Source organism: Tympanuchus pallidicinctus, unplaced genomic scaffold (assembly GCF_026119805.1).
Source record: "Tympanuchus pallidicinctus isolate F22 unplaced genomic scaffold, pur_lepc_1.0 scaffold27, whole genome shotgun sequence".
In the NCBI taxonomy this organism is placed as follows: domain Eukaryota; kingdom Metazoa; phylum Chordata; class Aves; order Galliformes; family Phasianidae; genus Tympanuchus; species Tympanuchus pallidicinctus.
In genome coordinates, this window is record NW_026294744.1 from 5,510,999 (window position 1) to 5,629,677 (window position 118,679).

Sequence of the window (118,679 nt, forward strand, 5' to 3'; positions counted from 1 at the left end):
TCACATCTGGACATGTGACATGCCCTTGAAACACTGTGAACTCTATCCTCATTACAAAACCACCCGCCGGAAATGACTGCAACCATTTGCAGGAGACACATGACATCCAAACTACTCACAGGCGATTTCCTGATGCAACTGATGATACATCCAGTATTATCATGAAACCACCAGCCTGCCAACCAATACTGTGCTTTAGTCCTTGTGACTGTTTGTCTGAAGATCTGTATTGCTATCTGTAAGTACTAGATCAGGATGTAGCTGAAGATGGCCTGCAACCAAATCTCTGAACTTTGCAATTGTCAACATGTGGATTTGGCAACCGAAAGATGAGCTGTTTTATTTCCAAAAGCTACCAGTGATTCAAACAGTGCCACTTGATGATATTCAGCCAAGCTCTTCCGCTTGTGTATCACTTCAGAATTTGCAGGGCAGAGTGGTGTTGAAGCCTGTCATGTAGCATGTAGACTAATAACATGGTTTGCTAATTTCCATTAAATATGTCTGGCCACTACAAATTAATACTGGTAGTGTCACAGAACCAATTCCCTGTGGCATTTCTTACACAGGGAAGTTCTGTCAGTTTTGTGTAGTCATTCATCAGTCCTTAAGCAATCCATGCAGGCACCGGTGCAGACATTGTTCAAATCTTGTCCTGCTCCCTGGGGAACAGATTCCTTGTGTTAGGAAAAAAGAGAGAGCCCATCTTCTCCTTCCTGCTCCACACAGGCCTTCGGGGAGTGCACTTTGCACAAGACAATAGATGGTATTAGCGAGATGCCATAAAGTGGCTGCTGCCACTTACACAATAAGCCTTAGCAAGGCATAGGAGCAGTCTGGCACATAATTTCTCCAGTGCTAGCAGCTGTTCTGTCCGCTGTTATTTACACAGATAAGAAGTGTAGTTCAAAAATTATATGAGAAAATCTCCCTTTTTTTTCAGCAGTATTTGCTTGCTACAGCACAAACGTCTGGAATAACTGAGAGGGAGATTTACTTTGCCCGGCATTCACCAGGCAGTAAGGTAACAGTCCACACTTATGACTTGTGCTCTCTAGTGTGAGCTGCAGGAATGACATTTTGATACTTTGAGTAAGCACCTTACTCAAGGATCTGTCACCACACTTCCTTCAGCATCTTCAAGTTCTTTCCAACCACTGTTTTCCTACTTCTGAGTTTTCTGTTAGAGTCTAGCATCCCCTCTTCCTCAGACTAGCTGCAGCAGAAGTTGGTAGGTCTCTATTACATTTAGCTCTGTAGAATCTGTCATCCTGGACTGCCTAGAATTAGAGGTGAGGAACGAAAAAGAGTCTTTTACAATTCCTCTGTATGCATTCCACACATCTATGAACTCAATGAGTAACAAGGACACAGCAGAGCTGACAAAATTTTGCCTTAGGCAACCGAAAAAAAATAAAGCTTCCTCTAAGGATAAGAAAGCAGTAAGCTAAATTGATTAAATCATACATGGTGTTACCTGTTTCTTATTCACAATGCAAGATATGCAGCTGAAGGTAGTCCTGTAATGAAAGCACTGTTATATCTAAAGTTCACAGATAACATGCATCAGGCCCAACCTGCCCAAAGGCTCCAATCGAAGAGAAGAAAGGAAGATTTTTCATTGACTGTAGGCTGTAAAAGTTACATTCAGTTTTCTACTGCACCACAAACAGGCTGAATTAGTCTAAATTTGACAATTGTCATAAGTATGTGCTCACATGCTTACAGAATATAAAATAGAGAAACAAAATACTAACTTGACACTGGGGCTCTTGGGAATTAAACCAGTAGCAACTATTCATCAATTAGCTTGACAAATCTGCTCTGAAGTAGTAAATAACTACTTAAGTACGCATGTGCCACACAGAATGCTCACAGTTGTGCCAAGACTACCAGTTTCCACTTAAGTTTTTGTATTTTAATGTCTTTAACTCAATGTAATACAGTAATGATGCCCATAGTCATTTTAAGTGTGTAGATAGCCAAGTTTTTGATGACAAGGATTACATAATTCAGGTTGCATACAGTTCAATGTTAGCATTTTAAGTGCTAGTCAACATTAGACTAGCTTATTTTGAGATTACTATATAAATCTTTTAACTTCCTCCATGCCCCTTGTGTGGTCTTTCACCTTCTACCACCCTCAATTTGTTTTATTTTTGAGATCTTTAATGTTCCTGACTACAACAGGCTGAGTGCCATGCAATGCCTTCACCACCCAGACTTGAAAGCACTTGGCACACTCATTGCAGCATTCAGATCCTTCCATCTCTATCTGTTGAACACTTCTATTCTTCCTACACACACTACCTTCATATTGTCTCTCATCCCGTTCCTTCCCTGCCATCTTCACATGCTCACCTCAGTAGCAGAGGTCTGTTTATCTATTTTTAATGCCTTCCCGTCAATCCATTCCTTTTGCCCTTTCCCACAAATTCATTAATAAATGAGGCAGAAAGCTGACTCACTGCTGTGCCTATCCATTTTGTTTTCTGTGTTGGTTTGAGGCAGTGTTTGTAATTAACCTGCAGGGGAGACTGTTCTGTGCATCTCTGCATTCACGTAAGAGATTGTGGAAGATGACATATTTACTGTCATCTTACTATATTTTCTGGGGTAAGAAGTCTAAACCATGATCAACACCTGTTTTGATAATTAAAGCATCTCTGGACACTCCTGAGAAGCCCAGCTGAGCAGCTCCCTTCTTTTCTATGGCCTCTTGTTGATATCTACGTCCTCATTGTGAAAATGACAGCACAGCAGGAGCAGCTAATTCCCTTTAACACATCTTTTCAGCTTTCAAGTCTAGAGGCCAGATTTATAAAGCTCTAGTTGCTAAGTCACTTATCAGGTCTCTGAGTGGCTTTACAGAAATGCCTACAGGGTAGATACAATGCAGAGTTCCTTGTCCAATACCATCTCAAGCTTTTAAATCCACACAGTTAATTAGTTGTAAATGGAAGGCTGAGCTGCTGTCTGGAAGCAGTCAATCCTCTCTGTATCACAGCACAAACCTGGCTATGCCAAGCCTGGCTTGTGGGGAGTCAGCTACTTTGCTATTTCAGGTATACATGCACCCAGCTAACTGGACATGATATTCTGCAGTTGTTTCAGCAGCAGAGAACTGATACAAAAGCACTATAAAGTCTATTCAGGAACAGGTAGGGTTTCACGTGGTTTAAGTCCTGTGATTTGAAGAAAATCCATCATCACACCACTAAGCCAATTTTTTTTTTACATAGGAACCAATTCTAATAGACTTTCAGAAACATAAAATACTTGATAATTTTCTCACTGATTCTCAGAGACAACAGCATCTGTCCCTTTTCTAGAGCAGTTTGCTTTGAGAAACAACATCTTCAGCTATATTCAGAAGCATTGGGAAACTGAGCCCCTAACTCAAAAAACAGCCATTACCAGTTCACCTTGTATTTGCTCAGCTGCCATGGTGTTACAATTGTAATTACTAAAATTCCTGTAGAACTGGTTTGGTTTTGTGATACTTACCCACTAGAGATGTTCAAACCAGATTCCACTGAAGTAAACAGAAATTATACAAGACAACTCTTATGCAGTGAAACCTGTACACCCAAAAGCTGCTCAGTAATCTGCCTCTCCTAATACAGTGAGAATTGAAATTAGTTACCATACGAATGCAGTGAAAGCCACATTAACTGCTGCCTCGAAAAGGCCATCCATATCCAGAGCCCTGATCTTGCTTAAGAGACTACTTAAGTTGTCCTCAACCCATTTGCCTTCAACTTTAACACAAATAATAATCATAATCAATAGCATTGTTATATACTGATATAAAATTATCCTTGATGACAAACTGAATCTGTTCTCTTATACAAAGGAGGCTGAATGAAGCTAGAGGTGCTGAACTAAGTCATCCAAGTTCACCTATGGAAGTATCAAGAGCAGGAGAGTGCAACCCTTGGCTTGCGTGGACCAAACCAAGTAAAGAGGAATTGTCTTGGGCTCCATATAACATATACAATAGAGTTAATGTGTGTAAGTAATAAAACTTATGTATATATGTGTATTAAAAAAAAAAATTAAAAAAAGAGAAGCAAAAAGCATGAAATTAGTGAGATATTTGACCTTGTTTTTGTGAAACTAATGCATCTACGCCTGATTCAATGGAAGTGGCTGCAATTCTTAGTGAGTTCTCAAGGTGTTCCTCAAAGATTTTTGATGAAATTTTACTCTTCCTGTGGTTCATCCTTGAAAGCAGTTGTTCACAAATGTGCATACTGCCAAAAAGCAATAACATGAATGAGGCGTGATTCTGAAGTGAGTGATATATTTTTCCCTGTTAAGGTAGGTCTTATAAAACTCTGGTAAAGAGACATGATCAAAATTTTCTTTGAATTTAATGTCTGATTGCAACTCTATACATTCCATTTGAAAATGTGCAGGTAATATATTTATATTAATTGAATATGGAGTCACAGATATACCAAAAAATGGATGAGTTTTTTGGAAATTTTGAAACCTATTCTCAAATCTCTTTATCAGTACTGAAAGCAACGCTGCATATTTTTCACTGTTCACAAGCCTGTGCTTAGCCAACACATCAAAATGCATGGAATTATTTGCAACAACTTGAGCTCACTATAATTTAAATTTCACTTCAAACACTGTTATGGTTTGAAACATAGAATAGGTAGGTTCATTTTCACCTTGAAAACACATGTTTAATTAATTTAAATGAGCATTCAAATCCACCAAAAATGCTAAAACTGAGCCATTTTTCACGTTCAAGTTCTGCCACAAATCTTCCTTTTGATTCCATAAAAGACTTGTTTTCATAAATAAGATCTTTCTAGAATTTGACTTATCCACCTTCCTTCAGAAAAGTAAATGATGTCCTTATAATCCATACTCTTAAGGAACTCCTGGAACAGATGATGATTCAAACCATTGGAGCTTACGCAATTCTCAGGTAGTCTTAGAATCACAGAATGGCCTGGGTTGAAAAGGACCACAATCATCATGCAGTTTCAACCCCCCTGCTATGTGCAGGGTCACCAACCCCCAGACCAGGCTGCCCAGAGCCACATCCAGCCTGGTCTTGAATGCCTCCACCGATGGGGGCATCCACAGCCTCCTTGGGCAACCTGTTCCAATGATTTATAATGATTTGCATGACAACGTCCATTTTGCATACATTTTCTTGGATGTATGATGCAGTGATATTTCATCAAACATGAGTTGCCAGTGGCAACTGCATCTCCTTCTATCAATTTCATAAGTTCCTCTATTTTACTGACCATCGCTGGAGAACTATCATTAGCTATATCAGATATTAGGACACACTGCATCTGCCACACTTTCCAAACATTGCTTTCTAAACTCACCATAGTAAATGGTTTTGATTTTTTTTTCGCAGTCAGTTTTGCTACCACTTTACTGGCTTTAATAACAGAGTCTGTCTGAGTTTAAATTTTTTAAAAACAATTTTGCTAAGATGACAGACTTGTCAGTTCTACTTTTTTGTCTTTACAAAGCATTCCTCAATATGCAGCAAATTTGGCAGCATATTTTTGCAGACAATGTCTTTTCAAATTGTAATCTTTGAAAACTGACAGTGCTTCCCTACAAATTAAGCATAGTGCCATATTATTTGCCTTGACCAAAAAAAGAAAAAAAAGTACTCATCTGCCCATTTTTTGTTAAACACTCGACTTCTTCTGAGATGCCACGAGGTGGATTTAAATATTAGCACTGGCAATCATTGCATTGTTCTCAACAAGCAGCACAAGCACATGCCACGTGCAGCTTGCACGGGGTTCACTGGAACTGTGTGCAAACAGCATCCGAGGAAAAGACAGCACTACTCTGTGCCCACCCCTTCTCCTAGTTCCAGTCCACTCACTGATGGTTTGACTGCTGCAGACTGCTGCACACCCGGGGCAGCGCTGCTGGGATGGTGTAGGGCAGGGGGTGGGCTGCATTCTGAGGTGTTCTGGGCTGCATGCGGCCTATGGGCCAGACATGCCTGATCAAGAGTTTGCAAGAGAGTTTAGATAGCTTAAGTCCCAGCACTGTGCATACCAGGCCACATGGCTTCTATGAAGGTTTTGAATGGAACACAAAACAGATTAAGTAAAAAACTGTTTTTTTTTCTTATGGCTCAGTCCCAAGCAAAGTTGTGCCTTGAGTTATCCACCAATAGCACACTTTTGAATAAAAACTGTGTTAAAAATAGCACCAAGTTCAAAATTCTAGGCAGATGAAACAGAACTGGAAATATGCTGATCATAAAAGCAATCTATAGCCCTCTGGGGAAGTACTGAAAGCGTGGCTAGTTCACATATGCATGATATTCCCATTCTCTTACCTGGTGGAATTATCATTACATAATCTGGGGAGAGGTTGGGATATAATTTACAAAACTGCAATCCTGATCTTTTAGAAAAGCAAAGCCATTAATCTGCAGTGTTAACTTGTTTCCTGATCATCTTCTCATGTGAAGACGATTTGCTTTGACTCACTTAAAATTACTATTTGTGCGCCTCTTGCATTTGTACTTTTGAGGTGATACCACAGCATGCTGATTGTTTTTACTCACATGCCTTTTATGTCCCTGCCCTCATTTCAAGCTTCATGCATATGACTCATCAGCAAAGTGATCACATGCTTCCTCACATTGATTAGACTGACAGGCTCATCTTATCTACGCATCCTCCTGCGTGGCCTGCTGGGAAGCATAGTACTAAGAATGAAGACTGTACATGAAGTCTATGTGTATTCATGATCTAAGTCTGCTAAATTTGAAACTCTGCACATTATCATCTCACAAGCACTTTATATTTGTGAAATATGGTATACTGTAAGAACCTGCCCTCAGTGGAACACCAGGTGACTTACATTGCTTCTAAATGTAACACTGACTGGTCTTCTGCAACCTGGGACACTGAGCAACTGGCTCTGTCAAGTATTACTTATGAACACACTGCAGAAGTAGAAACCTTTGCATTCTGGCTGTATTGATCAAGATCGCATCAGAAATATATGCTTTGCATTAATCTTTGCCTCCTAGAAAGACCTTGAATCTTGCACTTAAATAATGAGAGATTTCTCTTCACATAGCCTTGTAAGTACTTCCACCGTTTTAGAGGTGGGAAATGAAGGACGGGGAGACTGAGTTACCATTACACAGGGATCTAAGAAGAGATCCAATTTCTTATTGTCCTGGCTATGCAGCCAGCACACTCGCTCCTCACATCATGATGGATACCAGAGACAAAAACCAAGACTGATGATCAGCCACATTCCCTGGAATAATTAAGATGCTGTACTAAGATCATGCGCACAAATCCCACGTGACTATCACTCACCTCTATACTGAACATTAATAAGTATCTAGCAGAAAGCAATGTTTTACAAACATATAAACATCTATCTGCTGCACAGCTTTTTGCTGCATTGATACAGTATTATGTACCACTATGAATATTTCACTAAATCTGCCTCTTCTAATACCTGTGATAGCATTTATAGGTTTGATGTCATACAGTTGGCACTCCAACAGGTACCAACAGTCTAGGTTCCTCTGAACTTTTCCATTCTGAATACCCTCATATCTCCAAATTAGATGCAGGTTGCTGTTATGAGGGTTTAATAAAAAGGTAGGACAGAATACTGCCAAATTTATCTTTTCATCAGATAGACTTTGAAAACCAAGACTATTTTTGTTTGTAACAGTACACATACACCCCTCAGGATAAGGATGTTCTCCACAACAGCTTCATGTTATAAAAAGACAAATTTGATAGCAAAGACAAGGACATATCTCCTGACTCTTCAGGAGTCTAAAGGAGTATTTTCTGTAGGTACAGACCAGAAAAACACAGATGTATCTAAACAGCATGGGAACAGCCAATCTGTTTCCAGGATTAAATACTTCTTTCTGATCTTAAAATGAAATCTTTTCCCTAACAAAATAATAATGAAACATTTCATTATTTTTCTAAAATCTCCTTTTCCAAGTCCAAGTTATACAGAAGGTGATCCACTGGCATGCTTTCATGCATTTTGTAGCTCAGTAGTCTGAATTTTCCGCAAGTCTCATGCATCTCATATGTCAGATCTGGGTAAGCTCTGGGCAGATGAGCCATATACTTGCAGCAATTCCAGCATGTATAAATCCACATATAAATCCACATGCATACATCAGCTGTGCAAGTAGCACACTGTAGGTCCAAAATGCCTATATCAAGAATCACTGTACCTGATCTTGCCAGGTGCAGTTAATACAGGGCACCTGGTTTCTCAGCCACTTTGAGCTTCAATTGCCCTCTCATTTGGAAACATCCACTGCTAAAAAGATGCTCCAGTTATTGCTGTATCCATTTTGGCAATACCTGCCTGACTTTTTGCTCTGCCAAAAGAGATTCTACTCTGAGATACGTTGGAACAAATACTGTTGAGGAGAAAACAGAAAAAGTTTTTCCATTGTCAATGAAGCATTTTTGATGTGATATATAGAGCAAAACGTGCACACTTGAGGCTCAAGTTAGGAGTTCCAGAAACAAAATTAAATAAATAGCAACAGAGACTAAAATCCAAGTCTTTTCCTATTTTGTTGGGCTTTGAAATCATTAGCAATATGACAATTCCTTCAATCATCAGAAAACATTATTAAGTAAATTCTGCCTTGAAGATTAGCTAGAAAATCCTACAGCTCAGCTTTCTGTAGAAAATAGCAGTTTTGAACTTTTTTTTTAAGCCAGGAACGAAAAGAAATTTGACCACTCGAAACATCATATGGAAGAGAAAAAGAAGCACCAGTTCCAGAATTCCAACCACTTTTGAGTTCACAATATTATCTTGAGTACAGAATACCAACCAGCTCCTTGGATAATAGCTCCAACCCTCTTTTAATGAATATGTATTTAAAAAAATAAAAACCAAAAAACTGGAGAAGTTATTTTTGACATCTACAGAATTCTACTTTTGGTACATTGCAGAAATAGACTGATAACCATACTTGGCACGGCAGAGACTTGAACATATAGCATCAGTTTCTACAGCAGATCTTGCAAGCCAATTACTGACTTTGGGGTGAATCGCCCTCTCTAAATAAATATATTTTTCAAATGGGTGCAAGGCTGCAAATGATTTTCATTGAATGAATAAGTATTTTTATAGTTGTTTTTGATGAACTTCTCATAGCTGCTGTAACTACAGCTTTAACATCTGCTGTTTATTACTGTTAAGCACAAATGAACTACAGTCAAAGCACTGACTTGTGCACCATGGGGGAAGAAAGTGTAAAGGCTGGGATCAGTTCCTGCTCTCAGCCATCACCACAGTTGTTTTCCTTGAGGGAGCTCCTACATTAGGGACAGCTTGACAAGGCTGGCTGCTTGTCACAACTCAGTATGCTAAACTGAAGTTAGCTATTGCTTGCTCTCTTAGTACTTGAAAATATTTTCAATTTCACTGTATCTCTGTGTACTACTTTGTTGTTTTTATTTTTATTTTTTAAAGCTGTATGCTTATTATAGACACTTCACATATAAAGCTTTCGAAGAACATCACAGTTTAACATCACTAGCTAAACATACACCATTAAACAAAATAAAGCAGCCATTAGAAGCTAATAAAAAGCAAATAAAACCTAAACTCCTTACTGACCCCTCTGGAATTAAGAGAGGTCCAGCAGAGGCGCTTGCTGAACTGCTGGCTTTTATCCATAGCAGACCAAAAAGCTACAACGCTCGCGATTTCTTTAGTATAAAAACAGCCGAGCAGAGACCGAACCTCTTCTACTCTCCGGTTAGGTATCAGGAGGCCTTACACGCTGCGCACCAGCACCCGAGCCGCCAGCCCACAGGCCTCGCTAGGGCCGCTACTGCAGCTACGGGCAGACCTCACCCGCCTTGTGAGGGGCTGTGAGCGAGTCCCCGCTCCGCGCCCTACAGCCGGCCGCCGCCGTGCCCCTGCCGGGCGGACAGACGGCAGCGCCCCCGCGGCCCTCACCGGCGCCGCTGCGGCTGCCGCGCATGACGTCACCGCACGCGGAGCCCATGCGCCGCTGGGCGTGGAGGCGTGCCGGGGCCGCGGCTGCCGCGCCCGCTGCCGCCAGCCCGCCCTCCCGCCGGAGCGCCCGGCGCCGCCGCATCTCGCCCCGCCGCGGCCGGCAGGGAAGAGGATGGCGGAAAGCGAGGCCGAGACCCCCAGCACTCCCGGGGAGTTCGAGAGCAAGTACTTCGAGTACAATGGGGTGCGGCTGCCGCCCTTCTGCAGGGGGAAGATGGAGGAGATCGCTAATTTCCCGGTGAGGGACAGCGACGTCTGGATCGTCACCTACCCCAAGTCAGGTAGGCGGGCGGGCGGCGAGCGGGAGCCCTCTGGGCGGGGGCCGTCCGCTGAGGGCCGGGAAGGAACGCCGCGCCCGGGGCGGCCCCCGGGTGGGGCCGGGGCCGAGGGAAAGGCGTCCGCCGCCTGGTAAAGGCGCCGCTGGAGGCGAGGAGGGCCGCCCGGCGGGGACAGATACGGCACGCGTTATTCCTGACGGGAGCAGCTGTACCTGTCGTCTGTTCCGCAGCCCCGCCGTGCCGCCTCCCGGAGGCGGCTGCGAACATGTGCCCCGAGCGCATTGTGGCTGCGCCGGCTGGCCGCACATAGCCCCGCCGGATCCACCGGTGTGCGTTCCTCCTCTGAGCGCTTCCTGTTTCGCGTGTCGTGTTTCTTCTCTTCTTATCCTCCCCATTAACGCGCAGAGATGCTGAAGTAGAGTTAACGTGGGTACGGTGCTGTCTGCAGAGAGGCAGCAATATGGTAGCTCTGTAAGCACCTGGTAACGCCAGCAGCAGCGAGCAGGTTCTTTACAAAGCCCGCTCCTGAGTGACTGCCCGGCAGTAGGACGATCTCTTCCTAAAAAATTCAAAGTCTGCTGGAGGTGACTGATTTTAGCTCTGTAAATACCCTTGTATCGCAGGTTACTGACCAGGTGTGATCATTTTGCTGTTCACTGTAAAAATGGTTCTTTTCTGTTTCCCCTTGGTGTGCCGCTTCAGAAAGATGCACATTTGCAAAAATGCAGCATCTACTACATTACCATTTCTCAAGCAGTTTGAAATGTTTGTCTTCACTTTTATTTTTTGTAATTCATTACTAACGATGCTCTTAAAAACTGTCTGAAGCTTGATGGATGCATCAAGCATCCATCAGTACAGCACAGGGACAAGTTATGGGCTGGTGGGTGGTCCCTGAAATGCTGTGATTAGGGAGAGCCACAGACATACTGTTCTTTTAAAGACATATTTAGCATGCAGAGTGCAGAAAGAACACAGTTCTTTTACTTTTAAAATTTCTGTTTTGGGAAGCTGGATTCCTGTGCTAGTATAGCACCCACCTTGGCACATTGCTACATATCCTCAGCTAACCTCGGTTTTCAGGCACAAAATAGTTCTGATACAGCACCTGGCAATAGATTAGCTCTGATGGCTATGCAATTGGCCATGGGAAGCCAGCTTGCATAGTCAGATGTGATTTACTGTTACTTTATGAATATAGCAGGTTTCTCAGGGCAGCCCTGAGGTCAGTGACAGGCACCTGCTTACTTACAGAGCGAGAGGATGACAAGAGAGTAACTAATAGGCAGCCTCAAAGCAAAGGAGATAGAAAGACTGAAGGCTGGATACCCAAGCTGGAGCTACAGTGGTGTGGGGAGGAGATAGAGGGCGGCCTCAGAATGAAAATGGATGCCAGGATATTTTTCTTGTCAGGAAGGAGAGTATTTAGAGTGGGTCTTGAGGAGTCTGGCGTTCTTGTCATGGAAATAGGCTCTCAAACACAGCCATAATGTCTGCAGTCTCTGGGAGGAAACAGTTCACCTTCAAGTGGCCTGAGTGCTTTTGGAACTCTTGGAGCTTGCGTTGTCTGCTGATCCTACATGGCATACAGCTCAGTGCCTTATTTAGGCTTTCTGAGTCAACTGTGAGAGGGTCTGATGACTACGGACAGGACTATCACTAGAAGTTAGACAGTCCTGATGTCATTTCTCATTGATTTACCCAAGGTCATGCAAAAAATTACAACAAAGCCAGATATTATATCCAGAACTCCATGTTCTTCTCTATTACCTTAACTGCAGCTCCATCCTCCTGTCTCTCAGAAGCGCTGAGAAAGATTTTTCTGTTAACTGGAGGTGATGAGAATTTTTGTAATCAAAAAGTAGTTTTACAAAACATACTTTGAGCACAAAGTATAATAATCCCATGAATTTGGCGTGAGATACTTTGGCATTCTTGGGGAATCTTTAAATGTAAAGCAGAACAACAGGATTTTAAGAAAAGAAAAATGCTCCTATTTCAAATCAGTTGAATGTAAAACGTTTGTTAATGAAAATGAATTTTCTTTATTGTTCCACCAGCTTTTCATCTGCTCAAGTTGTGGAAAGAATATCCTAACAAGCCCTTTTGCTAAATGTGGGAGGCCAGAATTCCTACCTCTTACTGAGCCCTGTGTAATACTCCAGTGTAAAATCAAAAGGCTCCCTCAGTAGCTGTGACCGCATGCTGGTTTATCTGACTGATGAAGAAGCACATGTACCATTTTGCAGGCATAATCTGGAAGACTGGATGAGTCTGCCCTAAATGAGAGATGGAAATAGTGCTTGGAAATAATTACACCGGTAGATTGGGGGTGACCCAGGAAGAAGCAGGGTGATCCAGTAATGACAGAAAATTGAATGTTCCAGTGGCCTTACTGGGAGCAATGTGATAAGCTTAATGGAAAATTACTCTGCTTTAATGTAATTTTCACTGATGGAGGCCTGAATAATGATACTCCTTGTATCATTAATTAATCCTAACACCTGCCCCCAATCGATGGTAACAACTTTTGGTAGCTGCTGGACTAGGAGAAACTTGTACATAAAACCTCGAGGCTTATTTACGTACAGACATATGTAAATGTCAGTGTGCATGTATGCTTTTACATATGTATATGTTAGAGCAGTAATTATAGAGAAACTTTTTTGTCATGGTAAACAGTTTAAAATCAGTGAAAAGCTTAAGTCAAGCTTTATATTTCATGCCACTTTGTAGTATAGTATAGGCAGAGCTGAACAGTATTCATTGAGATTTATGGTAGCTGCAAGTGTATAGTAATATCGTTCTATATAGCACTAAATAACTGGAGCTCACACAACAGACTGCTTGTCAGATGAGATGCAGTGTTCCAAAGGAAGTACACTTTACATCTGTAATAGCTTTCCTTGAACTCTCTCATCTTGTGGGGTTTTCGTACCTTGCTTGAGAATTAAAATTCTTCTCTGTAAACTTAATAAAGTATACAATTAATGATGAAGCAAGTTCTTTCATGGTATTTCCTCAGTGACCTATGGCTGAGAGTTAGTCTGTGTACTGGCTAAAGTCAGTGATTTCAGTGGAATATCCATGCCTAAAATAGAGTATTGACTCCATGTTCATTTAGGGTTTTTTTTGCCATGCCTCATGATGCCAAATTCTGACTGTACGTGATCTGTCCGCTTGCTTCACTCCTAAGTGGTATGCAGTGGCTAGCTTCCTTAATATTGCATTTGTTCTGAGGGAATGTGCATTGTGTGTTCTTGGGTCAAAGCCCAGAGATTAATGTCTTTTGCAAAATTGGCAATTTGTTAAAGTGAACTATTTACATTATTAACAAAGCTGTCTCTCCAATGTTGATTATTTTGCCAAATAATTTTCTGGAATCTTGTGGCAGACATCATCTTTAAATCCAGTCAGTTCGCGAGGACTCTTTCTCTTCTGACTCATTGTCTGGTATGGAATGCAGGCGCTGGGTATGGTCTTCACCTGTCTGGAGGTCTGTCTTTTTGTAGATAGCATTTTGAATTTTCCTTGCCTTTTCCTTGTGTTTCTATCACTACCCACTGACTTGAGGGCATACGATGGCTCACTATAAGCCTTAGGTTTTATAAAGTGCCAACAGTGAATTTGCAGATCAGTTCAAGAACAACTTTCCTATGCATATGTTCTTATCTTTCAAATTCTTGCTTAGCCTTACTTAAGCCTTAAGCCTTGCTTACCTTCAGTCTTGTATGAAGTCAACCAGGAAAAGTTCATTTGTTCAAAAGTTCACTATTTTATTTTCTGAAATTAAATCTGTATGTACAGAAGAAGGTAGCTTCTCTATCTAGGTATCTGTTGATAACTGTGTTGCACACATCACTGATTTTCTGCCTGCTCCAATTGCCCATGCTTCTCCCACTGCATGCATACCACTCACTTGCTTAACCTCTTCTATTTCCAGTGCTCCTGAATGCAGCACCTTCTCTTGCTGGGACATTGCCATCTCTGACCAGGAGGAACTCAGGTTTATCATACTGTCTGTTCCCTTTCCCTTGTCAAATATTGGTGCTCTGAGTACTTTTTTCAAGAGCCTATTTTCCTCATACCATAATCTCTATTATTCATTCCATGCTAGGGTTCTATGCATCCCATGTTTGTTTTTTTTTCATTTATAGGGGGAAGCTCTTTGATCCATTGGCAATTACAACAGTAGAGGAAACCTCTAGACTGTGAACTAGATATAGAGCATTCGATGTAAGCCCCATTTTTCTCACCTGTCTGATTCTCCGTGTAAAATTAGCAGATTTATGCTCATAAGCATCTAGAATATTGTCTTTGTCAGACTCAATGCTCAAGCTATTAAACTTGAGGCAAAAGGAGGGATGTGTCTGCATATACTTTTCCTCTAGCTATGAAATTTGTTCAGGGATTTCTTATCTCTGGTCGCTTGTTTCTTCCCCTTCACTTTCTGTTTAACTATCTGTGAGACTATGTTACAAAAACAGATTAGAAAAATGTCTCAATTTAATATACTATAAAGAAAGTGTACCAACTGACTATACTTTGTGTGGAAATCTTTGTCTTGTGCAATCCCACCCTGCTTGTTGTCCTCAGATGATACAATTTATTGACAGGATTGTTAGGCACATACCTGAAGCAGAAACCAGTCCTGCTGGTTGAGTGTTATTGTACTGCACAAAAACACCCTTATTCAACACGGAGAGTATTATTTCTTAACTAGGATTACATGGTTCCACATAAACTATGCTTGCAGGTGCACCTATACTTTGTGTTCATCAAACTCACTCACTAATGTATCTGCAGTTACCTACCATAGCAGACAGTGAGTAGGTGACAGATCTGTGCAGAGCTGCAATGATTACATGCTATTTCAGGGATTCACAGCGCCTGTCCTGCCTACCCATGAGCTCACCCAGCTGTGGCACAGTATGCTGTACTTCTGCAGAGTCCTGGCTTACTGCCTAACTGGCAAACCTATTCCAGTTGCTACCCCAGAATGTGGCAAACTGACAAACGTGAACATGAGGAGCACGATTCTTCCAACCTAGCCAGACATGCGCAGGCCCAACAGTGCTGACAGTCAGTCCTGATTTGTGCAGACATAAAGGAGAGGAAATAGGGTGAAAGGTTCTCTGTAGTTATGCCCTATCTATAGGAGTTCACGGACTGAGAGCTGTCAGACACAGGGAAGTGAGTTAGCTGCAGTGGGTTGCAGAGTTTTCTTACACTGGTTAATGGCAGGGCTGAGAAGGCCTTATGCCGTGTAGCTGAAGATCCTCAGGGAGCAGGGACCCTCCACGTGAATGTTTGTGCTAAATTAGTTGATTTGCCTTGGTTTCCAGTCTTCTTACAATGAATTCTTCCCAAGAATTTTGTTGTTATATGAGGACTACTTCAAAAGAAATGTCTCCTGTTTTATGTTGGCCCATAATATCAGAGGTGGATGATGATGGTATTGCAGTAAATGTTGAGCCTTCCTGCCAGTATTCTGTTACATTTTATTGTCATTTGACAGATGGCAGCAGGAGGGCAGTCTGACAAAATGGATATGGAAGTGCCAACAAAGCAAAGGTTTGTAACTGAATTCCTCCATGCAGAAAAAATGGCACTCACTGGCACTCATGAGTGCTTGCTGAACGTTTATGGAGGCCAAAAAGTCAATGTGAGCACAGGGAAATGGTGGGTGGTGCTTTTCAGCAGTGGTGACAGCAACAGTGGGTCACCTCCACTAGTGCAGATTGTGACAAGCACAACATGCAGGTTCTTGTTTGCTGGCAAAAATGCATAGCTGATAGTGGCGACTATGTTGAAGAATACTGTTTTGCAGCTGAGAATTTGCTCTATCAAATAGTATTATTGTGGTCTTTGTACCTGTTGTAATTTCTGTGGAAATAAATAGGAGGCATCACTTTTGGAGCAGCCTACATATTTTTTTTACAAGTTTATTCTCTTGCAGAATAGCCAGACTATGCAATTCTGGTTTTATAGTTACAGAACAGTCTCTATGCAGGATTTTGGTGCCTTGAGTTTTATCAGTTTTCATCTAAAGAATGAATTCAAATGTTACTGGCCTGGAGGCATGCCTTAAAAAGACACAAAATTGACTTAAAAATCAAGAGATTTTTAAACAGAATACACGTCAGATTCTTTATCTTTGCCCTCTGGTTTTTGAGGCAACATTATATGTGCTTACAGGTCACGGGGAAGAACTTGAAAAGATGCCTGGCCTCTGTTAGTTTTGTGAATGTGAATGAACAATTTCATGTCTTGGAAATCAGAATGTTGGTACTTCTCTTTTCCAGTAACAGGAAATTGGGGTTATTCAGTTTCTCCATCTTGAGTAATGTGTAAAGCTCAGGTATCATGTACCTCTTTAATACAATGTGAAGGTGCTTCATTTCTCATGCCAGTTGACAGAAAAGAATGAAATTGTGCAAACTGAAAAGGATCAGCAAACTGTGTTGGGTGATAGAGATATCTCCTGTGAGATGTCTTGTTCAAGGCTGATATATAGGGTTCATATTTGAATTTGATTTCATGCTCTTGGTTTTGGTGACGCAAATCTCATTCTTTTCAACTGCTGGAAGAGTAAACGTTCTGCTTCTCAAATGCACTCCATTGAGGACCACCCAGGTGCAGAAAGTTAGATTTGTACACCAGTGTTTGTAGGGGTCAGGGCCTTTGGATTCTTGGGCTTTGATTGAAAGCTCTTCTGAAATGGGATTATCTTTTGTTTGTATGTGTAGCTCAAAATAGCAGCTGCTTTTTGACTCTGTCCCAAATGTCACTAGGCAAAGAAATGATAAATAAAAACTTCATATAACAAGTAATTGAGGACAACTGAAAGTTTGTCACTGACGTGTTTGACTTGATTTCAGTGGGAGTGGAATTGAATAGCTTCTTAAGTGCCTACAGCAGGAAATAAAGGTTGAGAGGAAAAATGTGTCATTATGGAAAAGTTGTTTTGGTTATCTAACTATAAGTGTTTCTCTCATGAGCCATATATCAAGACAGTGAAGATGTGTTGCTGGAGACGGAACAAATGGTTCAGAAGAGGAAGAATTCTCTTGTTACCTAATAGGTATTGCAGGTCTCCTGCAAATGTAGCATAATTGCCTCCCTGCTGTGAAGTAGTGCAAAACTCAACCAATTTGCTTTGTGAAAGCAGTCTCAGGAAAAGAAAATGGAAAAAAGATTTTACCCTGTGTAAAGTATGTATTCTGGACATAAGTGAAAACAGTGTTGAGTGGATTAGATGAAAATGACCTCAAAAACTGAAGAATTAGGAAACTACGTAAATCAGTGAAACCTAACAAATGGTTATTCTCGTTTTGTGTTAATATTCATCTTCCATAATGAAGATGTTAATGAAAGGAAGCAAAATGCTTGAATGTAGGACTTAATTGGATTAAGCACATAAGACTCTTCCTTCTTGTTATTCAGACTTTTATTTAATGACTTTTCTTTTATTCCTACTAATTCCGCTAAAATGATCACCTTATACTGAAGTGAAGAAACTACCTCCTGTTTTGTCCCATCAGAAGTGATGCAGAGTTTGGCATATTGGACATTTGTTACGACTTCTCCAGAGATTCTGTGACTTTGCAGAAGTCATTTAATCTTTTCATTTGCATTTTTCATTTGAGGTGTATGGATGAATTTAGTTTCTGCCCGAATTCACACATAGCAAGAAAAAACTATCTTGGACAAAAAATGTCATCTACTATCAGTATTTTTATAGATAATCTAGCAGTAAGCATCTAGGTAGTAAAGCTGAACGCATAAGAATGCCACTATGTTGGAATGTTTTATTGTGTGTTCTTTTTTGGTGGTGGTGGGGTTTTTTGTGTTTTTTGTTTGTTTGTTTTTTGATAGGATGGGGTAACAAGCAAAACATTAGTGAAGCACCCAGGTGTCATCACTTTTACCCCATTCAGATTTTCTGCGACACTTTAGGGAATCCAGAGAGATGGAGCCTAAGAGCTGAAAGAATCATGGTTCTGTACATCTAAGTCTTCTACAAACTACTACAGAATAAATAGACCATTTATGTCATATGTTAATCCTGTAACATATTGCACATTCAGCAGCAAGAAAAAATGTGGCTTGTGTACGTGCAGACAAGACAGCACAGCAGAAGAAGCACTGTGTTAATACCATTTCAAATGAAAGTGCACTCTCATGAGACCTACTGTGAGGAGGAATGGGATGTACTGAGGAATGTCAGGAAAGGAGGCGTATTGGGGACTGAAAGGGTGGAAGGGAAGTTTAGCTAGTGGAGGCAGGGCCTGGAACAGTAAAAGAGAAAAAGGAAAAGGAACACCATTGGAGAACCAACTAAGCAGAGATTTTTGTTGCTAGATATCAAAACACATTTGTAATTTAAAAAATGCAAGCTGATTTCATGTGCTGTTACCCAGCACCATTTATGGTGCAGGATGTGAAGGCTGTCATCCAATGGAAGGCTGCAAGTTCTGGGTGATGTGTAATTACATTAGGTCACCATATGGGGTATAGACAATGGTGTGGAATTAGCCCTTTACTGTGTCCAAGTGCACAAGTAATAAATTCATCCAAGCCAACAAAATGAGACAAGTGTGAAGCAAGTGAGATGAGACACGTTCAGAAGATAAACACTGGATGTATATGCAGCAGTCAAGATTGATCAGTACATTGGCTGCTTTGCAGTGTCTTGTTGATGTAAGGCAATCATAAACTAAGGTTAACCATTCAGTTAAAAGCCTGTTTACTGCTACTGCCAGAGTAGCACAGAGCAGCTACAGGCATTGCTGAAATTGGATTTCTTTATGCATATGTAGTTGAAGTGCACGTTAATAATGATTAATGTGAGTATTTATGAGACATAGCGTGCTCTTTTCAAGGATTTTGCAGCAGCACTGAGTTAACCATGATGACACAGATTGGCAGATGCCCATTTTTACTCTCAATTAGATCTGTTTATTTCCGTTTCTGATTCTGGACTCAATGATCTTTAAGTCTTTTCCAACCTGAGCAATTCTGTGATTCTATGAAGAGCAATAACAGAACAGAAATGACTGTAGCTTGTCTAGAGCTGCAATTCTGTAATTCAGCATACAGAAGGAATAACAGTGTGCTAAATATGATTGGGGGCGTGGCTACCATGCAAGCAATGGTTTTGCTCAGGGCAGCTTTTATGATGGGCAATGAGGGGGATGCTGTCAGATATCAAATGGCTTCCTCCACGCTAGCTGACTGAAGAGGCTATGTAGTCTCATGCGTAGATTAAAAATGTTTATTGAAATTCCAAAACAGCTTCTTTTCTTTTTTTTTTTTTTTTTTTTTTTCCAAATCTCATATCTGCAATGCTTTCACATGATACTACTGGTGCACTGCCTTCTTGTAATTTAACTGCCTAATATATGCAAACACAGATAAATGTGTAGGCATGTTTTGTCTAACAATTTTCCTGGGAAACTGTGAGATTGAAACCAAGGCATGGAATTGCATTTTGGTTCACTATGCAACTCTGAATATGGACCAAGGCACTTCAGGAGGTGACAGACATCCTCCAGAATATGCTTATCGTAGGGGAAGGAAACGGGCTCACAACAAAAGGTTACAAGGACAACCTCAATACAAGTTTCTATTATGGATGGCCCATTGCCTCCTGCCGTTGGATCCTCTTTCAATCAGCAGAGCTCACTGTGCTGCTCTGCGTTTAGTCATGGACCATATTCCAACAGTGTAGAACAGGACATAGTGCTATAGTTGTAGGAAATTGGTGACTCTAAGGATAACTAAGCACTTCCCTGTAACTTAATGAAGTCCTTGAGGGTGAATTTTAAAAACAATGCCTTGTCATTACAGCAGTGTTCTCTTCTGCTCTATGCTTTGGAACAGTGTTGTCACCTGTGTGAAAATGGAGGGAAATGAGACCCAGTGTGGAGGACACATTACTGGAGCTCCTGCTGGGGTAATGTCTTAAGTAGTTTGGACGTGTTTTTGTTATATGGAATGAAACTACTAGAGGAAGAAGCAGGATACAGCTGAGGTAAGATTGGGGTAAGGACCTGCACCTTCTTGACTATCCAGGGAAAAGGTAGGATTTGAAAAATCTAGGAATACCCTGAGGAAATGCCACCGCCAGTTTACAAGTTTACATGACCACCATTTACTAGATTATTTCCTGATGTTTGAGGTAGGATCTGCCCTGTAGCATATGTTAGCCAATTGAAAGCATTCTTTTCTCCATGAGTTACTGTCATAGTGAACCTACCCTTTGGTATGCCTGTATGAGCCGATGTGCTCCTATGCTGCCATGAAAGGAGATGCGTCTCTGGATCGTGAGGAATTTCAAAGAGTGAAGCCCAGGGAAAGAGGGTAACAACTGAATGTACGGGGTTGACTTTTGACCTGATCAACCTTGAGTAAGTTGGAAAAGGGTAAAAAGAGGGGTGTAATTCCATCTGCTACAGTGTGGTAAGGCAGGAAGCAAGAATGGAGCTTTAACTCATTTATCTTTTATTTTCACGTTCCTTTCAGAGAGGTTATACTGCACACTTCTTCTTTGCGCTGCTTTATACCATGGCAGCGTGTTTAATTTGGTGAGCAAAAAGAGAGAGAATTAATCTAAGGGTGCAGATAGATGTCCTCTTTTATAACCATCTGCAGTAGCACAAAATTTTAGCGTCCTTAGCTTGCTGTCACTTCTTAAAGCACTGCCTGCAGAGCATTATGTGTGAATGCATTCTAGTTTGTCTTCAGCAAAATTAGGTAGTTGAGTTTATGCCTAAGAGATAAATTCCTTAAGCTAATTTGTCTGACACAGTTTCAAGTGAACTGGGGCAACTTCACAGAAACTGTTCCATTGGTGGTGACATATAGTACAGGTGTGAGGAGCATCTACAGACATGGAAATATTTTACCAACATAGCTAAAGCTTAAAGAGAATGTCCACAATTAAAATACTTCTCCCCTTTGGATATCAGCTACCAACTAGTATCAGTGAAAGACCTGTAACAAAATCTGTAAGACCTGGTTATGGTGGAATCATAGATGTGGGGACAAGCTTGAAAACTCAAATCATGACTCATCAGTCAGAAGGCAAATAGACAAAGCAGTATTATCTTGTTCAAAATCTAGGGATTGAAAGCAGTCTGTGGACCTGACCCATAGTTCTTAGTGCTGTTAGCCTGTACCTACTCCTTGCTGCAGTTCCCTTGATTGTGAGGATGTTGTGGCTGGTTGAGAGAGATGGAAGAGAACTGCTTTTTGTGCCAGCTGTCCTCAACAGGAGGCCTGGTCTTGTGCTTACTGGGGCAGATTGGCCTAGGCATGGTTAGGATGTATTGTTTAGGGAGCATGTGTGACTCAAGCTATTTTTTTTTTCTGGTTTTATCAAGTCTAGCACATGAATCTCCATGGATATGGGTCCAGCCTGCACCTCTTGTCCTTCCAAAGAACAGGGCCTGATGTGTTTTATTTACTGCTGTTGCTTTAGGATCCATCCTCCTAAAAGGTGTCAGTAGTCCTTTGGAGCTGCTTCTGCTAGTGTTGAGAATGAAGCACACCATATTACCTGCCTTCCACTACAACAGTGATGAAGTCTTCACAGTCATTGTCTGGACAGAGATGCATTACATTTTTTTCTGCACTTCTCATCCTATATTCTCTTGAGTAGTTATTGTGCTAATGTAAGGCAGAATTGGGATTCAGACCATTTTTTAAAAACAGTACTAATGCATGAACTGAAAATAACACTATTTTGTAACCAGCTTCTTAAGGTATTCCTTTAGGATACTGTTATATATAGTAGCAATACTTCTAATATATGTGTATCAGAGACAGTGCATTTATTTATTTTGTTAGTTTTACCAAACAGAAAGTACATTTTAGTTCTAAATAGAATGCCATTTTCATAACTTGCTGTTTACTGCCTGTGGTCATACACATTCGAAAGACATCTCAGACCACATTTGACCACATTCATTTTGACCACATTTGTGAAGCTTAGTAACTGCATGTGAATGTATCAGTGGCCAGAAAGCAGTGAGAGGAGGCAGAGAACAGCTGCACTACGGAGTATTTCTCCTTCCGTAGAAATAAAGAAATAACTGTGAGATGTTTCATGGTTTTGTCTGCCTTGCTACGCTGTCTAGTTGCTGCTGGAGCAGTTGGCCTTACTGATAAGCAGAGGCATTATGTGTATGAGCTAACTTGACTAGTGTTGCTGAGGCATCGACCATGAAAAACGGTAGAAATGATGAATTCCTATTTATTGCAGGGATTCCCATAGAGAAGATATTAGTTTGGAAGGACTCCTAAGACCTTATTTCTGTGTACCATTAGGCAGCACTGCAAAGGACAGTGCAGCCCAGTTAGCACAGTTTCAAACTGCTGTGCCTGGGCTTCTTTTGTAGATGCTCTTACAAAGAGTAGAAGTGCAGGTTCACAGATAATGTAGAAGGCTCTCTAAAAACCTACCAATTCTGACAGTAGTTTATCACTACCATCTCCCGTCCCATCTCTTTCAGATACTATGTGATAAACTGGGACACTGTTTCTCCACAGACATTGTATAAACGTAACAGAAGAGCTTATCATGGAAGAGTGTTTCTCAGGTACAGTGCACTGAAGTTCCCCTGGTGCTGGCTGGGTTCATTGTTGAAACTGAATAGACGTAAATGGCTTTGATATCTGTTTTGGCAGTATGACCTTGGAGCTAGCAGGGACAGTATTCTTCCTCCGGCATGAAATGTGAATTTGCAGCAGCTGCAAGAAGGAAGGGTGGAATTGATGGGTACTTATCAGTGTTGCATCTGGTGCCGTATGCCCGAAGGCTGACAGATTAATCTGTCTGTGACTTTTAACTCTTTCTGTGCAATGCCAGGTGAGGCATGCATGTACATGCTCATGCATTCAGAAACAGAAGGAGAAGGTCTTTCATTTGGTTTAAATGGCCAATTTCTGGATGCTTTACATCCAGCTGGGAAATCGGAGGCTATGCCAGAAGACTCATTCACCTTCCACAGTGACAATTTCAATAAATTCTGCAAGCCTCTGTCTAGGTTTGGGTGGCTCATCATGTGCATGTGTACAGTACCCCAGTTGGTTGGCTTTCCAGCCATCCTGTGTTCCCGGGGACTATAAAACCCGGTCCTAGGAGCTTGGGCTGGGATTTGGGCTGCCATTTGACTATTTTTAGGATAAGCCAACATTTCTAAGCTGAATGGGCATCCAACTCTGTTAATATTTGTAGTTTAGGTTTGAGTTGTTCTTAATCCTAGTAAGGATGTGAGGAAGTTAAATATATTTATTTTTTTATAAAGGTTTTTAGCTTTTTTTGTTTGTTTGTTATTGTTTTTAATCAAATTAATGTGTTGAGTGTTTGTTTTCTAAACACAGGGAATCAAGTTGATCGTTTTTTACATGATGGCTTTTGGGGGGTGTGTGTGTGTGTGTGTGGTAGAGATGAATGATAATACAAGGATGACAAATAAAACAAAAAATCAGAATTCCCTCAAAAGTTGAAGTTTTCATTAGTATGGACCTAATTCACGTCCATGGACCTAGTTTATGTCCACAGATCTGAGGAGAACTAGGTAAGACCCCAGAAGCTTTGCTCCCCAGACTTCACCTCTTAGTTCTCTCATTGATCTGCTGTAGAGCTGGTAGGGAGCATGCTGCTCTCCTGAAATTTCAGCAGTCCTGCCTCAGCATCCATCCTGCATTCAGAGGCACCACAGAGATTTTGTCAAGGTTCAGCTGAGCAGGCAAAGACTGAGACTGAGAAAGCACTGGTGTTGGTGTTTTTCCTTACAGTTAGTCTTTTTCCTTTCATGCAAGAGGGTTGCTGTGATAGCATTTTTCTTTACAAGCAGAATTGGAAATACAGAAATAAATTACAGAGAACCAGGATGTCTTCTGTCAGGATAAATGTTTAATGAGAACAAGGTTGTGCTCATTCGAAGTCACAAGGACTGATACTGATGTACTGTGTGTATGCTAATTTTAATATATAAAATACATGCTTGAACTTAAAAATGCAGAGTGAACAGCCTCAAGGGCAAGTGTGTATTAAGCCTCTGACAGCCCTCTCTGAAGGTGATGATAATGTGAAAGTTTCTTTTTTTCCAAGCCATTTTAATTCACCCAACAATCAGTCAGGAAACGCAGAAGTGTTCTTCCAATCTGTTCTTGGAGAGGTATATTTTTTCATACTGCATCCAGACCCTGTTCCCTCTAAACAGTACCTACAGTACATGAATTTTTTTCTTTTTTTTTTTTTTCCTTCCTGCTAATTTAAATTAAAAAGAAAAAATCCGAATAGTGATACTCAAATTTTTCTTTTGTTTGAACAGCATGTAGGAATTAGAGCAAAGTGTGTCTGTGTTGCTGTGTATGATCATACTGGCTAACATGAGTTACCTGGTGACTGTTACAAGTTAACTGCAACTTGCAAGTTCTTTGCAAACATAAATAGGACCAAAAGGCACGATTTATGGATTTTTAGGTTATCTTTCCAAGGATATGAAATAGACAGGCTTGCATGATTGCATTATTCAGTACTTCAGATAGCAAAAAAAAAAAAAAAAAAAAATCCTGGTTTTTTTTCCTTACCACTTACAGTTCTTAAATAATTGGTCAGTCTGTTGCAGCATCCAGGATTTTCAATGTCTGCACAACTTGTCTTTTAAACCATGGGGTCTCTTGCTTATTACTTCACTGATCTTGGCTCTTACTATTCTTCCGTCTTACCAAAAGCCTGTGCCTTTCCCTTTTTAATATCAGATATCTCTAAATTTTTGTTTGCCTGCTTAGGGAATTTCCTGCTCTCTAGATCTGTCTGCCTGAAGGTAAAATCAATTAAAATATATAGGCTGCTCCAAAAGTAATGCCTTCTATTTATTTCCATGGAAAGAACAAACAGATACAAAAAGCACAATGACACTATTTGATAGAGCAAATTCTTGGCTACAAAACACTGCTTTTTTATGTAGTTGCCACCATTAGCTGATTTGAGCAGATAAGCTGATAGAGACTCTTAATTTCGTGGTGTGACAGCAGTGCACAGCCATCTGGAACATGGCTGGACTTTCATGCTGCTGTACACTGCTGAAATTCACCACCCACCGCCTCGTTGTGCTCACAGCTGCTGTTTGGTATCCATAAATGTTCAGCAAGCATTGATGAATGTCAATGGGTGCAATTATTTCCACATGAAGGATTTCCTTTGCACTTCCTTATCAGGCATCATTTTATCAGACTGCTCCTCTGCTGCTGTCACACAGCAAAAAAAAAAAAAGTAAGGGAATATTGATGGGAAGGTTCAACCTCTACAGCCATGTCACTATCATCTGCTTCCGGTATCATGGACTGAAAGAACAAAATAGGAGGCATTACTTTTGGAGCAACTCCCATAGTTTCCCTGCTCAAAATGCTACTTAGAATACCTTTTAACTTTCCAAAGCACAGTCATTAAGGCTATATTATCTCTCGGTTGCTTTGTAAGTGTCTTCAGACTGGAGAGTGGTACATAATGGAGGCCTCTAAAGATTGTTTCTAATTCACTGTGCATTGATGTGTTCATTGGTTTATCCAATCTATAAAATGGAAGTATAAATAGACTTTCAAATCATTACGTAACAGTAGAATTGCCTACCATTTATATAGAAGACACTGGTTGTTCCCCCGTACAGCCTCTAATGCATTTTGTGAACTTGGATGACCTCTCTCTGCTTCAGTTTTTTCATTTCTAGAATTGAAATAGTGGGATTTGCCTAACTAACACTCATAGTGAAAGGCTCAGTATATGTAAAATGCTTTCCAATTCACGGGTTAAAAGGATTGGGATACAGAAACATTTATATTTAAGTTACTGCTAAAGAAAAATCTCAGATATTTGATGTGGTAGGAGATTTTCATGTATTTAAAATAGGAGAGCAGACATACTACGTTAAAGCAGTAGCTGTAGACTGAGATCAGAGCAAACTGTTGAGGAAAAAGCTATTATTTCTTTGTCTGGGTCTGCTTTCGTATGCTTCTGTTTAGATAAGGACTGTAATACAATCTGTTCTCTTTCATTGTTTGGTTTATGCAGGCACAGGCTTGCTACAGGAAGTGGTTTATCTAGTGAGTCAGGGAGCTGATCCAGATGAGATTGGACTAATGAATATAGATGAACAACTTCCAGTCCTAGAGTACCCTCAACCTGGTCTGGACATCATCAAGGTACAATTTATTACAAAGAAACTCACTCAGCATTTGGATATCTTTTTGTAGGCTTCATGTTTATCACTTCATCTCATCCTGTGCCCTTGTCCTTGTTCAGTTTGTTGGAATGATTCAGAGTATTATTACGTTATTTTGAAGTTGGTTTTATTAATCTTGATTATATTCCAGTGCTTTAAAACATATTTCTCAATGTCCTAAACATATTGACAACAGATTTCTTGAAGAAAAGAGTTATGTAAGTGCAAGCTCTCCAAATGAGACTGATTTGCTCTGATCCTTTCCCTGAATTTGCAGAAGAACTACAGATGCAGAGATCTGTGAATCTGTAGACACTCTACTCTGAATTTGAACATACAGCTCCCAAGAGACTCAGGGTCTGTGGATCTATGAACTCTGTAGTGGAGTTAGAGGAGTTTGGAGTATTTTGCATGAAATGACTTTGGCATTGTTAAGAGTTACTCAGATTAGTGGCATGGCATGTTAAGTGTGATCTTGTTATTGCTCTAACTACTTTAGATACTGGTCTAATCATTCCAAGATATGCAAAATACCAGGCTCCATCTGAAGACTGCTACAGTGCTTGCTGATTTGAGCTAGCTAAGGCTAGTATGGATAGATCAAAGCTGCTTCCAGTCACTTACTACTGCAGCATTTGGCCCTCTTTAGGATGATTATTCAGGGGCCAGAGATTGCTTTCCTTTTTTGCTTTGTGACCCTAGTCTAGTGAGACCTCAGTGATATGTCAATGCAAATAAGCAGGAGCAATAGTGAGAGGTTTAGTTTGAGATCACGCATTGTGGATACTCTGCTAACAACTCAATCCAGTAGTAGTTTATGCAGCTTTTAACTACTGGAAGATGATCTTGTCATAAAACTTTTTTTTTTTTTTTTTTTTTCCAAATTATGATTGAAAAATACCTTTAAAAGTGTTTATGTACTCAGGTAAACCTTTGAATTGTCTGGGTCCAATTCGGAGGCTAAAATTAGCTTTGGATTATAATTTTGAAGTTGAAAAATTAAGGATAGGGTTTTTTGAAGCTGTTCATTCAGCCCTTCTAATGTTTTTCACTGAATTTTAGTGGGAGTGTCAGTGAAAACAAGGTCAGTTTTATGCTAAGAATCTTCAACCCTTCTAGTCTTCCTAAGAGGATCCTACAAATTGGAGTAGTTTCCAAGATCCATCCTTTTGGTTTAAAACAGATGAAATTCTCTGACCTAATTTCTAGTCCAGACCCCTATTAATTTAAGAAGTGAATTTCTGCATGTGGCTCAGTAAAGTAAAGGACATCAGTTCAGGAGAACTCAGGATGTGCCAAAAACTAATACATAGTTTCTTTGCTTTATTTTAGGAACTGACATCTCCTCGCCTCATAAAAAGCCACCTACCATATCGTTTTTTGCCTTCAGACCTCCATAATGGCAATTCAAAGGTAAGAATTAATTCATGCTTGTCTAACTGAACCAGCAACAATTATTTATGTGCTTAGGGAAACGGAAAGAACAAACTTTCATTAAGATGATTTCCCTCCTTTGTCGTAGGTAATATACATGGCTCGCAACCCCAAAGACCTGGTGGTGTCTTATTACCAGTTTCACCGCTCCCTAAGGACCATGAGCTACAGAGGAACATTTCAGGAGTTCTGCAGAAGGTTTATGAATGACAAGTGTAAGGAGCGACTGTCTGTGCACATGTTGTTACACATTTATTTTCATCTCTGCAAGTACAAAAATAAAGTAGATAAAGATGCATTTATTTTGTTTATACTGCAAGGAGGGTACTAGAGATACAGTGCTGCATGAGCTTAGATTTGTCTGTGCAAACTGGCCATGTCTTGTAAATAACTGTCTTACAATATTTGACCCTGTGGGATCAATTGTGTTCGACTTCACTCAGGTAAATTCTAGTTTGCATGAGACTGAGCTCATGCATCAGCAGGAATACAGTAGTAAGTTACCTGTAAGAAGGTAATTGTAGGCTGAAAATTTACTACTGTAATGTAACTTGTGTTACAACAGCTCATCAGCTGCTTGCTCAGTAACTCCTGTGAGTGAAGGCTGTTTCACTACATACCAACCCACTGTGTTTCCTTCAGGCTGCACTACCTTAAGTAGCTCCATTGCACGAACTTAGTAACATTACAGGGAGTGAAGGCTTGTTCTCATGTAAGTAGCTGTCACTGAGCTTTTTGCCAATGGATTGCCGTGCTTTGTAGCTAGCAAGATCAAAAAACAGAACAATGCAGGTTTTTTTTACTGCATTCTCTTTCTCTATAAAATCTTCTTTATGCACCCTAATGTGATGTTAAGAAGTCACAATACACTTTGGTCTGCTCTGAGACAAGCATCTCCTCTGGATCCAGAAAATGTATTTCCATCTGGAATTTGGGGGACTTGATGCTAAAGAAGCTGCATAATACTAAAGGAAAGGAAAAAGGTAAAAGCCTGCCAATGGAGGTTAGTTAACAGGCTTTTTTGGGCTTGCCACTTTCTTTTGTGCAGGAGGTTAAATATCCTTCCATTCCCAACCCACCTTCAACTTTTTTTTCTGCATTCCCCTAGAATGGGAGTCTTGTCTGCAACCCATGAGCAGGAGCTTCTACATTGGAGACATATTAAAGATAGGTTCTTCTAAGATGGGAGGAAGGTTCTTCATTCTCTTTCATGTAAATATCCCAGGAGTTATTTAGATCTTTATCTTATAGCAGCTATGTGATTTGTCATTACCTTCTGGAGTCAGTAAAACATTGCAGCGTGTTCTGTGTCCGTAATTATGCAAAGTGAGTGTTTTGTAATACAGTCAATATGGCACTTATTTAAGTGATTCCATCTCATGAAAGCAATATAGAAGCAAAAAAAGTAAGCATTCAAAGTAGCGCAAGAAGGAGAGGCATTAAATCCAAATGACACAATCCCATTTTTTTAACCCCTTATCTTATATCTGTCCATCTGGAAACGGATTTAGTGCATGCTAGCTCTTATGCTAATGGGGGATTGATCTTAAATATGCTAATTCTTTGTCACTACCCTCTGGAGCTTAAGGGAATTTCTTACATAAAATGCAGGTAAACTCTATTATCATAATGTTAACGGATTCTTGCCCTGTGCAGTTAGGAGCAGCTAGCAGAAGGGTTTTTTGCTTGACTGATGTATAAGCTCCATGCATGAATTTCTTTAAAATTATAAAGAATAGAAATGATGTTTAATACTTTTCTGAAGTTGTTTTGTTGTAAAGATAAAAATATCAATACTGAGAAAATGTGAAGAACTGCTCACTGTATTTGCTTAGCATCTACCTTGATTATCTGAGATACTTGGAGGAAGTGCCATTGTGCCATTGTGGCCAAGAAGGTATCCTGGGATACATTAGAAAGAGCATGGCCAACAGGTCAGGTGATCCACTTCCTCTACTCTGTTCTGGTGTGGCCACATTTAGAGTGCCAGTTCAGGGCTCCCCAGTTCAAAACAGAGAGGGATCTCATAGGAGGAGCTCAGTGGAGAGCCGCAAAGATGATAAAACTCTTGGAGCATCTCCCATATGAGGCAAGGCTGAGTAACCTGGGTCTGTTCAGCCTGGAGAAAAGAAGACTGAGAGGCGGATCTGATAAATTTTTATGAATAGCTAAAGGGAGGTGGGGGGCAAATGGATGAGGCCAGACTCTTCTTGGTGGTCTGTAGCAATAGGACAAGGAGTAGGGCCTAGAACTTGAATGTTGAAAGTTCCATACAAATATTTGGAAGATCTTCTTTAGTGACGGAGCACTGGAATGGGTTATCCAGAGAGGTTGTGGAGCCTGCTATGGAGATGAATTCAAGACCCATCTGGACATCTACCTATACAGCCTATTGTAGGGTACCTGCTTCAGCAGGAGGGTTGGACTTGATGATCTTCTGAGGTTCCTTCTAACCTACGCAATTCTGTGATTCTGTAATGCATTTCTCCTTTGCTTTCCTTTCTGATACTGTTGGCAGCAAAACATACTCTTTAGATAATAAATGCCAGTGTCTGTACCTCTGCTACACACAAAGATAGACAAAAATCAGTCAAATGTGGATTTTGTCGGAGAAGTGGAAAATAAAGCAGGAAAAAAATTGAGGGGATTGGAGCTTCTATTAACCACTGCCTCAGCAGTGCTGGGAACATGGGCCCTCCTGGTGTACCAACTTAGCTACAATATATCTGAGACCGTGTTCTGGAATACCTACCTAGGTTGCATGGAAATGCTAAGAAAGTAACAACAGAAGAGAATAAGTCCTAGATTTTAGAGGAAGCAAAAGATAAATAGGATATTCTATTGGTACACCTTTAGTATTCTGAGAATGACAGTGAAGCATATTAATATGCGTGTTTCTTCAATACTTGTGTAATAAAGAAAGGATAATGGCTGTTAGCAGTTCTTTGTCAGTCACAGCAGATGCTTTATGGAATTTTCCACTATATATAGATTTCCATTACATATATGTTGTCTGTGCTTTGAGTAATGGAAGGTGCAGTCTGATAATGCCAACTGCAGGAATTTGCACAGGTCAGAGCCACTGAAAATTTACTTTTTGCAAATATATCTCTGTAATTTTTATATTGGCTCAACTTTGGTGCAGTAGTCAGGCATTACTAATACTGAGCTCCCGAGAGGCCCATAGTGAAATATGGTTGCACTTTCAGTTGAGTATTTTTTCTTTAGGTTAGGTTAGCTCTTTTGAATATTCCACACTGGTAGAAATGTTCTTTTCCAATTAAGTAAGTCACTGTGCATGGCAATGGAGCAAAACCAGACAACTCTCTTAAGGCTGTTAATCACCCAAATTAATTTAGTTTTCATTTTTACATTTTTGAAGGGGAATTAATAACAACAGTATTAATATTTCCTCATGCCAATCGTACTATCTTCTGTATCTATAGTAGGATATGGTTCGTGGTTTGAACATGTCCAAGAGTTTTGGGAACATCATATGGATGCCAATGTACTTTTCCTCAAGTATGAAGATATGCACAAGGTAGGTTAGATGTAACAAAGAGGTATTTTAAGCACTTTAAATGTCATAACATGTAAAACATATGAAGTTTAAAAATTGTTTCTTGTGCCCGTGTTTGAGCTTTCTAATCTCTGATACCATTTTTAAAGCAGTAGCATTCATAGCTTCCATAAGCACTGTTGTAAACCTAGTAATTTATTCAGGAATCTACCTTCTTGCATAGGTGGTCAACAGTTCACACAGAGCAGGTGCTCTTGCTACACATCCCTTGACTTTCATTTAAAATGAGTGTCTTATTGTGTGTTCTGTATCAGTGAGAACTGAAGTCTCTCTCATTAGGGGTTTGTCTCACATATCTCACAATTATTCTGATTATTTGGTTGTCCTTACTGTCTGCTGTGAATCTGTCTTAAAAACAATTTGAGGTGATGATGTAGCATGAGGTGAACTTCTAGGGTTGTTACAGCATGCTGGCTGATAAATCCACTTTATTTTTAATCAGAAATGTAATGAAAGTACTACATTGAACATTATTTCCCATTTCCTATATAGCAGTAATATATTTTTGAGGATTAATAAACATTTTCAAAGTGAGCACTGTTCCCAAGGGTTCATCTTGGGACTGGTACTCTTTAACATCTTTATCAATCACATAGATGATGTGATTGAGTGCACCCTTGGCAAGTTTTCTGATGACACCAAGCTGAGTGGTGTGGTTGGTACAGCTGAAGGGAGGGATGCCATGCAGAGGGAGCTTGATAAACTCAAAAGGTGTACCTAATGAGGTTCAGCAAAGCAAAGTGCAAGGTTTTGCACTTGGGTCAAGGTAATCCCAGATATGTATACAACCTGGAAGAAGAACACCTTGAGACAGCCCTGCTGAGAAGTACTTGGGGATCCTGGTTGATGAAAAACTAACATGAGCCAGTAGCATGCTCTTGTAGCCCAGAAGGCCTGTGGTGTCCTGGATTCTGTCAGAAGAGGAGTGGCCAATAAGGTGAGTGAGGGAGGTGATTGACCCCCTCTACTCTGCCCTCATGAGGTTCCAGCTGGTGTACTGTGTCCAAGACTGGGGCCCCTAACATGGGAATGGTGTGGAGCTTTTGGAGAGCGTACAGATGAAGGCCACAAAGATGATTATGGAGCTGGAGAACCTTTCCTATGAAGACTGGCTGAAGGAGCTGGGCTTATTCATCTTGGAAAAGAGAAGGCTGCAGGGAAACTTCATTGCAGCCTTTTAATATTTAAAGGGAGTTTATAAACATGAGGAAAATCAACTTTTTACAAGGGTACATAGCAATAGGACAAAGGGGGATGGTTTTAAACTAAAGGAGGAGAGGTTTAGATTTTATGTCAGGGGGAAGTTTTTTACTGAGGGAGTGGTGAGGTGGTGGCACAGGCTGCCCAGAAGTGTTTAAAAGGACTTGGGCAATCTGATCTAGTACTTGATCTGCCTGTGGCAGGGGAGTTGGAACTTGATGATCCTTGAGTTCCCTTCCAACCTCAAGCATTCTATGATTTCTATGATTTTTGACTGGAAAATTAATGCAGACATTGGATGAACCCAGCTCCTATGTCTAAACCTCCAGAAAGGCAAGAGCAAGGTAGAACTCAATAAAGCTGAATAAATATACAATTTCAGCTTATATTTTTCTTGTACTTTCTGACAGAAGATGTGGTGAAGCAGAATAATGATGCTAATTTAGTAGCAGGGATTTAAAACCCACGATTTTGAATAACGTTTTCATTCTCATCTGTGCATTGAGGGATGCTGCTGAAAGCTGGTAGCATCACAGCATCTGTGTACCTTCCTGCTTGTCCTCCTCTAATTACTTGGAATGTGAGGGCTTATTCTCAGCAAATCAGAAGGTGGCAGCATTTTAAGACAGTGATGCTTCTGGAACTTCTTCATTGGTATTTTTCCCATTCATCATGATGAAATTGTTTTGAAATATTGAAAACCATTTTATAAATTCACTTGAAATACTGCAAAATAAATTCATCTTTAAATGCTCTCTTACAGGACTTGGCAACAATGGTTGAGCAATTGGTGAGATTCTTAGGAGTTTCTTATGACAAAGCACAGCTGGAATCCATGGTGGAACACTGCCATCAACTCATTGATCAGTGCTGTAATGCAGAAGCACTTCCTGTTGGCAGGGGTATGTTTAAAACCCACAGTAAAAATCTTAAGAGTGGAAGTTGAAAAAAGCAACTGACAGCTTAGAAACCTTCAAGATATGTTAAGGTGTTGGCAAAATGTTGACACATAAATGATGAGAGGAAAACTGATTTTTGGTGTAATTTTGGGAGTTGTTTTGTAACAACGATAGAAATGACTAAAAAGAACAGAAACATTCAAGCTCAGCAGCTTATATGCAACACCATCCAAACTGCTCTGTTTAAGCAGACAAGATGTCTTTGGCTTAATTCAACTGAATATGCTATTGATGTTGAGAAGACCACTTAGCTCAATCTGACATTTGGAACATCAAAGCACGTACAATTACTCGTAGTTTGTCCTGGCTTAAAAACCTTTGTGTTTCCTTGTATGAGATTCTCTGGAATAGCAGGTAATTCTAATTTGAAGTCATCAAATGGCAAGAACATATCGTTCTTCTCATGTGCTTTTTTCATTGTCTGCCTTGGCTGTCTAAAATGTGTGTAGCTTATAGATGTTTGTTCTTTTGAGGCCTTTCTGCAGGAATCCAAAGTGCTCTTTGATCTAGTCTAGTCCTTCATTAGTGTCAAAAAATCAATTCTTTTCTAATTCTTCTTTCTGATAAGCATAGAAGAATAAACTCAAGAAGCCCTTCAACTTACTTAACATAGCACTTAACTCTTTTTGAAAATGAGGACTTAAGAAAGCGATGGAGAGTTCCTGTGTCAGCTTCACAAGTGCCTTTTCCAAAGTGAATTCAAACTAAAGAGATCACTTTAGCCACTCAAACAATTCAACTTTAACTGGAACTTTTGGTTCCCCTTGTTTATCTGTCTGTAGCCATGTTACCACTTTTTGTTACAGCATCATGCATAAAGCTCATGCTTATCATGGCTGCAGAGTCTTTTCAGTGGTTGTGGTTTAAAGGTTATTGTCCCTTACGCAGGCAGTGTGACCTGAATACTTTGTTCTTAGGTTTCTGTGTAGGAGCCCTTTCCACATGACTTCTCTCAGCCAATCTTGTTGTTATCTGCAAGTTTTCTTAACTGTAATTTTTACACGTATTTTCAAATGTCTGATAAAAACATCAAATATCATCAGTCCTTCTTGACTACTTATTTTAAGTAGTTTATCATACATTTATCATACATTTTATTTATTGGTGTGGGGCTGGCTGACAGATATCCACCAAGCTGCTTTCTCAGTTCCCTTCAGCAATATTGGTGGAGCAAAAAGAATGAAAAAGCTAATTGGTCAAGATAAAGAAAGGGAGATTGCATCATGGGCAAACTTGGGGAAGATCAATTGATTTCCAATTAAAAATTGAGTATGATAGTGTGAAACAAAACAAAAAACACCTTTTTCTCATGCCCTTTTCCCTCAAGTCTTGACTTCAGTCCTCATTCTCCCACATCTTTCCAACGCTGGGTGGCACAGGAGGAATGGGGAACCCGTTAACAACAGTTACTTTCTGCTGCTGTTTTCTCTTCAGACTTTTCCCCTGCTCCAGTGTGAGAATCCCTCCCACAGGGCACAGCCTTTCACGAATTGTTATACTACAGGAGTTTCCAACAGGCTGCAATTCTCAAAGAATCATTCCACCATGGGCCTCATCATAGGGTACAGTACTTCAGGAAAAAACTGCTACAGTGGGTGACCCATAACAAGCTTCAGCATGGAAATCTGCTTCATCGTGGTCCTCTAGGCTGCAGGGGGACAACCTGCACCACCACAGTCTTGTCCACGTACTTGCAGGAAAATATCCACTCTGGCATTTGGAACAACACTTCCTCCCACTCCTTTTTTCCTCACTTTGTGTTGTTTCTCTCATATTTTTTTTACCTCCTCTCTTACAGCTGTTTGCTCCTTAAATTCATTATCATAGAGGCACTGTCAGCCAGTAGTGAGTCTGCTTTGGAGCCATCTGGAACTGATTCTGTCTAGTGTGTGGAGCAGCTCCTGCGCTCTTCTCACAGAAGCCACCTTTGCAGCTTCCTCAAACCTTTCTGTCTAAACTCAAAGAACATTTTATAATATACTAAATAATACATAATATACTAAAAAAGAACACTAAAATCACATGCCTTAAAAAAGTCCATTGTATCTTTGCAATCACCTTTAATCAGTCAGACTGTAATCATATGAACATTCGGTCAGGTTTGTGTGAGAGGATCTGTTTCCCATGAAAGCAGGTTTACTGATATTCTATACTGCCTTTGTCTTTTTTTGGCAGAGCTTCATGCCAGTTTTCATTCCCCTGCCCAGACTACGGTCAGAGTAACTGACCCTCACTAATTGGTATTCTGTGCATGTTGCCACGTACTTTTCAGAATGTCGTACTTTGAAAAAGGTGTTGCTCAAACATCCTTGCTTTTATCTGTGAATTTGTGAACCTGGCACTGAAAGGTTGTTATTATTACTTAGAAGCTGTACACTCTAGTTGTTACAGAAGGATCTGGAAGATGAACTTCTATGAGCAGTTCTGTAACTGTGATATGGCACCTCTTTTGCTCCAGTGCAGTTATGTTCTGGTAAATGATGAGTTCTTGAAATAAATATCTCAAGATTGCTAGCTTGAATTAAAATTCTGGTAAGGATAAAAGACTGGAGTTTTACTGAAAGACCTCTAGTTTTCAGCCGGGTATCCACAGTGTAGTGTGTTTTTCTGCTGTTAAATATCTTAACTCTCATCCTACTCTCACCCCACTTCTTCAAACTGAAAATTCAACATGTAACACAGCGTGCATTTTGTGTGAAAACCACAAACCATCTCATTTACAGTAGAATTTTACAGCAGGTTACCAGCCTACTTCTTGGCTGTGAAAACAAGATCAAAAAATGAGTCTGGTAAGGCATCCTGAGCACCTTGGAGTTTCAGGCAAGATTTTGCAATCAACAGAGCCATATCCTCCTCTGTTCAATTGTGTCAAGTTACACGGAAACCTAGGTTTGTACCTAGCCTCTGCTATCTTAGAGATCTGTGGAGCAGCATCAGCGACTTGCTGTGCACAGCTAAAATCCCTCCTCCTTGTCTAGTGAAAGACAGAAAGGCAGTTGTGAAAGGAAGGTGAGGCTGTAATATCAGAAAAAACAGAGAAAAGAGAATAGAGCTGCTGCTGAGGCCTTCAGCAGGCAGAAAGGTCAGCTTTTGTCCCCACTGCCCAGTTCACCCACACAAATGGGGCAGTGCCTGCTTTTGCTGCATGCACACTTCCAAATGCAGTGTTAGTGTTCGCTGTTTTGTAGTAGAGCCTGCAAACCCCCGAAGTTCTGAGCCTCTTTTTCTTATCTTCTACAAATCTTTCAAAAAGATCCCTCTGTTTTTTAATATGCAAGAAAGGCAGCTACTGCAGCAAATTTGATATTTTGTCATTTGTTCTCTATGTGCTTTTTATTAAAAATATTCTTATTTTGAATTTCTTTTGTTCACTGTCTTTGGCTTTTACAACATTTTGTTACTTCAGAATGTAGCTTCATTAACGGAGCTTTGTTCTTCTGTTCATTTGTGTGACAAAGAATTCTGGCAGTAACATGACAGCTTATTGTAATTTGTTTCAAATATTTTTAATTTGTCATTAGTTACATTTACTTTATTTTGCTTTATTTTAGTTCTTCATTTTTTTTTCTTTTAGCACATTGATCTTTACTCTGAAGATAACCCTGAGCTTCTGTGAAAGCAGAAAAATGATTAGATATATTACTTATATTTGAGTCATAGTTTACACAGTTGCATGATTCAAATCATAAACCAGGTGGGTGACTTTTTTTGACAACCTATCCATTCATATGGTAACAAAAAACATGTTACAAATAATCTACTGCATATGCCCTTTATAATACCTATGATTTGTTTGTATGTGTTGTTAGGGAGATCCAGAAATTAAAAGTTTATCTTTCCCAAGCAGAGGAAGAAAATGTGTTATTAACATTGTTGAAATGGAAATATGGGCTTTTATGCAATTATAGTTGCGAGAATACAACTAATTTTTATTATCAGATATTTATGGTTGCAGGAAATGTTTTAACTGTCTCTTTGATAAAGGAGACATTTTGCAAAAGAAATATGTGTGATGTATTTTCTGTAACTTTCATGTTCTTTTGACCTTTGGATCCTGAAAGCAAACTGCAACACTGTCAGACCTGTAGGCGTTTTGGGGCAGTACTTTTCATGCAATGGTCCTTGCCACACATACTGCATCATCATGCAAATGTGTAATTTATTGAGGTTTCAAACAGTTTTGTCTTACGGCTCAATTTTAGTTGCTGCATAAAAGCAATGGTAATTAAATTAAATGGGTATTCTTTGTATGCATCAAATGCATAATTAAGTTCCCTGCATGTAGTTTTGCTCTTGCTGTTATGATTAAACTCAGTGGTACCACAGTCTCAGTTTTCCTTTCATTTATTCCAGCTGAACAAGCCTGGATTTTGTCTTTATTTATACCCAATATCAATGAAACACCAACAAATAATCCTGACTGACTATGACATAAACAAAATCTGTTGCAAAGAATCAGCGCCTAAGGGAGCTCTAGCTTTTGGCTGCTGATTTCAGCAGTGTCAGCAAGTTATGTTACTAGCTGGCCTCAGTAGGCAATACTCCATACACTGAAAAAATATTGTGTCCATAGCACATCCACTGAAAGCTTTCTGCTCCTTATGTACAAAATTAAATGGCACAAAGTGGGTGTATAGTACACATTCTTTTCAATGGATATTATTTAAGTATTTAACAAACTGTCGCCCTCAGTTTTGAAAAGTCATCTGTAGAATTAATCTTTAAGTGTAAAATAATAGAATTTTGCTATGCTAAAATTTCATCGATATTCAATAATCTATTTAATGCTCTGTATTCCATGCACCTTTTGGATAGTTTCCCAACTCATGTGTGGTAAAGGCACAGTCATTTTGAAATGCATTGTTAGGTGATGGGATTATTAAACATCCTTAGTTTGCACTGACACCAGAAATCAACTTCTGAATTAACATCCAAAACAAAATCTGTATTTAATGCTCATTAAGGCTAGAGCAAAATCTTGTAATCTGATTTTTTTCTCGGATAATACTCTCCAAATCCAGACCACAGTAGGGTACTCACTTCAGGGTTTTGCAAGAGTTGTAGCATTGGGCAAATGGGGAAGATACAAAGTAGCCTCAGGTCTTACTGAGGTTTCAGCGAGAGCTAACACTGATCAGCTTCTCACAAATAATACTTTGTGCCCTGCATAACAAGACTGTAGAAATTCGGTATCCTGTCTGCTCTCTGACTTGTGTTCCCTCTCTATGTTTCAGGTCGAGTTGGGCTGTGGAAAGACATCTTCACTGTTTCAATGAATGAGAAATTTGATTTAGTATATAAACAGAAGATGGGAAAATGTGACCTCACATTTGATTTTTATTTATAAAAAATGCATGCATATGATATCCAGATATAGCTAGAAGTGCTTTATGCATTCATTTATTACCTGCTGGACAAACTACTGTAGCTATTATGTGTATCAAGATTTAAAGAAAGAAAATCAATCTAAGTAAACCATAACAGATACAGTTATCTTTGATCCTAAACAGCTGTTTATTTTCTGGTATTTTAATTCTTCATCCACACACAAGAACTTCCTAGACAATACTAGAATATTCAGCTGCTATGGAATGTATTATATCAGTATAAGGTATGTATCATATATGCAACTAGAATGTACACCTTTTCAGCCCCACATTGATTATTTAATATTTTATAAAAGCTTTTCACTAGAACCTAAATAGCTGTCCATAAACCAAATAAATTATTTCAGAGGGAATCAAGTAACAGGCCAAAACTGTATGCTAGAATGATCTCAGGGGTTAATCTCATCATATTTATTTTTATAGCTGGTAAATCAAGTATAAATAAATCCCATTCCAAAATAGTAGCTGATTAAAGTGGGGTTCACACTAAGTTCTGCGCACCCATATCTGTGTAATTTCTGAGTAGGTTCTGTGTACTGGCATACTCTGCAAGACAGGCCTTGTTATGAAATACAGCTGTGATTGTCACCCTAATCACAAAACCCACCCACGTTTCAGATGGATGTCTTCCTGATGGATGAACCTGTGTGACCTGGTTTAGGGAACCTGGTTTGGCAGGGGGGTTGGTCTCGATGATCTTTAGAGGTCCCTTCCAACCCCTACAATGCTGTGATTCTGTGAAGTTCAGCTCCATGCAGAAGGTCAGAGAACAGAAGCTTTTTATGTCCCCAGCTCTCACTCGGTCCATCAAAACTGGGCTAAAAAGCATAACATCTGATGCAGAAGTTTTTCTCCAGGAATCAGGCTGACTAATGTTGGTTTCCTGTGTAGATCTGAATTTCACTTGTTAGATAAGGAAGAGAAGATAAGGTGCTGGATATCCTCAAGTTCCACCAAAAGTTAAAAGCACACAATACTATTTGCGCTACTGGACTCCATCACACCTAACTTAAGGCTGGTTGTGTGTGACACACTTAGCAGGGAGAGGAAACAGCAGCACTGAAGAAAGAGAGTTTAAAAATACATCACCAGGTGGGAGTAGTGTATGCATGATAGTTTCAGTAATTGTAAGCTATGACTTGTCTGGATTATAATCAGAATTCAAGTTTATTACTTTATCTTTTTTATTTTCTATGACAGGTATGCAAACAGCCTGAAGTAGGCTACTATCGCTGTAAAGCTCTCCAGAATGATTTTATTCTGTTAGGTAATGACATCAATGCCTTTCAGGTTCTCAGCTGCAGGAGGCCCATTTTTGCTAGTCAAATATTCAATCTCACCAAAAGCTGTGAGGAAGGACTAGCAGATTTTTAGTGTTTCAGTTCTGTTGGGAAACAAACTGTCAGTTCAGCTGGCAAGTGGTGTAGCATGATGTGGCTTGACAGCACTTTTCCTTGTATATTTGTGAGTGAAAATGCTTTCTGTGAAATTTTATTTCTATTTTTATATTTTTAGTACTGTATGAATATTAAGCACTACACGTTATACTTCTGTGCTTGCTCGCTTATTGAATAAAAGATGTGTTCCATGCGTTGTGGTTTGCTCATTTTGTAGCCCTCCTATTCATCTTGGGAGATGGATCCTCTTCACTACCAACACCTCCAGACTTAAGACAGAACAACTGCAGAAACACAATATCAAATCAGACCACTGCCTGACCCTGTGAGCTGTTTCTGACACTGCTAGTAACAAATACCTATGCAAGAATGTAGTAGAGAGCATAGCATTCTCTGAGCATCTTTGTGTTTAGTAGCTCTTTGTGGAGTTTTTCTTCCTCTGTGCTGGAATTGACAGCATTCTGTGGTAATAGACTCCACACATAGTGCAGAAAAAGGACTTCCTTTGTTTGCTTAGGGGCTGCCATCACGCAGTATAATTTGATGTTCCTTTGTTCTTGAATTGTGGTGGCTGATACAGTCACTGTGCCATCCACTCAGGATTTTACACTTCTGTCTTATCTTACTTCTATCTCCCAGGCAGCCCTATTCTGGAGTCCTAATCTGTCATTCAGAAGGCCAAAACCCACAAACTGGTAAGTCTTGAAGAAGGCAGGAGCAGAAGGAATAGTTGTCTCCTGTGTCTTGCTACTGAGTGGACAAAATTTCCCCACACTTAATGTGAGTTTGAGGCAGAAGAAAGATTTCATTAGCACAAAAAATCCACTGAAGTTGCTTTAACGTAAGGACATACAAGTAATTTATCCTTACCAGTCACTTAAAAGGCTTCTTGTGTTTCTGAAGACACTAGTAGATCATATCCCCATTCTCAAGCACAGCCCATCTCCTTTGCTGCAGAAGACAACCACCCTCAGCCCTCAATCAAAAGCTGGTGGCTTCTAAACACACATCTTAACACTTATGTCTATGTCTTCTAATGCCAAATTTAGTATATGCAGTCACCAGCTAACAAGCTAGAGGAGGAACGGCTAGTTCACTCCAAAAAAACAACATACTACTGACAGCAAGAGCTTCTATGATAATCCACTGTGTATCTACAACTATTCTGGAACTCCATATATTAGACAACAAAGTTACTGTGTGCTAAGAATCTGCTTTCCAGAAAGGCTGTCCTCCGCCAGAGTTCATCTCTCCAATCCCTTGACCTCACTGCCCTGAGCCATTTGGTGAAATTCATTCAAACCAGAAGCCCACCCAAAGCCCATTCCCATAGAAGCCATGCTGAAATTTTACCTTTGGATATCAGGTCTTTCCAAGCATTTCAATCTATTAAAAGCAATAGGTGGTGAACTCCATGTTTTGACAATGTGAACCTTCAGGGTTCAACCAATGTCAGCATGACTCCCTATACAAGTCCCTCAATCAAGTGCCCCAAGATGTATCTGTAGAGAATGCCTTACTGATATAAACTGAGTGTAAATGAAAAGCACCATAAAATTAACCGTTATTTTTCCCCCCTCAACATTCAAATTTGCTAATTCTCTTCTGCTAGCTGCTACAAAATTAGAAGTCACTGTTAGTGCGATTTATCATTGTTATGTAGCTGGTAACACATTTAGTGGTACAAATCAGCAAGATACAGGGGGAAGGTTTGGATGGTTTCATTGCAGTGGTACTTCAAATGGCCAGCAGTTGACCTGTAAAGCACTGAGTACTCTTACTATTAATTGGTACAAATTGGCCTTCATTTGTCATGTGCCTTCATGGACACTCCCAATACAACACCTCCCAGGCTCAGTCCTTCACTTAGCAGGTGCACATTAAGCAGTACTCAAAAGTGCTAGCCAAAATTCTCTAGCTGCTACTTCTTAAAGAAATGGAAGCAAAGAAATGGGGCCAAAACCTCTAACCTGTTCTTTGTCAGCACTGGCTATCTACACTTGAAGCTTCAGCCAGGGGTGCCTAAAATATTGGCAGCATTAAGTGGCTTGCCTAAGTGCTGGCATGAAGAACCAAAATGGGAACTGATCTAGATAAAAAATGTTTGTGCAGTTTGGAATATAAGAGATTTAAGTATTCTTTGCAGTGAAGTTGGGTAGTAAAGACAAAGTATATGAGTGATCATTAAAGATTCTCAGTGTTTTTATATAAATTCGTATATACAACATTGCATAAACAGTTCTGACAATAATAAAGATTCATAGGCCCAAATCACCATTATCATAAGCCATTCAGACTTGCTTGGATTCTAAGTAATGCCACTTAGTAGTTAAAAGCAAAGGTTTAAAGGGAGTCGCATCATTTGCCTCTCCCATCAAAATACAAAGGCAAAATAGATTCAACAGCTGAATCAAATAATATTAACAAAACTACCACAGACTCGGTGACCCACAGAAAGGACATAGTACAGAAACAACTGTGTGTAATCTCACTGCATCCTTCTCAGGATTTCTCACTGATTTCCTTTAGCCACAGGATCTGCAGACTGCTGTCCTCTAGTGTCTGAATCACAAAACGTATGCAGATGTGTATTTTCTGCTGCTTGTAAAGCTGTATTTCACAAAGAGAAGACAGAAATAATTGTAACCAGCCATCTACTTTATTATGAAATGGAAAGGGGGTCTGCAAAACAGACACCTTCTTTTAAAAATAAAACTTAAACAGATCTCAGCATAATGAGGTTTAGACCTCAAGTGCTGAGTCACACTTTAATGAAATTGCTGTTCTGTCTTCAGGGAGCAGCAAAGAAATCAGCAGCAATTCCAGTCCATCTTGGGTTCTCTCTATATAGATAACCTCTCACAAATATGGCAGAGTACAACAGATTCTGCAAGTAAACCAAACAAAACCTCTTTTCAGACCTCATGCTTAACTCATACACAGCTGCATATAACACCCAGCATCTTGGAAACATCTGAGCTGCGTGGACTTGCAAGAATGCACGAATGCAAGGAAAGTTTACAAAAATGCAGGGTAAATTTCTGTTCTTTATGACTTTATGTGAGAGTCATTCTCTGTTAGCCCGGTAGGATTCCTTACCATGAGCTAATTTTATAAACAGTGAAGCTGTTAATACCAAGAGACAAGAAGAAGCCTTTGTACTTCCTGTTAATGCAGGGACCTAATTGAGGTTCCTGCAACAAATCACTACTATAATTTTTCTGGATTTTGCAACTTCATCTGTTAGTAAATCATAATGCCATAAAACAACTTTTGTTGGAGTTCTCCCTGTGCACAGATGACAAGCTCTGGGAATACATGCTAGAACAGTTTTAAAAGCCATCACTTGCAGCTGTCCTCTCTGCCTCACTGTCAGAAATAGCCACTGTGGAGGGGAGACAGCAGATGCAAGTGTGAGCTGCCTCCTCAGCTGCTGTAATGCAGTCTGACATATTAACTGAAACTGATACGGGCTGTGGTTTCAGTGTAGGCTGATCTGTGGGCTGCAGTTGCAAGGAGACAGAGCATGTCCTGCAGTCCTGCACCTCACACAGTAGTAGTCTCCTCAAATCATCATAAATCTTCTTCTATGAGCTACAAAGAACCCACCGCACGGATGTTAAACCCATGGTCACTAGCTTTGGTCCCATAATCCAGCCTGTGCCAACACTGAACATAATATAGTAATGTAATCCTCACACACAGTGGCAATGCAGCCAGTGTAACTGTGTGCTGTGACCACTGCCTTCACAAGCTTTACCTCTGCTTCCATACAGCTGGAAGAAGGCTGCCGTAGACACATGAGCACAAAGCACTAGGCATGAGCACTCTGGTCAGAACAGCAACAGAACCAAGGAAAACATCTGGATTTCAAGCCCCATGGTATTTTATTTATGCCTCATCAAAAGAACAGGGCTTAGTGAATACAGAAAAACGTATCAGAGAAAGGAAGGATGATGCTGACTACTCCCTGCCAAGGAGGTAGGACCCCTTTGGCCACTCCATTGTATCTAGATGATCTTTTAAAGTCTCTTCCAAATCAAGAATCATTCCATGATTCTATTACTCAAATTCTTGAAGTGTTCATCCTGCAGGTTATCTGTCAGGACATACTGAACCTGCTTGTAGAAAACAGAAAGGTTGTGGATGCCCCATCCCTGGAGGCATTCAAGGCCAGGCTGGATGTGGCTCTGGGCAGCGTGGTCTAGTGGTTGGTGACCTTGCATGTAGCAGGGGGGTTGAAACTACATGATCACTGCTGTCCTTTTCAACTCAAGCCATTCTATGATTGTAAGATACTATGAATCTCCGTTCCTCGCTTTACAAAAGCAGTGTGAGCCCAAGCTGAGCCCCGCATCCAAAAGGGGCCCGCCTTACTGCAGCCATGTCAACGGCGGGCCCCTCTGCCCAATCAGGAGCGAGAACTATTCGTTACTATGGCAACAGCGTCCCGGCAACTGCAGAAGGCGGAAGTAGAGCGGGGTGTTGCCACCACTGGTGACTCTGCTTCCCGCCTCCGCTGGGCGGCATGTAACATCTGCACGTGCCGGACCCAGAGCCCGCAAGGAGATTCGTTTGGGAGCACAGGATCCGCTCGGAGTGGAGTGACAGAAAGGCCCCGTGTCGTCCGATGGGAAGGCGAATAAAAAGGTTATCTTAGAAGGTGACTGACTGCTGTTTTATTGGCTAAGAAGTAAATGCACAGGCGGTGTAAGCAAGGGTGCGTGGCCTGGAAAGAGTACAGGGATGGCCTCTGGAGTGTAGAGATGTAACCAGAAGGCCGAGGTGCAGATGGAACTGAACCTGGCAAGGGATTTGAAAAATAACAAAAAGAGATTCTGTAGGTGCCTTGGTCAGGAGAGAAAGGCCAAGGTGAGTGTATACCCTCTGATGAAAGGAGAAGTGGTATCAACGAACACGGAGAAGGCTGAGGTACTCAGTGAGTTCTTTTCTTCAGTCTTCACTGGGCAGTTGGGCTTCCCACGTCTCTCATCCCTGAACATCTAAGCAGAGGTTTAGGGAGCAAAATTCCTCCTGCTGTAAGCAAAGAGCAAGTCTGAGACCACCTGAAAAAACTGACAAAGTGCAAGGCTATGGGGCTTGATAACATATCTCAGGGTCCTAAAGGAGCTGAATGGTGTAGTTGCCAAGTCACTCTCCATCATATTTAAAAAGTCATGGCTGACTGGTAACTGGAAAAAAGGAAGCATCACTCCCATTTTTAAGAAGGGTAGAAAGGAAGACCTGGGAACTACAGATCGGTGAGTCTCACCTCAGTGCCTGGGAAGATCATGGAGCAGATCCTCTTGGGAGCTATGTTAAGACTTAGGTAAGACAAGGAGACAGTCAGCATGACTTCACCAAAGGCAGACTGTGTCTGACCGGTCTGGAGGCCTTCAGCAATGGAGTAACATCATCAGTGGGCAAAGGAAGAGCAATTAATCTTGCCTACCTGGACATCTGCAAAATCTGTGACATGGTCCCACACCACATCCTTATCTCTAAGTTGGATTTGAAGGGTGGACTACTCAGCGGATAAAGAATTGGTTAGATGGTTGTAACCAGAGGATGTGGTGACAGGTCGTCCCTTCCTTAATTCTGTCTTGAAACCAGTGCTCAACATCTTTTATCAATGACCAAGACAGTGGGATTGAGCGAAGTCTCAGCAAGTTTGCAGATGACACTAAGCTGAGTGGTGGAGTTGACACAACAGAAGGAAGGGATGTCATCCAAAGGGACCTGGACAAGCTTGAGAAGTGAAGTCACATAGATACAATGAGGTTCAACAAGTGCAAGGTGCTGCACCTGCATCAGGGCAATCCCAGGCATGAGTATCTCGCAACATATTGAGAGCAGCCTGCAGAGAAGTACATAGGGATTCTTGTGGATGAAAACCTGATATGAGCTGGCAGCAGGCAGCTGCAGCCTAGGAAGTCAACTGTGTCGTGGGCTGCACCAAAAGAGTGGTGGCCAGCAGAATGAGGGATGTGATTGTCCCTCTCTGCTCTGTCTGAAGCACCATCTGCAGCAGATGGCCTGAGGCCTGAGGGGGCCTGAGGCTCCAAGCGCAAGACTTTTTACCTGGTCTAATAGTAATAGGACAAGGGGGAATGGTTTTGAACTGAAAGAGGGGGGATCTAGATTAGATTTTGGGAGGAAAATTTTTATTGGACAGTGTTCAGTGACTGGCACTGGCTGCCTAAGAAGCTGGGAAGCTCTATCCCTGCAGGTTTCCAGGCCAGATTGGATGGGGCCCTGGGCAGCCTGATCTACTGCGTGGCAACCATGCACATGGCAGGGGAATTCTTTCTAGGTCTCAAAGGTCCCTTCCAACCCAGCCTTCTATGATTTGTTTTATGATTGCCTCAGCTCTTGTTACTGTGCGCCACTGTAAAGAGGCTGGCTCTGTCCTCTTTGTACCCTCCCTTCAAGTATCTGTACATACTGGTGAGCCTCCTTTTTTTCTAGGCTAAACAGGCTCGGCTGTCTAAGCCTTTACTCACAGGAGGTATGCTCCAGTCCCTCAGAATCATAGAATATCCTGAGTTGGAAATGACCTGCAATGATAATTGAATCCAATGCCTGTCTCCATACAGAACCACTCCAAAATAAAATCTTGTGTCTGAGAGCATTGTCCAAATGCTCCTTGAACTCTGGTACTTGTAACCGTGCCCGCTACCCTGGGGAGCCTGCTCTGGTGCTCAACCACCCCATGGTGAAGAACTTTTTCCTAACACCCAGCCTGACCCTCTCGACACAGCTCCATGCCATTCCCTCGAGCACCACTGCTGTCACCAGAGAGCAGAGATCAGTGCCTGCCCCTTTTTTTCTCTTCTGGAGAAGCGCTGTGCAGAAACTGTCCCACTACCAGCATAAATACTAGCAGTGATGTGCCTGATGCTCCCCAGAGTATGAATGACTCTTTTGTCTGCTAAGGCACAGAGCCCCTAGAGCCCTTTCCACAAAGTTGCTCTCCAGCCTAATCACCTAATCACTTGGTTGCATTATGATGTATTCTTTCCAGTGACCCCCTACCTCTCTCATGTGGTGGAGCTCAGAACTGGGCACAGTAGTGTGTAAACTATGACTCATCGTATCTGAATATGCCAAAGAGCAACAGCTCCCAAAGCTCTGAGCTATAGAACATTGTCAATCTCTCAGAATTTCTGCCAGAAGCTCACATAACAGTGCTTGCAATTGTAATGCCTGTTGAAGCTGTATGGTTGCATGGAACAGAAGCAGACCCTTTAACATTGCTTAACATTGCCCCACAGGTCAACAGTGAGCCACGGTTACGAAACTGTTGTATATACCATGCAATACTGTCCCTATCTGATTGTTATTTTCCCAGCTGGCTTTTCTGTTTATACTTACAATATAGTTTGCTTTAGATTTCCTGGTGAGAAAAATTAATAACAGCTCTTCATAAAACACATTATAAAACTCAGAATTAGTGTAATAAACTGATGTCTTGTACATGTGTTTTTCTCCTGCAAAAGCTTAGAAATCTAAACATTTAAGCAACTTCACTGTTCAATAAAACAGCAGGTGTTTTGGTTTTTTTTTCTAATGAAAAATGTTGTTTTTTTAATGATTTTGAGTGCATTAATGTGCATAGCCTTAAAGGTAGTGGCTGAAAGCATTTTTACTGACAATTCTTTGTTGTTTGGTAAATATGTTAGCTTACTGCTAGTTTCCTGCTCTAAACTGTATAAAAGTGCTCATGTAGGAGATAGCTCTTGATGACTAGAAGCAACCAGATGGAGTTCAAAGTATCAGTGCTTGTACTGGATGCCGCGACCATCAAAATCAGCAAATTACAAGATTTGCTCATTTCAAGAAATGATTTTTTTCTCTCATTGCTGTTTCCAGACACACCACTTCCTTTCATGTCCTATATTCTTGTATATTCTGATAATCCTGGTAGAAACACAGAGGAGACCATGGCCAGAGTGACAAACATGGAAGACTGAAGTGCCTTACACTCGTCGTCTGAAGGAGTCATATTTTCTCCAGGACCTCACTTTAAGCTAAGCAAAGCATCATTGCATGGCAATAGTCAGCACTCAAATCAGCCACGTGTTTGTACTCAAATCTGAGCTCTCATAGCACTGGGTCACTGAGTGATTGAAGGATTTTTATTTAGAGGACAAATTGTAACTTTCAAATAGCCTTGTCCTTTCAGTCCTTTCTGCACGATTTGTTCAGTGCTATCTTTCAGTGTAGCAAATTGTGATGGACAAAGAACCCTTCTGTCATTTGGAGTTTGGGCACATTTCCTTCAGCACTTTGAGAGAAGTCCTCTCATGTAGATAAACTATGGTTATAGGATCCTGTAGACCATGGGTTTCCAACCTTTTTACTTGCCTGGACTGAAGTTGCTCCAAAAGTAATGCCCCCTCTTTATTTCCATGGAAACTACAGCAGATACAAAGAGCACAGCAACTCTTCTTGATGGAGCAAATTCTCAGCTACAAAACACTATTTTTCAGCATAGCCACCACCATTTTCACTAGTAATGAACTAGTAATGAACAAAAGCCTGCGTGCTGTGCTTGTCAAAACCTGCACCAGTGAAGGTGATCCACTGTTGCCACTGCTGAAACACACCACCCACCGTCTCACAATGCTCGCATCCACTGTGTGATCTCCATAAATGTTCAGCAAGTGTCCATGAATGTCAACAACTGCCTGTTTTTCCTCATGGAGGAATTCAGTGACATGCCTTTGCTTCATCAACACTTCCGTGTCAGACACTTTTTTGTCAGACTGTCCCTCTGCTGCCATCTGTCACATAGCAATAAGACATAATGGAATATTGGTGGGAAGGTTTAACTTCTGCTGCCATACCACCAACATCAGCCTCTGACATTGTGAGCCAAAATAATAAAATAGGAGGCACTAATTTTGGAGCACCCCTTTTGAAATATGTAATATAATTAATGTACATAAATAAGAAAGCACATTTTATTTTTTAATATTTCTATTAAAACAGTTAAAAAAAAAAACACAAGAGCAACAAAAACAAAGAACTGGTCTGACATTTGCCTTTGATTTTTGTGAAACAAATGCATCAGTTCAATGGCAGTGGTTGTAATTCTTAGTGAGCTCTCAAGGCACCCATCAGAGAGTCTTTTTAATTAAATGTTGCTCTTCCTGTGCTCCATCCATGACAATAGTTGTTCACAAATGCCAAATACTGCCAAAAGTGTTGACATCAATAAGGTGCGATTGTGAAGCAGGGGATATTATGTGGTAAGAGAGGTCTTACAAAAGTCTGGTAAAGAGGCACGTTCAAAATTTTGAGTTGAATATCACAGTTTCTCTATATTCTCTATACATTAAGTTTGAAAACTGTATTTATGATGAAGGAAAATGAAGTTTCAAATATGTGAAAAAAAATTGATGATTTTTTTCTGGAACCTTGGAACCTGTTCTCAAATTCCTTTATCAAAATGGAAAGCACGGCTGTGTATTTTTCTCTGCCCACAGAACAGTGTATCAAAAGGCGTGCACTTATTTGCCATGACTTGAGTTGGCACTGCACTGAACACTGGATGTCCTGGATTCATCCAAGATAGTGTTAATAGCCCACTGATATTTGGTTGTTGCTGAGTGATGGGTGTGTGCCTGGGGCTGGACTGGGCTGCGTGGCAAGACAGAACCACCACCATGATGGTGTGGGGTCGGAGGAAGTCTCAGGATGGTCTGGGCCAGGCTGTAGGTTGTACGTTCCTGCTGTAGGCCTAACAACATCAATCTAGATCTACTGGTGGAAAGAGGGAGGAAGAGGAAACCATGGCCCTTCTAATCTAATTCTTGTTAGATTTGTTTCTGTATTTGTAGGTAAGCAATATAAAATGTATTTTATTCCCTACTCTGAGGTCCATTTCTTCTTTGGACTACTGTCTCATTTATATTCTTAAATCACTTGCAAGATCACTGTTGCCAGTCATAACACATTACCACATATGATACACCTCTTGTCCCTTGTTACTCACTTGAAATGACTGCTCCCTTTACAGTTCATTTTCTGAAGCAGTAAGATTAATAGTTTGTTCCAATCAAGTATGAATTTGCTGTTAATCCCCACGTGGACATTCCTTTTGCAAGTAATTTGTAATTATTATCATGCAAGGCTTCCTCCATCATGGCACATGTCATGTCCTCCTCTCCTGCCGTGTAGATTCAGATATAGGGAGTACAAGTAGGAGTAAGCAGTGATAGCATTTCTGATTTCACTGAAGCTGTATCCAGCCATGCTTTCTGAATTCTTTCCTTTGTCAGAAAGGGTAGGAGTTGAAATTAGATATACACGGCATCCATGATTGTATCTTTTCTGGGCAAGAAAGAGATGATCATAAGAATGCTACTAGAGGATTCCCATACGACTGCAGCAAGGATGTCAATAACAAGAACCAAAATAACAAGTATTTTGCCGTTTTTCTTTTTGTAAATGAAATTTCTTCTGAAGGCAGTTATCTTTTCTTTGAGAGCAGATCCTAGATTAAATTTGGAGCAAACATGCAGATGAGCTCATCTCTGTTTCCAGATTTCTGCAGGTAATTAAATGCTTTTGCTGTGGTTGAATTTCACTCACTATGAATCCAAAAGAAACGTCAAGCAAAAACTTCTGGTCCTTTTCTAGTTCTTTTTCAGGTCCAGTGAGAGCTGGAAGTGTCTAAAGTAACACAAGGCATCTCTGAACACTACACTGCACTGTCAGGGACATCAGCTCTTTTTCCATTGCTGGGCAAGTTTTTTCAGGGAAAGAGGCTGACATGGACTAAAATACTGCTACCTGTAAGCTCAACATACAAACAATGAATGCTGAACCCTCTACTATGTGATGCCTCTACAGAAAACTCGGTAACTAAAATAAAACAGGGCAAAGAGATTTGTAATGTGATACTGTCATAGAACACACTTATGCACTGTACTTCGTTGTTTTCAAGTTCTAAAACTTCAGTGTTTTGACTGTAGTTTCAGAAAAGCAGGCATTGGAATATTTTATTAGAATATGATGATTTTATAGTAATGATGTGCAGAAGCCTTTTTTTTTTTTTAAATTGTGCTTAAAATGGAGAAAACAGTAACTACTCTTTTCGGGAATGAAAGATCCGTAAGTTATCTAAATCAGTGGACAAGCAGTAGCAAGTAGTGTCTGCAAATTAACTAGTTTCTGTTGAATTCTCAGAAAAAGTATATGACTTCAGCTACAAGTATCTGATGACTCTCTAATGTATTTTACAGCTACATCTGTGAGCTCTGTCCTAGATCTTGTGTTCCTCTCCCAGGACATTGGACAGATCTTCAAAAGACAGCTGAAAAAGAAGATGAACTGAAAAAAAAGCATTTCAGATGCTTGATGTTGCTTAGACCCTGACAGTCACAAAGGATGAATTCAGGAGAGTGACTGAAACCCTTGTTATCCATCTAACAGAATCTGAATCAGATGCTGTACTGGCAGAGGCATGCGAAGTCATTGCTGTTTATAACCATTTAAAGGCTATTCCTATCTGTCAGAAGCAAAATTTCCATGTTCCAAGGGGAGCAGGTTCAAGACAAGTAGACATGGTTGAAACTACTTATATGAGTAGTTCAAGTGAAAGTAATAGAGAACCTGCAAAAGCATTGTGAATAAATAGCTAATCCATGCAAATTGGCTAGTGGTGGTGATTATGTTGAAAAATAGTGTTTTGTAGCTGAGAATTTGCTCTATCAAATAGAGCTATTGTGCTTTTTGTATCTGCTGTATTTTCCACTGAAATAAATAGCAGACATTACTTTCAAAGTGACCTATGTATAAGAAGATTTTGTTTGTGGCATGTTGAAAGATTTGTGAAAGATTTGACTGTGGCCTTTGAAAGATTTGCAATTTACTACCAGACTTCGAGACACCACTCAAAGCTTAAATTCACATACATGCCATGTTACAAATGTACGTGGATTAGGTTGTGAACTCTGAGATGGAGACCAGATGCTTTCTGTCTGGATGGGGAGTTTGTCAGCACGCTTTACAATTTGTTAACTTGTGAACCAAAGTTGGACTGAGCTTGAAGGAATGTTGTGCATTATTATGGTATTGTAACTGAGACATTGGTCATAAACAGGGTGAATTCTATTGCACAGTCGGTACCAGTATTATTATACATTTTATTTTTTGTCCTGTAAATGTAGGCAATTGTTTTATATCTTCTTTTTTTCCTTCCCCTAACATACCTGAACTAAACATAATAATATTTGCATTTTAAACTAATTAGTTTTTAATGGGTTAAGCCCATTTCAGCTAAGATTACTATAAAATTCCTTGCTAACAATAAATTGCCCTTAGGAGGACACACCTGAAACACTTTAAACACTCTTTTTGAATAAGAGAAGGAGCTGAAAGGAATGAATCCACTTTCATATGTACATGTGAAAGATCACAGAGTTGAGAAATATTTGTCTTACTTGAAGGAAAGTCTTGTAGGTTGCACTTTCTTGCTGGAGGATTTATGAGGCATTACTTTATATTCTGCTTATTTAAAGACAAGTTGCTGAGAAGCAATAATGCATAATACACAGAACAAAATAAACAATAAGATGAATTTAGTTTTATTAAGAAAATAATAAGTAATACAAATGAAATATTTAAATTATCTCTTATCACTGAAGAATCATAGAATCATTAAGCTTGGAAAAGACCTCTAAGATCATCCAGTCCAACCATTGATCTAACACCACACATAATCACTAACCACGTCCCTCAGTGCCACATCTACCCTTTCTTCAGCACCTCCAAGGATGAGGACTCCCCTGTTTCCCTGGGCAGCCTGTTCCAATACTTGAGCATTGTAGGATATATTCATGTAAATGCATGTTATGTGCATGCTATGTACGTGTTCATGCACATGAAGGACACATTCATGTACTTATGCATGTATTTATCAACGTACATTGAAATACAGATCTCAAATATAGGCAGAGCTAATATCTTGATTTCCTGTCAGAGTTCACTAAAGTTGTTGGAGGTAGCAGCATGCTAAAAAAACTAAACTTTCTATATTATGTAGCCAAATTACTACTAAACTGTAGTCATGAATCTAACTCTCAAAGCAGAATCTAGCTGCTGATAGGAGCTTCTAGTAAGATAGTCATACAATAAATTCTTTTCCAAAAATGCTTCTCCTATATATTTAATTGATGTAATTGCTGTAGGAATACTAATTGCCAAAGGGAAGGGACAAGTGTCTTAAGCTACAGATCTGCTATTGGAAAAAATACGAATCTTTAAGACTATCTCTTCACTGAATTAACGCTGCACATTACTCTGTATGAAAGAAATTATAACCAGTGCAGTTTCATAAGGATTCAAAAGCACGCTGCTAAAGTTGATGTCTTTAAGGGAAACACAGAAGCCAAGATAAGGGAGTCAGAATGTTGAAATGTTTCAGAATTCAGTTCTTTAGGATTAAATAGCTCATGTTTTTCTTTGTTTTCAGTGCAATTAATTTTTCAGCAGTAAAATTAAGATGCCAACTCTCTGTGAACCAGAATTAAGTCTGGGTTCTTCCCTTTTAATGGAAGATGATGTTTGAGAAGTAAAATGGAAAATAGATCTGCACTTTACATAAAAATAATAATTATAAAAAACAAAGTTGTGCTCTCACAGCAGCATTCTTAGTGAAGCACTAAATATTTTTTCACCACCACAGTTTCTTCCCTTCCTTGTTCCTCCCAGCGAAATATAAAGGTTGTAATTTTGAAAGGGGATCTGCTGGGAAGTTCTTTTTCCTTCATTTTGTACTGTGGGTTTGTATGATCTGGGCCTCAAAAAATATGCTGTACATTCCAGTCCAACTTTGTTCCCAGCAAGTGCAAAGCTAAGAAAACTCTCAGACAAAGAGAGAATGAAGGAGTGTAATACTGGGGATACAAAAATGGGATTAGGACTTTGAAAGGAGGCAGGAGGAAGAAGAGGAGCAGCAAAAGAAAAGCAGAAAAAGAGAGGGACTCTCTCCCAGAGAGACAGGAGAGCTTAAAAATTCTAATTAATTAGTGAAAACTAATTAAATAACAAATGAAGGATCTTTCCTGGAATAAAAGGATAATCTTTTCTTTATTACATGGAATATAGTAAAACGGTAAAGCTTTTTATACACTCGGGGTTGGATTTTCCTCCAACGTTCAAGGGGAATGTTACTCTCAATTTCCTTTTAAACTCGCTAAAACGTGGAAAATAGGGACCGTCCTTTGAAGCTCTTGTCTTTTGACCAGTTCGTTGATTAGGGATCTTTTCTGAAACAGTGCAGCGTGGGGAAGGTGATGGTGGAATTGAGCGCTGTTAGAAATAGATCTCTGCACATCCACCACTGGAGGGCAGTACAGGTGCTGTTTTCCGAAAGTTTTTCTAAGAGGGATTATGAGAGCGAGTCTGTCCCCCTGTTAAAAAATCTGCCGATTCCGCTGAAACCACAGGCTAAAATTATGGCCGAAGTTTGCTTTGAGGACTTCATCCCACAGATACCAATATGAATAAAATTGTGCAAAGCTTTTCAGAAGCAGTTACTTAAGGATGAGACACAAGACAAGCATGGAAAGAGAAGGATTCGGCACCTGCTAAAACAACTAGAAAAGTACACTTGGGTAGTATTTGACTCAGAAAATGACCTGGCCTGTTGCTTGGTGCAAGTCAATGGATTATGGAAAGAAAGGTAAAGGGAAGGCAATATATCTTTTATTTTGAAAAATATTTTTAATTTAAAATGTTTCTGGTGATGGTAGATCTCAGAGTTGTGCAGGGGAGGAGGGAGGAGGATTCCTTAAAGTTTTCTAAGGAACCCCTGATGAGAGAAAGAGGAGAGAACTGTCACTGCTACTTCTTGTCCATGTGATTCCTGTATCATCCCAAGGGTGAGATCCCTTAGCCATTTGTGTCCCATACAGCAGCTAAAAATAAAAATAAGCATCCCTGAACAAAAAAAAATTCCACTCTAACAGTCATCAAGTTTGTGGATGAGAGACAGTTGCCACATCTGTCCTGCTCAGGGGTACAGATTTTGTGATTTTGTCCATAAGAGGCACAGAATGGTGAAGAGCAGCCAGAACGAAGGCAGGATCAAGCTGCTTTCTTGCTTTTTTATGTGTTTGCATGGTAAGACAAAACTCTCACAGTGATGTCCCTGCATCACTGGTCTTCAACAGTGCTGCGATGCACTTGTGGTTCATGTTCATTTTTTTGTTTATCATTTTTGGTTTATTAAACCAAGGTTACCAAAGAATGACATTAAGTCAGCTGGAATTCCTGCTCACCAAGAAAGTATGTTGACCAGGGTAACAACAGAAACCTCATGCTACTACAATAGTTGTTCATTTCAGATAATAAGTAGGTGGTGTTCTCGATGTATTGCCATCAATTTAGTAACGTACCTAAGAGGATTTTGACTTGTTGCATTATGAAGGTCTTATCATATAGGTATGCTTAAGGTTTGGTTGTACTGGGTTTTTTATTATGCTAAAGTAATAAGTGTTTTAAAAGCTTCTTGTTTCTAATCTATGCTGTGAATCCCTTTTTAGCATCAAAAGCTGAAGCACTCTTCAAGTCTTGCAATGAACCTCTGGCATAGGACTAGCATATTCCCACTGTGATTTTATTTCTTAGTTACTAGATGCTTATGGCTTGAATTACAATGCTTGACTTAGCTATGAAACGAGATTCTTCATACCAGTACAACTTCTGTAATTGTTTAGTGCTGTGCAAGACTGAAGTAAAGCATTCAGTCGCATTGTAAGAATTGCATTTTAACCATTTTGTATTCTTGAAAGTATTCAGCTGCCTAAGAGCTCAGGCTTCTTACATCTCAGACGCACTGCTGAACAGCATGAAAACACTGTTTTGAATTGGAGAAGAGGTGGTGATATGGCTATGAGAAACATAAATTTACTAATTTATGTAAGAAACTGAGCCATGCAAACCTGTCCATTAGCGTCACAACCTACTGCATTTGGACATTTACAGATTAACTTGCAGTCACATATCATGGTAAGAGTTGCTATTTGCAAACACACCGACAAGTATTCTGTCCCTTCTAGAGAACTGTGCGGCAGTCTTACTGCCTCTACTGTAAGACACTTTGTAGAAGAAGAAATACATTAAACATAACCTGATGTAAAATTCAAGGAAAATTCAACCTCCTGCTGAGCTTGGCATGGACTTGGCCTGTAATTTGGGAGGGGGAAATAAAATCTTTCTGATTTCACAGCTGTTATTGCACCTCAGGGCTGCAGTAGTATTTGCAACCCATTTGCTTCCCTTCCACTGGGTAGGACATCTGAATATATCCTCACTCTAGCCTGAATAAAATATTAACATATCGCAAGGCTGTTAGGACAGATTGTATCCAAGACAATCTTTTCTCACTGTAGAAAGGCCTATCAATCATGACTGGGTATAGTTGTTATTAATGTCATAGCTTTTATTCATTTGGCTATATGCAGCTAACTGAAGATTAACATTTACGTTTTCATGTTAAGTATTTCATATCAGAAAAGAAACAGCTGAAATATATTCTTATTACAGAATTTATGTATTGAAAATATCCTCCAAAGTCCTAATTAGAGGTCTGCTACATTAAATTTACAGGGTTTATATATATATATTAACAGCTTTGTGAAATACAGCAGTTATATATATTTTACTACATTACCAGAAAACATCACTAATTTAAGGCAAGGTTACTGCTACTGTTATTTTCTAGGAACAATTCAGTTAACTATGTACTGCAAGATGCGTAAAGGAACAGCATACATGTAATTATTCAGACACTAAGAGTTCATACAATCTTTTAGATATTCGTCCTTAACACATTACACATCTTCTTTCTAAGCTAAACCTTTCTCTGCTTCTATTGATCCCTGTCATTAGCCAAGGGTACATGCATACTGGTGATTGTGGTTGGTTCTGAATTTGTGTCTGCATTCATGGTTTGTTTGTTTGTTTGTTTTTTCGTTTGTTCAATTTTAAAGTAACTAATGTCCTCAGTAAAATAAGGATTAGTAATGATCTCCTTGTATAGGCAGAAAGGTACATTAGGGCCACTTATCATGTATGTTACTTGTATTTAGACATTGTAACTAATAATGATGAAGAGATCAAGAAAGCAGCAGTGATACAGAGCATCTTCTAGCTAGTGAAAAGAGATGGGGGAGCTAAGACCTGACAGACGACCTTGGGTTTCTCATCACTGTCCTAAACTCAGAAATTCAAGCCATGACGACAGTTCATTTAATCAAATGATCCAAGCCTGTCCGTGCATGTTTTTATGGCATCAAAGCTATTCATTGTATCTGCAGGAAGCAAGCCTTACTGCCTCTGTAGTTATTCTTACCTGCTCAGTAAAGCAATGATAAGCCAGGAAGACTTCAAATATTTCAAATGCCAGAGCAAAGCTCTAAGTTCAGTTTTGACTATAGGAGTTCTCTCATCGTCTCTAGTCACACGCAGCTGCTGAAGATCACAGTCTTGGGAAGGGCAGATTTAAATCGAGAAAGGAGTGGAAAAAAATGATCAGGAAAGAGAGGTAATAGCAAACTGTAGAAAAATGACCACAATGTTTAGGATCCCCCATGCTGCATACTAAGCTAAGAACTAAGCCTGGGAAGGAGGGCCAAATGCTGAACAGATATGAGCCTGAGACAGTAAATGATGATGCATGAATGAGCTCTTTTCCCAGTGACTCAGTGAGTGTTCACGAAGATAGGGCAGCACTGTAGTTGGGTAGTTATGTGTTTCTTTATGTGCTATGGATAACAAGAAACAGAATATACATATAATACCAGAAGTCCAGACCCTTATTTTCCATGCTTCTGGCTGGCTTGTGGCCTGTCTGAAACCTTTTCAATAAAGGACAGCTTATCTTCTAAGTATCCAAGTTTACCTTCTTTTTCTTTATCGAGTGCTGATTTGACTGATGGGATATCAGATATAGGGGCCAAGTATTACTCTTTCCCAGTAATACTTGAAAAAGAACATGTTAGCACAAAAAGAAGCCTGGACTTCAAGGAGATGGTGTTTCTGAATGTTAAAAAACAAAGCTGTTCAGGAAAGGCTTGCAACCTGCACCCATTGGGTTGTTGTTTTGTTCTGTTGTTTGTTGTTGTTCTAGGGTTTTTTTCTCTCTTTTTTTTTTTTTTGTTTATTTGTTTGTTTGTTTGCTTGCTTAATGACAGCAAAGGGGGGTCTCCTGAAGGGAGTCAGTCTCCCCAGATCATAGTGTTTCCTTAAGAAAGAATCCAGCAAGTTGGAAGAAGAAATATGAAATCTCAAATTGTTAGAGTGTGAAGTTGGCTCTCTGCTGCACATGCATATCCATTTTATGTTGAAATCTTTCGCCCATGGTTGGCTTGAGTGAATGGGAATCTTATGTTAGCTAAGTTCAGACCCTGAGTATTTTTCTTTAAAGAATAGTAAAACATTGGGATTGATGCACATTTACAACAGGGCACTGCATGCAAACTGCAGTGTAAATGAGGGCTGGGAATTGATTTATTTTGTATATTCTTTGCACAAATTCAAGGTCCCTAAAAATTGCCAGTGGCTTATAAAAAGCTATCCATATGAACAAGCATCAGGCCTATATATTTTCCTCACTCCCTCTACCCTTCTCTCCCCTCACCCACTAATTTTTGATTTTATGTTTATGAGGGTCTGAAAATAGTCTAATTCTTTTCTATCTGGTTTGGGCCTATCTTTACCAGCTGGTAAATAGGAAATGTTCACTGTAGGAAGCCAATACTCCGCAGAGTGTAAACAGATGGAATCAATATAAAGTGACAAGTTAGACTGTGCTACTGAGAATACAGAGCCAAAACTAAGAGCATAACAGTCACGATACTTATTTTGTTCCAATTCATTTGGTACTGAATAGCACTTCATATATGCACAGCTGTGTCCTTCCGTTTTTCACTTTCTTTCTTCTGGTTTGATGATGACAATTTCAAAGAAAAACTTTAATTAAAGATTTTACACAAAATGGCCCAAAGTAGAATATAGGGAAAATGAGCACTGATGTGTTTGTAGCAAGAGAAGAATATTTTTCAGGCATTTATTTTCTTTCCTTTTTTTTTCTTTTAAACACACAAAATCTGATGTCTCCCTCTGCGCATAATATGTAAGATTGATAGATCTTTGAACATTGAAATCTTCCATTTGGCAATAAGGCACACAACCATAACTCTAAAAGCTTCTCCCTCATCCCTTTTCTTCCTCTCGTTCCTGTTACAGCAAGATGACATGAAGGGCTAGAAATCCAAGTTTAGATCTCTGTGTGGGCTGAATGGAAGGGGACAGACAAAGGCTGCTACAAACAACTGTCAGATTATCCTGAGGTAGAAGACTGCAAGCAGCATGACTGAGGCCCTTCCTTTTCCTGCTCTGTCCACTTTCCCTAACACGGAGGACTGCACCTCTTCTGGTCTTTAAAAAGGCATTTTGGAGATTGGATCTCATGCACAGTCCCTTCAGGAGTGGTTGGAAGGGTGGTAAGCTTCCAAGCTGTTTTACATTGCAGGGTTTGCCTTGAAAGCACATCTGAGCTCTAGTGCCTTTGCCAGAGAGAGCGCCAGGTGTTATACTATGGGTTTTACTTTACTAATTTATGCATTTTTGACACATTTTCACAAAAAAAAAAAAAAAAAAAAAAAAAAAGGAAGAAAGCAGCATGTTTTACTGCTCTGTCCCCAAATTATTCCTTGCAGCATGTTTCTGTAGAATATGCCATTGCTGCCATTAAATTTTTGCTATTTTTGCTTTTTTGGCAACTAATAACCCCAGATTTCCCATATGTTGTTTATTAGGGTGACTGTGCAGCTCCTATGAGGAGCAGCAGTCACAAGTTTGAACACAGATTTTTGATTCTGATCCTTGTATTAAGGGCAAGCAGCTTTTGTCTCCTGCAGAGGAAACACTGGGTCTGCCCCAGGCTCCTCCATGCATATCCCCCTAAAGAGACAAGGATTGAAGCACATCTGTGCAGATCTTCTCTGTCCTCTGTCCTCCCATTCAGCCTTCTGCCTTCTCTGCAAAGTGCAATTCTTCTCCTAACTTTAATGTTAGGGGCCTGCTTGTCTCAGGGATGCCCTGAAACACTTCTCAGACCCATCAGCACCCAAAAGAATGTTTGTATGTGTTACTGTAGGCAGAATTCAAGATCTTGAGGTAATGGGAATTCAGGAAAGCTCCTTTCCAGATCTCCTTCCTGCCCTTGACAAATACCCTAAGACACCAAAGTGTTTCCTTAAGGCTGTGTGAGTGATGCAGCATGTGATGCAGGTGACGCCTTCTAAGCCCAGATCCATGGGACATGTGGTTGCTGAGGAAAATGCTTTGATATACAGTGGTTGGCAACACTTGCATTACAAGCAAAATGAACTTTGTAATTTGTGACAGAAAATCTGCATAAAGATATGTTTTAAACTTCTTTCTGCTACAACGTCTGCAGAGAATGGATTTTCAATGGATATCTTCTGTGCTCCTGAAGTCTAAGAAAATATTTCTCCTGAAGTATAAGAAAATATTTTAAATATTAATTGTATTCTTTCTTCCCAAGGGATCCCTGAGTGCTTCATATGCATAAACGCCACTGAAATACAGTCACTGCTGGGGTGGGGAGCAGCAGCCAGCTGGCATGTGTCAGTGACAACAGAGAACATGATGCCAAAGACACTGTGGCAAAGCCTTGTGGTTGCTAAAAGTGCTGCGATATCACTAATTCTCTGGAGAACAAACAGGAACATTGCCTTTCTCTGCTGAAAGATATGGATAGCATAAACTACTTGGTTCTTAGCTTATCTAACCTGTAAGGACAAGCATTCCTGTCAAACTGGCAGAAGAATACACCACCAATGCCAGGAACCACAGAGTCCAAACCTTTGTTTCATCCATTAAAGAAAACATTTTAATTAAGTCTGTTTACAGGGAGAAATGAATCAAGACTGCTGTACTTTTTCTCCATGAGAAACTCAGAGTTGTGGTGAAAATATTTTGCCAATCACAGCAAGACAAGATATTGTAGCCTACTCTGAGGAAGTCTACTCCTTTTTTATTTGACTTTCCCTCGTCTTCTATTTATCACTGCAAGGAAATGACTTTTTTTATGAATAAAAGCTGCTTTTTTCATTCTTTGTGTCTTCAGAAAGATAAAAAGCTTTCTCCTCTTTCATCCTTTTTCACCAGGCAGAGTTGCCTAGGAGCAGTAACATCTGGCTTATTCATAGCTTCCCACCTTTGGGCAGCCTTTGCTTACATCAGCAGATAGCTAGTGCCACAAATAGGCCTATTCACTCTGTTTAGATGCTTAGTAGTGGGAGTACTGGACTTAGAATCTCAACTGTTTCAATTAAACTGAGGCATAAAATCTTGGCTCTGTTGAAATCCTGACTTCACTATGATCAGGATGTCCTCCAGGGACTTTCTTCCTCCTTACTCCTGGTAGCACTGCAGAACAAATGCAACTGAGCTAGCTTTAATTCTGTCTCAGGCAGCTGTGCTCGAATGAATGAGAAAGGAGCAGTGACAGAATCTTGATGATTGCTGCCATTATGTGGGCCAGAAGGAACACAGCCACAGCCTGACTTTCCATTCCCTGGCTGTATTTGCAGAAACAGCAGTTACAAAGAGTGATATTTTTAAACAAGGCTTTATAGTTGTGGGCTGAGAAAATTAAACATAGGACAAAGTAAGCACTGAGCCCTTTGATATTATTTTTATTGTCAGTTTTCAGTGTTTACACTTACTCTGAAGTCCAGCTTGCTAAAATTTTGAACAGACTTGGTAAAGAGAGTTGCAGTTGCTTAAAGTTTTAGTTATTAGTTTTTTCTCATGTAAACTCTTTCTTTCAATGCCCTAAATCTTGATTTCTCGCAATTTTTGAAGTGAAAAGGAAAAAAAAGTAAAGCCTCAATATATGTAAGCACAAAGAATTCATTTGTATTATGAAATGCATTGATACTTATGAAGTGTATACCTACCTTCATCTTTGTATTTGGTTTCTAGCAAATCTCTAGGCTTAGTCATTGAAGGAAGATCATCCTCAGCATACTGTTTAAAAAATATGAATTGTATCTGAAATTCACTGCCTTGCCTAAAAGAGTTTTGAAGCTTACTAGTGCCATGTGAGGAGGAAATTGCCTTAGACCAACACTAAATGCAAAATATTCATTTCTTAAAGAGTGTTATCGTAACATTTCCTGCTGTACCAGGAAAGGTAATACTGTGTGATCAAAATAGCTATAAAATAGCATTTTGTATTATATGTTAGCAGTTTTCCAGTGCTTGCATTTGTGTCAGGTGTGTCAGCGTTAGCTTCTTGTTTATTGAAATCAACTGTAATTTGTAGATTGCAATGAGTGTGAAAAACATTATCTAGTGCTGCAGACTTTTTGACTGTAGCTGTGCAGGACAGGTTCATAGACATGCACTAAGGTCTGGATGTCCAACCTTTTGGTTTGCCTGGGCTGCACTGAGTGAAGAGGAATTGCCTTGTTCCGCATATACATATTACGTTGCTCCAAAATCAATGCCTTCTATTTATTTCCATGGAAATTACAACAGATACAAACAGCACAATAACACTATTTGATAGAGCACATTCTCAACTACAAAACAGTATTTTTCAACATAATCATCATCATTAGCTATGTATTTTCACCACTGATGAATAAGAGTGCATGCCACTCGTCAAAATCTGCATCAGTGGAGATGATCTACTATCACTCACTGCCTCACTGTGCTCACAGTCACTGTTGGTCTCCATAAACATTCAGCAGGCATTGTTGAATGACAGCATGTGTCTTTTTTTCTGCATGGAAGAATTTAATGACACACCTTTGCTTCATCGACACTTCCATGTCAGACACCATTTTGTCAGACTGCCTCTCTGCTGCCATCTGTCTCATGGCAACAAAAGTTAAGGGCAGGAAGGTTCAACCTCTACTGCCATACAACCAACATCTGTCTGTGATGTTCTGGACCAACATCATAAAATAGGAAGCATTCTACAGCAGCTTTTTTGAAATATACAGTATAGTTTATGTGTATAAGTAAGAAAAAATATTTTATTTTTTAGTACTTTTTATTAAAACCCAAAAAAGAGGGCAACAAAACTGTCAAACTGGTGTGACATGTGGCCTTGCTTGTGTGAAACTATTGCATCAGTCTGATTCGAAGGCAGTGGTTGCAATTCTTAGTGAGTCCTCGAGGTTCTCATATGAGAATTTTTAAGGAATTTTATTCTTTCTGCGCTTCATTCTTGAAAATAGTTATTCACAAACGCACATAGTGCCAGAGAGCAATGGCATTCAATAAGGTGTGATGGAAAAATAAGTGATATTTTTTCGCCAGTAAGAGAGGTCTTATGAAAGTCTGGTAAGGAGACATGATCAGAATTTTGAGTTGAATATCTGATTGCAACTCTGTACATTCCATTTGAAAATTTGCAGGTAATTTATTTATGTCAGTTGGAAATAGAATCACAAGTTTTTATAAAACAATTGTACCAGGTGGTTACAGGACAGGCTGAGGAGTCATCTTGCCCGTGAGTTGGGCATACCTGCACTAAGGAAAATTCTTGATATCACCTGTTTTAGGGCAAAGGACCCTAAAATAACAGCTTTTTTTTTTAATTTGATAGTAGTTATATTAATAGTAAATGATGGGCTTTTTTTGATGTTCTGAGTGACAGTGGCTGAATGCAGCAGGCTAATTTGCCCATTTATCATCTTTATGCAAGTTGCATCCTTCAGCCTTTCTATATGCATATATAATAGAATAACATCAGAATTTGTCCCAGATTAAATCAGCTTGCCTGCAGTCTCATTTAGGGTGGACTTTCTTGGCCTCAGAATCATGGCAGGGCTGAAGAGTTTGAATGGAGATGCTGGTGCTTCTTCATTCCATTCTGAAAGCTGAACTGAATAGATAGTGAGAATCACAGTGGCTGTTTTCAGAGGAAGGTATGGTAAACAGAGGAGAGGATTTCCTTACTCTGCTTATAAGAGGTGTTAGGACAGTCTGTTGTTTGACTGTTTCATCTTCTTTGGCTGATGTAGGATATACATAAAACCTTTTGGAAAGATTCAGCTTACCAGATGAAGAGGATGAAATGTTTATGTAAATATAACCTGCTGGGGCCAGGCCTCCTCCCTTTTACAGGTGACTTGAAATTATTGGCTTCTGAACTAAAAAGTAGAGTCCCACTCCTGCTGAGATCAGACTGGTGGAAGCTGTGAATCCTTTCCTTTCTCCGGAAAAAAAAACCTTCTGGTAACCAGGTGACTAGTGAACTGCATTGGGATGAAACAGTTCTCACCCTGTTTCATGCTTTTGCTCAATTCCAGCAGGTATTGTGAATATGACTGTTTTGGTTTTTTTTTTTTTTTTTACCACAGAGTAGAAGAATGCATTTGTTTAAAATAGGATGCTACCATGGCACATCTCCACATCCTGTGTGACCTGAGGCAGTAAACAGGGAAACATTTTATCATGGGTACTTTGATTTGCTTCCTCTCCCCTTAGCATGGTTTTGATGTAAAATGATATAGTGAAATGGAAACTTGGAATGGAAGCCAGAAAGCCAGGAGAGGCTTGATTCAGTGCTGCACTTGATTCACTGGGAACTTCAGAGAAAAACACACTTAAACTTTTAGGATTGTAGTTTGCACAGCTGCATGAGAGAATATTACTTGCTTACCTCAGAAGAATGTGAACCTTAATTAACGCTTTTAAGCATTGGGAAACAGGATCACTCTGTCATCTTCAATCATATGGACTCCCAAAATGAGTCCCAAGAGATGATCTCCCAAGAAGATGCTGGTGTCAGAGCAATGGACAGGTATTAATCTTGAGAGTGTATATGATACTTCAGACATGATGGATACTTCAGACATTCCTCTTCTAGTTTGCACAGGCAGGAGCTGTAACAGAGCTTGCTCTCTCAGAGCAGAGGTGTGAGAAAGGGATAGAGCCCAAGATTTGCCTGTAAAAGAGCTTGCAGGAAAAAAAAACAAACAGCCCAGGCATGATGAGGAAGGAGCATGTGGAGTGTTTCCTTCATATCTTTGCTAGCATCTTTGTGAAACTGTGCTTTTTAACCAATATGATGGAAACGTTGAAAGAGACTGAGTGGTGACAATGCCTGTGAATTGATGCTGATAACATGCATGGATATCACCTACAAGCTGCATTAAACCAACAAGAAAGTGAATCTCCATACTCTATTTTCAAAGAATGTTTAGTGTCTTATAATTTTGAATGACCTTCTGTGGTGTCTATGAAATTCAATCATCAAATACAGTTGAAACGTTTACTGAGAATGGACCTGAAAGAAAATTAAGCAATTTAGGATGGTACTTTCTTGCTTTTTTATTTGGATTTTTTTTTTTTCATTATGAGCAAATTCCAAAATAATTTTTGTGAGTTCATATCGCTTGGCCATGCCATTACACTTTCTGTTTATTTTCTGGTTGAGATTCTTTCCAGAATTAGAAATCAACAAAACCAATTAAATAATTTGGTACAGGCAATTACAGGACAGAAGCAATACTGTTCTAAAGCAGGCAATCAAAAAAGCCAAAATGATGCTTTATTTGACAATAAACCTTGTGTTTGGCATTGCAATCTGAAAGGTAATAAATCTATAAAAGTGTTGCTACATTTTGTAAGTACTGAATAATAAAAGCGATCACAAATTTTTATTTTGGGAGTTTTAAAGCTCTAAAATGATGAAATTTTATCAGAAGAACTTCTGAAGCTTCTCAAATAAAAAGAATGCTACAGAGTCACCTGTATAGGAAACAACAGAATGTCAGAAATAACACAGTTGAATTGTAACATTTATCACACCTCTAACACAAACTAACTGAAACGTTCTGTTGAAGAAGCCAATGGAAATTGAGAGTAAATAAATATCTCTGAATTTCTTACTATAGATAAATCTTAAAACAACTGAAAGTGTGTTTTTTTTCCTGAAGTTCAAGTTCATTAATTTTAATAATACATTTAAGGAAGGAATAAAATGATTTTCTTTTGAAAGTGTAGTTAACATCATAAGTCAAATTCATTTCTGTGCTGGTAGTTTTGCGCTGATACAGTTAAACCTCAAGGAAAACATAAAGCAGGTATAAATACCAGCAAATCTACCCTTCTGTCTGCACATTTATTAATATAAGAAAGTTGTATTTCCTGTAATCATTATGCCTTAAAAGAATATTGTCCAAGAGAGCAACTTAGATCAGGCTGACTCTGTTTGTTTAGTGTGTATCCTATTTGGTTAGGAAGGCACAGGCAGCCCAAGAAATTTGAATCTAAATGTACTCATCTCTCCTTTGAGTATATCCTGATCAACTGAGCAAGAACAATACTTTATTTCCTCATACTGGGAACCTCATTGTTTCATTTGACCACTCCATAGATGTGCACTGTTGACAGTGGTGATAATAGCTGAGAAATGGCAGAAACCCAAAGCAAACAGTAAACCAGAGTTCTGGGTCACCAATGGAATACCTGGATTCTCCAAATCACCATCCAGGAAATTCCCTGTAGCAAAAACACCTGAGGGTCTCTGTTTCTCTTTAATTTTTAGTACACAGGAGGCAGATAAGCTGGTAGGTGAAACTAAATGCTAACAGTCTTTCTAGTTTGTTTAGATGTATCTGTGCCCTCTTCTTCCTACTCTCTCCCTCAGACAAGCAGAATGCCATATATTAAAGCCAATAGCCTAAAAAATTGATTTAATCAGAAAAAAAATATTTTCTATTTTAGAGGCTCCCACTGTTGTTTCAGAAAATCTAAAGGACCCTGCTTCAAAACTGTGGTTCCACTAATACTTCAGGGTTCTGTATTTTCAACTAGCTGCTACCCCATGTTTATTCCATATATTTGTCGATCTTGTTTCTCTGGACAATACAGTTTTCATAACATAGGCCTGTGAATATGGTTTTTAGAGAAAATGCATCTGATGTGATAGGGCCTGGGATGCTCCTGTCCTTCAGTTTTCTACTGTTGAATGAAATGATCATAGAATCCACTTCAAATACTTCTTTCTGCACAGATCTGAAAGAAAAAGAAAATAATATTGTTCCCTGGACCAAGTTCTGCTGCCACTTTTCTTCGTACTGAAGTGTGGTCTCTTGAACTTATTCCTGCTTTTGGACTCTGCAGCTGTTTCTGATTCAAGCCAGAGCCTGATGAATATTTGACTTGGATTGATTAACAGTTATTTTTTTCCCATAATCCTGCTATTGTTGTTCTGGGATATAGTGTCAAGTCTCTCAATTAGCTCTAATGGACTTTGGACTCGTCCTGTAATTATTCAGAGGGCTTTTTTTGTCAAGATCCTGATATAAAGATCGTATCTTTTGGGCTGGGGATGCTTATGGTACAACCTGGGAGATGTATTTTGGATCCACAAACCCTGCCAGAGAGCTCTATTTGTGCTCATAGCATTTCTTTTCAATAGGTCAACCCAAACCTGGAGTGACAGAACAATCATTTTGTCTCACCGAAAATATATTAATTTTTTACCAAAAAAACAAAAACAAAAACAAAAACCAAACACCCAGAAGTTTGACAGTTGTGAAACCAAGTCCCTGTTAGCTAGACACAAGCCTCTTTAGATGGACCTCCCATCTAAGGATTTGCTTTGTTACGTGAAAAATACAACTCTCCTGAAGAGCAGATCCCAGGTCCAGATCCTGAAGCTTTTAGGCTTTCACATTTAGGCAGTCTTGATCAGCTTGTCCCAACGGTCTGGAAACTTCCTAAGGTTTCATACCAGTGCTGCATTACCTCATTTGTGGGAAACAGCACTTTTGATATATATGTGCCATTTCCTTAACATCCCAGTAATATTGTGAATTCACTGCAGCCAAGTAATATGAGCCTTCGTTTTTAGATGACTGAAAGCATAGGAACAAACATCTGATTTCTTCCTACATGTGATAATTGGAGTTCATTTAAAAATCAGGAAAAGAAAAGGGGTGTAGCAGCAATTTTTAACTATTGAACTTAAAAGTTTTTTCTTAAAAATCACATGCTCAAGACAAAACTCTCTCCAGAAACCTTTAATGTGTTCATGTGGCAGTTATGCAGCAAATAACTCAAGGTTATTTGCTTTGGCAGCAATTTCAGAGCAAATCTTTGTGTAAAGTATGATTTCTTTTCCTTGAACAATTGGCTAGATTCATAAAAAGTACAATGGGTACATTTGTTTGTTTTTTAATTTTAACAATTAGAGGGATATTTGTGTACGTGTAAAAATAGCAAGTAGGAAAATAATAGTTGTGTTTACAATGAGCTTGTTTTAATATTTAGGAAACCAGATCCTATTTCTACATTTATTAGATTTGCACTGTCAGCTTCAATTTTTTGAATATTACTAACTAGAAAATGATTAAGGTAAAAAAAATAATTAAAATCAGGTGGAGAGTTGCTTAAGGAATATATACTAAAATGAAAAGCAAGCTCAAACTTTGAAGTGTATAGGACAATATTTAGCTTTCTTCTGCCTGACTGTGTCAGCACTGAGATATGTGATAGCTTTCTGATTTTTAAGAACTTGCACAAAGATCTCCCACTGTGGGTCTGTGTAGTCCAGCTGTATTCATGGCACTGATTCCTGAATATTATGCCTGCATGTGAGTGGGTGGTTCAGCTTAGAGCCAGAACTACAATAGCTGCTCCAAAATGAATGCCTCCTGTCTTATTACATTGGCCCATGACATCAGAGGCAGATGATGGTGGTATGTCAGTAGAGATTGAAAAAATGGAAAAAAGTGGCACCCACCATTCACTGATGCTTGCTGAACATTTATGGAGACCAAACAGTGGCTGTGAGCACAGTGAGGTGGTGGGTGATGCATTTCAGCAGTGATGACAGTGATATGAACGACAAGCCATGCTCCAGATGGCTATGCAAATTTTTACAAGCATGACATGCAGACTTCTTGTTCATTGCTGGCAAAAATGCATAGCTAATGGTGGTGACTATGTTGAAAAATAGTGTTTTGTAGATGAGCATTTGTTCAGTCATGTAGTGTTATTGTGCTCTTTGTGCCAGTGGTGATTTCCCTGGAAATAAATAGGAGGCATTACTTTCAGAGTGACCTGCTTAGCGTTGAAGTTAAATGTAGCTGTCATCTGTGTACTCTGAAAGACTGTATTTTCAAGAACAGTGCTTAAGAGAGTATCTGATCCATTGTTTTCATTGTTTGTGTCTTGATTCAATTCAGTCCTCCCATCTTGGTTGTACAGAGGAAACAGTGATCAAATGTAAACATGTGTTGGACATTACGAATTACTGGAATATTTTTTTCTGATAATAACTTACGAATTGCTCTAAGTTATATAAAAGCAGGAATGAATACGATGAGAATAGAAATAAATAGTAAAATTGTTTAACAACAAGCGGGACAAAGGAATCCAAAGGCTAACTTAGAACATGCCACCTTGTTACTAATTCTCATAAATGGGAAGATGACATCTCCATATCAGGATCATTACTTGGATTTCGGAGACACCCTGTGTTAGTGCTTGTTTTCCTCCTTCGCTTTACAGAGAAGGAGAAAAAAGACTTCTGTCAGCGTTTAAAGGTAGTCACTGGGAATATATTCTGGTCAGAAAATTTATGCAAGTAAGCTAATCATTGTGATAGTAAGGGCTGATAATTGATCTTTTAATGCACAGTAACATAGACTAATCAAGAATGAAGTTTCATAATGTGTTTTCTCCTTAAATGCCCATATGATGGCAATAGCAGTCTATTGATTCTTATCATCAAGCAAGCTCTGGTCCAATTTTGGGATCTACCGCTCAGACCAACTCAGTCTCCATGCACTGCACGTCCAGATTGTATCCCACTGCTTCGATAACGATGTGTCATCACCACCGCATGGTGGTGAGATCCTTGCCTATTCTTGGAGATCTGTGCTCTTGTATTAGGGGCTGGAATATGAAGAACTTTCACACTGGCAAAAGTACAATTTTGTACCAATAATTAGTTCTGTATTTCTGTTTACTAAATGAAATCAACTATCCAGCCTTGATACATGCAAATCTACAATAAGCCATTTTGTTCAAAACAACAGAAATTGCTTGAGAAAGTTTGAGAAAGAATGTGACAGTTTTCATGTGACAGAGTACAGAGTACCCCTTGGGTTACTGCAAAATGTCAGTAATGTAGGATAATGACTGGAGAGTGTTCCTGTTTTGTAGTAAGGCCATGGTAATTTGTATACATGTCTGTTTTTTGTTGTAAGTTGATTTTTTTTTGTAGATCAATAATGGAACTACAAACAAGGCAGAATTTCAGGAACTCCTTAAATATTCCCAAGTATCATTCCTGACGCTGAAGTATGCTATTAATCTGGTATTTCTCATGGCATTTTTATGAGATAGAGCTATTAGTCTTCAAATAGTCTTATCACACAAATGTTTTTGAAGTATTCCTTTTATTTTGAATGTATGTGTGAAAAGGTTGTTCAAATTGGAAGCAAATCTATCCATTTTATCACATATGCTTTTACTGCACTTCACAGACGTCAGTCTATATGTTTATTCTGTATTTCCATATATACAGTTCACAGCTAACCTTAATTCCTTTAAAATTTCCTTGAAAATAAATTCACAGATAATCCTCATCCTTTAATAGGACACTAAGAAAAGTCTTGAGGGGAAATAGGATGTGAAGGAATCCCTCTTGCTAAGGAGAAGAATTGAAGACCTCCATGAATATATAATCATAACTTATTTCATCAAAACAAAGGTGTGTGGTTTACTGTGATAAGCAACATCGGCCCATGGCTAGGATGGCATTATTGTTCTAGTTTTATAGATGGGAAACTGAGGCAAGAGACAAGCCAAAGACTTCCAAACCGTTTAAGAAAATCTAATACTGGGATCAGAAATTCCTCTCTTTCAGTACCCCTCAAAACTGATTAGTTTATGGTGATCTTAGCAGCTAATTATTCCTTCCTAGTTTGTTAATAGAGAGGTAAGCAGGGAATGTTACTGTGCAGCTTTCTCTCTACTTGTTGCAAATGGAATTTGAAAAATGGCCAACCTGGTTCTTCTTTATCACATCGACATTCCCATATATCACCAGATCTTGGCTTCCCTTGCTGATGCAAATAGCAGGGTATGTCTCTTATCTTTTTTATGAGATCTTGGCTTCTACTATGAGGCTGTGAAAACGTTAATGTCCCAAAGAGGCATTTTATTTTCACATATTGGCAGTCAAAACCTGACCACTTCCTCATCGGGTACTCTCATTCCCAGGACGTTGGAAAATTGTGCAAAGAAGTCAGCATCACCATTCAAGGGGTGATGCAAATGCTTTACAGCTTAATGTTCGCAGACAATCCATTCAGACTTTGAAAAAGGAGTTTAAGAGGTGACCATATCATCTGGTGTTGTATCTTCACTAAATAGATACATTCAAATAAGGAAAAAAGGCAATTCTACTGCTATAAGCTTTTAGAACAAATTGATCAGGATTAGCTGGATGCAGTTGTCAGAAAATCTTAATTTGACCATGAGTTTAATTTTATTTAAATAATAATTATGGAGCTAAATGCAAAGGAAGTTAAGATAATCTTGATTGCCTGTGAAATACAAGATGTTCTAATGGTAAACCATTTCAACTTCAGAGTTTATGCATTCTCTTTATGCAACAGAATTTTTATTTTAAGAACTACGTATTTCTGGAATTCATTATAAGGAAGATAAAATATGAACACGAGTCACAACCCCGTTGTCTGGTGGAGATTGGAGGTAAATCCCACAGTAAAATGTGATAAACTGGTTATGGGTTCTCCAGCAAACTGTCATTCTGAAAGATGAAAACTGCTCATTCATTCCAAGCAATTGGATACAATTTAATAATGAGAAGTGTATACAGCATTAACAGTTTCACTGCTGATTAGGGGAAATATCTGGAAAATAACCGCTTGCAATCAAAGGTTAATTTCAAAGCTGTGGAAATTAATACCATGTGAAAATGAGTTATAATTGCTAAATGCCATTCACATTTAATCCGAATGAGGCTGCTGCAAAAATTTTAGCCTACTATGACATCTAGACAACTTGCTACAGAGTTTAGGCATGATTTATCATAAGTTATGCTAGACTTTGTTTAAGAATACCATAATATTCTTATATTGTTGGAAGAGGGATGTCTTTGTGCAGCTATATTAAAATTCATGTTCATGTAGATGACCAACCAAATGGCACTGTATCTTGGATTTGAATGATATTATGCAGACAGCTCACATACTGCAGACATAATCTTGTGCAGAGAAAAGAGACCAGAAAAGAATGTAATGGGGAGTTAAGAGACCAGAAAAAAAAATGTTGCAGGGGCTTAGAAAAAAGTCATTATTTGCTTGTTTTTCACATTCTGTATGTATGTATTCTTTTCTAAAGATTTCATAAATATTTATTCAATTCACTGCAAGTGCGATATAGAATAGCAGTGTTCTCTAAAAGCTGGGTCTTTTCTCTTCAAAGTGGAACCACAATTATGCTAGATATGATGTACTATAAAGAATTTCCAAAGCATTTTGGCATAAGTACAGATACGGTTAAGCAAGAAACAAACAAACAAATAGCACTACAGGGAACCAAATTCCAGATGTGTCTGAGAAAAAGAGTGGAATTATTGCATACTTTTTCCTCTTTCCATTCATATCAATAGAAGAATTTCTGTTGGTCTGGATGGATATAGTTTGGATTCTCAGCATTTCTAACTAGTACGGGGATGAGAAGAAAAACAATCTCTCTTGGCCTGGAAAATTCTACCAACTGTGTGTTAAATCTGCCTTTAAAATCAAAAGACGATTCTTTACATGTGACAAAAAATTAAATCATCACGACAAGCTCATGAATCCCAGATAGTGACTTTGTTCCTGCAGTTCGGAATCTTGTACCACGTGGGAACCTCGTTTCTTGCTCAGTACTCAATAATACCAAGTTTGGCAGGTGATCTTTTTTAAAAAATAACTTTCACTCTGAGATGATGCCAAGATGGTGAACTTGGGCAGGACAGGGATGTCAAGGTGATGACTCAGGGAACTGGTGACCTGTCAGCTTCATCTCTGCCAGGGAAGATCATGGAATAGATTCTCCTGGAAGCTATGCTAAGGCATGTGGAAGAGAGGGAGGTGATAAGAGAACCAGCATGGCTTCACCAAGGGCAAGTCCTGCGCTGCTTAGTAGCTCTCTATGATGGCCAACAGAAATGATTCTATGATTCATATTGACAAAGAGAGAGAGTTTCTAGAAGCACCTTCTGATATGTTTTTATAAAACTAAATGTATTAAAGTTACCTATTAAGATTGTAAGGAATTTGAGTAAATGTTTTTAAAGAAATATTGAATTAAAAGCTACTACAATAAATGCAGATAAGTTAGCATAGTTTTTAAATACTGATCAAGTTTGAAATACAAGAAAATACAAATGTTTTGTTTCTGTTTTTATTCTTTCTGTATATAATGATTTATGCAAAAATAAAAACAGCCTTAGGAATTTTAGGTAGCTTTATTTCTTTGAAGATGAGACCGACACAAGCTCTGCTAAATCAATTCTAATCTGCCAGCAGGTAAAAGAGAAGATGCACAAGCAGGAAAAACTTTTTCTACAACCTTCACTAGGAAAAAGTTTTTGACAGCATTTACCAGCTGAGTGCTCTGTAACAGAGTGTGGTCTGGAGAGCGCTGAGAGGTCATTTAGAGAAAAGTTAAGGGAGTACTATTAATAATTCAGAATACTTTGATAAGTGGAGAAGATGAGCAAGACATCATGGGAATGAATGTGTTTCATTCACAGGGTTTCTTGTTTGCTTCTAAAGCCAGATAGCAGAAGCACAACTTCTGTTTTATTTTGTGTGCTCCAATTTTGCTTTTTAGATTTACAGTATTAAAAACAATATTAGAACGCCAGATTCCTTGGGCTAAAACAAAATGTGCACTGAGCTAGATGGCTAAAGTATTTCATAATGTGAATTGCTAGATTGCTCTGTCAGATAAAGTAAGTAATGACTTCTTCAAGTAATGACTAGTTACCACTATTTGACAATTATTTTCTGACTTACATGAAATAAATTGTTAGTGAATAGGTGCTGCTGCAGAAACACATATTTTTTTATATGTGGTAGCAAGCTTAGAACCGAGATTGAAGATGGAATAGATATGACCAATGACCTCTTTTGATTTTAGATGTGGTCTTAACTGAAGAAAGCTGTGGAGTATGATGGATGTACATATCTGTCACTGTATTACTGTGTTTTGCCTGCTTTATGGGAAGGTGAAAAGAAAAAAGCTTTCCAGTACTCACTCATGTGTCTTCATGCCATGGAAATCCTGACTCAGAAGTCAGGCTGTGCGTAAGAACTGCATGTCTTACTACAAACTAGGTTACACAGACCTGTAGCTGTGCTTTCTTAACCTTGAAAAGACCAGAGGGACGAACAAGCCTCAGGGACATTCAACTTCTTGACCTTTTTTTGTCTTTTCTATCTTTGATATGGAGGTCAAGGCCTGGATTGGAAGTATGGTACATCTCACCTTACAAGCACTCCCAGTGTTCCGTGTTTATTTTGGGCTTTCTAAAATCTCTCCATACATTATCTTCACTCCGTGATTTTGGCAGTTCTGAATAAACAATAATCAGCTTAGAAGCAGATGGGGTACTTGTCAAAAAATGGTGGGGGGAGAAAAGCCTCAGGGATGCTTGCAGTATTCAACAACCCAGTGTGAGCTAACGTTTCAGGAAAACAAACCAGACTTCTATTGTTTCATGAGCCTTATCAAAATCTGCAGTAAGTCAACTTTCAGGCGTTTTACATGTCCCACAAGTAAAAACACATCCACATAGCTCTGTTGCAACAGCATGAGAATTAAGAAGAAATAACCAGTGAAATATGTAATATTTTTGTAGAAGCTATGCTAACTATTACGTTTTTCCTAAAATTTCCCAGTATTCATTGTGCTAAGGACCAATTTAATAAGGGAAACTTTGATACTTGGTTATGCGATGGATGCCTTTAAAGTTACTTAAGAACGATATTATCAAGCAGGCTGATCCACCAAGTATTTTTAGGTTGGAATTTTGAGGCATATTTATTATTTGAGAAAGTTGTCTGACTTGTCATTTGAGAGTGTGTGATTGGGGAATACTCTTTTGCAGTGAGCTTATTAATTAAACATCTGACGGTCAGAGCATGCCAGGGTAACCTATTTGATCAGTTCACAAAGAGAAACATTTAAAAAGGTCTTGTAAAAAATGCATTATTGTTTTAAAAGCTCCATGAGCTTGATTTTTCAGAACAAAGCACTGTAAACTGTATACATTACAGTTGTATTCAGCCTACCAGGACAGTGAAAAAGCCTTCAGAGCAGTTGATGTCAGCTGGAGTGGATTTGTGTCTTTGCATTATTTGAAGTCAGTCAGAAATAGCTTTGTATTTCCTTTACCAAATGAAACTTTTCAAGAGCTAATGAATAGGTAAGAACTATATTTTCTTAGGGGGCATTTTTCAGTGGCACCATTTCATAACTTTATTATTGCTTATTGTGGCCACCATCACTAATCTTCATCTTACTTGCACCTGTGATGCAGTGCATATGGCACAGTGTGCAATGCTGGTAAAACTGAATATAAAGCCTAAGTTGTTTTTTGTTGTCGTTGGTAGTTTTCTTCAGTAATGTATACAGATTTAATGGGGTAGAAGCTTTAAGTTACTGCTTTCCTACTTCTACATGCTCACAAATTTGTATTTAATATCCTAAAGGGAGCATTACTGTCTTGCATTCCAACAACTAGTGATGTGGAATGGTGTGAATTTGCTTGAAGAACAGCTTCACAACTGTTAGTATCATAATTGCACAGTGATTTTGTGACTCTACAAGCCTCTCATTTCAAAGTATAGTAGTGTGGCAAGGAAAAGAAACAAACAACAGAGAGAAACAAGGACAACAACAACTAAGGACAATGAATGAGCTAACACTGAAAGCTTTCACTCTGCCCTTTTCATTGTTTGTCACTGAGAAAGAGAACCAAAAGGACCCTCCTGTGCAGCATAGTGAATAAATTTCATACCTGGAAATTTGAATGCAAACTAAATGAGGTAAATATTTTTATACATTTGCTGTGACAACTGAGAAATAATGCCAAATGCTGGATTCAAGACAGTATGCTGTTTTACTTTAACCAGGCATCTTCTCAGTATTACTACCAAAACTCAAATGATCCTGTGGGGACTGTAGCATACAGAAGATAAATGAATTGAAAACATTTTCCTGCCTTGCCTAGAGAATCTGAGCAGATATGAGTTTAGGCCATGGGACACTTTCCAGAATCTGATTTCCTGAACATTATTTCAGTTTGTTTATGTGGACTAGCTTCCTAAACTCACATTTCCTTTATAAAGCCAAAATATCACAGGAATGGATGTTTTTGTGGCTCTTGGCTAAATCTAGACCACGATCTCTCATGATTAATCCTTTATACTCAGAAAGCAAAAACTGTGAGAAGGAAACTTCCAGGATACACTCTGTACTCCTTGGCAACATTGCCAAGGGCATATGGCCAAAGAGAAGGGAAGAATGGCTTAACTCTCACACATTATTTTTACTACAAGATAGTGCTTGAACTTACAGCAATAGGACAAGGCACCCAAACCACAGAGTGTGAGGAGGCTAATAGCTAGATCATGCATCACTATTCAGTGTTTCCACAGTTCATAATTTATATGAAAATTGTTTGAATAATGGAATCATCCATATAAATAAAGGGCTGAATTATTTTTTCTTTATATGAAATAGTTAGCTGTAAGGACTTCAGTGCAGATATGTTTTACAGCAGCAGGTGCTGTTGGAGAGTATCATCTGCAGTAACCATATTGCTCTGTGTGTTTGTCAGATAAATCGTATTTGCTTCTCGTCATTCACAGTACGATATAACAGTGATCAACTATTGCTTTGTCAAAAAATGGCTATTATAGTTCTTTCAATTCATGTCACTTTCCTGTTTAAATCTTCATGTAAATCTTGCTCTTAAAAGCAGCTACACAATGGAAAGATTTCTGCATGCGTTCTTCCACTGGAACCTTCTCTAGCATATGAAAAATATGGTGACATTTTAATGATGCTGTAAACAGAAATGTTCAAGCCTGTGTATGCTGTATCTCCCAGGTGGTACTTCTCAGAAAAGGTTATTCAAAAGATCTGCCAGTTGAAGGGAATGACAGAAGTTCTTCATAGTTATTTAATTCTTACAACAAAGTAACTTCATTATAGTTGATAATAAGTGCAATAGTAATTGATGGGCAAGGGACACGATTTCAAGGATTTTAGGATTATATTTAAATGACATGACATGAGATGTGTCAGGGAGCTGTTTATAAGAAACAGTACATTATAGCATTTTATGGATGTTGGAGGTATTTACATCTCATGGGCTCCTGTTAAAAAATTCAGGCCCATTGAAGTTGACGCAATTTTGCCTTAGACTTCAGCAAGGATGTCATCCTTGATTCATTTAGGACCAGATTACCTACACGCTTCTCTCTCAGTGCATGTCCCCACTGCAGCAAGATCAAATACATTGGAGGCAGGTCACTGAGGTGTACTTTACTTGAAGGGCATCTCTAAAGCGATTCCCAGATTCCTTGAATTCCGTATTTTTTCCTCTCGAAAACTGAGTCAGAAATAAAACATTGTGAACTTGCAATTCTACAAAGTGGTATAAACAGAAGGATTTCATTTCACAGTATTTTAGTATTGCCACATGAGAAGTATTTTTTATTGTGTTTTAGGGTTTTGCTGTGCATCATATCACTTCACAGGTGGAGGGTTAGGATGGTGATCTTGTTGACAAATCATACACAACCAGTATGAAGGCAGTCTAAACGAAGAGCCAGTCTGCTAAGACTTAATTTTCTTGATTCTACCCAGATTTCAAGTTGGTGAATTTCATCTGCGATATAAAGAAACTTCACTCTTGTCACTTTGTCAGGATTTTAAAAAACTTTTTCTGTTACCCTCATGTTTTATTTCTTTGATTTCAGATTTGTATGAAAGTACCAGATGTTAGGGCAATGATGACTGAGAATTTTTCAGTGGGAAACGTTTTGTAAAAAATCACTATGACATGATTTATCCGATGATTTTGTTATATATCCATTTTGTTACAGCTCTAATCTGTTTTTTTTTTGTTTTGGTTTGGTTTGTTTTTTTTTGGAAGTTTATTTCTTTTCATTTGGATATAATCATAAGTATACTTCCAAAAAGGCATGCAGTGCTGTTTTTTTTTTCTAACTATTTTAACAAGTAAGTTGGCACATTATAGTAGATAAAATGCTGGATTGCCACTCTAAAAAAGCTTGCACTTTTTCTAACTCTACAGCTGAATGATCTTTATGTGTGTCAGTTATTCCACTATAGCATCTAAATAATGGGTGTCCAGCCTTTCAGCTTGCCTGGGCTGCACTGAGTGAAGAGGAATTGTCTTGAGCCCAATATACGTACATCACTCCAAAAATAATGCCTCCTATTTATTTCCATGGAAACTATAACAGATGCAAAGAGGACAATAACGCTATTTAATAGAAAAAATTCTCTGCTACAAAACACTATTTTTCAACATTGTTCAGTCTGGAGAAGAGAAGGCTCAGGAGAGACCTCACTGCACTCTACAACCTCCTGAAGGGAGGTTGTGGTGAAGAGGGATTTGGCCTCTTCTCCCAAGCAATGAGCAGGACATGGGGCAATGGCCACAAGTTGTATCAGAGGAGGTTTAGGTTGGACATAAGGAAGAACTTTTTCTCTCAGAGAGTGGTCAGGCACTGGAATGGCTGCCCAGGGAGGTGGTGGAATCGCCGCCCCTGGCAGTGTTTAAGAGACGTCTGGATGACGTGCTGCGTGATATGGTTTAGTACTAGTGGTGGCAATGGTGATGAGGAGACGATTGGATTAGATGATCTTATAGGTCGTTTCCAACCTTACGATTCTATGATTCTATGCACCACCTGCAGAATGGGGGAAAACACCATACCCTGTGGAACAATCAGTGGCACCATAAATTATGGTTAATCATGCCAGACCTTACAACCACATTAGCATTTCTTCCTAAGTTTATGTCAGCTCTCAAGATTTTGGCAACTGCAATTGCCAAAGTCCAACAGGTGAGTGTAGGACTTCTCGGAAAGGAGGTGGAAGTGGAGAGATCTGTTGCTCTGATAGATGCAGCATTGGCTGGTTGCTCATTTTCATGCAGAATTACCCTCTACAGCATAATTTGAGTGATTTAGTAGACCACAGACATTTGAGTGGGATGGGATCTCAGCTGGGGGTTCAAAATAACAGTTGTTATCTTGGCCTTAATTTTGAAGATCATCTGTTATTTCATACTGTTTGTTTCATATTCATTTATCCTAGACAATAATCAGAGATGAAATATTCTTTCTACAGCTTTTTTAAAATAACCCAACCCTTCAGTAATAATGTTGACAAAGAAGGAATGAGGTGGTAAAATGTAAATGCCAGTGCTGCCCCTTCCTTCGTTTACCTCAATATTTTGGTGCTTGGCCCTTCCCAGCCTCTGTTCTGGGCTCTGGTGCAAACGTGCTGCTTGTGCATTCTAAGGTGCTTGTCCCTTGAGCTGCTGAACATGGTGCATGCACTCCATTCTTGTGCAGGAACATTTCATACTGACCAATTCCTTTCCCTCCCCTTAAATACTCTGTATTGTCTTTAGTTTCAGACAGCCAGAGTGAATTCTGTGCTTCCAGTAACTTGTGTGTTTTGCCTTCTTGACTGAGCTTGAGAAAGTGCCATGTAGTCCTGAAACTGGAGGTTGTTTTGTTTTGTGGGTATTGTTTGCTTCTTTGTTCGTTTATTTTGTAAAAGACCCAGAAAGTCTTGTATACCTCTGATTTTGTCTGAATATTTTTTAGCTTTGTCCTTGGCACTTTGGATTAGCAAATGCTTTAAACACCATCTGCCACCATTCTAAGGAGCAATAGAAGTTTTAAAAGCTTTTCTGAGATTATTAGAGTAGCAAGTCAGCACATTTCTGATAATATATGAGGGATGTAATTGCCTATCAAGAACTTTATGAAGTAGGAGTGCTTTTAGCCATGCTCACTTGGGCCTTTCTACAGTACCGTTGGAACTGAACAGGAAATATGCCAATAATTTGGATGGTCATGGGATCAGTTCCTTATTAATTTTCAAGTAATTATTCACTGAATATGATTCTAGTAAAACTCCTACAATTTTTAACACAGTTTAACACTTCCAATACTTTTGGAGTTTTCAAGTGTGGATGCAGTCAGCACCATAAGATTAAAGAAAAAACAAACATACATTCCCTTTAGTTAGTTCCTCCACTGTTATGTGTAAATAATGAGAAGGGATACATTCTAGACATCCGTAATGTGAACATCTACATCTGAACTACTCCTCCTAGACTCCATTTTATAGTCACTGGAGAGAAACAACGGGCAGGATTCATCTAACTGGTTTTGGTTATATACTTTAGAATGAGATTAATTCTGTCCTGAAAGTGTCTGTTCTTCCCAATGACTATAAAGGGACAGTGTGACTTGCTCAGGTGCAGGCATGTACATATGGTTAGATGAATTCTCGCTTGGGGTCTAGTTCTTCCACAGCTAGACATTTGGAACTGAGAAAATAAGTTGGCTCAGTTTATGTTTTTAGTAACAAAGAAAAGCTATGGAAGTTTATTCTAAATGTGATTGTTGCACATGCTGATATTGTAATGACGTTGTAATGTTTCTACTTCAAAATTCTTCTTGGAACACAGTGTTTTTACAAGAAAATCTTTTAAAATTGTTTTCTTTTTCTCAGGTTTGGACTGAAAGCCATGGGTAAAATAGCTTGGCAACAATTTTTAGAAAAACTCAGAGGTAATGGAAGCGCCTTTGAAAACAGACAGGAAAAAAAGTAGGAAGTTCCTTTTTTTGTATGAGTTCAGAGTAATGTGTGGCATATACGGTTATCAAAAACAAGGAAAGCATATCCATTTGGTGATCATTCTAGATTAAATTCAGTTAAATAATTTTTTGGCAGTGCTTTGTCTAAGTGCAAAGTCTTATTTTGAGTCCTGTCAAACCCTGAGCCCTAATGAGGTCCAGGAAGAACATGTTGAGGAAAAGAGAGTGAGGCATGAAAGCACTGCTAAGGCTTTTTCCTATTGCAGAGAAAATCCAACTAGATGAGATGAAGATTTTCCCAGTGACACTGCTCTGCAGAAGCTGTGTGGATACATCCCAGATGCTCATCCCTCTTTAAAGCAGGTATTCTTAATCCCTGGTGAAGTAAGAGCAATTATTTTTAGGTGCTCCCTTGGTTAACCACTCTTACAGCTAACCACCTGTGTCTGTATGAGCTTTAAAGCAATCTAGTGCTTGCCAGTCTTTGTTTTGTTTTACAGTAGCTTGCAGAGTCTGCTGTCCAAGTTTCTTTGACATAACTATGTGCATCCTGGGACTAAATAATCTGTAACAACCTCTCTGATAAACAGAAATTATTGACCTCCTAGAATTTCTCTGGAAGTCACGTTGGCCGGTTTTTTAATCATCTCTGTGGCTCCCTTTGAACCCTTCCTAGTTTTTCTGTATATTTCATGAAATGTTATGGTAGAAATGAGAATTGGTGCTTTCATAGAAGTTTTACTGGTACCAGAAAAGTAAATAAAATAACTTTTCAGATACTGCTAAGTGTTCCCTTGTTTCTACACTTAAGGATTGCCTGAGTCCCTGAGGCCTAACATCATGCTGGCAATTTATTTATGCTTTGATTGTATGTTACGACCTGCAAATCTTTCTGAGTTACTGCTGCTTATAATTAAGATTCCTCTTTGATTCTGGCATATTTACTCAATTTCTCAATGTAGAGTTTTATTAGAAATCTTGTTCTTTGTGTTTATTTTTCCTAAGCATGCTGTATCCCTGGTTTGTTTCATTTGCCATTTTACTATTTGTTTTTCAGTTATCTATGGTCCTCTCATGTTTAAAAGTTTTTTTTTTTTAGGTTATTTGTACAAATACATATGGAGAGGGAGCGAGGAGGTGTGAATGCTGTGTTTTCTCTGTTTATACACAGTCACACACAGAAACAAGTATGTGCATATGTATGCATAAGAAAGATGCAGATCAGTGGCGGTGAGACCTCACTGAAAACAGAACTGCTTCAGAATAGATTATCATCTACATTTCCATGTGCAAGTTTCTGTTATCTGGTTTAGCTATCACGTTTGTTTAATATCTTCTATTTGATTCTATACTGCTCTCATTTCTTAACCAAAAAGCATGCCACAAGACATAAGCAAGGTATACAGCTCCAGGACAGCAGACTGCCCTGGGAGAGTGGCTCAGATAGAGACCAGACGTATTTGTTGGCTACTGCCACCACGGGAGTTAGTCTGCAGCTATTGCTACCCCTCTGTTGACTGGTACAATTAGTTTTCTCTGCGTTGGGCATTATCTCCTGTTTATGCAGTATTCATCACCAAGCCTGTCTCTGTGTTTCCTCTCTCCTCAGTCTTCTCCCTGCTCAGGGCTGTCCCTGGGACCAAGTGGATCACTGCCTCTTTCTGCCCACCATCAAGTATGGTGACCACTGTCTCTCATCAAGTGTGGTAGTTCCTAGAAATGCTGACTGCTAGAAGATTTCCATATTGGTAAAAAGATGTGATAGCTACTGGCTTAGTCTTTTTGGATGTCGTATTTTCTTTTCATGCTAAGGTCCGTATAACATTTAGCATAACATAAGGTCCACAGTAACTTTTAGCAAATACTATTATTCTGCTCAGCACCTGTTTGCAGTAGTCTAACTGATCTCACCTGTGAACTCATCATTTCATGTCTAAATGTGTGTGAATCTGTAGTTTTCTGAAATATTTATGCAGCTCTGTGAGCAGGTTTTCAGCTTCTGTAAAAAAAAAACAAACCAAGGAAAGAAATTTTATCATGTCCTTGAGTTAACAGAAGTATGTTTCTTTCTCTTTTTATTTCAAAAGACAGAAATAGATTTAAACTTCAGTTTCTTCTGTTCCAGGACTTAAAATGAATTCAAATTCTTATCTAAAAGGTTTTAATAGGTTTATTCAGCACGCTTTGGATTCTTCGTATCACTGCCCAGCTCATGGGCAACTGCCTGCAGCCTTTTTCTTCCAATTTTTTTTTTTTTTTTTCCTGAGCTATTCTTGTCATGTTGGAATAAAAAATGCCACTAGTTCCTTGCTGTTAATCCATATTCTAAATCCTAACCTACTACTAGCACTTTCTAATGTACAGTCTAGAATTACAGTATTTCCTGTAACTATAGCTACAAATTTGACTTTAAAATGTTGAATCAGATGGATGTTTTATAAAAGATGAGTGACTTCCCTTTGATGTTCTTCAAGTTTTGCAATAATTTGTGATCTACTTTAAAACAGACATTCTCACTTAAAAAAAAAAAACAAAACACCAAAAACAGTTGTGCAAGTGTTTCAACACCAAGGAATTAACAGTAAAGCAAACTGTCTAGCCTCTAGAGTGTTTTGAAAATGTTTATCCGTATATTCTGAAGCACAGAAAGAAAAACATTGAAAATAATTTGAGTGGGCAATATTCAGTATACATTAGTTGAACTCTGAGCTTCTTTTTGTGCTTTTTTTTTCTATTCATTATTACAATATTCTTATTTTTATACATCCCACCGTAAGGAGTGCATTGTTTGATCGTTCTTGTTCTTGATTGCATGTGGTGCTCCAGCTATCTAAGGCATTCTCATTTGTGTCATTTGAAAATGTGACACTGTTGTTCTTTCAGACTCATTGTCATCCCCTTTGTGCGTAAGAAATTCAGAACTGCTGTGCTGGGTTGTCATCTTTCATCTGCAAAATTTCATTACTTTAAAATCTTTTAAAAATATATTTTTTTCACTAAAAGAGATTGTTTATCTCAGGGCAAGAAACACTGCTGTTATTGTAAAGTCTCCTAACTCAAAGTTCTTAGATGCATGAGATTCATAACAGAAGATAAATTGTTTTCTGCCTTGTGCTGAAGCCTGGCATCAGGTAAACTTTAGTGTGTTCCTAGAACTGTAAAAGGTTTATAGGTACTTAGTTACTAGTTTCAGTATTTTATCTTAATGCAACTAGTTGCAATTGATGTTTAAAACAAAGACAGGCATAAATATATGCAGGATAACATTACAACTTAATTTGAGATGCAGCATTTTGGAAAAGAAGGGTGATGCCATAAGCGTGCACATCCAAACACGCCATGTAGCAATGAATGTATATCCCCATGGTTCTTGTGCACATAGGAGAAATGACAGACAAAGGGAACCTGTTTTGATGAGAGGATAACATTAGTATGCTACGTGTAGTTAATTAGAATTATAACTGTGCAGTAGTTATTACAAGCTCACATTTCTATAATATACAATATATGTATACATATGTGCGTTTGCAGTTTGTCATCTGACAGGTCATAACGTACGTCTGACACAGACATGGTATTGAGCCTATTGCTCAATAGTTCATTTTCAAAAACAACTGAATCTGATTTTCTGTAATCCGAATTGCCTTTTTATGCCTATCTTTAGAACATGAACTTTTGATGAGGAACAGTCTATTTTCACCAGTTCTGTGGCCTTCACAATGTACAGAACTATGCTAAAACGCCTTTCTGTCAGCTTTGATGGAATGTCATGATATGCATGTCTCATGCAGTGGATGGTGTGATCGTCCCTGAAGTGCACAGCTGGATTTTTTTTGTTACTTTGATTTGCTACATATTGCACTCCTTAAATTGAAGACTCTATTTCTGAATCCAATGAGCAAATAATAGACTGAAAAAAATTAAAGCTTTCAGTCTGGTTGACACAAGCAAAATGAGCACTGGGCATATCTTCAGAAGGACTGTTGGCATTTTTTATTAGATAGTTTTATATAGATGATGTATCACAATTCCTTTCTAATATAATTACATAAAAACTATTCTCCTTAGCTCTGCAGTATATCATCTGTACACATATATATATGACCACAGAATGAAAGAATTCACCTAGCAATTTATAAGAAAAGAAATCAGTGTCATAGACTGCAGTAGATAATAATCACAACTGAGGCATTCAGGTCATCATTCAGTAAGGCTACTTACTACATGATATTGAGTCATTTACTGAATTGGGGCTTTATTGAATGGAATTGTTAACAAAGGGAAAGGTGTTTGAGACTGTAGAAAGGAAAGACAAGCTGATGAAACAACCATTTGATCACCAGCATCTGGAGGCTCCTACACTGAAAGAAAGACCTGTAAGAATTGCTTGTATTTCTACATAATGGTTTTTGTCCATCTCCATTCACACCGCTGATGCTGCAACTGAATTAGATAATGACCTGGGACATAAAATTAAACTATTTTAGATAAATACAATTAAACTTCAAGTTGGTTAAAAAAAAAAACAACAAATGTGAGCAACTCAATAAATACTGATGCAGTATACCTTAGCTTTCCCGTATTGTCTAAGGTTTAAACAAAATATTTGTATCATAACAGATATTTCATCTTCATGGATAAGATATACTGTATAATTGTTTCTTATGAAGCACAAGCTATCTTTCCAGCTCCAGTTCTATATTCCCTAACTTATTTACCGGGGGAGGTAGGTATATTATCAAGTTTTGTTTCCATATGATTTAATGCACTGACAACAGTCTCTGAAGAAAATTCAAATAGCAAAAAGTAGTTTCAGAAGACCATTATCTTTTGATTGCAAAACTTTAAAGTATTTCCCAGACCAACTGATGAAGTAAATAATTGCTTATCCTCTATATTATTACTGCCACCCAGGATCTCTGTGGGGGACTAAAGGGAAATGGAATTTTCTTAGGGTGAATTTTATGAACAAAAAGATATTTGTCTAGTGCTTAGCCAGGAGCTGAATCACTGAAGGAACTATTTACTTCTAATGTTTCTGTTATTGTTCCAGAGACTTTATTCCACCTTTTTTTTTTTCTTTCCCTCCATTATCCTTCCTTAGGTTTCTTCAGAGAAAATAAACAAACAATTTAACAATAAAAAAAAAAAGTAAAAGTTCAAGGACACATTTATAAAATGCAGTAGACAATCACAGATAAGTGTTGGTACAAACCTTTATTTAAAACTCTCCTACATAAATTATAGATATTACTTGCCATGGGAACTGAAAGAAAACCTGTGTTTTAAGTGCAGCAAAATAAAAATATCTGGATTCTCTTGCATGAATACATCCATTGCCTGTTACCTTGAAGTCTAACTACATATGCATTGGCATGACAACGTGACAGGGCATTAAGCTCTAGCCAAAGATTCTCCCTGAAAGCTGGTGCACCCTTGGTTGCCAGGTCAAGAATGCCAACAGACCCAACCTAGTAGCACAACTGATTTAAAAATTGCATCTTAAGATGCAAGAGGAACATGAGAAAGGAAAGGCAAAGTCCATGGAGTAGGTCTCAAATGTTCTGAATTAACACACTGCTGTTAAGATTCAGAGTTTATCAAGGTTCACCAAGTACTTACTGATTCCAGATCAGATAAGGAATGAAATGCAGCTGATAAGCTGAACTGAATTTGAGCTGGTCTGTGCAAATCAAGTTTATGTATTCATTCACTGGTGGCACAATTTATCAGCAAACTAAATGATCTATATCAAGGTAACGGAAAGGTCATTATAATTTCATTCCATAGTTCTAGACATGTAGAATAATGTGTTAGTATCAGCATTGGTTTAATAAATGGTAAAGATTTACTCTTTTTAATGCATGTTTTCTTTCTTTTTTTTCCTTTTTTTTTTAAAGATGAAATGATCACAAGAAATGCCATTAATCATGTTTCGCATGACACTGTGTTTCAAGTCAAAGATAAAGACTTGCAAGAGCTAATCCAGATCAGACTGGACACCTTAGATATCATGAATTTTTCAGTTTGTTTGAAGAAAAAGAATCTGTGGTAAGGGTCATTTCTTTAATAACCTTTTCTATAATGACTGAGGCCAGATTATATTTTATGAAAATTCACACTCTGCATACAGTCTTTGTCTGCATTGGCATGTTCACGTACTTTCCTACAACGTAAATCCTCTTCCTAATCAGTACTTCTACTTTCTTTTGAGTTGGGAAGCAGACTCATGCTTACTGAAAGTTTTTGAAATCTCACTCAGAATCACTAGCTTGTGTATGTGTATACTGCAGACAAGGGACAGGAATAGTTCTTAGCTTTGAGGTGTCAGATGCGTTTCACTGAGATTTTGCTGTTACTTGTTTAATCTATTATTCTTTGTAATATAAATGTGTGTTAAAAATGTGTGCTATATGCTATGCAGAGGTTGTATATTTTCCTGAGAACAGCACTGACATCTTCTGAATTTGCAGCCTCCTAATGTTTTCCTTTAGAACCATTCACTATGCATACATAGAGACTACATACTGAATCCTGCAGTCAAAACTTCAGTTCACTGGGCCAGGTTCCTTTGACAGAGATGTCAATACATTTTTGGTTAGCAAATTATTCTAAGACATAACCTAAGCTGCAGTTTGTGGTTTGTCTACTTCTTCATATTAAGAAACTGTTCATAATTTTCAGTTTCACATCTCTTAGGTTTGCATTAGGGCATCAGCTGAGTAACTCCACGTTTGGCTTTGTGTTGAGTAGTCTGGACAGTGTTTTGGAGAGGTATCAAAGGAGCACGGTAGTGTCAAGAGGTATAGATGCACGAAAAGAAGGTTGCATTAAACAGCTCCGAATGTTGTGCATTGCTTTGAAAATCTTTGATGTTAGAGGAGCTGAATTCCACTCTGATGGCTTCAAAATAGCAATATTTCATGCATCAGCTCAGGTCCATTCTAGCTGGTTTTGAGTAGAAGGCAGGCAGAGCAAATGTTAAACATCATGGATCATTGTCAACTTGGGATGAAATACAACATGGGATAACATAGTAGCCACATAATTACCATGTCAGCCCTAATTTCAGACCTGGTGAGTGATTCTGCTCCGAGGATCTGTTCTGGACTACATGGCTGATTTGTTCCTAGGTTTTGATGAAAACAACTGTAAGTAAGCCTGAGTATCTGGGAGTCCTTACTTTTTATGTCCTGAGTGGTATCCTTTGTGTCATCATTCTGGCTCCTCTTATATAAAAGGCAGATTAAAGGTTGTACAAGAGGACAGCTCTTTCAAGAAAACACTTTCATCATTCCTTTAGGAAGATATTCAGTCAGAGGAATCTTAAAAGAAATAATGGGCAGAATCTGAAACCAATCTAGTCTTCCAGAAAATAAGGCAATCCTAAAAGCTTCTCCACCTCCTTCCTTTCACCTGAAAGTTCATGGTACAGGCCTTGGTGCAGTTTTACTGTTAGTTCTCAGATTTACTGTCAAAATTGTGATTCTGTTTTTATTTCTTCTCAGAATTTTCTGTTTTGAATGTACTCAATTTACAAGTGAAAAACTACTACTAACTGCTAATGCTGCAGGCAGATCCTAAAGGAACTTCAGTAAAACAGTTGTTCTCATTACTTTCATTGAATCATCAAATTGTTTGAGTTGGAAGGGATCTTTACAGGTCATCTAGTCCAATTCCCTTGCATTGAACAGGGACATCTTCAACTAGATTTTTCTCCTGTGGAAGCCTGTTGTCTTCAAATTATGCCTTCGGTAAGTTGAGTGCCTCTTGCAAGTCATTCAGTCTTAGTGAGTTGTGTTTTATAGGACTATGGGGAAATAGTAAAAACTCATCATTGTCAGTCAGCAGATGTGACTCTTCAGTCACTTAAGGGAACAGATCAACAAAGTGAGATATTCAGTTTCCTGCACAGTCACATTTTAGTCAGTTTGCAGAACAAACCTTTCCAAAAGTAAACCTGGGGCCTGATGCTGTATCATGCTTTGGGATCAATAACTAAAATTTAGTTTTTAGTTGAAAATAACCTTCTGTTAACTTAGTTCATAAATGGCGTAGTAGAAAAAAGATTCAAAAAGAATCAAAAAAGATTTAAGAAGTCTGTTCCTCTTGTTCTATGTTCTAAGGAATAAGGTGATGCATTTTTAGCAAGTGTGGTCTTCCAGCACTAGGTTTGTCACTGTAGTACATTTTTTGTTGTGGTAACATTATCAATGCCTAATCTCATGGGTGCTTTTGTTCTTTCCTGCATTTCTGATTTATTCAGTTGTTAGGTGGAGAAGATCCTTTCAGATAAAATCACAGAAAATTGGAAAGAATTTCATAAGGCTTTGCAATCATATGACCTTAAGTGTACTGGCACTATTAACAGAAATTATCTCAGAAAAATCTTGCACCTGTGTCGTCCTTCTTTGACATATCAACAATTCACAGATGTGTGGATTTCAATACACAATATAATTTCTTTTTCCTACCACAATTTTTTTCCTGTCTTTTAATATGATAGCTGTACCTGGAGGCATTAAGGATTTTGGTTTATTTTAAACACATGGAAAAGAAGAAGTTTGTGGAAGAGATGGCCCATTCCTTATATGCGCAACTTGTAAATCTCTTATTTATTTCTATGAGAACTGCATGTTGGAAACTTGAGAGTTTGGCATTATTTCACCATTTCAGTAGGAAAGACACCTCTTCTATGAATGTGCTGGAGATCCAAGCCATTATCACTTGTCAATAGCCATTATTTAGTGACTCCAAACACAATGTAATAAAAAATTAATTCAATTTATGTTATGTTTATCCTCAGTAGACTATTGTGGTAAACAACATGAAATTGAAATTTAATATTGTTAACATTAAATCTCATTTTCAATATGAGTAGGCTGCCAAAGTTGGGGGAATCTAAACAACTACAAGTATGGGGAGAATGGATCAGAATATCTATGTCCAAACTAGAGGGAATTGTATTAGATATTTTATTGCAATAACATTTCACTGAAGCTATAATCAGGACTAATCTACTCTTGCAGGAGCTCTAGCTTCCTCTGTGTGCAGCCAGTGACTTTCAGAAAGACGTGAAATTCTCTCCCACCTTTGAAAACTTCATAGGAAAATCAAATAAATCAGTTCCAGTCTGACCCTTACAACCTGGCGTCCTGCTGATCGTTGTGAGTGAGCAGCAAACACAACAGCATCAATAGGAAAAGGCTTTTGGAAAATAATCTGTGATCCTGAAATATGAATGAGCATGAGCCTGATCAGTAAAAGCAATTCTACTGTATGTTTTCTCCTCTCTATAAATGTCTTGGTAAAAACTTTGGGTGCTATGCATTGGGTTCATAAAAGTCATGTTGCCAGTACAGCTTGTTGTAAGTATATGCATTTATAATTTGGCAGTTTTATAGCTCTGCACTATGCAGCATATAATCAGTGGTCATTGATCATGAACAAGTAATTATCCTTTGAATTACCTAGGACTCAGCAGTTATACAGTTTTCTAAATAGTATTTCTACTATTATTTGTGTCAATGAGAGATCTGTAATGCAAGCAAAATCAGGAATTATAGTCACTTTGAATTGTAAAGTGGTCTTTACTTGATAGTCTAGACATACTCTGCAAGAAAATAATATAGAGTAAAGCGGTGAAAGGCAAACTGGTATGGTTTACTTCATCCATCATTGTGGTCAATGAATATTATACCCTTGTTTTAAACAGATGCAAGATAAGCATTGTGAAATCTGTCTAGCAGAATGCTAGACACTGAAGTTGTGTTATAGCAAACAGGAAAAATGGGTATGATACTTTTAGGATTTCTGGGTTGGAGAACATAGACCATATTTGCATTAATGAACTGCATCACTGTTATAGAGTGTGGCAAACAAAACATGCATCACCACAGATTGGATGAATTTGAAATCTTTTCATAGGAATGGCTTCTAAAATATATATGAAAAAGGCAAAGGTTGAATTCTGTTGTCAAAGACATTCAGGAACATGTAGTCTTGTTTTGATCATATTAATCAGTGAATACAGAGTTTCATTAACACTGTATTATTTATTCTTCCCTAGTAAGCCACTCTAAAAGTATTGTTTTTAGCAGTATCATTCATGAGGATCATGTTCCATTAGACAGATGATGGTCACACTGAGGAAGAAATGTAGTTCTTACAGTAAGATGAAAAGAGAATTTATATTTAACACTGCAGTAGATGGCCTAATTGATAGGGGAAATATTTAGTTTTAAGACAAATGAGTAAAAGCTAACTAATTAAATTAGAATGGCTTGTCCACATTTGAGAGGTATTTTGAAAATGTTGTAATCTGCTTTTAGAGTTGCAATTGTATGATTTATCCTTAAAAATATTTTGCTACTTGCATCTTTTAACCACTGTCTATTTCTTTGTTGTAAATGTGGCTTTTTTTTTTTCTTTTAATGTTGGAATTTAAGACTATCCTAAGAAAGTATAGTGAATCATGAAGAGGAACAGTGGATGGCACTGTTCATTCGCTGCTCTAAAGTGATAAGAAATGCTAAGTTTGAAAATGCTGTTTTTTAAAATAATAATCAAAACCCCTTGTTATTGGCTCCTCCACATGCATACATACTGGGCTTAAGACTACCACATCTGTGCTGGGAATGTCATAACCAGATTGGGGATTTAGCACAGGTGCTTTAAGGGATGCAGGGTTTTTGAGCAAAAGGTGATGATGTGACTGAATTACATTCTGAATCCAGTGGTTCAGCTACATCAGTCTTATTTATTTGAAATGATACTTCTGCTTTGGGGGGCTTCTACTATAATTGGACTTTTGCATTGATGTGACTCATCCTGAGGCACTTGAGGACAATACCGCTATCACTGCAGCAGAATAGCTAGCATGCTTGTCCCAGATGGCTTCCTGTGAGATGACATTCAGACTGGAGAAAAGAGGGAACAATTTTTAAGGGCATTTGGAAGCCTTTTATGGATTGCACTCACAAAACAGATGTTGCTCTGCAGTGCTCACAGCCATTTTCTAAGTGAAGGCTTAGAAAAGAAGTATTCTTTTAACTGAGCAGGGCTTAACAAATTCTAGAAAATGGAGATTTTTCTCTCCCTCTCACTGCCTTTCTGATACTTTCTCCCCCTGTGATGTATATAGCACTGAGGCATGTGGCATGTTAAGTTACCAGTGTTGTTTCCCACAGCTGTTTTTCTACTGTCAGTCCAGTCTTTGCACTAAGTGGAGTGCAGAGAATGCCATGCTTCCTCAGCACAAGGACAGGAGCCTTCTGCTTTCATCCAGGAATACCCCAAAGCTCTGTGAAGATGAATGAAACCCTGGAAGTCTGAACAGTTCAGCAAAGCAGCAGTGAGGGCTTGATGGCATGGGCTTTAATTCATGACCTCTGCTCATTTATATAGGAATGATTTGAGAGGGTGGTCTTCAGTCGGTCTGAGGAGCTACCCACCTGATGTCCTGTTATGCCTGCAATATAATGGAGGAGGCTGAACAAACAGAGTGTTTGCTTCCAGGCTGTCAGCATTCACAGCTAGGAGTATTAATTTAATCCACTAAAGATTTTATTTTACATTCCTATGCCAGATATCAAGTTATGATAAACAAGGGCTTTCATTCATGATTTATGTCAGGTTTAGTGGTGCGATCACTATGATCTTAGCTGCCTTTTCCACCAGTGCATCTAAGTTTGACAGGCTGATCTTGAGTAAGCCAAGTTTCTTTCAAGAGTTTATTGTATAATTCAAGTCTCAACTACACAAGATATTCACAAAGGCTTACTGCAGGTAGGAGAGTCTTTTCTCCCTAGGCTTATTCGAGTAAAACTTGCTCTTCCAGTTACTGTTTGAATTAGGCTTCTCCTTTCTCTGTAGGCTTCAGAAGGAGCCTGGGAAGGCAGGTTTCCAATACCTAAAGATAGCCTTCTGAATAATGACCTTAACTGTATATGGAAAGGACGTGTGCTACTTTGATCATCTTTGCCTTAAGACATAGTAATATGCGTTGTTCTTAACCTCACAAATTATTTTTAAATTCTCTTTTTATCCAAGTTATACTATAAATGTCAGGATAATTCTTCTGATGAGATTTTTTATAAGATGCTTTGGGATAACTTAAAAGTTGCTGTTCTTCTTAGTGACTTAAATGGTATCAGCTCACATATATCAAAGAGAAGCCAACAAAGAGAAGAAAAAAGGCAAACAGCTTTCAAAAGGTGCTGTTATTAATACAGACAATGTTCTATTTAACGTAAAGAAAAAAAATATGTATAGAAAGGAGGCCTTCAGAAAGACTGAGGGTACATACTGGTTTTGTAATGCTAAGTACTGTCCTAGGCTGATTTCTCATTTCTCAGAGATATATTCAGAACTGTACGACACTCAAAGCATTGCATCAGGAGAGCAAACACATATGGATCATTCATCAAAGACTCTAGGATTCAGGTAAAAAAGTGATTGAGCTCACTTCACAGAATTCATAAGGACTATGTCTCACTGCATCATTCAACAATTGGGGTTTTGCCCTCTAGATAACATCTGATGAGTAAGCTTGTGATTCTCTATCAAATCAATGTGGCTCATTACTCAGGAACTGTATTTGAACGTTCTTAGGGGATCAGGGACAGTGGTGCATCCGATGATTATGACTACTGCAGGCCTTGATCTATGGCCTTTATCTGTCTAAACAGTGTCATTGATATTGGCACCCTGGTTTCAAATGTGCATGTACCACTGATTCTCCTCACTTCTTACTTTTGAATACATGGAAATGTGTACATAATCCAGAGGAAAACACAAAAACAAACAAAACATCACCTATCAGAGTGGGATGCGCTTTGTTTCCCTTAAAAATATATATATTTTTTATATTTGCAAGATGTATACTCCAGCTCTAGACACATATTTCCTCTTGCTTTAGCCCCAGCAATACATTAACCTAGTACATCCTTGGAGGTATATCCACTGCCTATCTTCTCTCATATTTAAGGGTGCTATTTCATAAGGGAGAAGATACCCTGAACAAAGCTCACATTTCTGACTGCAGTTCATAAGACAGGAATATCTGAAGTCAGCAGTTTTGTTAACGATGCATATTATCCCATATCATCCTGAAACTTTTGTTTCCTCTCCAACTAATTGATCTTTCTGTTCTTCTTAAGTCCCCACCTACATATCTTTTAAAGCAGCACTTGGGGTTGCTTTGTCTTTGCTGTCACACACCCTCAAAACTGGCAGCTTAATCCTACAGCTCCAAAAGCTCATTTCTGTAGTCTGTTCTTTTGTCTCAGAGCCTTGTCACAGGACCTCCACACACTTTGCAAAAGAGGCCAAATGTTGTAGGGCTATCAAACATACATTTAACTATAGCTCTGAACTCTGACCCTGAATACCAGTTTCAGAGCCGTGCTTAATGCATCCTTCAACATTGCTCTCACATAGTGGATTGTAGGCCCACCAGGACCTTCAAGTTTCTGCCATTAAGATAAAAATATTTGGAGATGAATATTTTGTATTTGTATCAGCAAGATGAGGATTCATGTTGCAACAGGACTCCTGAAGAGCCTGCAGAAGGACAGCTTCCGGTCACTAGAATTTGCTTATCATCCTTTGCCAAGCTCTGCTGTAAAGAAAGCAAAGTAGAGGAAAAGCATGCTATTTGTCTGCTGCAGGCCTCTCAGGCACTGGGGCATCCTTCTTTCTCTACTAATGATGTCATGGGATCTTTGCAAGCCCTCTGGGATGTTTTTAAGAAGACTGCCATCTCCTTTACCTTCTTAACAACACATCTGTTGGCTCTGCAGCTTTTGGACCTCTTTGTATAGCACAGTCACTAGCTATTGGGAGGAGGTAAACTGTTTCAATTGTCATCTGACTACCTGCCAGCAGTTCACATGTGGCAAGTTCTCAAGCATATGTCTTGAGTCATTTTACTATGTCAGGCCAGCACACAGATGAGTCAATTTCATGTGCAGAAAGCTGGGACTATACTGGGAATGCACCAAGTCTGATCTTTTTACAATTACATTAACAACCGCTGGTTTCGGTGTTCTGATGAAGTTAAAACAGCACCTTTGGATGCTCAGCTCTGGAACTGGTCACAGTTTTGAATCCATGGCAGATTTGTTGCTCCCGTATGTATACACAGCGGTTTACATCATTTCTTTAGTTCATTTTGTCCTGATGATGTTCTGTTGCAGCATTGATAACTTTGTTCACTCCATCTGGCCAAATAAGCTCTGGTGTCAATGCTTCCTGTGCCTCTCAGCCTTATTTTAAGACTTCTGTCTCTCATCCTGCAACTGCTAAAATGAAACTTTGGAATATTTATTAACTGTTATCTCTCTGCTTGTCATATAATGGATGCGTTTGGCTGTCATGTACCACGTTACACTTGCTCTTCTCTTGATTAAGAATTCATTCCTGAGCAAGAATTCATTCAATGGAAATGGAATATTACCTGAAGTTTCCAGAGAATTAAGCCCAGTCCCTTGCTTTTTGAAGTGCTGATTTTGGTCTAACAGTCTGCCAGTGATGAAATCTTTTACATTTTCGCAACTCTCTACCTGCAAATTCTTCAGCAGATTACGATGGTTAAGGTGTCCGTATCTGTGAAAGAGGTCTTGTTCCACAATAGCCTTAGCTATAGCTTAGTCCTCAGGACTTTTAGCAGACTGTCTCTGCAGTCTGCAGTCTGGAAGTCTTTCTTAATTTGCTTTTATGAGACACTAAGAATTATCTGAGACCTTTTGACTGGCTCTTTCTCTATCATATTTTCTAGGGAAAGAATGTTCCTGCAGGTGCATTCCAAGTTTTCCCCAAAGCAGAATATAAGTTGCATTTCAGTCAAGATATCAGCCTGTTTTTGCAAGATGAGTTTGTCTATCCTGTGCTTGAGGTTTTCACTGAGTACTTCAAGCTGGAAACTGGACAAGAAACAACATGGGCCTAGCCCAGAGAAACATGCTGATTGCTTGTCTAGCTGCTGACAAATGGAAGAGATGTGTTTCCAACTAGGAGAATGAACAGTTTTTCTCCTTTCATGACTGTCAGTTTGGCAAAACTTGTAACCCTTTTTTCGTAAGACCCCTACCAATCTCCAGTTTAAATAAAATTGATAGATGGATTCCAAATCTGGGAGAAAGGCTGACAAAGATTTGGATTATAAGGTTGATTGCATTATGCTTATTTCTTTAGGAAACCAAGTTGAAAGTGGCACTGGTTGGAGGGTAGTGTAATTTTAAATATAAGCTTGCCTGAAATCTGGGTAGATTGCAAGGATCCCTAGTGGCTCTTGTGTCTTTTAACAGGCTTTGAACTCTTTGTGACTCTGTAATTACTGCCTGAAAGCAGGAATAAATTTCTTGCAACTCTACAGTTCTCCTTCCCTCTTTTTAAAGCTAGGTGGTGTGTTTGCTTTTCTGCATAAATTTGGGACACGATTTTAGTTAGTTAAGTACCAATTTGAATACCTAGTAATATTTTATAGTTCATTCTTGTCTTATTTTTTACTAGTTTTCATTGTTCAAGCCACCTTCTTGTATTTGATTTTTTTCAACTACTGATACAGAAACAGGCTTTACATCTTCATTCCCCTTAATGTAATTTGTTGGTAGTTCTCTTTCCCATTAAATAAAACTCCAAACATTTCTTGATCACACTTATATTACTGAAGTATTTATGGGATGCATTCTAACTACTCTTGAAATTTAGTTCTATATGTATTCATGCTTCTCTTTTATACTATAATGATGTGTTTCACTGATGCACTACTTCAAGATATTTTTCCTATGGACACATTTCCCATGGGGCCTTAATTCCTTGACGATGTAGAAATCTCCACTATTTTCCCACTGTTCTCCTGCCTTTCATTCAAAAGAACTGTAGACTCTGTCATTCTATCAACAGTCCCACCTAAACTGTATTTTGCCTTTCCAAACACTTTTGCTGGGTTAATTAGGATAAAATTTAGAAAAAATTTCCCTTCACTACATTTTGCAGCATCAACAGGATATCGCTGACACATTCTGATAATCTACTGAACAACCTATTTTCTGCTAATTATCATTACCCAACCGATGACAACCTACTCTTTTACCCTGTGATTTTTACCCCTTCCTCTTTTGCTCAGGAAAAAAAAAAATCTCCAGATCTCTCAAAGCTTTGAATCTAAATCTCGTTTTCCTTATTGGTGATAGACACAGTAGACATCCCATAATTTAATACTCATATTTTCTTAGTCTTTTATCTGTGGAACTCTAAATAAGGTTTAATTTGCTGACACATGCATGGACAAAAAGCATGCTTAATCCATTCTGTTTTTGTCTATTGTATGATCCAGATATGTATAACCCTATTCCAAGTAGTTTTAGGCTTTCTACTAGATGGCTGTGGTTAATACTTTCCCATGAGCTTCTACGACAGCTCCCTTCTTCAATCCCAGTCCAAGGCTTCTTTACCAGGTTATGAAGCTTTAAAAAAAAAAAATAAAAAGAAACACTGACAAGGAAGATAGTCTTCCAGATGATCCTGCAAGTAATAATTCATTTATTTTCAGGATATATACTGCCTCTGCATCAGTCTTAAACTTCATAAACAGGGAATAGTGTAAAGAAAATTTGAGTTCAACTACATTGTCCGTCCTCTGTGTGCTATTGCAGGACTAACAGGAAAATATAATAGTCAGTGGGATGTGGCAGATAAAGTTGGTAATATTTTAGCAATCTCTTGTATCCAGGCAAGATAGCAGACATCTCAGAAGACAAAGTCACTTCAGCAGATGACTCCATCTGACATCCTAATAATGAGCCACCAGTCACTGTCATCTTTTGATCCCTCTTGGAATGCTTAGAGTTAATATTCTCTGTGCCGACCAGATCAAAGAAAAACTCTTTTTATGGGTATATTTTTAGAAAGGGAGTTAAAATTTTAATATTATCTTCAAGTTGAGGGAATACTATAAAACATACTTAATAAATCTATAAAAATAAGACTGCTGAATAATTCTGCATTTTGCTTATATAGAAATACATGCGCACAGATTTAACAAAAGTAATTGTTCTAACTTTCCATTTCATGAGCTATAGTAAATCCATAGCAGATGTGAAATAGGTTCAAGTGGAACATGTTACATACCTTTTAATTTAATTTCTTTTTTGTCTTTTACAGTTATTAAATATTTAACCATTATTTACATTAGTGGCTTATTTATTAAGGTTGTGGTATTTCAGCAGAAAGACTATAATGTCCATGTAGATTTTCTTATAGAAAAAAAAGGTATTCTAACTACTGCTCACAAAGGAAAAAACATGGAAGTATCTTACTTGTGATCCAGAAAGAGGAAATTTCACCTTCACAGGAGGAAAGAATATGTCCTAAGAGACATTTTCTTCTTTTAAAATCAGTGGAAAACAGTCATTAACTTCTTTTATGTTGGCTTAGCCCACTCACATTAACTGAGTATGTATTAAAGGATAAAGATGGCTCTGTAGCTGATGTAAAAACCCAGACTCATTATAATCTAAGCCTATGATCTGAAGGTCTAAGATCTCCATTTGCAAGATAAATTTTGCATAGTAGTATCAAAAAGCAAGCTTTTATTAAGAACCAGCTATACATTTTAAAATAGTGGCACAATATAGGCTTGAAATTAATGTGTGCTATTACTTGATCAACCTATCATTTACTTCTGCATCAAAAAAGCTTCTTCCATGTCCTTGTCTTATTTGTTGTTAAAGTCTTGTTCATTATTGCCGAATCAAATGTTTGAAACTCCAAAAAATAAGTAAATTGTCTGCACAGTCTTTCAATTTTAGAAAGAAGCAGATTGAAGATCAAGCTAATAAACTTTCCAAGAATAGAACTGTTGATGAAATAATTAAAAGGCTGAGGGACAGAGTGATACAGCAGTATCAGATATTATTATTCAGATAGCAGTAACTTTTCAAGATGGTTTTGTTTTTTTTTTTCCTACAAGTAGTCACATGGGAAAATCAGTAAAGCTGGCTTGCAGAAGGTAGGAAAAATGTTAGCTATTTTTCCTTCTCGTGTGCTTCTCCCAGAAGGGTGGTTATTGTCTTATTTTGCCTCACATGGCTAGAGTTAAATCCTCTAGGATTGTTTCAGTCACTGACAAGCTAAACAGGCCTCATGCAGGTTACTGTATAAAAGGGAATCTCAGCTTGTGTTTACAAACATAAAACTGTCATCCTGTAGCAGCATCTTACCTTAAAAGCTTCCATTGCTCCAAGGTGCCAAAATGAACTTGTATGACCTGGGAACAATGAGACACTGTTGGAACTTGGAGATGTAATGTCAACACACAGTACACCTCTTACACAAAATGGGTAGAGATTTCCTGATGAATCACTTAGCCTTAACTCAGAGTCTTTAAGCCCTCTAATGGCTCTACAGTGCTAGTTGTTAGGAACAGTATTTGATTAGGTGAAAAATAAGTCTCTTAACAGAAACTTTAGGATGAATGACCTAAACTGCTCTTGCGTCATCTTTCAGATTTCTTCAGCCTCCTCTGAACTACTTGTGGACATCAGTGTGGCTTGTAATTTAACTGGAGATGGGAGGAGCTCGCTGGACTCTCTGGCTCTCTTTCTTGCACACTCTTGCACTTATTTCAAAGGAGCCTGCAGTGGCTCTGTCAGAGAAATCTCCTCCAGACATCTAGTAGCATTTCAGGGTGTTGACTGGCCCACAGCAAGAAAGAAAAACCCTTCAGTAACCCCTGAATTCAGTTAATTTGAGCATGTTGTAATTTTCCACGGTAATTACTTGATGTTGGATAGCTTTTGAAACTGGGTTAGCTGATTTGGACACAGCATCTCAGTGTTAAATAAATAAATAAATAAAAACCCACAATATGAATACATTAAAATTGTTTAGTTTCTACTTGCCAAGACTTCCAATTGGATTTTGTACATATCTTCCCGAGGTATCTTTTTATGCGGTGCTCCCAGGGCCTATCACAGCCTTGACTGTTTATCTCTCTCTGCATGCTGTTCTTCAGACAGATGGGTGAGGTCATGGATTTGGGATTGGAGCTGTGATGCCGATGGCGCCAGGCTGTACGTTTCTTTTTTTCCACTTTTCAAAGCAAAACACCTTGCTGAAAGTTGACAATGATCAGAAAAAGAAACATGAGGGCAGTAATATTTCCCCAGTTTACTTACATTTAGGCAAGAGCTCCCGCTAAGCAGTGTTATGTCAGTAATTCTCACTTTGCCCTATTTCCAGATGTTGAGGTAAATAAAAACTCAGCAAGCATCAAAACAGAACCGCACCTTTGAAAACAGTCTGCATAGCTCTGTAGGAAAGGTTGTCCCAGTCTGTTTTTACTATGATTCAACAATCTTCCCATCCATGTACTGTGGACTATGCTTGTTTTTATCAACTACCATTGAAGGGCAGAATGTGCAAGCTGTAATGAGCTGGCAGAGTTGTTGCATTGCTTTCCCCACTGCTTTCCCCACTTCTCAGCATAGACACATGAGGCATATGCTCCCCATCATATGATAAGATGAATGCTTTGTTAGTACAGATCCTTTCCCCATCAACACTACCTACATCCAGCTGCACATCTTCTTACCCTCAGGTGGATATCTTTCTGCAATTGTGCATAGGAAGCAAAATTGCTTTGAAATGAGAGGGGAGGGAAAGAGAGAGGGCAAAACACATAAAACATTTTTCATTTATCTTAAAATTTTCTTGTTAATAGTACACTTATTAAGAATGTGTAAAGCTTCAACCCATCCCTACCAATAAAATCTGATATCTGTGGCACATACCTTTGGGATGCTGGGTTTGGTTGCTGCAATTTACACTGCAGTGTGATACCTAAGAGACTTATATGTTGCCTGCAGCTAATGCAGCAATGTGCATTTTGTCACTATTAGGCAGAACAAACTTGTTCTACCCGCTGCTTTTCTTCTCCGTTGACTGTCTGTGTACAACTCGCATTTAAGATACTTGTATCACACCAGAAGCCATTGAACAGTCAGTCTTTGTGATTTCATTGTTCTTTTATTACACTAGAGATGACACATTTCTGAAGTTTTGACAATACACAAAGGATAAAAAATCATCATATACCTGTAGCTAGGTATGTGCATCACTGTACTGTGGTATTCTTGGACCCTGCAAGCTCAGCACAGTCCAGTTGGATGGAGTATTGCCCAGGAACTCTGCTCTGCTTTGACTTTTAATCATTCAAAAAGGACATGTTTCCCTGCAAATCTTGTTCTACCCTTCTTATGCTGAGTGAAATAAGCCCACTCTGGAATAAATGAGGATGAAAGTTCTGTATGAATAAGGGTAAGTAAAAGGGATTTGTTGTTAGAACTGAAGCCACTGAATACCTTATGTTTCTGGAAACTGCCTGGGCATATGTGTTTTCAGGTGACATGCAAACTGAAACTGATTCACAATCACTTGTCCTTAAAGATTCCTGCATCTGTTGCAAAAGAAAGTGGTTTTAACTTAACATTGTCTAGGTAGAATTCCAACTGGCAGTTTTTACATTGCTCCTGCCTTAACTTCCCTGACTTTTCTACCAAGATGTTCATCAGCTGCTTTCTTTACTTGTCTAGTAACACAGCTGCTTTCATCCCTGAGCTAGTGGAATTTCAGCAGTAGATAAAGAGCATCTAGAAATACCACCTTTGTGGGAAATCTACCCTGGCCTCCAAATGCTGCCTGAGGAGAATGTGGGACCCCAATTATCTGCATCTGCTATCTGCATATAAACGTTTTGGATATATCACATCATCACAATGGCACTAGGAATCAGTTTTCATGCAATGTAACCCATCCCAGCTGTGTCTAGGTGGGTTAGTCGTGAAGCATTTTAAGGTGCCACTGAAGTTAAATGATCTATGAAGTTAAATGATTGTATGCTGTTCTTCAAATCCTGACTCTGTAGCTGGGCAGCTGTTCCAACACCATTTCCTACGTTAATGTCAACTTTGAAAAGTGTTGCTCTGATCTACAGACTCATCTGGAGTGGTCAAGTACAGCAGGACAGAGTTGCTTGTCCTCAGAGGTGGAGCAGGTTGCTCAAACAGTAAACAATATGGTGTGTTAGGGGAAAACCACAAGGACCCTTAGTTTTTGATTTGGACAAGCAATAGAAGTGGGCAAAAGTGGTTTTTCCAACTTAGAGGTCGATAAGCTCTGTTTATGTAGATAATGTGCTGTTAGAGCAGCACTTAGGGGAGGGCAGAATACATCCTTATATTCTTCTGAAAGATAATAGTTCATTGTATGCCTGAACACCTAACAACTGCAGACATAAAATCAACTCTGAGTTAACTTTTGTAGGGTTATACCAACGCAGCCAGTACTCCATGTTTTCCTTTACAGCTTACAGCATACAGACACCTTTTGGCTGGTTATCATCTGTGTGAGGTTTGTGAAGGGGGGAAGCAGAATTCCCACCCCTCTTACCGAAGGGCATATAGCATCTCTGGCTTTACTGGCCTGGATGTCCTGGGGAAGAGGCAATAGACACAAACCTTGCCTTTACGCTTTGGGACTTGGATGATTATTCATAGATTTCAAAATGAGGAAGATGGCGACTGAAATTTTATCAGGTGTCCTGGGATAATATCCACAATTTATGTGTGTGTGTGTGTGTTCGTTTTTGTGAAGGATTACAGTATTTCCTCACTGTGAGGTTGTCATCAATCATCTTCCTTTAAACAAAACTTAGAAACCATGCATTTTGTGATCCATTCCGCACAGGGCTATGACATAATCTTGGAATTTAATATAGCTTAATCTTGTATGCAGTTTGGGGGAGAATTTTATAACTTTTTTTTTCTCTAGAAGAACGTGCTTATGGTTGCCAACATTACTATTGTGACTGATTCTCTCCAGCTTTGATTGGATTTGTATGGCCAGATTTTCTTATCACTACTATTAAACATTTGATCTAATGCTAGATAATTCTTCAACTGAACATGAAATATATTTATTTATCCAGAAGCTTTACATTCATAGAAAATAATGACAATTATTCTTACTATTTTAATGCTCCTTACATGTTCAGACATTAAATAATTTTTCCTTTTTTTTTTTTTTGCTTAAATCTGTACAGTTAACTAAAATATAATAAGAGAAATCACTGTAGGAACACCTGGAGCATCAGGACAGAGTTGTGCCATAGCTGTAATGGAAAACAACTAAATCAAGACTTACAAAGCAGCTGAAAGAAATGAGAGGTTTTGTAGAAAGCCCCCAGCAGCACCATGGGCTGCAACTCCAACTTTTCAGGAAATCAGAAGTTGAGAAAAGGAGGAGAAAACCAGAGACCCCTCTCCACAGTTAACTACCAGTTAACATTAGGAGACTATTAGGGAGGATCCCTGGGGACCCAGTCTTGGAGGATAAAAGGGTCTAGAAAGGCTGGACACTCCTCAAGAAGGAAGTCTTAAAGGCACAGGAGCAGGATATCCCCCTGAGCAGCAAGATGAACGGTTGGGGAGGAATGGGGAGCTCTTCCTGAAGCTCTAGGAGAAAAAGAGGATCTACCTCCTGTGGAGCAAGGGACAGACAACGTGGGGAGAGTACAAAGAAGTTGTTAGGATGTGCAGGGAGAAAATCAGAAAGGCAAAAGTCCAGCTTGAACTCAGCTTGGCCACTGAAGTAAAAGAGAACAAGAAACTTTTACACATATATTAACAGAAAGAGGAAGGCCAAAGAGAATCTCCATTCTTTACTACTCCACCTGGACTGTCACAAGCCCTTGGAGCCAGATTAAATCTATCTGAGAGTGCTGAGGGAACTGGAGGTGATAGCCAAGCTGCTTTCCATAGTCTATCAGTGTTCTTGATCAACTGGAAAGGTCCAGAAGACTGGACACTTGGCATTGTAACTGCCATCTACAAGAAGGATCATAAGGAGGATCTGGAGAACTACAGTGCATAACTGAACATGAGCCAGCAGTGTGCCCAGGTGACATTCTGTTTCATATTAGGAATACAATCTGTTACTATCAGGAGCAGGGAAGTAATTGTACCTTTGTACTCAGCAATGGTGAGGCCATACCTCAAGTATTGTATTTAGTTTTGGGACCCTCACAACAAGAACAACGTTGAAGCCCTGGAGAATGTCCAGACAAGGGCAACAATGCTGGTGAGAGGTCTCATGAGTGCAGCTGAGGGAGCTGGGATTGTTTAGTCTGGAGGAGAGGAGGCTCAGGGGAGACCTTATCACTCTCACTAACTACATGAAGGGGGATCAGCTAATGGTGGTGACTGTGTTGGACAACAGTGTTTGGTACTGACAGTTTGCTCTCAGGTAGTGCTATCGTCCTCTTTGTATCTGCTGCAGTGTCTATGGAAGCAAATAGGAGGCATTACATGCAGAGCAGCCGGTGTGTATCTCGGTCTCTTGTATTTTTATTTCCCATACAAAAACATCTTTCCTCTCTTCTTCAAAACTCAGTCCGTGCCCCATTAGTCACGGAACCGGTCCAAACCGGCCTGTAAACCGTTGACACTTGGTCACCATGGCACCGTGATGGAGAAGAATGGCATCACCATGGCCTCCTGATGTCACAGATCGTCCCACAGCCCAGTGTTCCAAGCCCTTGGAAACGGGGAACCCTGGGCCCAGAACCCTAGTTACTGAGCGAGAGGCGCCAGTGGCTGCACTGAGCTGAAGAGCTGAGTGGTTGTTTTTGTTTGCAGAGGAGTCAGAATGGATTCTGTTCCTCCAAAGAAGAGGCGGCTAATGGAGAGGCTCAACACCATCGAGCCCATGGAGGTGGACCCTCCCGAGAGCGATGAGGAGCCCATGGAGGTGGATCCACCTCCATCAGGGCAGAGTCACCATCAGCCCATCGCTCTCGGGAAGTGGCAGAGGAGAGCCAGACCCAGAGCCCACCCCTACTACTGGAGTGGCCTGAGGTCCGGTCCACCTCCCGGCAGGTAGCCGCCTCGATGCCGACCCTGATCCTCCCATCCTGTAAGTTTATCATTACCTGATACAGCCCCAGCTGTCAGACCTCTCTGCAGGCTCACATGAGACATTCATCTCCTGTGAATTCTTCTTTTGACAGCCAAGGTTCCTGTGAACCCACCCTTCCCGTCCCCACCTCCCGTCCCTTCCCAAGTCCTCTCATCTCTTCTTCACCGAGAGGAAGAAGGAAGGCCAGGGACTGGCAGCCTCTGAGCCACTGCTGCGGGGCAACAGGAGGAGCCCAGCGGAGGGACCTGAGCTGCCCGGGGACATTAGGAGGCGTCAAAGGTGTCACCGAGGGTCTCTGTTCCTGTGGAGAAGCAGAAGACGTTGGTTGTGACAGGAGGAAGGCTGCCGTTCAGCATGAAGGACTTGATCAAGCTTGGACAGCAGAAGATTCTAAAAAATAGAAAATTTAATATAAACAATTAAAAACAAACTGAAAAACAAGCAGGAAAAAACAACCACACCTAAAGCCTCAAAAATAATGAAAACAATAAATTTTCTTTTCTGTTTTCTTTTTTGAACTTGAGAGTCTGTGAGTGGATTCTTGCCTCCTCTTCTAGTCTTCCCAGTACAGGAAAGACATTGCCATGTGGGCTGGGGCCCAGGACCAAAGAGGGGGGAAGGGGCCAAGGCACACAGCCTCTCTGAGCAGCCTGCTCCAGCATCTCACCACTCTCTTGCTAAAGAACTTCCCCCTGATATCTAACCTAAATCTTTCTTCCATCAACTTGAAACCATTTCCCCTTGTCCTGCTGTTATCTACCCTTGTAAGGAGTTGACTCCCCTCCTGTTCGTAGGCTCCCTTTAGGTACTGGAAGGCTGCAATGAGGTCACCCCACAGCCTTCTCTTCTCTGGCCTGAACAAGCCCAGCTTCCTCAGCCTCTCCAGGTCGGGTAGAGCTCTAGGGCAACCTCATCGTGTGAAAGATGTCCCTGCATGTGGCAGGAGGGGATTAGATAATTTCAGAAGCAGACAGCAAAAACTATTCTGGGTGGTGCAATGAATCTAACCCACAGAACCAACAAGCAGTCCTCTTGAGACTGGGTCTTCTTGGTGTCCTTACAAAAAACTTGGTGTCCTTACAAAAAACAACAGGAGCCAAAGGGAGAAAAGACAATGAAGTACTACTATGAAGTAGCTGAGAGGAGACACCTGCGTCCGTTTGTCCAGTGGACAGCCTAATAGTCTGTGTTACCTCTTCCATCTATACAGTGCATGAAAGCAAAACATTGGAAGCATCCTGGAAAAGGAAGTATCTTGGGTCTCCCTGACACCATGGTAGCACAGGCACGACAACCCCTCAGCAGAAACACCAACACAACTAGCTTAGTTGTTATTCCACAACAGTCTGCTCAATTTCTTGGCAGACTGTTTGCACTTTAGTCACTGCACAGGAAACAGAAACACCCTCCGTTTGCTCTTTGCTTGATTTTAGCAATGCTTTTATGCTGCTACAGGTGTATAGAAGTCAAGTGATAGGGGACAGCCACATATGTGGCTGTGCTCCTTCACCCTAAGGATGAGCCCCGTAGGACTAAGAGAACAGATGGACATTAGGAAAAGGTTCCTTCAAGGATTCAGGAAGCTTTTGGACATCAGTCTCCAGAATGTGGTTTGAATGTTGGTTGGCCCAGTGTGGAACCAGACACTTCCCCACAGCCATCTCTGGGAGTAACTGTCTGCTCCCCGCTTGGACAGGTGTACAGGTCACTGGCTGTAGAAGCAGGTGGGTGCCTGGGCTGAAGTGTCACAGTGAATGGAGGACTGCTGATGCGACTGAGGTTAGGAAGAGTCTGCATAGAGCTGTGAACAGGCTGCATCAATGGGCTGTGTCCAATCACATTAATAAGACTAAATGTGATTCTACGATTCTATGATTCTGTGCTAAGGAAGGGCACACTGAGAGACTGCTGCCACCTTGGGCCACTGCAGCTGTTAAACCAGACGTGCCCAACGCATGGCCCACGGGCAGCTTGTGGCCCAGCCCAGCCCACTCTGTGGCCACCCACAACCCTGCACCATCTTGGCAGTGGCTCTTCACCACTAAGCAGCCCAGCCTGGCCCCAGGCGTGCACCCAACGCTCAGCAAGAGCCAAACACCGATGTGCCATTGGCACTGTCTGGGCTGAAACCAGGGCATGGGGAGGACACAGTGCAGTGCTAACTCAAGTTATAGCAAGTAATTGTATGCATTTTCATACATTGGATAAACACAGTCCCGTGAACAGAGAAAAATACACAAGCCTGCTTTCCATTTTGATAAATTAATTTGAAAATATGTTTCAAGATTGCAAAAGAGCAATCATCACTTGTTTGGAATATGTGTGACTGTTTCAGTCAACGTTAATATGTTACCTATGCATTTTCCAACTTACAGAGTTGCAATCATGTAGTCAACTCAAAAATCTGATCATGTCTCTAACAGCCCAGGACCTGTCTTACAAGAGAAAAATGTCCCTCACTTCATAATCACACCTTATTTGTGACAGCACTTTGTGGCTGAACTTACATAGGTGAGCAGCTGTAGTCAGGCTAAAGCACAGGAAGAGTTTGATTTCATGTGAAATATCCAATGAGCACCACTGAGAATTGCAATCATTGCCATCAAACAGGAGTGATGTTGAACGAGGTAAAATATATCTGACGAGTTTTATGGGTTTATTACTCTTCCTTTTTTTAAGCTTGAATTTAAAATATCAGAAATTAAAATAAGCTCTGTTACTGGTGTGCATGAAATATGTATTTTTCAAGGGCGGCTCCAAAAGTAATGCCTCCTGTTTTATTACGTTGGCCTGTAACGTCAGAGGTGGATGACGATGGTATGGCACAGAGGTTGAGCTTTCCCAGCAATATTTCCTTACATTTTGCAGCTGTGTGACAGATGGCAGCAGAGAGGCAGTCTGACAAAATGGTATCTGATATAGAAGTGTGCATGAGGCAAAGCTATGCAACTGAGTTCCCCCCAGTGGAAAAATGGCACCCAGTTACATTCATTGGCGCTTGCAGAACGCTTATGGAGAGCAAACAGCAGACTTGAAAGCAGTGAGGTAGGGGGTGGTGTGTTCCAGCAGTGGCAACAGCGATGTGAAAAACATCCACATTCTGCATGGCCATGCATAGTTGTCACGTTACAAAATGAAGAGCATCTTGATCAGATCACGCACGAATCAGCTAATGGTGGTGACTGTGTTGGACAACAGTGTTTGGTACTGACAGTTTGCTCTCAGGTAGTGCTATTGTCCTCTTTGTATCTGCTGCAGTGTCTATGGAAGCAAATAGGAGGCATTCAATGCAGAGCAGCCGGTGTGTATCTCGGTCTCTTGTATTTTTATTTCCCATACAAAAACATCTTTCCTCTCTTCTTCAAAACTCAGTCCGTGCCCCATTAGTCACGGAACCGGTCCAAACCGGCCTGTAAACCGTTGACATTTGGTCACCATGGCACCGTGATGGAGAAGAATGGCATCACCATGGCCTCCTGATGTCACAGGTCGCCTCACAGCCCAGTGTTCCAAGCCCTTGGAAACGGGGAACCCTGGGCCCAGAACCCCAGTTACTGAGCGAGAGGCGCCAGTGGCTGCAGTGAGCTCGCGAGTTGAGTGGTGTTTTTGTTTTCCAAGGAGGCAGAATGGATTCTGTTCCTCCTAAGAAGAGGCGGCTAATGGAGAGGCTCAACACCATCGAGCCCATGGAGGTGGACCCTCCCGAGAGCGATGAGGAGCCCATGGAGGTGGATCCGCCTCCATCAGGGCAGAGTCACCATCAGCCCATCGCTCTCGGGAAGTGGCAGAGGAGAGCCAGACCCAGAGCCCACCCCTACTACTGGAGTGGCCTGAGGTCCGGTCCACCTCCCGGCAGGTAGCCGCCTCGATGCCGACCCTGATCCTCCCATCCTGTAAGTTTATCATTACCTGATACAGCCCCAGCTGTCAGACCTCTCTGCAGGCTCACATGAGACATTCATCTCCTGTGAATTCTTCTTTTGACAGCCAAGGTTCCTGTGAACCCACCCTTCCCGTCCCCACCTCCCGTCCCTTCCCAAGTCCTCTCATCTCTTCTTCACCGAGAGGAAGAAGGAAGGCCAGGGACTGGCAGCCTCTGAGCCACTGCTGCGGGGCAACAGGAGGAGCCCAGCGGAGGGACCTGAGCTGCCCGGGGACGTGAGGAGGTGTCAAAGGTGTCACCGAGGGTCTCTGTTCCTGTGGAGAAGCAGAAGACGTTGGTTGTGACAGGAGGAAGGCTGCTGTTCAGCATGAAGGACTTGATCAAGCTTGGACAGCAGAAGATTCTAAAAAATAGAAAATTTAATATAAACAATTAAAAACAAACTGAAAAACAAGCAGGAAAAAACAACCACACCTAAAGCCTCAAAAATAATGAAAACAATAAATTTTCTTTTCTGTTTTCTTTTTTGAACTTGAGAGTCTGTGAGTGGATTCTTGCCTCCTCTTCTAGTCTTCCCAGTACAGGAAAGACATTGCCATGTGGGCTGGGGCCCAGGGCCAAAGAGGGGGGAAGGGGCCAAGGCACACAGCCTCTCTGAGCAGCCTGCTCCAGCATCTCACCACTCTCTTGCTAAAGAACTTCCCCCTGATATCTAACCTAAATCTTTCTTCCATCAACTTGAAACCATTTCCCCTTGTCCTGCTGTTATCTACCCTTGTAAGGAGTTGACTCCCCTCCTGTTCGTAGGCTCCCTTTAGGTACTGGAAGGCTGCAATGAGGTCACCCCACAGCCTTCTCTTCTCTGGCCTGAACAAGCCCAGCTTCCTCAGCCTCTCCAGGTCGGGTAGAGCTCTGGGGCAACCTCATCGTGTGAAAGATGTCCCTGCATGTGGCAGGAGGGGATTAGATAATTTCAGAAGCAGACAGCAAAAACTATTCTGGGTGGTGCAATGAATCTAACCCACAGAACCAACAAGCAGTCCTCTTGAGACTGGGTCTCCTTGGTGCCCTTACAAAAAACTTGGTGTCCTTACAAAAAACAACAGGAGCCAAAGGGAGAAAAGACAATGAAGTACTACTATGAAGTAGCTGAGAGGAGACACCTGCGTCCGTTTGTCCAGTGGACAGCCTAATAGTCTGTGTTACCTCTTCCATCTATACAGTGCATGAAAGCAAAACATTGGAAGCATCCTGGAAAAGGAAGTATCTTGGGTCTCCCTGACACCATGGTAGCACAGGCACGACAACCCCTCAGCAGAAACACCAACACAACTAGCTTAGTTGTTATTCCACAACAGTCTGCTCAATTTCTTGGCAGACTGTTTGCACTTTAGTCACTGCACAGGAAACAGAAACACCCTCCGTTTGCTCTTTGCTTGATTTTAGGAATGCTTTTATGCTGCTACAGGTATATAGAAGTCAAGTGATAGGGACAGCCACATATGTGGCTGTGCTCCTTCACCCTAAGGATGAGCCCCGTAGGACTAAGAGAACAGATGGACATTAGGAAAAGGTTCCTTCAAGGATTCAGGAAGCTTTTGGACATCAGTCTCCAGAATGTGGTTTGAATGTTGGTTGGCCCAGTGTGGAACCAGACACTTCCCCACAGCCATCTCTGGGAGTAACTGTCTGCTCCCCGCTTGGACAGGTGTACAGGTCACTGGCTGTAGAAGCAGGTGGGTGCCTGGGCTGAAGTGTCACAGTGAATGGAGGACTGCTGATGCGACTGAGGTTAGGAAGAGTCTGCATAGAGCTGTGAACAGGCTGCATCAATGGGCTGTGTCCAATCACATTAATAAGACTAAATGTGATTCTACGATTCTATGATTCTGTGCTAAGGAAGGGCACACTGAGAGACTGCTGCCACCTTGGGCCACTGCAGCTGTTAAACCAGACGTGCCCAACGCATGGCCCACGGGCAGCTTGTGGCCCAGCCCAGCCCACTCTGTGGCCACCCACAACCCTGCACCATCTTGGCAGTGGCTCTTCACCACTAAGCAGCCCAGCCTGGCCCCAGGCGTGCACCCAACGCTCAGCAAGAGCCAAACACCGATGTGCCATTGGCACTGTCTGGGCTGAAACCAGGGCATGGGGAGGACACAGTGCAGTGCTAACTCAAGTTATAGCAAGTAATTGTATGCATTTTCATACATTGGATAAACACAGTCCCGTGAACAGAGAAAAATACACAAGCCTGCTTTCCATTTTGATAAATTAATTTGAAAATATGTTTCAAGATTGCAAAAGAGCAATCATCACTTGTTTGGAATATGTGTGACTGTTTCAGTCAACGTTAATATGTTACCTATGCATTTTCCAACTTACAGAGTTGCAATCATGTAGTCAACTCAAAAATCTGATCATGTCTCTAACAGCCCAGGACCTGTCTTACAAGAGAAAAATGTCCCTCACTTCATAATCACACCTTATTTGTGACAGCACTTTGTGGCTGAACTTACATAGGTGAGCAGCTGTAGTCAGGCTAAAGCACAGGAAGAGTTTGATTTCATGTGAAATATCCAATGAGCACCACTGAGAATTGCAATCATTGCCATCAAACAGGAGTGATGTTGAACGAGGTAAAATATATCTGACGAGTTTTATGGGTTTATTACTCTTCCTTTTTTTAAGCTTGAATTTAAAATATCAGAAATTAAAATAAGCTCTGTTACTGGTGTGCATGAAATATGTATTTTTCAAGGGCGGCTCCAAAAGTAATGCCTCCTGTTTTATTACGTTGGCCTGTAACGTCAGAGGTGGATGACGATGGTATGGCACAGAGGTTGAGCTTTCCCAGCAATATTTCCTTACATTTTGCAGCTGTGTGACAGATGGCAGCAGAGAGGCAGTCTGACAAAATGGTATCTGATATAGAAGTGTGCATGAGGCAAAGCTATGCAACTGAGTTCCCCCCAGTGGAAAAATGGCACCCAGTTACATTCATTGGCGCTTGCAGAACGCTTATGGAGAGCAAACAGCAGACTTGAAAGCAGTGAGGTAGGGGGTGGTGTGTTCCAGCAGTGGCAACAGCGATGTGAAAAACATCCACATTCTGCATGGCCATGCATAGTTGTCACGTTACAAAATGAAGAGCATCTTGATCAGATCACGCACGAATCAGCTAATGGTGGTGACTGTGTTGGACAACAGTGTTTGGTACTGACAGTTTGCTCTCAGGTAGTGCTATCGTCCTCTTTGTATCTGCTGCAGTGTCTATGGAAGCAAATAGGAGGCATTACATGCAGAGCAGCCGGTGTGTATCTCGGTCTCTTGTATTTTTATTTCCCATACAAAAACATCTTTCCTCTCTTCTTCAAAACTCAGTCCGTGCCCCATTAGTCACAGAACCGGTCCAAACCGGCCTGTAAACCGTTGACATTTGGTCACCATGGCACCGTGATGGAGAAGAACGGCATCACCATGGCCTCCTGATGTCACAGATCGTCCAACAGCCCAGTGTTCCAAGCCCTTGGAAACGGGGAACCCTGGGCCCAGAACCCCAGTTACTGAGCGAGAGGTGCCAGTGGCTGCAGTGAGCTCGTGAGCCGAGTGGTTGTTTTTGTTTTCCAAGGAGGCAGAATGGATTCTGTTCCTCCTAAGAAGAGGCGGCTAATGGAGAGGCTCAACACCATCGAGCCCATGGAGGTGGACCCTCCCGAGAGCGATGAGGAGCCCATGGAGGTGGATCCGCCTCCATCAGGGCAGAGTCACCATCAGCCCATCGCTCTCGGGAAGTGGCAGAGGAGAGCCAGACCCAGAGCCCACCCCTACTACTGGAGTGGCCTGAGGTCCGGTCCACCTCCCGGCAGGTAGCCGCCTCGATGCCGACCCTGATCCTCCCATCCTGTAAGTTTATCATTACCTGATACAGCCCCAGCTGTCAGACCTCTCTGCAGGCTCACATGAGACATTCATCTCCTGTGAATTCTTCTTTTGACAGCCAAGGTTCCTGTGAACCCACCCTTCCCGTCCCCACCTCCCGTCCCTTCCCAAGTCCTCTCATCTCTTCTTCACCGAGAGGAAGAAGGAAGGCCAGGGACTGGCAGCCTCTGAGCCACTGCTGCGGGGCAACAGAAGGAGCCCAGCGGAGGAACCTGAGTTACCGGGGGACGTGAGGAGGCGTCAAAGGTGTCACCGAGGGTCTCTGTTCCTGTGGAGAAGCAGAAGACGTTGGTTGTGACAGGAGGAAGGCTGCTGTTCAGCATGAAGGACTTGATCAAGCTTGGACAGCAGAAGATTCTAAAAAATAGAAAATTTAATATAAACAATTAAAAACAAACTGAAAAACAAGCAGGAAAAAACAACCACACCTAAAGCCTCAAAAATAATGAAAACAATAAATTTTCTTTTCTGTTTTCTTTTTTGAACTTGAGAGTCTGTGAGTGGATTCTTGCCTCCTCTTCTAGTCTTCCCAGTACAGGAAAGACATTGCCATGTGGGCTGGGGCCCAGGGCCAAAGAGGGGGGAAGGGGCCAAGGCACACAGCCTCTCTGAGCAGCCTGCTCCAGCATCTCACCACTCTCTTGCTAAAGAACTTCCCCCTGATATCTAACCTAAATCTTTCTTCCATCAACTTGAAACCATTTCCCCTTGTCCTGCTGTTATCTACCCTTGCAAGGAGTTGACTCCCCTCCTGTTCGTAGGCTCCCTTTAGGTACTGAAAGGCTGCAATGAGGTCACCCCACAGCCTTCTCTTCTCTGGCCTGAACAAGCCCAGCTTCCTCAGCCTCTCCAGGTCGGGTAGAGCTCTGGGGCAACCTCATCGTGTGAAAGATGTCCCTGCATGTGGCAGGAGGGGATTAGATAATTTCAGAAGCAGACAACAAAAACTATTCTGGGTGGTGCAATGAATCTAACCCACAGAACCAACAAGCAGTCCTCTTGAGACTGGGTCTTCTTGGTGTCCTTACAAAAAACAACAGGAGCCAAAGGGAGAAAAGACAATGAAGTACTACTATGAAGTAGTTGAGAGGAGACACCTGCGTCCGTTTGTCCAGTGGACAGCTTAATAGTCTGTGTTACCTCTTCCATCTATACAGTGCATGAAAGCAAAACATCCTGGAAAAAACATTGCCTGGAAGCATCCTGGAAAAGGAAGTATCTTGGGTCTCCGTGACACCATGGTAGCACAGGCACGACAGCCCCTCAGCAGAAACACCAACACAACTAGCTTAGTTGTTATTCCACAACAGTCTGCTCAATTTCTTGGCAGACTGTTTGCACTTTAGTCACTGCACAGGAAACAGAAACACCCTCCGTTTGCTCTTTGCTTGATTTTAGCAATGCTTTTATGCTGCTACAGGTATATAGAAGTCAAGTGCTAGGGGACAGCCACATATGTGGCTGTGCTCCTTTCCCCTAAGGATGAGCCCCGTAGGACTAAGAGAACAGATGGACATTAGGAAAAGGTTCCTTCAAGGATTCAGGAAGCTTTTGGACATCAGTCTCCAGAATGTGGTTTGAATGTTGGTTGGCCCAGTGTGGAACCAGACACTTCCCCACAGCCATCTCTGGGAGTAACTGTCTGCTCCCCGCTTGGACAGGTGTACAGGTCACTGGCTGTAGAAGCAGGTGGGTGCCTGGGCTGAAGTGTCACAGTGAATGGAGGACTGCTGATGCGACTGAGGTTAGGAAGAGTCTGCATAGAGCTGTGAACAGGCTGCATCAATGGGCTGTGTCCAATCACATTAATAAGACTAAATTTGACCCGTTTACATTGATGAACAAAGCAGTGGGTGTGAGTACAGTGAGACAGAGGTTGGTGGATCTCAGCACTTATGACAGTGACACAGAAGACAAGCCATGTTCTTGGGTGGCCATGCAGATTTTTATAAGCGTGGCATGTAGGCACTTGTTTGTTGTTGGTGAAAATTCATGGCTAATGGTGGTGACTATGTTGAAAAATAGTGTATTGTAGCCGAGAAATATCTCTATTAGATAATATTATTGTCTTTTTTGCATCAGTTCTGTTTTCATAGAAATAAATAGAAGACATTATTTTCAGAGCAACTTACACATATGTAGCCCACCTATTCATTCACTGTGGCCCATGCAGGCCATAAGTTTGGAATCCATGTCATTGCCTGTTACTTGTTGCTTTTGCTAAAAATACCAGCCTCAATAGCAGGGAAATTTTCTTCTTTCTTTCTACATAGAATTGAAATTGTACAGAATAGATTTATATTTAAATGGCTTACTGTGAAGTAAGAAAGAGAAATCAATTTTCAGAGTAATTTCAAGTTAAGCCATAGGATAAAACACCTAGACATCTACTATTCAAAATGGTATATTAAGCAACAAAATAGGCCATTGTATAGCTAATTTATTTTTCTTCTAACAGGGTTGGAAGATCATGGCATGCCTGTCAGTTCATGGATGACTGTCAGTTCGATTTACTAACAGAAAAGCTAGGGGTAGTTGATGGAGGACTGAGTTACCTCATTTTTCTAGCAATATCGGAAGGTAAAGGAATTTTTGCACCAATACAACATTAAACAAGACTTTGTTGAAGATCCAGAATTTTGCTCTTTCTAGGAAGTACTTATTGGTGAAATTAGAAAGAAAGAGACTAGAGACATGACTTTTAGCACATGGATGACCTTTATGTCTGTAGGTCTTTGATTTCTGATGAAGTTAAACTTCTAACCCATGTTTGGAGGGAAACTGGAACATATGGGATGTAAGCTGACAGTCCACAGTGATGTGTGATTGAATTGTCACTAACAGACTGCAAAAAGTGACTGACTGATCTCTCTGCCTCTCTGCTTGTCCCCAGAATTTCTTACTCTTCTTCACAGTCTTCTTCACAGTCTTCACAGGGATTATATTGCGTCCTAAATTACAATGGATGATTTTGTAATATGATGTCCAGAAACATTTTTTATTCTGTGTGAAAAAGAGAGAAGACAGTAACTGCTTCTTTCAAGAATGAAAAACCTGTTAGTAAGCCATTAGTGATGAGTTTTAATGGCAGTATGTACAACTGGAGCTCTGTGGTGTGATCTGGTTACTTATTGGTTTATGGTTTTAATTTAAAGTAGTGCTTTTGAATGTTAAAGCTGTTAAGGGACTTTTCTACTAGAGTAATTGATAGTTTTATTGGATTATCAAGAATTCCAGTGAGATTCTAGGTTTACTGTTTTTATAGATGTAGATATATAGTCCACCCACAATGAGCATGTGGTCTCCATTGATTTACTGTTGCTGAGGAAAGCAGACCAGAAGAATATATCCATAATTTCCACTACTTGCCTTGCCCCATCAGTAAATTCACTGATTCCAAGGCAATGTGAGTAAGAGTTTCAATTTTCGACTCTTAAGAATGAATCTGATTGAATCTGAATTCATTTTCTTAGGATGGAACTCTGGCCAAAGCTAGTCAGTAATTATTCATTTCTCATTTCTTTTATAATCTGTATTTAGTGCTTTAAATATAGATTTTCTGCATACAATTTTGATTCCACTGAATTCAATGGGAATTTTACCAGTGGCTTCAAGTTCTGTTTTAAATTCTGTATTATTCATCCATTATTTTTTCTCAGATGTGCATTTTTACATAATGTAACTATTATTTTCTACTGTCATTATTTCCTTTTTATAAACAAGACAAAGGGTAAAGCTGACTTTTGGCTGGCTGACACAATATTCAAGTTTTTCTTCATTCAGACCTGTAAGTTTAGCAGTTTGTGTCTACAGCTGGTTGAACATCTGTCCATCAAAAAATGTGCACCTTTACTCACTAGCCTAATAAATGATGTTTGAAACAGGTGAGCTTGGGTGAAAGCAAGTATGCTGGCTCTTTGGTTTAAGTCAAGAATCAACAGTATTTTGCCTGTATTTGAGCTTTTGCTTTTATCAGTTATGAGGCTCAAAGATTTTCTTTCAGGATGGTACTACCTCTGATCACTGTAAAAAGAAAAGTAACAAATATTTGATATAAATTAAGTCTCAAAAATTAGAAAAAGAAGAAAAAGAACCCTTAACTTTTATTTTTTTAATAATTCTTCAGAGTAAGGGGAAATCTGTTCCCTTGGCTTGTATTTACACTAGTGATAAAGAGACCTGATTTTCTTCTCATAAGCTTTAGTAGGAATAAAACAGAAATATAAGTTTCCTTTACTAGGCTTCAGTAGAGAGTGGAACTGTAAAAAAGGGAGGGATAGTGCATGTCAGTATGGAGAAGTGGGCTTTACAGAATCAAATTCGGAGAAATGAAAAAGCAGTGCAGTGAACGCAATTTAGTGACCTCTTCAGAGTAGGTGTGTATACAGGATTTCCTTGTGTGGATGTGTATGTAAATCATTTGGAAGGAAAGAAAACACTCCTTTAGATCAGACCGTTAGCTTAGGATTTTTCTTATCAGTCAGGAGCACAGTTTAGTGAAATGTCAACATGTACATTTTTTTGGCAAGCTTTCGCATTTTGAAATCCAATGTGAACTACTTTGAAGTTACTATAAAACATAATAGAAGTTTGCTAAACGTGAAGGAAGCCGTACCTACGAGCTGGTAACAGTATTTATTCAATGGGAAGATGTGCTGGTGATGATATATTTCTCTCATCCAAAGGTTTGAGAGGCCATGTGCTGTACAATGTGATCTTTCTACATAAACCACTTTGCTGCAAGGAGATGGCTTGTTATGTTTTAGGGGTTAAGTTAGTTTAGTCTTAATGAACTACTGTCTCTTATTAACGTATGAAAAGATTTAGGGTAAAAATACCCTTTCAGCAATACAAACATACTGATGAACAGTGTGTATATCCAAGTGATATGGAACACTGGAATGTACTGTGAAGGCTTCACAGCTAAGAGCTCATTCCCAACAAATTCTCCTCACCTTTTGTCCCATGACACTTCAGTTTTTGCTATCTCCTATATGACAATATATATATATATATATATATATATACATACTCTGTATTGCAGAAAAATTCTAAAATTCTCAAGAAAATTCAAAATACGTTACTTAGTCTCTCCAAAACCATAATGATTCCTGGAGTGCAATGTGCAGACAGAATCACAAAGATGGGGAACAGTGACCAAAATAGCTTTTCTATGGCCTAAAAATACTGTAGCCCTTCAGGACTAGAAGTACACCTGTGCCCTGTTGTGAAGCTGGCTGTCTCCTCTTCCTAATCCTGCTGGGCTGTGCTATAACAAAACTTCAGATTGCGAAATTATGAAGCTGCCATTTGTGCAGGACTGAATTATTCTGCAAAGAAACATCAGGCAGAATAGTTTGAGGCGAC

General features: G+C 39.7%; 1 protein-coding gene across 2 annotated transcripts; it reads left to right on the forward strand.

Moving 5' to 3' along the window:
• The first annotated feature begins 10,081 nt into the window (after positions 1–10,081).
• Positions 10,082–40,716, forward strand: SULT4A1 (sulfotransferase family 4A member 1). Of its 2 annotated transcripts, XR_008208575.1 has the most exons (8): positions 10,082–10,334; positions 26,416–26,546; positions 27,899–27,979; positions 28,089–28,215; positions 31,447–31,541; positions 33,544–33,682; positions 37,314–37,433; positions 38,974–39,090. XR_008208575.1 is itself a non-coding variant. In XM_052690733.1 (7 exons), exons 1-7 carry the CDS (start codon positions 10,166–10,168, stop codon positions 39,084–39,086), a joined length of 855 nt encoding a protein of 284 aa, XP_052546693.1. In that variant the 5' UTR covers positions 10,082–10,165; the 3' UTR covers positions 39,087–40,716. The 2 variants fall into 2 exon arrangements, 1 of the variants encoding a protein (XP_052546693.1); XM_052690733.1 differs by lacking the exon at positions 37,314–37,433 and having other exon boundaries at positions 38,974–40,716.
• The last annotated feature ends 77,963 nt before the right edge of the window (positions 40,717–118,679 follow it).

Bases quoted from the DNA above. Each gene is read 5' to 3' on its own strand.
- SULT4A1 (XM_052690733.1), top strand. From the start codon at position 10,166: ATGGCGGAAAGCGAGGCCGAGACCCCCAGCACTCCCGGGGAGTTCGAG. The intron at 26,547-27,898 runs GTACAATTTATT...GCTTTATTTTAG, and splicing joins CTGGTCTGGACATCATCAAG to GAACTGACATCTCCTCGCCT. The intron at 27,980-28,088 runs GTAAGAATTAAT...CCTTTGTCGTAG, and splicing joins TCCATAATGGCAATTCAAAG to GTAATATACATGGCTCGCAA.